Here is a 125,949-nt window from a genome sequence, read left to right as displayed (position 1 = left end):
AATAGTATTGGTGATTTTTCATAGCATTTTGAGGGTTTATAAGATGAAGTAATGAAATGCAGCTTTTGTTGTGGAGCAAGAACAAAATATTGTACTCTGCATACATTTATATTTCTTGATTGAAGATAACAAAGTCAGATCAACATTCAACTACTCTCCTTTTACATTGTCAGAAATTTATGTCTGACTTTAAGAGAGAATGCCTGGACTCTTACAGATCTGATCCCATACAGGAAACATAAAAGTTGCAAGAGGAATCAAATGATTGCTTGACAAGGCAGTCAGGTCACAAAACAAAAATGCAACAGGAGAACTTTGCCTTTAACAGCACTCCCAGATCAGTCAGGCTGCAATCACACTTAGCATCAGAAGAAAAGTGCGCTGATGACAACATTATGCTCAGGGCAAACTTATTTAACCTACTTATACAAGTCTGTATTTGACTCTCTGTTCTAGCAGACAGCACATTAATCATGTGTATCTGACACCATTCATGAAGATTCTCAGTTGACATCTATTACCAGTGCATTACATTTACTTTATGGCTTACTACAACTTGGAAAGGAGCAAACTGCCTTTGCTGATGTTATACAGCTATTTCTGCAGTTTTACTTTTGGATTGACCCCAAAACTTTCAGAGCAGTGAATCCCAAAACACTTACAAACAAGTACTAGCTCATCTAGGAACTACTGAAAAATGTTATTCAAATAAAAGCACACAAAGCTCAGCTAGTGTTTGTCAGTCTATCAAAATCAAACCAAAAAGAACTCTATAAAGAATGACATAACATTAACAGTAGTTTCAATATTAAACATCACAGCAACATCTGGTTTTGTTACAACTTTTTTTTCTAATACAAGAAAAGGCAAGCTCACTGTACCATACCTGCAAAGCCTGTTTTCTCTCCCCATCTAAATCCAGCAGAAGGTGATTGGGGTTTTTGGACTGTGTCAAAGAGGTGAGCAGAGAGGAAGTGAAAACAGCCACAGCCTCATTCACCGACCTCACTATGGGAATGGACAAGAGACACTTCTTAAACAAGGTGATTCCCTCACAAAATCTGGCATCTCATAGCTAACCTGCAGGCAGCCAAGTTAAACACCTGCATGCCAAACCAAAGCAGCTGTCTGTCCATCTCTGCCAGCCCACCTGCTCAGGATACCTCCTACCAGTGGGCTATCTTTCAGCAAGTACCCAGTCCAAACACAAGGTGTTTTCCTTCCTTTACTCTTCCTCAGGACCTTAATTTTCCTCAGGACCTTAATTTTCAAAGCATCCATTGATTAACCACAGTAATACAACTACCTTTATTATCACTCGTAGCTGAACATCACCTCCATTTCAGTCGATGACTGTGGAGATATAAGTAACAAACACACTAAATAAGTTACTATTAAATTGCTGTTGCCTTCACTACTCATAGACACATAAATGTTACTCAAGCTTTTCACAAAGGAATTAAATATTAAGGATAACATTATGTTTTGACACAGTTAATTTATCAAATTATTCAAGGGATTCTATAAGGGAAAAATTTATTTTGGTTGTCCAGCATTTAAAAATAAGTTAGCTACTATGGAGCGTACACAAATTTAGCACACAGACACAGAGTGGATAGACAAAAGGGACTGTATAGGTGTTGGACTCAGGAAGGAAAAAATATTTAAGTTGCCTTTCTTTTCATTTTTGGCAGCTCCACAGTTACACACACAGCTGTTATTAACAGTATCAGAGTCCAAATTTGTATCAAGGGAAGAAATGCCACCTCCCTTCTCAGCACAGAGGTTACCAAATCCATCCTCACAGAATGAAGTTTTCACAGCTATTAATAAGATATACATAGGTTTGCTGTTTACAGGTGTAATGGGAGCCACAGAAAACCCTCATCAAAGTCCCACAAAACCAAACTTTGAGAGCAGTCTCTGCTATCAGGCCTGAACATGTTACCCCATTTGTTCTAAACAACAGGATTTATTCTTCCCTTCCTTGCCTATAGACCCACTTTCTCCTTAGTTTCCAGGTTAGTTGCTCCATCTGTTTCAGAAAGCATTTTGAAATCTGACAGGATGAAGGGTGTCACTTAGACTACTTATAATAATTTTAACCTCTTTTATCTCTCATCCTGCTCATTCCTGCATTAGTATATTGAAGGAGGAGGACATGCTAAGTTTGTACAAAATTGTGCTGTGTCTGAAGAGGAATGACTGTGCATTCACCTTTGAAAAATTCCCAACAGCTTTGTTCTCTATTTGCTGGGTGCTGGGAACTTCTCTACACAGTGAACTCTTGGTTCACTCTTTGTTCACATAGACTATCTGTCTATTTTCAAACTGGTAAAGCTTAACTGGTGCTACACAGGATGTGCCTGATCAGGGAGGCTAATACAAACCAGCAGGACACTTACAGCACTGTGTTCATTCCCTTTATATGATGTCACCCTACTGTTGTCTGGGGAGGGGGGGAGGGGAATGGATTGATGGCTTACTTTTCTAAAATTTATAGGTAAGTTACATAAACTAATTGAAAATTCTTAATTTCATTATATTTTCCAGTGCAAAATATATAAAAAGATGTAATGTAGAACACCATCACTCCTTTCCTAGCTTGGAATTGCTTGCTGTAAGGTTTGTGGGTATCCATAAACTGCAATTTAAAAATGGAAGTTTACTTTAAATAAGGTGATGTCAAAAGATTTTGGAAGTGAATCATGATGCTACATAATTCTACAGTACCTTTGTAATTATGCAGATATCGTTTGGTTTCACTGTAAGCTCTGTTTGTGCTATCTGTGAGATAGTTTCTCTTTGTATGGGATAGTCTGAAATAATAAGCATATTAGGAGGAATTTACTAGGGTTAACTATTTTACTGATATGGATTCACATGTCTGTAAGCTTTACTGATTCATTTTCTTCAAAAAATGATGGGCTGTAGCAAAGAAATATTCACATTTTTTTGAAGGAAGAATTTACGCAGTGTTTTGAAGTTTTCTATGTATTATTTCATCATTACATTCTAGGAGAGAATGGGATTCATGTCCCATGGATGTGCACCATCTTTCAGAAATATTAGGAGAAATACTATCTTTCCAGAGAAATGGGAGGAGAAAGAATTACCTTGGCATGCCTTTACCAGTCCCAGTGTTCCTGGTGCTGTAGGGTCTTTGACTCTCTCATCCCTAAAACTAAACCTAACACACACCACTGGGCCTAACAACTGCCACAAACACTACCCTAAACACTGCCCTAACCAGACCCCTGAACACCATACTAAACACTACTCCTACCAATTAACATAACCACAACCCTGGCCACTACCATGAGCACTGCTGTAAACAATCCCCTAACCCTGACCCAATACCATTGGTGGTCCAGATGAGAAAGATATAGGACCAGCAATGTTGGGACCCTGCAAGGATCATTTTGACATGCCTTTTTCAGCCACAATGTTCCTGGACTGGTAGGATAATTGATTCTCTAAACCCAAAACTTAAGTCTAATCCTCAATGTAAACTTAGCCCTACCCCAAACTCAAACCAAATGCCATAGCCGGTTCAGATTAGAAAGACGTAGGAGCAGCAATGTTGATGCCCTACTGGGATCAAATTGGCATTCCTTTTTCAGCCCTAGTGTTCCTGTTCCTGTTTGACTCTCTAGAGCCTAACATTAATCCTAAGCCTAACCCTAAGGCTAACTCAAACCCCAGCCATTAGAACCGCTAGCATATCTTGTCTTGATAGAATCACTCATGGCAAAGTGAGCAATGATCCTCCAGGTCAGGCTTAGCAGAAAACTATAAATAGGACATTGTGGGACTAAGGTTGTTACCCCCAGGGATGTGTTTGGTGGTGGGTTTATTTGGCTGTTTGTTAGGGGAAGGGGAATCATCTACATCTTAGGCCCTGGATTGATGAAAACTGGTACCTTGCTCTGGGATAGCTGCAGTGTCTTCCTCTGGCTCTTCCTCTCTCCAAGAATGCCCTACTAAAAAGTGTCACCTTAGGTCCTGGAAGAGATAAAGTTTCATGGCTGCTTACAACCAACCCTGCTCATAAAAACACAGCATAAATTTCATGTTCAGGCTGGTTCTAAATGCTGATGGTTTGGCAGCTGCACAACACATCAATGTGGAAGGGCATCAGCCATTCCAATGTGAGCTGTGCCTCAAGTACCAAAATGTAGAATGAATTTTACATTCCTTTATGGCTATCCAACCATGGATATACAATCCTTTGTTTTCTTCCTTTTATGTTTGTTGTTTTTTTTAATTAAAATACTTAGGGTTTAAAGCACATTAATATATTTTATAGGAAGTTATTTTGTTAGTGATACAGAACTGCATTGCTTGCTTAACTATGGACTGATCCCATTGAACTTGAGCTGGCAGAACTCCTAACAGTAAGGTGCTTCTGGGAAGTTCTGTTGTCTTCAACTACATCCAAAGCAGAGGTAAAAAAACCAAATTATTTTCAATTTGGAGTCAAAAGCAAAATTATGCTCTTGAATTCACATCGATTATCAAAAATGTGGGATGGAAAATGGTTCAGAGTAGGAGGCTACATCTCAAGTTCCATTCTATTTTTAAGTAGTATTTGCCTTATTTGCTACTGTCAGAATGGCAAGAACTCAAACAGAGTATTTACATCAAGGTCACAGTTCACCCCTCTAACTACTGATTTGTGTGAGGGAATGCAAAGAATTTAATACAAGCTGCAAATTGTTCCATTTCCTTTAATTATTTTCCCTGTGTCAGATACAGTTCTTTGGTGGGTGTTTGTTTTTGCAACCATAGTGATGAGATATATTTGCTGGCTGCAGTCAAAATAATTTCAAACATTTATCTACTGGCAGCATTTTTTATTCTGAAAATCCAGACATTTGCCTGCTTTACACCCAAAGGGTAGGAATTTGGAGGCTATACTCCCAAAATAACTCTTACATTATTTTTCAAAATCAGAGCAAGAGTTTTGAGGTTTTTTCAGATATTCCCACAAAAAAATCATGGCCACTGCTCACACCAACACAGAGCTGCATCCATTAAAATTTTTCTTACTCCTTTCTTGAGAAAAAAATCCAGATGATCTCATTTAAATCATAAATATTCTTCAGAGTAACTTCCCTTATAACATGTGCGCAATAAATCACTTTTCCCACAGTGCTGCTCTGCTACTACTCCTCTCGGTGGGAAAAATCTCACAGTATAGGATTTGACAAACTGCTGACAAAACCAGCTTCATTTTAGAGCCATAGAGGAATCAAACGCTCACCAGGAGATCGTAGTTAACAGGCAGAAGTGTATTTAAAAGCATGTGTGTACATGCATATAAATACACATTGGCTAGTTGACTTCACTGACCTTGATGCAAGCAATGATTTTGACAGATCCATACTGGTGACAGATCTGAAGAACAGGGTTTAACCCCCTGTGATTAGTTTGGAGGCTCCTATTACAATTTTTGCTGGAGTAATGAGTGCTAGCAGGATAGTGACCTTTTCAGCTGCTGAAGTCAAAATCCATAAAGGACTGTGAATTGGAGCCTTCAGCAACTGCTGCTTACAGGACAGTAAAAACTGAATTTTATGGCTTGTTCTGCTACCCCAGACTGGGCGTCTCAGGGCAAGAACACTGCCCAGCTGCCACCCCTCCCACTGGCCTGACAGCATCTAGGAGAACAAGCAGAGAGCTGGAGGCAGGAATCTCTTTAGTTATGCCAGCATGAATTGGCAGAGTTTGGGATTCCAAGCACGTAGTCGCATGAGCAGGCCTTATTCTCAGAGCTGGAATAGCCCCATTGATTCAGTGTATCCAAAGCAATTGGATTATGAAACAAAAGTAAATTCTGTCTTGTTTTCACACCACTTCCTCTTTGCATGCGCTGCTTTCAATCCTATTTTCAAAAAGAGATCTTGGCTGCAATATAACTATGCTTAGAGTGTAACCAGCAAGTTAATAGTGCTGAGAAGCTGTGGGCTGTGGAGAGCTGAATATGCTGGTAGGAAAGGAAGGAGATACTTAATTTGGGAAAACATCAGTGGTTAATACTGTTTCAAGTAATTCTGGGCAAGTACCCATCTATTTTAACTCAATAATTGTCACAGAGCAGTGGTTGTTTTGCCAACACTTTCCAGGAGGTGCTCTAAGACATTATTGGAAGTAGCACATAACTAAAGATTCAATTTTTTTGTCAAATTACTAAATGACATTGATTGTTGAAAGGTAACTAAGGCATAATCTTGCCTGCATAACCTGGAATTAGCAGAATACTCCTTGTGTCTGGCACACAGTTTGAATCCAAACCAAGGGCAGAGATGATTTCAGGTCTCCTGACTGCTGGCTTTCCAACATATTCACTTTCCGTCATGAAGAATGCGCTGTCACAGTGACTCTAAAGAAGTCTTTGTGCACAACTGAGTGTAACAATACAGCATTGTGGGAGTCATTTGTTTCCTTTTCATTAATGAAGATGTATAAGACATGAAGTACTGGTCACTGGCTTTTCATAATTTCTGTTAGAGGTGGCATCTTCTGTTCCCAATTTAAGCAGGAGTTGAGATGACAGAGCAGTTGATGTCCTCTAAGATGGGTGTTGTTAGAGAGCATTACTGTTTAAAAATAGTTTCTAAACAAAATGTTGTAGGAGGATAAAAGTTCAGTTGAAGTTGGGCAGTGGCCAGCCTGGGTTTCATGGAGTAATTGCTAATTGTGTAAGCTCTGCCCAATGCTCTGTTTACCAAGGATGTTTTGCCCATTTTAGCAGAGGTGGGGCTCATTTCCTTAACAGACACAGAACAGAGCTGCAGTCTGCTCTGTATCCTGCTTGACAGAGCATGCTCAGATCCTTAGGCATTCATAAAATGTAAAAGTAACTTCTCCCTCTCCCTACTAGTGAGCTCACATAAAAGGATCAGGATGTCCCTCACATTCAATATTTTCCTCTTCCTACTTGTATATTTCAGAAACATTCGTGGACAAGTTCAAATCAGTGCTTGGCCCAGTTAATCCTTGCTGTTAGACTTGGTTTAAATGCAGCATTCCTAGTATTCCATTTTGGTCATTAGGGCATGACAGCAATATAAGAAACTGCATGTACAGTCCCTGCCTTGAGTTTGTTCAGTAACTCCTCACAATCACCAGCAGTACAGCAACACATATGTTTGCTGACATGAGCAAACCTCAGTCCTGACTGCAGTCAGAGGAAAGCTATAATTTATTTAGTACCAAAACCTGCTGTGGGTAACAAGCTCAACAGTGGATATCAGTGCATTCATATAAGTGATTTACCTCAAATAACAGCCATTAGCTGCAAAATCACAGAGTATACAAGCATCAGTTTTTTGTTAATGAGCTCTTGTCTCCTTCATTATAAAATTAACCCAAGCATGAATCAAATAAAAAAGTTTTTTAAATAACCTAAATCTTAAAGCATGTGATATCTGATTGAAGGAACAGTTTTGGAATGCTCAGAATTCTCTGCCAAGCATTCTGAAACTACAGCCACAACATTTCTGTAAATCAATGACAGGTCAGAGGATTACAATTATAATTTACTATGATTATTCCTCTCATGCCACATTACACTGCAATGTGTATTGAAAGTATCCACTTGTACTTTCTTATCTCGTGAACACCACATTCTTAGAAATTTTTCAGATGTTGTGAGGTATTTACATAGTCCCATGCTAAATCAGACACACTTGAATAAGTATCCAGAGCCTGTTACGTGGAACTGGGTAGGCAGTGGATGGCCCACATGGAGCTGCATAGCTGCAGTACACGTAATGGTGCTGGAGTTAATTATGTCTGCAACAGCAGTCTTAACTCTGGATTCCTCAGCCTCAGTTCCTCAGCCAAGTTACACCTAGAACATGGAAAACCTTCTATGCTTCTGTTTGTTTAACAGCAGTATGATCCACATACCTCACCCTTACAAACAAGGAGAAAAGAGTTGGGTGCGTGAGTCTTTCACTTTTAACAATGACACGGCGCTGGAGAAAGCAACAGATACCAAATAAAGCAATTCCTCGCACCCTGTCCCAAATCTGAGTCATAGCCCTTGGGACCTGAGGACCTCTGAATAGTATTTCCTTTGCCTGTTGTCTTTAGCTTATTAGCACACCCATCTGACTGAAGGAGACTGCTACTGATTGTGTACCACCTCCAACAGTAAGTCAGGGTGGGTCCTGGGGGAAGGATGTTTGAAGTGCTTTGGAACAGAAACCTTGCAGCCAAAACTTGAAGGAATATTGTTCCCCAGGGTTTAAGCTCACTGAACTGCATGTCAGTGCTTGAGAATGCAGTGTACCTGCTGAACAGAGAGGACATCCAATTGGGCAAAACTTGTAGAAAATCAGAAAAAAAGATCCTACCCTCCAGGGAAACTTGCATTCTCTGAATTGATGTTCACAGTCTTCAGTATAGCCCTGGCAAGTTCTATTTACAAAAGGCAACATGGTTTGTGTTTCAGCCAAGATCACTGCACATACTGATATTACACTTTTGTTTCCTTTCTTTTCTGTTCCTGCGTGTTACAGCCTCACAATTCCCTACAGCAGGGCTTGGCTGCCATACTTTGCAAGATTTCACAGACAGTGAAAACTACATATTTATTATAAAATACTCCAGTGCTTCTAGTTCATGTTGGAATTATCAAGACTACTCAGATCCACAGGAGGCTTCTGTGCTACTGCCCAAAAACATCTGACTTACTGCAAATGCACTCTGTATCTGTTCTGAAAATGAAACATGGACATATCTGGAATCTCCAAACTGCACAGCATCTCTGACTAAGCTACTGAACATCCATAAATCCTGGACAAATGTAGAATGATTCCAATTCCTCCAGGAAAGAAATTTCCAGATGGAAAAAGAAGACATGCACAAGGAAATCAGACAAATCAGACCTAATTCAGAGATGCCTTTGCTTTCCCTTTTCAAGAAGGATGTGTGCACACAGTCTCCTGTTTTTCTATTCCAGTCTTCTGATCCTTCAGTGTAGAAGTCAGTGTTTCAAAGATATGATGTGACACACAAAAATGCCATTTAGTTCAAGAAAAGTCCTTACCTAATTAACTCGGCATGTATTTAAAAAGAATGTTTACTATAAATAGGGCAAACAAGAAGCACACATACCAACAGAAACATCTCTCCATGCTCTTCCACTACCTACTGCTTTGCCTTTAACAATGAAGTATTTTCCAGTTACCTAAATAAATGCTTCTACTTACCTCCTCAGATAAATCAGGGCTGTATTTCATGGTTTTCACAAGAACCTGAGAAAAACAAAAATAAAAGAGGGTAAGATTCTGTTTCCATTCTCTTTTATGTCATTCCTCTCTTTATTATGGTCTCACCCTTGCTACTTGCCCAAAGCATGACACCAATCACCTATTTTGTGAATCAATTCGGTTTATTAACTTAAGAAAATCCTGCCCTTTTCCTGCAGGATGAACAGGTTAAAGTGAACTCTCTCAATGGCTAGGTAACGCACAGAAAGTGCTGGGTGTGTTGGCTAGGAGCAAAGAAACAAGATTACCCTTTCAGCAGTGCTAAACTACTAGATCAGCTCACTTTGCCTCGTGAAACCAAAGGCCGAGAGGTGGAGGTTTACCTCAACACCTGGAGCCACACAGATAATCCACTTTACCCAGTGTCTTTGTTGGGCAAAGAACGTGCTCAGCCAACAGGATCGTGCTGCTCTCTGGACCAGGGAACTGATCAGCAACCCAGAGCTCCCCGTTTGCCACTGAAGGAGGAGAACTCCTTCTTCATAGCATCTCTTGTCCAGAGCTCCAGACATGGCTGCATATACATCACAAATGTCCCTGGGGACTGCTCCTTTGGTAGATACATAAAGGGGAAGGAGAAAGAGAGAAGGAACTGAATGAGAAACCAAGTGCATTTACTATTCTCTGCTTGCTTTCTCTTTTATTCACACGCTTTCCCAGAGCAGAGGTTAATTCCTTTTGCATGCTAACAAAAATTGATTTAATTGTTTGAGTGTTTTGGGTTTTTTTTAACATGAAGTCACATATGCTGAGGTAAATCCTTTCAGATGTCAGAATCTCAACTATTTTAGTTAAATGGAAAGGAAAATTGTCTCCTAAAACTTTGTTGAAATTAAAATATATGGAAATAGAAGATTATCTTTCAGCAGAATTTAGGGGGGAAATTTGCTTTTAGCCATAGGCATGTAATATATTGGTACAAAGTAAGATCTAGTCTATTAAGAAATGTTGGAGCAAGTTTTAGTACCTCTAATGTCACTTTAGAAGTATCCCAGTATAAACTTGTGGTTCGTGCAGAATAACATCAGTTACAGACTAGTATAAATTGCTGACTGCCTTATTTCTAAAGCTTATAATTTCTAAAATTATGTTCCATAATTAAACCAAACAATTCTATAATATAAGAGCATTAGTTTAATGAAAACCAGTTATGTATCAGTCTTCAACTTAATTTGCCCTTCACAGACTCCAGAAATAAAGGGATTAACTATTGCAAATCCTCATGGTACTTTACATTTAATCACAAGCAGTTTATGATAATTTATTCCACATGTCTGATGCAACTGAAAAAAATTTGCAACTAAAGTTTGATGATGCCTCCAGAAAGTGAGCTGTCATTCTGTTCTACTATTAGCAGCAGCCTGCACCAGTGCAACATGGAGCACTCCCTCCATACCCCCAGTGCTGTCAACCATCATTTTATGCATGCACAAAACCAGATAGTGTCTGACAGTGCTTGAACTGAGGAACATCTGCCACATGAGCACTGAAAGACTATCAAGACCTGAAAAAGAAACTTTACTGATTCTTCAGTCCAATGGTAGAAGTGTCAGAATCAATTTGCTGCTTTTTTTCATAATTGAAGTAAAGCTTCAAAGTGAGAAAATACTTTTAACTATGACATATGTTTTCCTGTTTTGATATTGCACATAGTGCAATTATATTGCATCCCCATAGTGATGGTTTGTTTTTCCATTTAATTTAAATCTCCTAGATTCTTGAAAATAGTCACTTTCTTCTTATACCAGGATGCTGCAAGAGAGGAGCTGCTTTCTAGGGTCCTGTCACTGGTGACTGGCCAAAGTACCCCTTGGATGGCAACCAGGGGCTCACAGCTCCTGCTGAATTTCAGGGCAGTGAGATCCTCTGGACTCACTAGTTAGCTCTATCCTGACTCTAGATGAGGCCAGGGCACCTGGCTCTCCCTCAATTCACAGTTCAGAATTAACCAGGAAACCTACTATTGGCACACACAACTTCTAATTTGGGAAAAGAAAATACTGTCTGGCAAGCTTGCAAGGCTGCTGACCCTGGGCTGCTGGAACAAGGCAAATCATCCTGCTTTGTGCTGCATCCTGAGCTAATCAGTCCTTCCTTGGCTTGCACAAATCCTTTGGAACTGGTCTGTGTGAAGAGGAATCTGTATAAAAGATCCACCACTTCTATTACCATTTTATATCCAGGTTTAGGTGTATAATTTTGGCATTTGATGTGATTTTTTTCTGAACTTTTAAACTCCCATGTGAAAGCGAGGCAGTGTTTTTCTGGACCTTTAGGGTTTGTTAGGCAAACCAGCACTCCCCAGGAAATAGTGGCATGAAAATGCCTGTCTAGAAACTGCCTCCATGGCCTTCAGCTCTTATTTGTAGGAGAAAAATACTGTAAAATGAGTATTCAGACTCCAGAGAGAGACCCAGTTGGCATTTAGATTTAGATATTAATTCAGTTGACATATTAATGACTATTTTTCATTGGCCATCAAGGCTGGTTCTCCCTGGACCCCCCCTTTCCCCTCCTCCTTCATTCCCCCCCCCGCAAAACATTTGTTCTCTATCTTCCTAACCATAGCTCTTCCCTAAAGGCTGTAAACCTAATTATGAGAGGACTAAAGAAATTGATTAATTTCCCAGTAGCACCATGTCTTTAGTTACCATGTGTATGTCATTAAGCAATTCTTTGCTTTCTTAGCTTGCTGTTTTTTTAAAGCCACTTTCTGGCCTGCAGAGACCAGCAGGGCCAAGCAACAATAGCTATCTTGGCACAAAAAGTACCACTGACCTTGAAGTTCAGATTATTAATTCACTTGAAGCACTTGTTGGAAAGCATTATTTCTTCATATTATATAACATCTTGCTATATGAGGTGGTAGGATCCAAGCTAGAAAAATTCATAGAAATCCTTCATTATTAATTGTCTCCAATCATTAATAAGTAAATCACTTTCTTGAAACTAATTTAGAAGCACAAAGCAAGTTTAAAAGGCTAGAAGTGCTTTTGCCAAAGCACTTTGGGTAACAAAGCATCAATTTTGAAAAATTTAAACATCCAGTTCATTTTCTTTTTATAAATATGGCAAGCAGAAAATGAGGGAATTAAGATTTAACAGTCAGAATTTTGCTTAGGACACATTACACACCCAGAAGATTTGGAAATAAGATTTGAAAGAATCATTAATTTTCATTAGAAGTAAGAAAGAATAATATCTGGTTGGTGTGGCATCTCTGTGGATGGAATCTCATGATTCATTTGGCTTTGAAAATGAGAAGCATTGTTACACATGTGATTGGGAATGTTACAGTTTAACAGGTCTGAATGCAGTGCATAGATATAGAAGCTTCTGTGCCCCCTGCAATCAGATTAAATAGAATTTTATTTAAGTTTTAAAAATAAAATCCCTGCTATTTTTGTCACCAGGGAAAGTTCTCAGACATGTAAATCACTAAAACTGCCCCACATGTTTCAGCAGAATTCATGCCATGTTTACAATCAAATATAAAACAAGGAAATCCTTCCCAGATACAAAGGCTCTTACTGCCTATTGTTTTCCCCAGATTTAAGCCCTGCTTCCTGTTGTATACTAGAGCTTTTAATGTTAATCCACTACTGACGTGTCAGTTTTTATGGGCACTTTCAAGAGTTCAAATGGTAGCATGTTTATCATTTTAGCAATTCTTTGCTCTCAAGCGGCTCCTGTCTTCTCTGAAATCCAAAATACCAAACAGAAATTACATGAGCAAACTCACAATTTTGTCATATGAATGATGATCTTTGAACACATTTCAGGAAAAAGTGTGTTCTATTCTAAACAGTATTAAAAATAGCTTCTGTGCAGACATTGATTTCTGCCCAGTGGTGTTTGTTCTGTGCAAATGAATCACCTTTACAGCATAAAATGTGAAGGAAAATGATGAGTGGGGAATGAGTGATGTGTATGGGAATCTCAAGGATGACACAGTTCCATTGTGTCTTTGCAGTGTAAATCTTTCCAGCTGTAAGGTTACAAAACAGTTCAGTTCAGGGTTTTAGGCAGGTTTGGTATGTCCTTCTCTGGCTGGGACAGAAAATCTATGGCTGGGTGAGGATTCAGGAATCTTTCTACTGGAGATTTTCTGCTAAAGAATAAATCCAGTTTGCAAAAACAAAAGTAGCTGTTTATTTTCTACTAGAAAATACTAAAACACAGGTTTGGAGTAATTCTCAGAATAAAAGATAAAAATAGATTTGAATAATTGTCAGTTTGTCAACATATGTTAGGTCTGCATTAGTAATTTGGGCACAACAGGAATGTATCAGTACATCACAACAATTTATTTTCAGGCCTTTACACTTACAAAATGTACTTTTCTAGGGTTTCTCTTCAGACTAGATTTAGTCCTGCCCCCAGATTAAATGTCTCTCACATGCACAGTTTTACATCAGCAAAAGATCAGCCACTGGTACAGACTTCAGTAATACTGAAGACAGAGGTATAGCTAGTACAAATTAACCACTGTTCTCAGTAAGAAACGAGTCTAATTGGGGTGAAATGGTATTTTATTCACTAAGAAAACAGGCATGCATCTTAAATTCCTTTCAGACTAAGGCACGATGACACATTTGGCATTAATTAGATTGTGGTGCCATAACAGCTATTTGCAGGACTGACTGCCACTGAAATACATTTTCCTGTTCCTACCTGCAGCAAATTTCTAGAAATAATCAGTGTAACAAGCAGAACAAATCAATTTCCAAGGGTCAGAGTACTTTGGAATATCTAGCACTAAAAAGAAAAAAACACCGAGGCACTATTTGCTCTTGACCACATTGAGAAAAATCATTCTGTCTCACTGCCCCCTCTTCCTTCCTGAAGTTCCAGCCTTGTTCTCCATTGTGTCCACAAGGTTGCTGGAATTATCATTTGCTTTGCCTGACACTTATCATGTTTCATTCCCTCCCTGAATCTCATTCACAGGTTTCAACTCCCCCCTCCAAACCTCCTGTCTTTATCCTTCATGTCTACACAACATCGCCTCCAGTGCCTGCTCTGACTCTGGATCCTTGTGCTGGCCAGACAGAGGAGGTAAAAACTTCACCTCAGTACTTTTAAAAAAAATATATACAAACACATTATTCAGGATACTACTGTGGCAAAACCTGAGGATTAGGGAAACACAGAAATACATGAGAATAACTTGCTGCTGAAAAAAATGGTAAGGCCACCAAAGGATTCCATCTGCTACCAGCAAGCTGTTTCTAGTGACAAGCATAGAAACACTACAGATAAGAGTCTGGACAAGAACTACCATAAGGATGTTTGTAATTTCAGTGCTTTGAATTGCCTTTTTTTCCTTTTTGTACTAATGTCTGGCCATAAACATAAAAGCAATCTTACTCCAGTTAAGCAGAAAATATCTGGACAGCTCTGGATATCACCTATCCATACTGCACTAAAATGCTTATCTTAAATCATTCACTGATTATGAATTCTACACAAAGAAAAACGCCCTTATTTTTTTTTTTTTTCTCAGAAGTTCATTTTTCTTTCCAAGCCTGCAATAATACTAGTACGGAAAATGGTAACACAGAAGTAAATTTATTATACCTGGCAAAAAAAATATGAAAATTTTACTGGCTTGTCTCCACAATCATTGTAATAATTGCCAACAAATATTAGTGAAGTGAATTTTTTCAAATGTCTCCCAGGGCTATTACATGCTATCTAGAATACCCATCACTCTGCTTTTGTCTAAGATATGAGGAACTCTGAAGGTCTAAGAGCTGACATTATTATGTACAGATGACAATCCAGAATTGGACCTCTATGCTGCCCAACCTCATTTTGAAAACATGAAAATCACAGAATCATAGAATGGTGTGGGTTGGAAGGGGACCCTAAAAGGCTTCTCTTTTCCAGGATGAACAATCCCAATTCTCTCAGCCTATCCTCATGGGACAGGTCTCTTAGCTTTCATCTTCTCCTGGTTGAAAGCTACGAGAACACTTATTGGAGTTTGGTAGAGATGCATTCTGGATCACAGAAATAACTATAAGGATGATATTTTCTAATTTCAGTTCTTTGAGGTAAGCACAGCTATGCACTATAAGCAGATTATGGTTGCATTTATCTGCCACTACAGTGAGAAGGATATCATAGTCAAATATCTCCTTTAGTACCTCCTGTAAAAAAATCTAGTTCAATTTTTGTTACATTTGATAACCTTTGCTAGGATTAGCAGTTCATCAGCTGGACACAGGCTAACAAAGGAATAAATTAAATGAGTTCATGCCAGGATATGTGAAACAATGAGAACAGTGAACCTTAGCAGAACATTAAGCATACTAAATTGGCATGCAAATATAAACCTCTTACAGGAGCAGCAGAAGTTATTAAAGCAGCAAAGCTGTCCTCCATCTTTCCAAATTTAACTAGGATCGTGCAGGATTCATAACAGCACAAAAGATGCCATACAATAAAAATTATGAAGCACCAGATATTGCCAGGCTTCCAGCATATTTTCCTGCTGTAGGAAACAGTATCATCCCTCATGAAGCTCAATACTTTGATCAGCTTAGGCTATGAATTTGCAATAGCAGGTCTATTTCTAACATTTTGTAGGACTTGGTTTGACATTTCAGAGAGAGAAGAATCAGCCATTCTCAGTTGCAACCATTTCTTCTGTCAGATACATGCTTATTCAGTTTGTTTGCTTTCTCCTAGTTTTTTTTTTTATCCCTTGGCAAGACTTCACACACATTTCTGAGGAGGAAAAACAGATTTAAAATCATTATAGTAAATCAATGCAAGACTGTATAATAGGAAGACTTTTACTGAAAGTGGGAAAGCATATAATATTGTTATGAATAAAACTAGCCAAACTTCACATAACCATGCCATGTACCTGCAACTTGGGAAAGGCCACATCTAATTTTCACAAATCATTGCTGCTTTTAGTGTCTTTCATACTCCATAATATGGAAGATGCAAACAACAGAAGATGCTTACTACAGAAATAGCATTATAAAAGCACCCCCAAATAAGATACAGTGATAAAAAATAGATAAGATAGGATTTTCAATGTAACTTTCAGAACAGATCAAGGTGCTGCCCTTCAATTATATTGCGGTGTACGTTTTACTCAGGATTTAATAAATAAACAAACACAAGAGAAGAAAAGAGACAGGTGACTACAAAAAATAATGGATAAATTAACACACAATATCTATGATACTCAGAAAGTACCTACAAGAATTCATATCAGCAAAAATACCTATAACAGTAGAGTCTCATCAGAAGTGCCTATGAATTCCCAAAGGACCAAGCAGCCCTGACAGATTCTACGAACTAGAGGATCAGGAAAAGAAAACCCCAAAATGAATGAAGAAAACAACTTGAGAGGTAGCAAAAGTAAACAGAATTTGAGAGGTGCAGGACCATGAAGGATAAGAGAGCAGGAAAAGGAAAAAAATTATGTTGATTTTAAAGCTTCCTTTAGAAGGCAGCTGTCTACAGCTTCCTCACAAGGGGCAAAGGAGGGGCTGGCACTGTTCTCTCCTCTCTGGTGACAGTGACAGAACCTGAGGGAACAGTGTGAGGCTGAGTCGGGGGAGGCTCATGTTGAATATAAGGGCAAAGGTGGTTGGGCAGTCCACCAGAGCTTGTCTGGACACTGGAACAGCCTACCCAGGAACTGGTCACAGCACCAAGCCTGACATAGCTCAAGAAGCACTTGGAAAATACCCTTGGGAACATGGTGTGATGTTTTGGAGTGTAGAGCCAGGAAATGAAGTCAATGATCCCAGTGGAACTCTTCCAACCCAGGATATTCTGATTTTATGATTCCTTCTCTGCCATGATGTCACCATTGTATTCCATATCAACCAGAACTTGATGGTCAGCTTTGACTCTTTCTTCATGCTCCAGGTCTGAAAGAATCAGAATGCCACTTATTCCTCCAAGAGGCAAACTTTTCTCTCTCCTTACAGCTACTGTTCAGGTCTAGCTGGTTGCCCAAGGTTAACTCACCTTTCTCCTTTCTGAATTTATTCCCTGTTTTCCTAAGTCATATGTGGCCTAAATTTCCACATGAAACTTCTCTGCTAACGTAACCAGTTTCCTGATGTTTCTTCTTTTACATTTTCACTAATATTTTGACATAAAATCCTGCATTGTTGCACTAATTACACATTTGTACTCTTAAGCCTTGGAACTTGAGTCCCTGCATGACGATCTCCATTCAGATTTTTTTTATCTCAAAGTTGACTCTACTGAATCATTTTCATACTCTGTTACATCATGGGAAATCAAGCAAGTCTTCTGAAAGACACCATTGCTGCTTTAAGTTTTGCCAAAGACTGCTGCCAGGATCAACAGAGATTAAAAAGTTCTTTGTGGATTTAGTGATTGCTCTCCACAGAGAACTCTATCACCACATGAATTTTTTAAGAGAGAGAACAGTTTTTGATGCCAAAATACTACACAAAATTGAGATATAAATGCAAATACATTTCCTCTTTGATAATCACCTTATGCAAATACCAGTCCACTTACATGAGTGGTGTACCCTGCAACAAGTAGAAAATCTATCAGCTTTTCTCTCATTGAATATAGCTCATTAAATTTTTATATCACTAGAATTTTCTTTCATTTCTTGTTTGCCGCTTAAGATTACTCAAATTATTCAGAAGATTACTCAAAAGGCTACTACTGCTTAAGATTGCTCAAATGTTGTATTTGGGTTTTCTCTTTCCATGTGAAAGCTCTAGTTAAAAAGCTAAGTAACCTTAAAATTTATTTGATATTCCTTGCTCCTCAGTAACTCCTATCAAGATGATAGAGAGTATCATAAACTTTTTAGGGAGAAAGATATGAACAAATCATATGGGTTATGATGACTCTATGCATTATTTTGTGTGTTTGCTTCCTCCCTCCAAGATGGATTGTCAGATGTTTAAATAATATCAATGCTCATGGCCTGGTGATCTTCATAACTAGTTCTGATATATTATTGAAAATACTTTCTGCTGCCAGAAGGAGGGAGAATGGAAAGCTGCTCTTGGATTAGCTCAATGAACATAAAGAACACATTTTAAACACAATTTATTCTGGACTTTATCCAAGAGTTCCCTATACCTATGAGAAGCCAGTGCAATTCTGAGCTGCCTCCAGGATCTCCCCTGACTAAGAGGCGAGCACAGACCCCCCTGTGCTCTGTGTGATCAGAGGCCCCAGGGGAGCAGCACATAAATACTGTTCCCGCACACAGACCAGATACTCTGCCTCCTTTGTAAATAGCTCAGCCCTTGATTTTACATTAATCCATTTTACTTGTTTGTTTTTATGAGGCTTCAGTTAAAACTCAGTTTAAAAATGGCCTATTCTGTATCATTCCAGTCCACTGAAAAGTACATATAGGATGACTCTTTCTAATAATTAAAAATTATTTCAGCAAGAAAGTTATTTCTCTGCAGAACAGGTGTTCATGGGATGAATGGTCTAAATTTTCCAGTTTGGACTAGCAGATAAACTTTGTATATTACTGTACATTGCAATGACCACTTTAGTAATTTTCTTCTTTATTCCATTATTTGTGCTCCATCCATTTGTTGCATCCTCAGCATTACATTGGAACACAGTTTCTCTCCCACAGCTCAAATAAAAGCCACCAACTAAGCAGTGCTAATTTACAAGCCCATTGTTACACAGAAATGGCAAAATGTTCTGAGTCTCAAATTAGAACAGTTGCCAGGGTGTTCAGACATATAAAATATTTTCTGTAGGCCGTGATGTCTGACATAAATACACTGCCAGAGTAGGGTCAGCCAATTCAAAACCATAAATAGCAGAATGGTGGCAGAAAATGCTAAAAACAATTACAATACACATGTTCTTTCCCCCTTAGGACAAAAGAGTCTCATCACGTTCCTTTTTGCTCTGCCAGAAATATTTAACTGATTCATGTTTTGTGGTATAAATACATAAATCAGTTTCTCTTCCTGTTTCTAGACAGTTCATTTTATGTAACACAGATTCATGGGAACCAAAGTATTCTGATCTTTATAATTTCCTTATTTCTAAACCTTAACTACCACAAATAAGCTTCTAATGGGGGCCAGTGGGATACAGTTTCTAGCAAACAAATTTAAGAAAGGTTTGAAGAGAGAGTGACCCATATCTCCAGTGTTATTTGTGTACATCATTACTTTGCTTCAGGACTGGAGCATATGTTTGCACCATGGAAAATGAAGGGAACAGACTGGTGTCTTCTTTAACACTATCCTCAAGGGAAGTAAAATCCAAAAGGAGGAAAGTGACATCACTTGTGTGAAATGACATCACAGGGCAATGATTGATCCAATAGGCAATTCACAATAAAGGAGAGGAATCAGGCTGCAGGCAAGGCTAAAAAGGGAAGCGAAGACAACCCTGAGCACTATCTATAGATAGCCCTAAAGTGGGAACAAACAGAATGGTCTGGTCACAAGAGGTCACGCAGAAATGTTGTCTTCCAGTTTCAGGAGCAGCATGTTCACATTGGCAGGACTTTATGCCTGAACAGCTCACACAGTCAAAGTCAGCTTAAGTCATGGAGATTAGGGCTATTTTTTTTTCTCTATAGATAACCATGCTATTGCTTTTTACATACAAAAATTGCTAACAAAAAGCAAATTTCAAAATCTCAAGCATGAGCACTCATGGAAACTAAAGTTTAAACAGATCAGTGACCACAAGAGACAGTGACCTGGTTTCCACCCATTATAAATAGGACCATGCCTCAGTCACAGTGATTTTGTGTCAGTGCCTGCTCTGATGACAGAACCCTGCTGTTCAGCACATGCAATGCACTCCCCACCTTGGAAGTGGATGAACATCACAAGTCTCTTCAAGTAGGTCCCAAACAAGCAGTTCTTAAAGAAAGTCAGCTGAGACTTTTCCTTAGCCAGCGATATAGACAATCTCATTGTTCTGGTCAGACACCTTGGAGAAATACTCCACAGCTTGGAAAATAAGAATTTTTAAATTGCCTAAGGGTAGACATACATAATGCACATTCCCGTGAAGAGATAAATGTAAGAAGCAAATGGAGCTTTGTTAATGGTGTTTCTGTTCACACTAAACTATTTATTGCTGATGTAAGTATTTTAGCTGATTCAGAGTTAATGCAGATCTCTGAAAAATACAGTATTTTTTCTTGGAGACATACTTTAAAATTTCTATATTCTTTTCATAAATTACTGCTTCTGGAATGACAATATTTTTCTGAGATACAGAACTCCAGTGGTTTTTCAAGTCCACATGCTGAACAGAATTCAGCCAGGCAGAGGAGAAAATCTTCAAATCTGGCACTGTCAGTCATGATGGAACATCTCAATTTGAAGAAAAAATATTCATTATACAATTTCTCTAAAGGAAATGCCCTGTACAAGTCTAAATTAGAAACCAGTAGAAAACACCATGGAGATGTGGATAACTCAATCCAAATAAACTGGCAAGTATTTAGTGGTCTTAGAGACATTGCAAATTATTCCCTTCCCCTTCTCTCTTTTTCCAGCAGAATCTTTTTGTTAGAAAACACCAAATGAACAATAATATCCATTTTGGATGTCTTTAACCAGATTCCATGTAAGGTAAATTTCCACTCATGTACCTCTATTAGCAAATTTACTGCCAATATGGCACACAAGAATCCTGCTCCTTTTCCTTGTAAAAGGTAGACTGAAAGGTCAGTTTAATGAATTGCTACATTTCAGAAAATAATGTACCATGAACAGGTTTACTGCTTCCCAGCAAAAATCATTACAAGAAAACTCCACACTAAATTCACAGCCAAAATGGGAGGCATCACCACAAGTGGCAAAACAACAATCCTTAAATCATATCACATGAACTACTTAATTCCTTTTGTTCTGTGAAGAGAGGAGTGTTTGGGGCACAGGCTAGAATAAGAAACTGTCATTATATTATTAACAAGGAGATTAATCACTTTAATAGTCAGAGACCTAATAACAGTACAGAAAACTAATTCATAGCATGTGTCAGAATAGTGCTAGTGTAAAATAATAGCATGAAAGGAGACAAATTGTCCCAGAGAACAATTTGCTCTTGTGCAGTATTATTTAGTCTGTGTTCTTAATCAAATTTGGCATACTCACAGTTTTCAAAAGGAAAAAGAAAACAAGAAAAAACCCATAGACACACTCCCAAGGCAGAAAAGGCAGGTATTAAAATCATTCTCATCCCACATGTGTGCGATTTGATGACTTATTTTTTATATTTTTTGCTCTGCCACTTTCTCTAAGTAAGATCACATTCATATTTCATGGACTTAATGTATGTTCACAGCCATTCAGACCTTGTCATTTAGCCAGACTGGACTACACATGATAATTTGTAGTACTGATATATACTAATGCATTTATAATTTCAAGTATTTAAAATATGTTCTAGCTCACACATTTCTGACAAGCTTAAGGGAATCAAAAGTCTAACCAGCCCAGCCTTAAATTAAAGGCTTAGACAGCTCTATGTGCTATTTGGGGTCTTCTCAACCATCTAGTTATCTTTCATTACAAAAAAACAAAAACAAAAAAAAAAAAAAAAAAAAAAAGAGAAGATAAAAAGAGTAAAAGATCTGCAACTCCAGACAGTGGAACAGTCTCTGAAAGTAGCTGGCTAAAATTTTACTTTACAATGACTTAAAAAAAAAAAACAAACACAAAAACCCCTGCAATATTGTTGTATTCAGTAAATCACATGGACTTTTAATTCTGATCAATTTGTATTCTGGCATAACTTGACACACAAAACTTAGATCAATTGTTCACAAGCACAGCTTTTCTTCACACCATTTAATAAAGCAAACAACGGTTAGGAGTAAACACAGATTTTATCTGCACATAAGGAAACTGAGCTGAACTCCTGTAACCTCTCCTGCAGGGAAGATGTTCAATTTTCAAACATCTTTAGAGGCAGCTCTTTTTGTTTGTTTACAGGAAATACTACGTAATCAGAAATTAAACCCTTCAGGTAACAAGGATTCTCAGCATAATCCTACTAAGAGATGCTTGGAGATATTCCTGTACACAGTTACATTTTAGTACAAATACTTCTCTCTGCATCAGGACGTGTTAAGTAAATAAGTACTGACAGTGCATAAGGCTACAAAACTTTGGAAGCTTGCTGTGAATTCCTTATATTAGCTACATGCTACAACAAGACAGTGCACCTACTCTTAATGTCACGGGAAACTATAATAGATGATTTTATAACAATAATATATTACTGAATATTGATTTAAGTGGTTTAGTTCTGAAACAAGAAAAAGGTGTTTGGCTTTTAACATTCAGCTAAGATGAACAAAATTTCTTTAATTACACACTTTCAGCATTGCTGACAACAGAGCTATGTGTAGGGAAGTGTCACTTACCTAACTGAACACTGAGTGGTGCTATTTGAACAAAAATGGATAGCATTTGGTCTTTTGAAGTTTCAGATGAGCTAAATAACTTTTTGAGTAATAAATTTTGGCTTAAAAAGCAAACAGAAAACAGCCAAGTTTCACGTGAATTACTGTCAAAACTGCCTGATGATAACATGTAGCCCAGCTGTCCACGCAGAAAAACATTTTCTTTTAGTCTTTGTAAGTTGTCCAGCATTGAAACCTTAGGATAGCAAGCTTGCAAGAATACCGTGACAGTCGTAAAGGGATTAAATGTGTTGTGCAAGGATCTACACCTCCTCTGAAGATCATTGGCTTAGCCTATCTGGAAAATAAACACACAGCATAGTCACTTAGCTTAACTTGCCGTGTAGATTTCAAACCAAGATACTAAGAAAGCAAAACATTTACAATCAAAACATTCACCTGATACGTTCACTCCCTCAAACATTAGGAAGTTTGTCACAGTGAGGGGGGTAAAACACCGGCACAGGTTGCTCAGAGAGGTTGTGGCTGCCCCAATCCCAGAGAGGCTCAAGGTCAGCTTGGGGCAACCTGGTCTGGTGAAGGTGTCCCTGTCCACAGCCGGGTGAAATGTAAATTTTAAGGAATTTAGAGATTTTAGAGGAGCTAAGATTTTAGTTAGAGATAAGCCTTACTAGAGTTAATTCAAATAAATGAGTAGGCCTTGATGAACTTAAGAATTAGTAGTTAACTAATAATTGATTGCTTGTCAGCACAATGTTTAGTTAGCTGGGTTTATAATGAAGAATATAGAAACTGACAAATAGCTTTTAGGAGCATAATACAATTGTAGGCCTCCTCTGTTCTGAAACCAATTGAAGACAAGGAATGGGAGTTCTACCAAGAGTTCATTTGTCATGTTTGCATTGAAAAGGTAGAAAAGTCAGAACGAGGAAGACTTCATTTACTTCCTCATTTTGGGACCCCTCCCCATGAAAGGGACACCAACCCATTTCAAGGAACAAACTATGCATGCTTAATAGCTTTTGGAGCGATTAGCATACGAAGCAGGTAATGGGATGTACCAAAATTATAAATATGTATTTTTATTTTGGGTATTCAATACTTGTATGGATAAAAGGGCTCTGTAATCACCTGGAAGGCGCAGTGTGTATTTGGGAGCTATCCCTCCCGCTGCCCGGCATTGAATAAACATTCACTTTCTAACTTTAAACTGTTAGAGCTTTTGTCCATCACAGTTGTAAACCCCGGGGGGATTTACAAGATGCGTGCACTCGGGGACAGGGTTTCGGGAGGAGCTGGCAGTGCTGGGTTTACAGCAGGACGGGATCACCCACACGCCGCTTTGCCCGCTCCCACTCCACGACCCCTGCGCCCCTCACGGCCCCGCTCCGCCCTCAGCGCCGCTCCGGCCCCGCCCCGCCTGCCGCGGGCTGGCCAATCGCGGCCCTGCCCTCCCCGGGCTGGCCAATCGCGGCCCTGCCCTCCCCGGGCTGGCCAATCGCCGCCCCGCCCTCCCCGAGCTGGCCAATCGCGGCGCGGCGCGGTCGCCACGGCGACGCGGGACGCGGCCCGGGCCGCTATGGCCTCCTACCGCCTCGGGGTCCGCATCGGGAACTGGCTGGAGGACGAGTACGCGCAGCAGGTACCGGGCACCGCCGGCCCCGGGCACCGCCGGCCCCGGGCACCCTCGGCCCCGGGCACCCCCGGCCCCGGGCACCGCCACCCGGGCACCGCCACCCGGCACCGCCGGTCCCGGGCACCGCCGTCCCCGGGCACCGCCGTCCCCGGGCACCACCACCCGGGCACCGCCGGTCCCGGGCACCGCCACCCGGGCACCCCCGGCCCCGGGCACCGCCGGTCCCGGGCATCGCCGCCTTCCCCGCTGAGGGCTTCCCCCCCCGGCTCTCCAAATCCACTTTAAACGCGAGGCTGTGGGTGCTGGATAACATATCTGCTCCTGGATAACATATCTGCCCCTCTCTCCTTTGCCAACAGGACCTCCTGAGGGATTTTATCCGTAAGAGAGAGAAAGGACAGCTTTTAATACAGAGATTAGCCAGACTTCAAGAGAATATTTTCAAGAAGGTACTTTTTAAAGAGGGTTGTGTTCTCCTCCCCCTGACCCCCACAGAGTGGCATAACTCCTATTATTGTTCTGCATGCACTAAGAATGATAGGGAGTTTATATACTAAAATACTTGTGATGCAAGGTTCAGATAATTCTGTAAAGTACTATGTAAATTCTAATTTAGGTAGAGCTGTCAGTATCTTCTGATGGATTTGTTCACTTTGGAGACACCGTGCTGCTTATGAACCCAGACAGCAAATCCTCGGATTTGGGAGGGACCTCGGAGGAGAGGGACCCCGAATTGTGTGGTGATGTGACTCTGGCTGTCGACATGGAAGAAGTGTCCCTGTACTCAGATGAGCCCCTGCAGATCTCACGTGGACTTAGTGCAGTCAAGAGGGTGGACCCCATAGGTCGAAATGCTTTCTGTATTGTAAGGTCTGCTACTTTATTCTGAGTTGTTTTCAATTATTATTTTAGCTTTCGGTATCTTGTTTTGAGAAATATGCAATGAAATTTGCTAATATACAAAGGAATAGAAGTAAAATTAGTTTATTTAAGAAAGAGTCCTCAGTCATGTATTAAACTTGATTCTATGCTGCATATTACTCTGATTAATACCAAGGACCTCTATATCAGCTTAGGTGTGAAGACAGAATCAAGTTGACTGTATCATTTGGTAAATTCTGCAGCTGTTTTCATTCCAGTTGCAGACAAAGCATGTCCAAATATCACTAGTATTAATATTCACTCTCCTGCAAACAGAAATATATGTCATAGCTATTGCTTTCTATGAAGTGGACATGGTTCTGTTCTAAAAAACCCAGCATATTCTTGCTTTCAAATATATATTTAATTGCTGCTGTTGGAGAAGAAACAGAACAGGGTCCTGCTCTATAGTCAAAGGCTCTGCCTTAGGTTAAGATATTTTACTTATTTTAAAAGGCTAACAATACAAAATTTTGTCACAAAGCAACATCTAACTGTAGATGAAAACAGACAAAAAACCTAAACAACAGTAAAAGTGATGATTTGAATGTACCTTTTTTCCTTTTTACAAATTTAACAGTGTTGATGGAAGTGCAGTGGGTGAACCACTTAGATACGGGCAAAACTTTCTTCTGGGGACAAAAGGAGGGGTTTCTGACAAACTGGTAAGGCAACAAAGTTGCAAATGGCAATGTGCATCGAATCCCTCTCTTAGGTGTGCAACATCTTAGTTTTACAGAACAAGCTCAGAATTGTGCATAGACCAAGATTAAGTAATACCTAATTAGAAAGTTTATGCTACTTACCTGAGGTCAGATATGCAGACCAAGGGGGCTGTTAGCCAGAATGACTGAAAAAGAAAATCTAAAAAAGGAAAGACAAAGAAATCACAATTAGATTGTGAATAATGAGAGAATTCTTCAAAGAGATTTTAGGGTTTTTTCACTTTGAACAGCTCACTTAGGTATTGGACTTAATGATCCTCGTGAGTCCCTTCCAACTCAGAATATTCTGTGAAACTCCAGAATGAGAAGATTTCCTTTCTTACAAAGATAATCCATAGTAGGAACATGAAGTCATGCACTATTCTATCATTCTGAGGAAGCAGATTTCTATTAAATGGTAGCATTTTTTTCCTCTGCAAAATAAAAGCAAAAAACGCATTACATGAGTATGTATGCACTCAAAATAAATCATCACAACTTTGAGAAAGTTTTCCTTCTCAACAATCACTTTGGTGAGAAAAAAATATTTTGAATGTAAATTCAATTTTAAATTAGTATTCACAAATTTGTATACAGAATAACTACTTAATGAGTTTATCAACAGAATAGAATCTTTTCTATGGGTTTTGCCTGCATAGTTTTAGCTGGGAAGACTGATCTGTCAGGAGCCAGGAGAAAAGTTCTTTTGTTCAAAAATATGTTTCAAAATTATATATCTTGTTTCTTTGACATTAATACTGTCCTTAATACATATTTTTATTTACAGTTTTATCTGGCAAGTGACCACAAAACATTTAGAGATTTTGCTAAAAAATCTCGCCTTCAGAAAGTATTTTTGACAGCTGAGCTTTCCTATTTGACTTTCTGGCAAGCAAAGTCCTTGGATCCACAACTGCGTCTTGAACATGAAGGATTTCCAGTTCCTGTAAGAAACTAAAACTGTAGGAAATGTTATGAAAATTTAATTGAAACAGGTGGACTACTGAGAAAAAAATGTTATGTCGATTTTATTCACCTATATGCCAGTTCTGACCTCTTCTTTTAGGAAGGGGGAGAGGGAAGGAACAATCTCTTTAATTAGGAATCTGCTTATAAAAATGTTTGTTTCTACTGTTCATTTTGAGGTTGACTTATTCAGTTTTTCTCATCAGAAATTTTCAAAGGTTGACATTATAATGTTGTGAGGGTGCATTACTTTCAGGCCTTTTGAGACAGTAAATTCCATTTCCAATATTTGGAGATGTGATTAAATAAGAGGTCCTGTACATTAAATGTCTAATAAAATTCTCAAGGCATCTGAATAAGTGGATGATTTTCCAAATATTTTCAACCTTTTGTAAATACAGTATTTTCCTGTACCAGATAACTGCTAGGCTTCCTGAAGTGCTGGTGTATGACAGAGTAGCACAAATACAATCGTTCCTTCACGGCCTTGAACTAAGACTCATTTACATTAATAAGCTCACTAATAAACACAGTCAAAATTAACTAATTGTTAAAGACAGTCTTTTTTCACAGTATAGGTTTAGAAATGTTTGTCAAGTGTCTTCCCTTACTCTTTTTTTTTTTTAGACAGCAACTAAAATCATTATTACTCACTGCTACACCAACCGCAACTTAGCTGTTCCAAGGACCTTCTGTGTGTGGTAAGAGTAACTTACAACTGGCAGGGGTGTGTGCGGGATGGGCCAAAGCAAGAGTTACTCTGAGGAGCAAGAAAAGTGCTTTAGGAATGCTCTGAGGAAATGGAAAATAATGTAAAATGCCATTCTCCTTTCCCTTATTTTACTTCTTGGTTGCAACATGGAGAATATGAACAATCCTGCTGCTGTGTTGCTGGAGACAGTTGGATCAGTCTTAGTTTGGATTTTTTTTTCATTTTTAATTATCATATCATGCTTTTAGTGTTCTCTGGTTTCTTGGTGCTTCTCCCTTTGAATATCTTGAGCAATGTCAGTTGTATGGGTTACTTTTGAAGGAAAAAAAATATGTACTAAGAAGTGTAAATAAAACTACAGTGCATAAAACTCTAGATGCTTATGTCCATCTGAATCAATGCCTTAACAAATTGAAGTTAATCTCTCAATTCAGTTAATATGGATGCATTGAATTAATTTTGATTAGACACTGCTAAGGAATACACCAATGTTTCCCATTAACTTCTTAGCAAGACCGGACTGAGGATTTGTGTAAAGTTTTCGAGGATGAAAGGTCTGAAAGTTTGAGGCTGACTAGGTTATTAAGTAGCCAGAATCCTCCTCAGTCTGAGAGAAGTGGGAATGAGGGCCTAATCAGTTTTAAAATTTGAGTTGGTGTATTAGGGCCTTATTCTGTTGGGGCTCCTTTTAGCTCTGAGGCTAGAAAGGTGGCATTTATTTTGGATTTCACATTCCTAAATTATTCACAGGAAACAAAGCAGGTTATTGTGTTTCTTGTAAGGGTCTGGTATTTGAAAGTGCATGGTGATATTTCTGAGTATACCAAAAGAAAAATGAGAAAATCTTGAACAATTCACAAGTAATGAAGATTTGCTGAATTTGTATATATGAAAATTCTCCCTGACTATCCCATCTCTTTTGACTTTGTAGGTCTCATTTTGGAAGAGAATTTGAAGTCATTTGTCACAATTACCTGGACTCCCGCAAAGTTGAAGAAGATAAGAATTACTGGGAGATAATTACAGGAAATCCTGGTCCTGAAGATGGTACAATGCTTGAGAGACCCAAAGCTCTCCCAGAAGGGTATGAGAATAAATTAGTTTCATGAAAAGACAGAGGATATAAAAGCCCAAGACCACAGCCAGGAGAGGTTGACAAGACTGATTATTTTTTCTTTCTGTTTATATTTCAGTTTTAGAGATGTTTATTTTAAAAATGGAAATTAAAGTCTGCTGCCATTAGTAATATTGCATGGGTTATAATGGGCAAAAAACTCTGAAAATTTGATGAACAACACATCAAAAATTGTAAATCAGGAAAGGCTCTTTTTTCCATTTTCACATTCACTGATGACAGAAGTTTTCAGAACCCAGGAAACCTAATAGATTCTCATTAAACTACTGGCTCTCAGAGTATATTTAACCAATTTTTCCAAAGCCAAACCAGCGTCACAATTTTTAAAAGATTGAGTGGACAGTTTCCAAAACACTGAGAACCAAACACATGCAAAGTTATCATGGGATGCTTTGACATTTAAAGTTCATCTGAAAGAAAGTTGGTTGTTGAGCTTGTTCCACACTCCGTCTAGCACAACGTTGCTAATTATTAAATCACAAGTGTGACTTTTTTATCTTGAGATTATCTTCTAATTCATGGATATAAATTGAGTTTTTTATGTTTTTCCATGTATTCTAAACACTTTAATATCAAGTAATCAAGAAATTGAGCACAGTGATAGAGACTAGAGACTTACAACAGCCTTTTCCATGCATCACCATTTCCGTTTACCTCTCACCCACAGCATTTTTCAATCCATAGTAATTTCTAACAAGTTTGAGAGTAAGGTAAAATTGTCAAAGAAAATTGGGCGCCCACAAGTTTGATGAAAATAAATGCCAAAGCAGAAAACAAATATGATATGCTGTAAGTTTATCCAGCAAGAAAAAAAACTGTATTCTATATTCCTACCTAATTAGACAAGAGTATCCACATGAAAAAAAAAAGGCCTTTGAGGGTAGAAATTTCAGCAGAAACTCACATTTTCTTAAAAACAAAATCAACCAAATATAAAATGCAAATACCTGGAAAACAGATGTCATTACTGCATAGATTTACCTGTTTTTATATAGAGGCAGAAAAAGCATCACAGAGAACCTTCTACTGTATGGCATTCCATTATACCTATTTAGTTAAATATATATTTATTTCCTCTCCTACTGTACCACAAGAGCAGTCTCTTTCTGCACAAAGTGACAACCTAAGTAAAATACTACACCAATCTCCATTCATAAAAGATTCCAAAGATCTTCAGTGATTATAAAGGTCAGTTAAAACTTTCTAAGTTTTCCAAAACAAACCCACTAAACTTCCACAAAAGAAGGGATTGGTCCAAACATATTTTTAAGATCTGTTCCCAAATAATCTGCTTGAAGCCCACAGGCAAGACTTACAGAGCTTTACCTTTACTCAATATAAATTAAGTCAGTAGCCTGCAGCCTCAGCTAACTGGCATTTGCCATAGAGGATCTCAGAGCAGCAGGCAGATCATGCTGCTGTGACATGCAGGTTTGCTTTGAGGGACTGTACTGCAGAGGGCAGCTTTACAATCACACTCCTCATGTACAAACCTTTACATTATAGATGTGCTGTCATAGAGGAAATTATCTTCAGGAACTTCTTTCACTTTTTCCTTTCATTTTCTATGTAAGCATAACTACGATGATGTGTGATGTTTTTCTGGAGGGTCTGTTAATAGTCCAACATTCAGAGGTAAAAATTTGCACATTTTCATAATGGATTGAAATAAGTCTGCTTATATTTTTCAGATGTTAAAGTTTAGTATATAAAGTTTTGTAGATATTTAAGTTTAGTAAGATTTAAACTGCATTAATGCACTGCAGTGTTTCTATTTTGGCCATTGTGGACTTTTACTGCTATTAGATGCAGCTAGTTCAACTCTAAGTCTCTTAACCATGGGTCAAATGTGGGAAACAAGAAGAAGTCTTAAACCAAAACCATTTCTGAAATGAAGCTTCGTGTGAACTCATGCAAGAATGAGGACTGTGTGGGCAGGGTGCCTGGGCTGGCTGATGTTTTGGGTAGAAGTGTTTGTGTGTGCGAGTGGAAGGAAAGCAATGCACCCTGTACAAAAACAAGTTTTGCAAAGACTTAGAGGAAAAAACAAAGAGATAAACAGAAACAGAAATGAGTAAAAAAAACTGGTATTGTTGGAATTTGGTGGTGATTAATTTGGTGTGTTTTGATCATTTTGTTCTCATTGGAAAGGATTTCTTGAGCTGAAAATAAACAAGATTGAATCAATATTCCTGATTCCATTAGCAGTGTTAAACACACAGATTTTTGACTAGTTCTTATATAATATAATAAATATTCATAATTCATATAATTCACGATAACAAATATAGATACTTACCTGTTTCCCAAGTGTTTTAGTAATCTGTTTTTTTGCACTTCTTAATACTTCCCACTCGATGGCAGCACATGTTTCTAAACAGCACAATCTGAGCTGTTTAAAGCCAAATGAGTCCCTGAAACAATGCCGCAGATGGAAAAGAGTTAAAACAGACTTGAATTTGAAGCTCGGATATGTCATTAATGTTATATCATGTTTTTGGAAAATAAAGTTAAGCACAAAGGTAGACAGAGCGACGCAGGACATTGTGTATTGCATACAATCAATTCTTTATGTTAATTAGAACATTAAGTCATTTGTAACCAAAGCATAATTAGAGGAACTTAGGAGCTTTCTCTTTCATTTTTCTTTGTAAAGACATGAAACTTGATGTGTGACAAGCAAGGGGTACTGTTATTGCTTTTACCAATTTACAGGAATTAAAATTATTTCCATTTTCACAACAGATTGACATTATTCTGATTTGAATCTGTAGGTATTAAACTAGGAAAAAATCTGGCTGTTTAGAGTGCACTGTAGCATTTGTAATTTATCCATTTACACACTGATAAACACGGGATTTAGTATAAAGAATTATGGAATTGAATATTAATGGAGAATATGAACAATCCTGCTACTGCCAGTTTGAGTCACAATATTTCTGGTGGATAAAGCAATGGAGGCCTGAACCACACCCCAGACTGATCATTGTGTTGCTTTTTCATGTCCTAATACCACATATCATAAATATGGGCAGTGATGTTTCCCTCCTTTGCAATGCACTTTGCTTTTTGTAGGTGTATGGCTCAGTCATGTATTTAAAAAGCTTTCAATGCTTCTTCCCAATTCAACCCAATATGGATAGCTCCACAAAGTACATTGTGGGAAGATAAACTAACTTTGCCTCCATTTCAGACAGCTCAAAAGCTGTTAGCATGAAGCTGATCCTGAGCTATTAGTCCTTGCTGAGGGCCAGGGTGCATTAGTCCAAATTTAGTGCTGTGTTAAAATCGCTTTTCACAGGCCTGAGGCACAGAGAGTGCTCATATCTGCACGTTTTGCTGTGCAGTTGTGTGTTAGCAGCACAGGATTGAAGTAGAGAACTCAGAGTCAGCAAAGAAAAGCTGACTGGTTAACTCACACTTAACACTGGAAAATGAAAATCCAGTTTAAATATGCCTTTTCACTTCCCTCTCATGCATTCTTCCCCAGCTCATATTTCACATCACATCACTTCTCTGCCATGTTGTCTAGCCCAAATGCTGATTTACTGTGGTTATAAAGTGCTCTTCTAGCACTCAGCACAACTTCTTGGCCTCACACCTGATCACATCAGTATCTTCTGAGCTGTTTTTCAGTTCAGTGATTGTCATGAAGTATTGTTTTAGCTCAGACAGCTGATAGAGGAGGGAGCCATATGCAGGTTTAGTAAGTGAATATAACATCTGAGGGGAAAAAAAAGGCACAGAGAACATTACAATAAAATTCTACACATCAGTGGAAGAAAATATCCAAGTACTGGAAAATTTGGTGGAGTTGGCAGGTAAGAGGGTGATTTTGATAACATCTGTGCCCACTCTCCCTAAATTAATATTGCATGTCTGTTGTAATTTGAGTGGGGTGGGTGTGAAATGATCTTTTAAAAGCATAGCTGTTGTTGTAGAAACACTTAAGACTTCAATGTATGAAAATTAAACTAAGGAGGCCACAAAATAAAAAAAAAATACAGATGTGATACGCAAAATACATTAAATATAGGTAGAAATTATAAAATCTGTGACAGTTTGTCAGCTACACTTCTAACTATATCCTGTTTTAGGCTTTGTCCCAGGTCTTGTACCCACTCTCTGCCTGGCTGCCTTGTTTCCTTGCCCGTACAGCACAGAGGGCCAAGCCTTGCTCTGTCAGCTCTCCCTTCATGCTGGTTTCACTTTGCCCTGGAAGCTGTAAAAGAGAATCTAATCCTCAACACTTGATTCTCCTGGCAAAGAGGAGCAGTGGGAAAATCTGTCACCTTGCTGGATGTGTGCTGTGTCAGCAGGGATATGAGCAGCCATAATGATATAAACTGCAGGATTTGCATGATAAATTAACATTACTGACAAGAAGAGGGATAACTTGGCATAAAGACACAGGGACACCCTTCCACTTTGGGGTTTTGGGGGATTTTTTTGGTCAAGACTGTTTGCAGAGGGTATGTAAGGAAACAATTGAAACTTTTCTTCCCTTTTTTTTTCCACTGCTGGGCTTGTACAAGGCAACATTCACTCAACAGAAGAAAATTGTCAGTATGGTGATATAAAGTATTGCTACAACTGAGGCACTTTCTCTTGAGAAGTTTCTATATTTTCTGGCAAGGAGGACTCAAAGTACAGCAGAATAGGCACAAACATTTAAAAATGCCTGCTGACATTAATACCCACATTCAGTGATGAAATTAATTCATACGCATGAATCTCTGCTTTAAGTTTATACAAGAAGCTCAGAGAGCTAATTTCCCAACATCTGTTAAATGCTGCTTCATACAATATGTCAAAACAAAACTAAACAGACCATCCAGTTAGAGGCCAGCTAGAATATATGTTTCTATAATGCTGGTCTTGTTTTAATTATAGCCTCCTTGGGGCAGGGACCATATCTTCATCTTCATAATTTCTTTCTAAATACAAAGAATTTGTATTTGTATTTTACAGCAGAGAAGCTCAGCAAGTAATAGCATAAAGCTGTTATTAAAAGCGTTTTTAGGATGGCAAGAAAGTGAAGTAAACCTGGTGCAAATAACCAGAGATATGGGCATATGAAATCTGCACATAAAGTAGTGCCAAGTAGCAAACTCTTAGTGTGGGGTATGAAGATTCAGCTGCCCAAGTATTTTTGATGTTAGTAGGAGTTGCTAGAACATCCCACAAACCACAGTGCTGTCCATGTGGGTCTGACAAACCCACAGAGGTGAATAAAAATTATCCATGGTAGTATTTATTTCTATGCATATATTTAGTTTTTTAATTATATGGCATACAAGGTAAAAATACCGAACCAGCTCTTAGCACAAGTTCCATTCGCACAAGAGACACTAGTCCTGAGAAACTGAAGAGCTGTTTCTTCAGTTTGTTCATGTTAAAATTGTCAGAAATTATCTCACACATACCCTTGGAGATCTTAGTCAATAAGATAATTTTCAAAAATCGTGTTTAGATGTTCCTGAAAACATTACTGGTACCATTTATAAAGATATTAAATTCCTAAGCAAAATGAAAGCAAAGACTAGTGAATAAGCAGAGCACTGAACTGAAGTTTGAACTACCTCTCCTTTATATTCAAATATCTTATAACTCCAAAAATGCTAATAACTGTGGATAATTGTTTTAGGGTCTCTAAAATATCAAACACAAAGGTTTGTGAAATCCACATCAGACAGATTTCTATCCTTCCTCCCTGGTTTCCTACTGCTTCTCTTGCTTGGACTTTCTGCCTCTTCCATATCCTGAAGAAACAACTGAGCCGTTGTTTGGGGTAAAGTTTAAGGTTCATCAGCTTTTCCGGTCTTTTTGCTGACAATTTTGGCAGCATCAGTTTAGCCAGAACACCCAAGATGTATTATAGTCTCAGAAATAACCAGTGAATGTGAATGTGCCATGAAAATAAACACACAGAGAGAAGTATAAATGAATTGCTGCTATATACACATACACACTCTGGGAACTTTTATGCTAACAGGGAAATCACATCCAGTTCAGCATAGGCAGAAGAAAAACTTTCCTCATATAAGAGAATTTACTGGTTTCTTTTGAAACTACCTAAAGTAATTCTTTCAGTGTAATCTATAGTGGTCAGGGACATATTCAGGTCTGATTATGAATGGCTCCATGGCACCACGTGGTGATCCAGAATAACACTCTAGCTATTGTTTCACCATGCACCCTTTTTTCTTTTCTATCTTCATTCCCTTTTCTGCTTTCTGCACATCCTCAAATCCAGCTGACCTTGGGTTCTACTCACAGTCTTACAGAGAAACTAAAAATTTGCCTAAAGATGGCCCAGCATATTGAGCTGTGCTCTTTGTTCATCCCAAGCCAGTCAGGGTGATAATTCTCTCCAGAGCATATTGGGCAGAGGACCTAGATCACTTTGTGGTCAATAATTCATAATTTAAACAAAAGCAACTTTTAACCTTGTTGTCATAATTTCTATGATAAGCTGTGCTTTGTGAATGTGCTGCCAAAATGACAGTTGAAATTGACTTTTACAACTTTCTTATTGAAACACCAGCTTTGGATCAAATCAGGAATTCTGCCAGAAGTCACCATATTGTAAGAAATATTTATGACCAATAAAACATTTTTAGTTCTTGAATCAAACGAACTTATATTAATAATTTAATCAGGCTGCTGTGGTATTAGTTGAATGCATTTTGGGAGTCCCAAGGCATAGTTGAAACCGTCAGCATTCAAGCTCTTGGGCAGAATGGGCAGCTTGAAAGCAACTGAAGAATGCCTCCTGCTTTGTTGCTTTGGAAAGGGAAGTCAATCAGGATAGAAGGGAAGGGCTGAGTATGAAACTGCAAATCTTGGAGTCTGAATGCAGTTAGCTCTGGCCTGGCAAGCCCTTGAAGAGAGCAGTCAGCCATGGTAATCACCTAAACACCCACTCACAGCTGCATGGCATTACAAATTCATGTTTATCCCTGCTGTGAAGTAGAATGTCTAATAGATAATAATTACAAATATGGGGGCTGGGCTCATTTCTTACATAGATGGTAAATTGCTGTAGCTCAGGTAAGGAGTAGTTAACTTTTTCTTCAGTTTTTATGGCAACACTGGAACTCAGTGATCATGGTAGAGGTTAAAAAAACAGAGGCCAGCCAAGCCAAAAACTCCCTCGGCTTGAGCTTTGTATCTCCAGTCATTGTTTCAAGGGAAGACAAACCTCTTTCCATTTCCCTGTCTATCACAGGAAATGGTGCTCTGCATTTCCTCATGTGTGTATCATGTGCCCTCATTTCATTTACTGTATCTGTGCTCCACTACCCCTACTGGGCATAATTATTTCATAAAGGTAGTAACAAGTAGATTGTGGATGTTTATTAGGTGCTAGTAAGAAAAATAAAGAAATTTTGCAAAGAATTTTTTTTCATTGTTCTTAATTATGTTGGCATTCCAGAGTTTTCCATAAAATATGTCTGCATATACTTGCTCTCAAATGGAACCAAATTCCACAGGTTGAATTAATCAAATTAATTTTTTTGATTGATTTATCAATTTATCCAGACACAAGTTCCCTGGATCATGTATTTTTTCTCCACATTTGTTTTTCAGGAACAAATTACAATTTGTTTAAAAGGAATGCATGTAGCTATCTTAATAATTACATGACTCCTGTATGGCATCACATGCATGACTTTTGATACAACACAGCTTATTGTTCTCATTGCTTGTTGAAAATTTTGGTGCTTTCAGAAGTACTTGAAATTCAAAATTTTTATCTGCCCCTTGCTAATTAATATCTAACCATATATCAACTGATTGTGCTGTGTTGGGTGGTTATGGAATTTTATCTGTAAGTGCTAACTGATTTTAAACAGTGCCACACTTTGGGACTACTGAATGGTTTCTTCTGAACACTGGGCTTTATACAGAATTCAGAAACACCAACACAAATTCCTGCTTCCTATGAAATTAGCTTAACAAGGATTTGGGGAGTAACCATCTGCACTCCACGGTTGATGTGTGTGACCTTTTCATCCAAGCAATTATTTCTGAGAACAGAATGTTCATTCATCACAGAAAGAATTGAGGCAAAGTCAATTTATACCACACATTTGCCCTGTGACATGACACAACCATTTGCTGTTTGGTTTTAGGAGTTAAGCACTACATATAATCCAAAATGTAGTGAAGGTTTTTTGGTCAGGCCATATAATCTGTAATAATCTTATGTTTTTTGCAATAATATCAGGTTATTGCTATAACAAAATATGTCAGAATTGGTATAAATGTCCAATAAAAATTTTTCAAATATATTTGAAGGTATTATACTAAAGAGCACTTTTTATCATGGCAGGGCAGGTCAGCAATTTTTGCAAATGAGCAGTGTAATTTAGTGGGAACAATCCTCCTGTGTAACTGTCATGAAGAGGGTATTCATCACCTGGAATTCTATGTGTTTCAACATAACAGCATGTTTGGTAGGTTTCCTGAGGGTGGGACAATGAAGTTGAATGTGAAATGATAAGAAATAAAGGAGTTCTTAAAGAGTTCAGAAACCATCCATTAAACCAAATTTACAGAGAAAGAGAAAGAAAAAAGAAAGAAATCAAACTAAAGCTCTTCAAAATAGATTTAAATTTGCAGAACTAGCTCTCCCTGTGGAGAATCCAATATGATATTAATCTTCTACAGGTGAACCTAGGTTATTTTCCCCACAGAAATAAAAAAAAGATCATTACAATTTAGTAGACAAATATAGCCACAAAAAAACAGTCTACAAACTTTTGTGTTCATATGTTTTTCCGTTGTCCATTGAAGCTAAAAAGTTTACTTGAAAGAGCATTTTAGAGATCAAAGAGGATTCATCTTTGCCACAGTTAAAAAGAGTTTGTCTCATACAGTTCCTGTTACTGCAAGAAATATCCTAGTATGATAAAGCCACTGGTTATGGAAGAAAAGTGTATTTGGTTTAAGTCTCACATTTCATTAAGCTACGTAACATTTGTATGTTGAGTACAATCAGGACAACACATAGTAAGTTACAATTAATAACTTCACTTAGGTAAAGAAAACAAACCATTAGTGAGGTGAATTAATTTCACCTGATCTTGCCAATTGCTGTACTGCATTCTTCCAGTTATTAATGCAAAATATGAATGACTGATCAGGCTTTTGAAAAAAGAGCTAAACAGAAATGTAGCTCCCAAAATTGATTAGGAGGGTATTAAATGTTGATGTGAGATCAGCCACTTTACCAAAAACAGTATATCACTGCTGTGATAAATTGCATAGAGGAGAATAAACATTCCAGGAAGTTCTAATTACCTTAATGATGAACTTTTATGTAACCATATTTGTGATTCAAATGCATCTGCCTTCGTGTTCCAGTGCTCTGAATTCTGCCTCGTGCTGGTATGTGCACAGATTGCAAAGACATCCCATTGCAACAATCTGCTGGAAGAAAATAAAACAAATTCTTTGGTCTCTTACTGCAAAACACAGTCCTCAGACTTCTTGTAATGGTTTTCTGAACTCTTCCCACCTTGTTACCATCTGTGCTAAAATGAGTGGATGCCAGAATTGGACATGGAGTGCTCATTTAATGCTTTATTCAGTAGTAAGGATCCTGCTCTTCCTTGATGCTTTTTGGCACATGCATCCATTTTCAAGGCTGCATCCAAGACCTCAGTGAGGGTGGGTGGCCTGAGGGTAGCTGGAGAAAAGAGTTATATCCTCAAACCCCACTCCAGTTCCCATTTCTCTTTGCTTGAGCAGTCTGAGAGCAGAACAAGCTGTTCCACTGCGGCCAAGGAGGAAGGGAGGGGAAGATGGAGAAGTGACATTTGGGGCACAGAAGAGCAGGCTTGAGCTCAGTAGTTAGACTAAGAGCACCTGGGAGCTGCTTTTCTGAATCCAGCTGTGAGAGGATTATTCAAACTGAAAGAGACTCTTCTTGCAAAATGAGATTTTGATTTCCTCTGTCCTACCATTCTGCTCTTCTAGGTAAACTCTAGCTTTGACTTTAGCTGCTCGGGCTGTACTTGTCCCTATAGAGTTTTAACAGCCAATTGTGATTAATTAATTTCTTAAATTCTTTTAAAAAGACATTAGAATAATGGATAAAGGTATAATTTTAGGGGTATAACCTAGGTGCTTATTTTAAATGTCATAAAATATCTGAGGGTAAAGAACAGCAGAGGACTAAGAAATATATTATGACTTAGAAAGTTGTGAAGAATAAATAAAAAAATAACCAGTGAATGTGACTGGTTATTTTGAGTTGAAAAGCATATTAACGAGTAGAGATCCTAAGACCTACACCAAAAATGGGGTTAATTTAATCTATTTGCTAGTCATCTGGAAAGGAAGCATACAGTAGCAGAGACAGCATAATTGGGAATTATGTGATCATTTAAAAAAGCCATAACTTAAAAAAAGTGCCAAGAGCAAACAAAACAAAAGCCTAAAAGAAGGGACCAAAAAAGATGGTAGCTTAAATTCAGTGTAGGCAAGCATGAGGTAATGTGTACTAAAAAGAACAACTTGAACTACTCATATACACTTGATGTTTTGCAAAATCACTCAAGAAAAAGATCTAGGCGTTACTGCAGACAGCTTAATGGAAACTTCTACTCAGGGCACTGTAGTGGTCAAAAAAAGCAAACAAAATGTCAAGCTATATTAAAGATGGACTGAAGACTACTGGAAAGAACAACAATATACATCAAATACATCAACAAAGTGTTCTTCATTTTAAGATTAGGTTATTTTGCTTTCATTATATGAAAAGAAATAGGAATCACCTAGAAAAAGAAATTAAATGAGATTTAAAGACATTAATAAAGTACAAAGTGAAAGATATTCAAAAGGTATCACAATAATGACGCCCTTCAAATCAAGGGGTTTTTTCCTAAACAACTTCTCAATTTCTCAGTCCTTGAGTTTGCAAGAAATGTTAGCAGGAGCATATCTGTTCCTGCGTCATATGTACTGAGAGAAGTAACATAAAGATTGTGGATGAGCTTCTTTTGAGCAGGAGGCCTGAATGTGATTTCCGTGCTGCTCTAGAGAGAAAGGGTCAGCTCCTCACAGAACCCCCCTGCTCTGCTAAGCCCAGTCTGAGAGCCCAATCCAGGGCTGGGTCTTACCCAGCTTAGGCTCAGCTGATGCCTACACCCAGCACCTTGTGTTCAATTTTTACCCACTCGCTCAAATCCAGCCTAGCATCCAAACCTGAATTCTTTCCTCCTTTAATCCCTTCCTCCCCCTCAGGCCCTGCTCTTACATCCCCAAATCACCCTCTGCTGGTTCCACAGTCTCACCCCACGTACCCCCTGCTCCCCTGCTGGATTTCTAGCCACTTTCCCCTCCTGCAGGCACATTCCCAGCTTGGTTCCCCCAGTGTGTGCTGTCAGGATTGTCAGCACTGTCAGAGCCCCAGCAATTCCCTCTCCTGCAGTGCCCGCAGGAACTTCCCAGGCTCTGCAGAGCCCCGGCAGAAGCCCGTGGTGCTGTCAATGTTATCAGTTACCATCCACAGCCAACATGAAATACTACCATCACAGGTTAATTCACAGCACATGAACACCCCCTTCCACCCCCACACACACCACCCACCTTGGGGCTTTATCATGCTTCAGTGCATAAATTGCTTAGATATTAATTAAGGCAGATTTCCCTCCTAATTACGTGACATGCCAAGTTGAAAGCTGGCCTGTGGATTAAGGACAGTTATATACACCAACCTCTGTGGTTCTTAGGGTAGAGTGCCTGCTATAAATAGATGTTAGAACTGTAAATTTAACATTGTTTAGTCTGAGGATAAGTGAGGAAAATGGGAAATTCATTTGCTCAGTAGTAGCAGGGTGTGGAGTGTTGTTTTCTGCAGAGGATTATTTTTATTTTTATTACTAAACTCTTGAGAGCCTAGAGATGTCACAAGGTCCTTTTGCTGTTCTGGGCTGTGAAACCAGGAGAGGAAAATATGAACTTACACAGTTTTATATAACTTACAAATGTGTTTAGCATTTTCTCTGACAGTGAAGGCAGTCAGAAATTTTAACTGTTTCCTTTGTGAACTTTATTTTGTTTGTCTGGAAGTTTGATCTGTTTCAGAGCAGGGGCAGGACATTTTCTACATAAGCAAAATAATGTCTAATTACAATAAAAAGGGGAGGAAGAAAGAAAAACTGAAGGTATACTGAGAAATGGCACTATTACCTCTCTAACAGGAAGCATATGGAATAGTAGCATGCACGTAGATCTGAGAGCCAGGAATAAATCAGTCTAGACATGTTGATTCCAGCTGTGGTCCTGAAACCAGCTGTTAGGGCTAGAACCTGATTAATTCTAGTGTCCATCTGGAGAGGATGATGAATGAAGGCAGAGTAGCTGTCCCATCAGAGCTGTTGGGAGAGCAGGGGTTACCCACTGTAATCCCTTCTGTCTGACAGTAGCTGGATCCACAGGCAGTATCAGAAATCAGGGTGGTGCATCCTATGGAAGAGTGCCTTATCACATAGCCCCATTCCCTGCATTATAGAAAAAGCAGCAGAGGAAATGTCTTCATTTAATCCTATTTTCCACTTCTTAGTATGGTCTTCATTTATTGTTCTGCTTGTGCTTTCCCCGGTGTGGTTATAATTAATGTGGTTAACTAATATTTAAAGGCACCCAGAAGATGGAGGACCTATGTATTATCTATTTAGGGTAATTACCTCACTAAAGGACCTAAATAAATATTGATACAATTCCAGAGAGCAAGGCACTCACTACCCTCACAAAAATACCTCCTCTCTCAGTCCTGCCTCCACTCAAAATGACTCCATCTCAACTGATCTCATGAATAAGTAACATTTGCACCTCCTTTACTATTATCTTATTTTCTCACAGCAAAAGGATTCTAGTTTGTCTGTTTGCTGTAGCCTAAATTCTACCATCCTCAGACAAAACTCTTCCCTCCACTACACAGACTTTATTCACCAAAGAAAAAACCTCCCAAAGCCCTTACAGACCTTATGAAAGACGTTTTCACTCACTTGGGTTAAATGAGCACTGTGTGTTTTCTTTCTTCCTTATTTTTTTTTTCCTGGGGGTGGTGTAAAAAGTAATAAATGAATCATTTCAACTTTGGGCAAGAAGTTTAGGTGTTGTATTTGTACCATGCAACTACATAAACACAGAAGGAGCCAGTTAACCAATGAATTGCAGGAATGAGAAGCAGTGAGATGATCTAAAACGTTTTAACACATTTTCCATATACTAGCGCTCGGATTAGTTGTGTTTTGCTTTCTTACAACAGACACAAGTCAGTAAAAGTCCAAAAGGAAAGTCTGAGGTTTTATATTTCTGTTTGTGGTACAGGAAAAGGGTTACGATCTCAGTGGTTGATTCAGTGAAATAACATCTCTTTTATACACATCTGCCTAGCAAGTAGGGCGGTAGTTGGAAATACCCAATCTAAAGCATTAAAGATTTGCTGGCAAATAGCAAGGCATTTTCTGCAGAGGAAAAGTTGTTATATTGAGTAGTCACTTTGAATGCTTAGGAGTTACAGTCAAATATCCAAACACTGTGGAGTTACACTGCATTTATTATTTTCTCAAGTATTTAACACACTGGGAATGGACTGTGCTGCGTATTTCATATCCAAGAAGGCATGATAATAGCAGATTTAAATAAGAAGATACTTGGCAATGTCAATGGTAAGTGCTATTTTTATAGCAAATTGTTTAGACATCATGTAGTCAGCTCTTTTTACATGCCAGTATGTATTATTTTCAACTGCTTTAATTTCAGAATTTGAAAGAGAAGAATAAGCAGATAAGAGGTATGTCACAAATTACATTTTTGTCTGTCTATTCACTGTTATCACTTCTTTGTTTTTAATATGTCTGAGAAATTTGAAGCAAATTATTATTGTTCAATGATCAGCAATATGAATTGAACAAAGATTCTCTTCTTGGAATACCTTAATTTAGGACACTTCTGATTTGCTGTAAAATATTTCTCCTCTTTCTCTTGATGTATGTAAAAGCCTGCAGAGACCAGAGACCTTTGTGAGTTCACAGTTTTGAAGGCCCCTGTGTATACCTGTAATATTATAGGAGGTAGAGACAAAAGAAACTAAATCGTATCAAGATCAAATTATTCATTACTCAGAAACATCTTTAAAACTACAAAATATTTCATTGGCAATTAAATTTCATAAATAAGATTAATTAATTTCAAAACCAGATGGAAAGGAGAGGATATGGGGTTTTAATTATTTTTTTTTAGATTCTGCTAAGTGCATTTTTTCACAGAATTTTATCCAACCTTTCTACTCATTTCCACTGTGCTGTGTAACTGAAGGCTATATTCTTTGAATATTTTCTTTTTCTTTACAGAAAAAATACAGAAAATATATTCCTCCATGAGAACTAGATAGGGCCAGGACCAATACTCTAAAAATAAATTTTCAAACAATTTTAAAATTAAACATTAATATGATTGTCTATTACAGTTTCAGAACTTAGACATTCAAATGCAGTATTTACTCAAATCTCTGTATGAACTAGCCTATACAGGAAATCAGTAAATTGCTCCTGAGTCTGAGTCTCAAAGGGGATACGTATTTGTTTAGTCATGTATTATAAATAACATCTGTAGACTTGAAACCTTGCCAGCATTATTAATGCCGTGTTCACTTAATAGAACCCGTTATTTTGTGCCTCATTAGTGACTGCTTCAAGCAGTGGGAGCCCACAGCAAGAGCTCAGGTGGGTGCAGCACAGGGCATTGGTGCTGTGCTGTCCCTGCAGCCTGGCTGCTGGAGCTGGGGAGATTTGGGCAGATGGGGGGATGTGCCCAGATTTGGGCACTCAGCTGCTGGCCAGCAGAGCCCTGGGACACTGCAGGGGCTTTGAGGCAGCCCCTGCTGCTCCTCTGCAGGGGGATTGCTCCAGGGTGGAGGTGGGGACAAATCCCTGCCCTCTTCCCCCGCTGTAGCAGCCTGGGAACAGATGACATAAAGCTGTGGGGCTGTCAGATTGCCTCGATTTGTGCTGAAGGACTGACCTGACAGGTGGGGCCTCTGCTGCTTTCACAGCTCCTTGCTCTTAGAGGGCACCAGGGCTGTGATCTGCTGCTTTATTTGCCTCCTGCTGTTATATTTCTGCTCTCTGTACTACAGCGGGGCACATACTGCACCCTGTGAGATGGTTTGTATGACTTACCATAAGGATAAGCCTTGCATGCAATAGATTCTGCTTAATAGGAGATGGGTTGCAAGGATATCATTACTTGACAGCAGCAAATTCTTGTTGTTTTTAAGAGTAGCTGTGAATTATTTTGTCCATTGTCCCATTACAAAAACAAACAAACAACAAGCATTTAATTATCTTTCAGTACTTTTCATCAGAGAAATTCTCACCCCACATGCCCAGGAAAAAAAGGTGACCACAAGGCCATAAAGCTCTTCCTTTGGATTCAGAAGTGAGGAAAGCAAGCCTTGGATCAAGCTAGCAGGTCACCATCAGAGCTAGAAGATCTCCAGACTCAGTTAGACTGTTCAGTCAAAAATGAGCTGGGGCAGATTTTTACTGCTTTATAGTGCATTAGATGTGTCTGGTAAGATTCAGTTATGGGTAGCTTACTTCTTTGCCCAAGATTAATGCTGAGCCTAAACTGATATTGTCAAAATCTTAGCATTTTTCAGATACCAATTTTATTTGTTCCGGGTCCTTTCCTTATGACAGAAATAAGAGAAAAGTTCCTCAGTTTATGCAACCCCAAAGATCTGGGTATTTTTGAGTGTTTATTTGAGTCCAGTCTTCAAAGATTCAACATTTATAATTACTTTAAAAGGTGTTGAAATAAAAAAGAAAGAACAGAGAAAGAAAATCTTGGGTAATATTTGTGGTCATATTTTTGTCTTGGAACATGATTTTGGACAATTACTTGGGAGCTAAATCCCAGAAGGGGCTGCTTCTTTTGGGAAATCCAACTAAGACAAAGAATATAGCATCAGTTCTTATGGAAATTAGTATTAGGTATTCTCTGGATCAAAACTGAGCATACAGAAGAGAAGGACACTGGAAAATGTGAGTTTCCTGAGCCCATCTCTGCTGCAGGGTCGGGGTCATTCAGTGGCCAGGTGCACCAAGCCTGCTCTAGGAGGTGGCACTGTGCTGAGCTCAGCACGCTGTTCCACACCAGCTCTCTGAGTGTCTGCAGCCTTTCCAGAGTCAGTTCACAAGCCAGCCCCGGGTCCAGAGGCAGAACATCTGTCCCATAACCCAGTTTATTGCTGCTCTTCCACGACACCTCTCACTCCATGGTCCTCCTACTGATGGTAATAAAAAAATTCTAGGGAAGTGATCATAAGTATTTACTGTGCCATAACAGCAGTAGTCAAGCTCTTTTGGACCAACACAGAATGAAGGCAAATGAGGACACAGTGATGTTTAAAAGAAATGGTAACTAAGCAGCATAACAATCTAAGTTATAGCAAGTTTTCAAGACTGGTGTAATAATGTCTTTACATTCAGATTTGGTACTTATTTTAAAAGATAAGCTTTAGCTGGAGTAGGAATTATTTTCATCAGTACAATAATTACAGGTTAACATTTTCTCTTCAACAGTTTAATCATACTAGTTAATTAGAACAACAATTTATGGGCTTGAGAACTGATTCTGTAGAAAAATCAAAGCCCAGTATCAGGAATCCTCAGCTGAGATCTCTCAGCCACTAGCTCTAAACTGCTTAACATTAGATAAGCTCTGCTCTGGAGGTGTAGGCTGATTTCAAAATGTGAAAGAAAAGTAATATCCACAGATACTCTATCCTAGACTGGCTGGGATGCTGCAGCTGACCCCAGCACCATTTATCACACCTACGACCAAGGTATCATCAGATCTCATGAAGCACCAGAATCATTATGTTTTGTGTCTTACCAGGGACCTATTTATGTGACAGATTATACTGTTTCCCCGATGGGAAACCTGTTAAATAAACTGATTTTTCCTGTAATGCTGGTGAGTGACATATGTGATGTGCACTTCAACTAAAGTCAGTGTTAAAAGCTACAGAATTGCCAGAAAACAAGAGAGCTGCCATTGGAATTTTATACTGTTATCTTCAACACCACAAACAAAACCTGTCTGCTCAGCTTCATTCTGATTGTCGTAGCCTTAGAGATAAGGTACAGCAGCAGAAATGTGAAGGGTCCTCAAGACTTTTCTAATGCAGACTTAAGAAGCAGCCCATGTTAAGTAGCTTTGCCTCTGCCAAGCTGCAGGGATGACAAATACTCAGAAATAGCTACTGCTTAAACCTTGTGCTTAAAATGACAACTCTACAAATGTGGTAAAGTCATTTTATTCAGACACTAATATCCACGAGAAGAGGTTGTGTAATTCACTACCAATCACTGACAAAGATAACTGAAAAAAAGCAAAGAAACAAACAAAGCCCAAACCAAACCCTAACAACGACCCAAAACACCCTGCAATACCTTCTCCCTCTCAAAAAGCCCTCACAAACAACCCAAGCCAACCCACCAGCCCAGCTACCCATGCAAGTTACCTGTGAAATGCTAAGGGATGACACAACTCTGGTGAGCCTGAGGCCAGGCTGCTGGGGCAAGTGGTGCCTGGACCAGAGTGTGAAATACAGAGCAAATTCTGCCTCTGGTTCTCAGGTGGACTAAGTATATTCACCTTTTCAGTACTTCCATTCATTCACATCTGGCTGTTCAAGGAATAAAGAAGGCAGCTGCAACAAATATGACAAAATCCAATATGGATTCACAGTAACAGGTTAAAGAAAAGGGCAGGTCTAAAGACACCTTTTAACTGAATTCATGAAAAATACAGAGAAAATTTTCATATCATTTTTGTAGGTAGAGTCAATTCAGTTTTCTTCTGCTGTTTATGTTTCTTTCCTTATAAATCATAGTTTGGCTATTGATAATTCTCCTTTCATTCAGCCTAAAGGGCCCTTATGTCTCCCTACAGTTTAGGGGAACTATAAATTAAAGGCAATACTAAGTCAGATGAAAAAGGAGCATTATGTGGAAAGAAGGTAAAGTTATAACTTTTTAAAATATTTGTTTAAACTTGAATGACACCATACAGGAGAGCTCACATAATGCTCTTACTGCTCTGGTGCTGCATTAAGTTATAAACTGGTCAATGGTTAAAAAAAAAAAAAGGGATGGACCTTTCTTTCACTACCAGATATTTAGCAACTTCATAGCTGACATAAATATTTAGTGTTTCTCAAAGCCCAGCATAATGTCACATATAGCCTATACACACACTATAAAAATATTAAAATAAAAATACAGCACACAACACTTAGCTGAAAGGGTACCATTCTTGCCTCGTGCACCCCTCCATGGCTATAGCAAACAAACTTTACACTCAGTGCTGTACTTTTTCAATCACACACTCTTAACACAATCACTTATGTAAATCATATGGACTGCTTTGTAAACAAAGCATTGTATGCATAAAGTAACATATCCTTCATGAAGTCCAAGGATATGTTCTCAAAAGGAGGTAAAGATACTTTTTATGGGTGTACACTTAGAATTAGACTCTCTTACATGGAACTATATAAGCAGTATTTTACTGCTCATCTCTAGGGCACTGCAGCAAGAGAGGTTAGTAATCACAGAGTGGGAGTGCAAGTCATGAAACACAAATGTTTCTGGCAAGGCAAGGTCTAGGAACTTTTATTAATTCACAGGAAAGCAATTCACTCGAAAATAGTTTAGGAGGTTGCAGAGCTGGATACCATCATAAAATAGCCAGGTAATAAAGTTCACAAAAGGAAGTGATTTTTTCAAAAAGGATCTGAAGCAAAAGGAGGAATTCCAAACATATGAAAGCAGTGTGAAGCTGAAAGGAGGGGCAGAAGACAAAAAGATAAAAGTATGCAGAAGATAGAGGATGACATCAGTACAGAGATCAATGAGAAAAGTATTCCACAGAGATGTGAAGATCAGAATATTTTTCCTAGCAGAAGAACTGAACAAATCTTAGAGGCAACAAATTTCAAATAATTACAAGGAAGTACATTTATATGTAACACATGAAACTAATTGCCTGTGCATACTCTTGAAATCAAAAGCTTAATGGGAGCCAGAAATGGATAAATTACAGTTCTATTACACAGGATTAATTTCATGTGTAGAAGGTAAAAAATATCTTTGTGTTTCCTGGCATGAGTTAGGTACTAAGTAATGAAAGGAATTAAAAAGAGATTTACCTAATTTAACACTATGCAATACTTATCCAAGATGAGGCAGCTGTAACTTCTGCTAAAACAAGACATATCATATCATCATATCGTATCGTATCGTATCGTATAGTATCATATCGTATCGTATATATCATATCATATCATATCAATCATATCATATCATATCATATCATGATATGTCCAAGCATTTCATATACAAAATCTCATCGCGCCAGTCTACTCTACCAAGGTACTCAGAAACTCTTCCTGAAAGCAAACTCTATCTTGATTTTTTTTTAAGTTAATCCCTTTAAAACAATTGCTGTCAGTTATTGCTGGAGAAGGCTACTGGATTAGCTGGGTTGATATGGTGACTCAGCATGCCATGTAGCTGTGTTTTCATGGATGGAAGGGCAGTGTGAAAGTCATGAAACCCAAGACAGAGATGACTAATCCAGCCTGCCTTAGCAGCAATGAAGGCATGGATTGTCCTGTGCAGCATAACTGTAGTCTGGAACATGGCAAATGTGAAAATTGTGGCTGTGTTTAAGGCAAAAGTAAATTATCAGTTTGTTGAACAATGTAAGGATGGGATAAAAACTTGAACACTCTAAACTATTGGCTTTCTTTCATATTAACACAAACAGTATTTGAGGTTGGGTGGAGATCAGGACTGAGGCTGTTCCATCGTTACTTAGTCTGCTTTGCCCAGTACTAATGTCCTGTTTAAATTTATACATTCCTTTTTGGAAAAGGTTGTCACCAGTAGCAACAGGCAAAATATTTAGTACTGAATAGTCTTCATATTTGTCCTCTAGAATCCAAACCTGTGCATGTGGAAAATAATTGGGAGAAAAGAAGGCTCAGCTCCTGTATCTGCTATAGTTCCAGACACATCTTGATTTTAGTCATGCAAAAGAGAAGAATTGCCATAACTATTAAGTGCAGTGGCTCTTCTCTTTGCTTTACCCACTGCCAATAGATACTAACTCCAGATATCAGAAGAGTTACTCCATTTTATGGTAACTATCCCATGGCTGGACTGTCACTCTATCTGTAAACTGCATTGTTTGACTTTGATTCTAGAGCAGGAGTTGCTGCCCTTTCTACAAGCTATTCCCTTTATCTACAGAAATACATTTTCATCAATTCACCTCCTGAGGTGAAATCTCTGTCTGACTGAAATCAAAGACAAAACATCTAACTTCAAAGTGCTCATGATTTCTGCTCCCTTCTTGTTCCGCACATGCATTATGCCTTAAATTTTAATTATTTCTTTTTATTTGTTTGAACTCTTTATTTTACCACATTATTTTCCTGTCCCTCACATGAGAAGGAAATAAAGAAGCCACACTGATTTGCCTTATATTTCCTATTATCTCATAAACTTTTTTCATTATAGGTTCTTTCTGCATAGGAGAGTTCACATAATTTCAATCTTTGAATACAAATTTTCAGCCTCTGATCAGTGTTCATTTCTCTTTTCCTGCTACAATACCTTTGAGCTAAGTAATGAGGATTGACCACTGTATCCAATATCAAAGCATACCATTAATGCAAGGGGCAGGCACAGTAGAGGTACTCCTTCTCCTTTTCTTCATGGCTTCTAAAAAACTGCTTTTCTGTTCACCACTGGGCACTGAACAACTTCTGTACAGAGAAGATGGAAAAAACTGCAAAAGGTTAGAGTAAAGCTACATGAAAAAACAGCCCCTCCTTGTGATATTTATGTTTCTGCTGCTGGCCCTGGCAGAAGTCCAGACTTGGAATGAACAAAACTCCCAGTGGCTTAGGGACTACATTATTCAGCCCATAGTCAGGAAATGCAAAAGCATGTGACAATGGGAAGAAATAAAGCAAGCTTTCCAATGCTTTTGAGCTTCCAGCTCAATCAGCTTGGATCAGAACTCAGGGACTGTTGAGATTTTTGTGTGAATGAGTTCTCTATTGCTAAACAAAAACATGTGTGTGTTGTAGTGAAAGACAGTAAAGTGGTAAACAGTCTGTGGCTTTGCTTCCTTGTTGATATTTCTTTTTTACAGTACTAGCACTACATATAAAACCCCATTTTATGTACAAGGCCACTGTACTTTCTCTTCAAATACAGTGACAAACTCTTTGCCAAAATTCAAAGTCAGCTCCCTATTTCTCCTCCTTTCCAGGAAAGCTACTTCATAATTGTTGATCACTACTCAGTGCCAAGACTTGGTTCTTCTGAAAGAGTTGGGTAATGCTCCATGTCATTTATTAACCACTGAGTCAGGTAAAACCTCTGTCCTTTAGAGAAGATTTCATCTGGGGAACGAATATCCCAATAACAGATGTTGGGAAAATAATGTCAAATTCTCTCAATAAACTCTGTTTAAAATACAGAATGCCCACAATTGTATTATCATGGACAACATTTTCCAAGCTCTTGGAAACACTGTACAGAGCAGAGATTTCATCTTTCCTTTTTCTCCCAGTATGGAATCATTCTCATTGGACAGATGTTTGTCTTTACAGTCCATGTTTTACCTAGAAGCAATAGGATCACTAAACATGAGCCCCTATCTGTGCAATATTTTAAACCATTTCTATAATTCCTCTCCCTCCTTTACAAGGTTAGCGACAGAGCGATAAAACCAGAACCTTCAAGACAGAACACTGAGGGCAGCAGGTGTGTAAGCACTGTCATATTGACCATTTCCATGACCAGAGAGGAAAATTATTACATTTTCCTTAAAAGCATGAGATTAATAGTTTGCGAGAACACTCTGAAGAGGCCTGACTATTTCAATAAACTAACATTAACTCTTCCAGATACAATGTTTTCTTTTAGGGATTTTTTTTTTTAATTAAAAAACACCCTATGAATCTTATCACATAATTTCATTGAGAGCAAGCAGGTTTCTGCAGCAATTTTGTTACCTGTCTGTCTGAGCACAACTGAGGATCAACAGGTGGGGACTGACATGATCTGTGTGATAAGCAATAGTTTTCTGAGTCCTTGATCTGGTTGGATCACAAAGTTGCAGTCTAGCCCATAGTGGGGAAAGTAAGAACTGGTAAGTTAAGGAGATTGTGCTCGTGGTGAACAATACAGGGGTCTGGCATTCAAAAGTGACACCTCTTATGTTTTGCTCCTGGAACAGAATTTGTCCATGAAACTCTTACTAGCTTAATGTTTTTTTTAATGTTAAAATATCAGCTGAAAAATACAAGCATATTTGCCATCTCAGCCTCCAACAGAAAACCTTCACTGGATTAGCACAGACTCTGCTGTTGCCCCAGCTCCCCTCAGGTGGCTTTAACATGCCTGAACCCCATCAAACCTCAGACCAGAGAGTGATGGGTGAAAACAAATGACACAAACTCCTTAAATGGTTCTGCCATGTCCAGGTAGCTGGGAGCCTGCTGGAAACAGCTTCCCCAATACTACATCCCAATGCTTTTGTTTATCTAGCCCTGCTGACATTTTCTTCAATTAGGAAACAATAGCTCCGTTCCAATGTACTGAGCACAATTACTGAAACTGAGTCACGTGGCACCAGGAGAGTGTGTTTTCAATTATTCACTCTGTCTTTTTTTGCCAGGCCTATGAAGAGGAACAGCCTTCTGCAGGAGTCAGGTTTGTCTGCCTCGCTGCTGTAAGTTCTTCCTTTTAAATTTTTATTTTACCATTAGGGTTTTTAATTATCATTTTTTAATTCTGCTCTCTGAGAGTTTCTTCCTCTTTATTAGAAAACTTCCAAATCTTTAGCTCTACCTACTGTGGGGAAACCCTAGTCAGTGCTAATAGTACTGCGCAGCAATGAATCTGAGTAAGAATACAAGATCTAGATTAAATTAGGATGCAAGATCTAGATTAAAAGAGGATGCTGCTAGCACTTGGTAATGTAAAACTCATCTTGTTCTTGCTAGTAAAGTCCTGTATTTCCTGCTGTCTGGTTAACAGCAGAGCATTCACATTCAATCTGGGAGCTACACCAAATTATTTGTATCTTGTAAATGCTTGGTTTAATATCCAACCAAAAATTTGAACCAAATGCCTACAGCTCAGATCATGTATTTTGTTTGCAGAAGACAGTCTGAGTTTGAACTTTTAAGATTTAAGGCTGGAAAAATAAAGCTTGGGGGAAAAAAAAAAGAAACATAGAAGGAACATTTGGTTTGCATTACAAACCACAGACAGCTTCCATCAGGCAAGCTGGAGGTATCAGAATGGCAAAAGAAAATGACAAGCAGTGAGTGCACTGTAGAAAAAGACGAATGGTTTAGAGAATTGACTTTGAAGTAATTGTCCATGCCATCAATATCTCAAATTAAATTTGGTGGAAGATGGCAATGAATCATAAAGCTTCTCTGGTACTTGTGATATTGTATGCTGTGTAAAATAACAGTTCTGGATATTTTTATTGGAAAATTTATAAACTACATTTTTGATACCTCCTATATTTCTGTCACTTATGCAACCCTGAATCAGCAGCTCTGGAAAGAATGTTGCCTTAGTTAGGACTTGTGATCTAACACGTATAGCAAGAGCAAGTATTTAACTGGAAGTGTTCAAGTCCAGTGGGTTTATTTTCACGTCAGCCCTTGTCTCACTGTGGGATTGGGTAAGTCATTCAGGGTTAAACTTGCTCTTTGAGTGGATGGAGCTCTCATGGGGATGGGGGAGGAGGAAACAGCTGATGGAGCAGGGCAGAGAGTTCTCTCTGCATAAGATAAAATTTCTCAGGAGCATTACAGGGGGATGGGAAAGCAGGATGCACTTAGACCCGTGTTTCCTTCACTGTTTCAACAGGTGCTTCCATCATCCCTGCATCCCAGATGTTTAGCAGAGCCAGAGAGGCACCTCTTGGACATTTAGTACTGATGGCAGTTCTCCCTTAAGCCCACTAGCTTCAGGCAGAGCAAAAAAGGACTTCATTCTAGCATGCCAGTCGCCAGAGAGCTGCATTCTGACCATTAAGCTATCAAGTCCTCTGCTTATCCAAATGCTTAATAGCTCTTTTAAAATAATTCCTCTTTGAGAAAAGTAAGAGTGTGTTTAATTTTTGCACAGAATTGAAATACTTGAATGCAAAGTCTTCTTTCTTTTAATTTCCCCACATGGGCAGTATTATTTAGGTCTGAATGTGCAGCTTGGGTACATCTGTGATGTTGTTGCCAGTGTCTAATAGCAATTGCCAGTATCACAGAAGGGGCACCGATCCCTACACCGGATTTTCAAGTGATGCACATTCCACTCACCTCCAGCTCTGTTGCTTCCTACCCAGGTGCTGAGAGTAGAGACTTGCAGAAATTCCCTTTATCCCAGACATTCTTTCCTTTTCAACTCCACATTCTGGTCTAATGGGCCAGATAGCATTTTTACATTTAGTCATACAAGGAAACACAACATCATAGACGTTAACAAGATTAATTTCCTAATACAGTGGAGATGGGATTTCTGAGTTCAAATATTTAGTTCATGTATATGATGGTAGACTAAGGCTTTAGACTTACCATAACACTAAAAAGTGCATTTTTGATAAGTCACAAACAAGATCTCCAAACCTTACATTCGTGTGCTCTGTGTCACAGGAAGAGAGTGTGGCTGTGCTGCTGGGCAGTTCTCAATCACACCAAACTTCTCATTCATAAGAGCGGCTACTCTGAAAATAAGAAAAAAAGTAGAATGTTCTGTGAATTGAAGGGGATGGGGAATATGCAAGTCCAGTTTGACCCTGCAAGCTTCCCTCATGCCAGTGCCAGGGAGGCTGGGAGACCAATGACTTCCATTCCCCTGTTCCAATCCAGCGGGGTCAGACTCCCACTGGAGCAGAGAGGATCCCCACGACACACAGAAAGCACACCAGCTTTGGGGAACTTGACATATCCTGGCTAGTTTCAAACTTCCACCTGAAATAGTGTCTTGCTTGGAAATCCCTGGAGTTCCAATAATCAGGACATGAGTTTTTGAAGCGTTAGGGATTTTGTTTTGGAAAAAGAGACATAAGGGAGTAGAGCAATAATAGGAGTGATGTGATAGAAAATAAGTAATGATGGAAAGATGTAAAAGCATTACCTATCAAAAACACCAGAAAAGACTGCACAAATAAACATCCTTCTCCCTGGGACATCTCTTCTGCACCTGAAAATTGTTTTAATTTTAGAAATTCAAGCAAATTCAGATTCATGCTGAACTGTGGATTACTCCAGCAGTGTCATAGTTCCTTTAAGCAGGTGTTCAGTGTCATAGAGTTTATCATCTGCTTTTTTTTTTCCTGTTTAATTAAATAAGAAAAAAATACCAAGAAAAACAATCCTGCAGCTTTATTACAATGTTGACTTGTATTTATTATCCAAATCTGGTTTGGTCTGAATTTGGAGGCCTGTGTTTCTTGTTGTGGCTGTAAGGAGCCTTATAAAATCTGCCTTCTTTATTTCTGATTTACCAGCAGAACTTCAGCTACAAAGTGCATACATATCTACCTAATTCTGCACAGAAACAGGGAAAAAAACACCAAACCAAACACAACACTCCAGTTTAGAACACGATGGACAAATTTTTCTCTCAATAGGATACCTCAAAAGTGCTTTTTAAATTACATTGATTTTCAGGTTTTTTGTGTAACACCTATGGCATCTTTGATTTATGCAAATACATATGTTTCAATTGCTATTTTCTCTTGAATGACAACAGTAGTATCAGTTAGGTTCTGTGAGGAGAAAAGTTTGTGTAGTAAACATGAGAATAAAACTTAGGTGAGAGAGTCAAAGTAATTAATTTAGACATCCTCTTATTGGATTTTCAGTGTTGACACATACCTACCAAAGCATTTCTAGAAAGCATTTTCTTGAGCTTTAACCCCTTTGTTATCTTAATTACATTACTCATTTTACAAAAGATCATTATACATTCCTCTTAATTACATTACTCATTTTACAAAAGCTCCAAATTTTTGCTGTATTTTGATTGCATATATTTTTTTCAATTTATCTTAATTTTATATGTTGAATCATGAGATGAAACAAACCATCTCTGTAATAGGACACTTTTTGATTGATGTACTAGAGCTGTATTCCTTTATAGAATTCAATTCCTAATCAGATATTCACATCTTAAGTGCTTCACTGGATCTCTCTGTTACTCTTAAATGCACAGTCTTAAGTGAGCTCTGGTTTGCAAAAGTGGAAGTTTTATGGCAGCCTTACATCCCTTACTCTCTCAAGGCTAAGATTGACTTTTGCTAAACCACTTACAACTCAGATGTGCCAGGCAGAGAATCTAGAGTTGACAATTTGATTAATCTTCTTTGAATTACAGTGGTTTCATGAATCAAACTTCAGAATGAGCTTCTTCTTTCCAAATAATATTAGGAGGATAGAGTAATGCTTTTAAAGTATCTTCCTTTTCAATTTGGGAATTCAACATGCAAATTCAGCAGATGCCCAAAGCAAGCAGACAATGGCAGCATCACAAACATTTATTAAAAGCACTCCACTCTGCTTGGGTAACATGGTAAGAGAATGAAAAGGTGAAGGAGGATCTAGGAGAGCTCTGCACAGAAGCAGAATTAGCAAGTCATGAGATATCACGTGGCTGTTCTCAGACTGAAAGGCTCTGTTGATTCGATTTATTCATTAGGGCTTTCCATGAGCGTAGGTTAATAAGTGGGAGAAAGTGGGGTATGTTACAACTTACTTTTGTATTTCCTTTCCTGGAGGATATTTAGCACCACAGAAGCAGAGAAAATTATTGAAAGTATCATGCCACATAAATGGGAGAATGATAGGAAAAAGAGCAGCAGCTCTCTGAAGATGGATCAGAAGAACAATGCTGGGAACAGGAAGTCCAGAAAATTTCGCTCCATTTCAAGATCACTTATACTCTGCAATGCCAAAACCAGTGACGATGGGTCAAGTCCTGACGAGAAATGTCCTGATCCCTTTGAGATCTCTACCAACTGGGGTCAAGAGGATTTTGACTGCTGTCCCAGAACACAGCTGCCATGCACATCAGAGGCAGAGAACAGCCCACCTGATCCTCCACGTGTGGTCACCAGCATTCTCCAGTCCAAAGCTGCAGCAAGTGAGAACCGCAACAACACGAGAAGAAAGTTCCTCACCAAGGTAGGCAACTCGTGCTGTGTATTGTAATGTTTCCCACTGCAGTAGCTCCTAAATGGATTAATTAATATTTCTCAGGAACTTAGGGGTCTACTTGGCTTTTTCAGAGCCTATGAACCTGCAGTGTTCCTGCTCTGCATAAAAGGCAGGAAAATATACTAGCTCCCCTGCTGTGCTGTTGCACTCTGCTGATGTACAATCTGCTGAAATTAGTGCCTCTAGGCCACTGTCAGTGCTCAGACAAGTACAGCTGGCGTGTTCTATCTGCAAGAAACTCTTCAGCTCAAAATATAAACCTGTCATTGTAGCAAAGGGCTCTTCTAATGTGATACCATGATATCTCACAAGCCATGCAAGCATGATTTATATTAATACTGTGTCAGACACAGGAGATTAAGTAGGCAGATGCTCTTTCCCTCTGATTCAGGAAGAAAGTAGTGATGACCCTAAAACCACCAGAGATGTCACATTTCCTAGACATGTGAAAAGTCTAAGAGCCTCATATTTCAGTGTTATTCTTTAATCAGCTATGTGAACTCTAACAAGCTGAACAATTTTCTGTCAGAGCAATATATTTTAGATGGCTTTAGAAAGTTCTTTCAGCAGGATAGCCTAATTTTTCCACTTTCTGTTCCATCAGTTGCTGTGATGTGTAAAAGGGACCTCACTGCAAGTGGGGCACCTGAGGCATCCTGGCACCTCCTTTATTACATGCCTTTTATCTGTGCAGATACATGCTTATGTGAAAGAACTGATTTTTTTCACCAGAATAGTTGTTCTTGTATATTCTGTTTTATTTCATATAAAATAAAATATATATTGTCTAAAATTAGACATCTATGTCTAAATACACAGTGGCACAAGTGCTACTGAAAATCAGAATCTCCCCTTACCCTTAATAATGACCACAGCTTGCCCAGCATTACAAAGACTGCAGCAGGATGGAGGCAAGGTGTTTCCACCCTTGGCAAAGTCCCAGCAGGAAGACAAAACCAAATAACTTACTATTGCATTCTGACAGAAAACAAGACCCAAGTCCCAAAACTTACTCAGTCTCCTGCAAAACCATGCCAACTCCTTCTTTGTGGAAGCAGTCCTTATGCACCCTGCTGATGTCTGTATGAGTGAAGGAGCTGGCCTCTGTGCACTTTCAGAAGCTGAAGCCCTCAGGTGTGTGCCAGCTGCCACAGTTTATTTCCTTGCACATCTCCTAAGTCTGCAGGGCTCCAAATACTGCTGTGATCCATAGCCGCATGCAACTCCTCAGTATCTTATCTCAGACTGGAAGTTTAGATAGTTTGCTCTAATAGCTGGCAAGCAGATAAAACAGGGACCTGGGGACCAGAGTTAAGTCCTACAATGCCTTTGCACACATAAAATAGAACTGCTAAGGATATAAATCCACTCTTAAGCTGAAGCATCAGTGTTGCTGAAGAACATGTGTCAGATGCTGACATAAATTAGTCATCAGCTCCATCCCTCACAGCAGCATTTGGGTCACTTAGTGCTGCTGTACACTATGAGTACCATTAAATTCCCACTCCAGAGTTCTTGTAGCAATCTAAACCTCTTCAAATGCTACTTGCTAATCTTCCATACCTTTCAGAGTCATGGATCAATGAGTGATTCTGAAGTCTTATCTTGGCTTGCTAAGTAGGATGAACATTGGTAACAGCCACCCCAACCCTGTCCTGTGCTGCTGCTGCTGAGGCTTTCTCCCTGGAGTATGAAAGAAGTGATCTCTACCTTCCATATGGCACAAGCCTGTCAAAACAATCTTCCTGTACCACAGGTCTTACAAAGCTTAAGCCTTCTCTCTTTAAGAAGTCAAACAGGCATTTTTTCATGTCCCAGTGTAATTCTCTCTCCATCTAAATGTGACACTTCAGAAATTCATGATGTGTGACTCAGAGCTGAAGAATCCTTGTCTTTGTTCAAGAAAATTGATTCCATTCTTTCCTGGTGTTCTTGAGGATATTCCATTATTCTTCTGCTTTCCAGCACCTCCAGCCCTAAGCGTGACTCTGAAGGTGTTAATAACTCCCACAGAACTGAACAACTTAATATTGCTGTCACAAGGAAGGAGAGAAGAATGCTTAAAAGTGCTGCATGATTTAATGTTCCCTGTGCATGTATTCTCCAGAGTAAAGGGGAACTTGTAACATCAGTACTCAAAATGCAAATTCCTTTTTTTCTGTTGCAAACCTTAAGTGCTTCTCTGAGCCATACTCTGCTGACTGCATGGGATCCACCATAAGCAATAAATGAGTAGCAAATCAGTGTTGCAGGACTACATAACAGAGGTTTTTTTTCCCTTCTCTAAAATTCCATCAGCAATGAGAGCAGATGAACAGTCTTTTAATTCATTTGGCTTCTCTGACCAACTATTCACTTATACTGACTATTCCTTGCTGTTTCTAGAGGCCCAGGGTTACCCTGGCATCATTTGTTCAGACACTTCCTGAGATGAGGTGTGCTTGTTGTGGTATGATGGACTGCCAGCTGGTCTATGTATAAACAAACAGATCTCCTTTACAGTTTGCTTCTCACAAAATAAGTAATTTTCACTTGGCTTGAAAGAAAGACACCAAAGAAATGGTAAACAGTATCTGATACCCTGAGCATGGACACAGCAAACACTGTGGAAGATGTCTTTGCCTGCTCAGACTGAAATCACTCCAAATGTTGGAGAACTGGGCGGGAATAGATTATATCAACTCCTTCAGAGAGTAGCAGGCTCTGCTGAGTGTGAGAGCTGCTGCAAGAAGCACTTCTACTGCTCCAAGAAGCATTCCATTACATCTTCCCAACACTCCCAAAACCCTGGGAAGCAATGAGAACTACCAGTGGGGCTGGCAGCAGGGTTGAAATAGCATCTAGAATAAAACAGAATAAAAAGGGATTGAATTCTGATGAAATAAATATAGGAACTAAGCTGACCAGACTACTTGGCTCTACTTGGTTCTAGAAACTTCTGCACCCTTTCTTCCTTTGGTCCCTGACCCTCTGCTTGAAGGAGGGAAAAGGCAAAAGGTATTTTTTCTCCTATGGTCATCAGCAGAATAGAATTTTATTAACTTGCCTTGATGCAAACACCAGTTAGCTGGTCCTTTGGTACCAGGACAAGTGCTATGGCAACAGACTGTAATGTCTCAAACACAAGCCCATGGGCAGGATGGAAAACTAAAGCCAAGAGAAGAGACTGCATTTATTTAGATATTTATGTGTTCTCCTCAGTTTTCACACTTCTCTCTTTCTGTCTGCCCAGCCTTCTTTCTTTTGCTGCACATCACCCTGGTCATCACTCAGAGCAAGCTGGGAGAGGAGCTGTTCCATTAGCATGGCCTGCAAAATGCAGGCCAGCAAAGGCTCCCAGGAAAACTCACAGAGGGCAGATGATGGGGGGAAAGGTCCTTCTCTAACATCTGATGTGCTGAATTGTCAGTCTAGGGCAAAGCTTGGTCTCGTGCCCTGCTCCTTGCATCATCCTGGCTTTCCAGCTTCTGCCATTTTACTGGTTTCAAAGGGAATATGCTGCTGGGAAAATGAATTACATCTACTATAAATATTTTTAAAAGACCAAGGCATTGGGCTAGCGTATGTCAAAGCCAGTGAAGTGAGTTTATGCCAGAGAGACTCTGGCCCTTTCTGTTAGAACTGATGAAGAAAAAAATTGCTCCTTGAAGAAAATTCCCAAAGACCATATTCTCTCAGAAATCCCAGCCATTTCACAGTCATTAGGGTGTTGGAGACCAGAAAAACTAAGTATTTTAATACATTATTGTACTGCTGTTAGATATATTTTTCCTTTTATTTTTTTCCTTTTTTTAAAAACCAGCAGTCAATTAGCTCATTGTCATGCACTTGGTTAACTGAGTCCAAGACCTTACTTGAACTAGCCTTGTATAACATTTCAAGTCAGACAATCTAACTACTGTGTCTTACTTTAAGAGTGCACAAAGTTTTTCAGTTTTCTACAGATGCCATGGTTACCCTTATTTCTAAACAACATCTGGAATTAGATGTTTTGAGATGGGATTCTGAGTTAGAAATGTCTAATGAAGGCATGAAGGAAAAAGGAATCTTTTAAATGGCAGATAAAAAACATCCTCAGAAGCTTTGCATTTTGGATGACAAAAAATGGGAACAGGAAGAGAGAGTTGGCCTGGATGTACAAATTACTTTTCCAGAACAAAACAAAAGAAAAGTTAATCTATTCTCACCTGTGGAAAATTCAAGAAGGCTCTTAAACTCCTTTAATTTTTATCTTTCAGCCAAGCAGACTCAGTTTAAATACAAATTTTGCTTTGAGTGGAACTTGCAATGCAGATAAAAGTTTCCTCAGAGTCCTGAAGTTCTGGAAGACAAAGCAGAGAGTTTATTCATTGGCAGAAAATATATGTTTAAATATATCTTCTAATCATGAAGAGACAAGGCTGGCCCAGGATCCACCTGCCCCACCTCAAACCTGACAACAGCTTTTAGCAAATTTTCAGTACTCACTGTATTCAGATTTACAAATCATCTTTTAAAACAAACAGAACACTTTAAAAAAGAAAAATATGTAAAAATAAATACTATCTTTACTCTTGGAACCATCAGCAGTATTTCTATGCATAAAATAATCAGAGACAGGAAAAAAATATTAAATAAGTAAATCCAAAGCCAATTGACTATAGGCACAAGAATTGGTCAAATATTTATTTTTCTGAAAAACAGCTTTTATTAATTTTCTGTCATGTTGCAATAACTTGGACATGAATATAATGATCTATATCCAGGACCCAAAAAATACAAATGTTAACAACATACAGATATTTGCCACATGTCCATAGACCAATAAAAACTTATTTTTTTTAAGTAATTCACCTAAATGAATTGCAGCAATGATTGAGACACAGAGCGAATTTGAAATGTAGCCCAAATGGGTAATATGACTGCAAATCTAAACAAAAATTGTTCCCAGGACTTTTCTGCTGTGTACAAGGGATTTAACCTCTACATTCTTAGTGACTAAGTGCATGCAACTTACTGTTCCTGGAAAAATCGTCATATCAGTTTTGATTTGGTGATGTTTCATATGGATGTTCCACTACAACCCAGAATTTCCAGCCTGGCACATGTCCAATTGTACAAAACACAATCTCTTCCCCAAAAGACTTACATGGTGCTGCAATGAAAAACCTCAGCACCAAACCCACTGCTCTCTGTGATGTCCTGTGAAGCTGGGCAGAGACACAACACTTTTGGACAATTAACTAGGAGGATGTTTATAAACTTGATGAGCACAGTAGCCATATACTGTGAACAAGCTATAGCTCTCAGCTTTTAACAGAGGTGAGTTGGGGACAGTCTGAAAAGGCCTATGAAAATGAACAAGAAAATGAAGTGTGGAGAACAGTTGTGCAAAACTGTGTATCTGACAGGTGTCTGTGAGAAGATATGTTTATCTTTCAAGGGAACATTTCACAAGAGTAAGGACTCCTAAGAAGATAAGCTGGCAAGTCCAAACTTGAATTCTGACTACAGGAAACAGAAAATTACTTTCTTAAACACTGAGTTTTAAATACCATTATTCTTTCACAACAGCCCCAGTCCACAAGCAGCTGAGATCTCATAAATAGTCAAATGGCAGAATAATTTCCTACCTTTAATGTCTATCTTACATTTTTCATGTTTTACAACAAACATACCACATTACTGAAAACCCTGTTTCAATGGCTGCTCCATCTATGCAGAATCTGGCCTGTAATGTCATAATCATTCTTGAAATAAAGGACAGTGCAAACAAAGAGAAAAGGGAACTCACATTTTTTGCTACTCAAGATTTCAAATTTTAAGGCATCTGAATGTTAACTTTTATTTTATTACTGTGCCGAAGACATCAAAGAACTGCCATAAGATTAAAAAAAAAAGAGAACATTATGTAATCCAGATTTCAAGTAAGTATTTCCCAAGATATTTATCTTGGGTGAAAAGTAAATAAAAAGCTCCAAAACTAATATTAGAGTTCAAGCCAACTGGTTTAAGATAGAATTCTGTCCATGCTTATATCCTTACCAACATATTACTCACTAGAAGAATTCTTCATGAACAAAAAAGGCTTCGTAAAATTCAGACACTCCTCATCCAAGGCAGACAATCTGGAATGCAAGCAAACCCACAGAGTTAACGAGTCAGTCAATACAAGTATAGCTCTTATCCATTACCTACTGAATTCAGCCTGCAGTGAGCCCAGGGCCCCAAGTTAAATATTTCATTAATTCACAGCCTTAGATTTACTCTGGCAGGTTTCAGAAAGAGAGCCAGGCTTCGGCAGTCAGCCTGAAAGATAATGACCTTTATTGACATTGCTGTAAATTTGCATTTTGTGTTTGCTGTCAGTCAGGAATGATGCAATACCTATTAATTTTTGGTGAAGAACAATGGTTCTCATCCTCAGGGTTGTATGAACTCTGCCTAGAGTGGAAATGAAGCCCTGCTGATGGTGAAAGTGGCTACACACCTTTCCTTGTGCTCTCAGAAGTCTACAGATTACTGGAAATAGTTGATGCCACTTTGACCAGGGGCCCTGGGAGCAACACAGACAGCTGACCACTGTTATGTTTTGTGGCCTGTCCTAACATATGAAATTTGCCTCCCCTTCAGAAATCTATACCTCAGTCATACAAATCTCTTGGGAACAAGCCTGGATCCAGGATACACTGAGAGCCCTCTTCACTTTGTGGAGTATGGAGAGGCTGGCGAGGGCAGAGGAGGTGGGTTCAGTTGGGAGCAGAATAAGTGAGAAATGAATTATTATCTTGAATCAGGAGAAATACTAAGCAAATGGAAAAGAAATTGTGTGCTAACTTTCCAGCTTTCCTCATCTATTTAAAATTTCTAGGTGTTCACATTCGTGCCACAGGAGTGTATTTCCCAGTCAAATGTGTTGTGCTTCATGTGCTTAGTTGCTCCATTCTTTGCTTTCCATATATGTCTCAAAGCACTACTTCTCCTTCTGAATGGTCCTGTGTTAATGATTCATATCTGCATTAAAGATATACTTACAATTAGTCCTCCAGATGCAATGCAGACTGCAGCAACTTCAACCAGTCTGGAATGGACAAAGAATTTTCCACTGCTGCAGACCTCTCTGGTCCATTGCTCCCACTTAACAAGTCAGCAGCAGGGGTGGAGCTTCTAGTGTTTTGTATACCCTTATTTTATTTATTTTCCATTCAGACATCTTGTGGTTTCCAGAGCATTTAATTTTCTGGCATGTGTTTATTTTCCTCCCTATCTTTTCTTACAATAGGCAAAGTTAGTATAGATTAGCATAGGCAAAGTTTACCCAGTTACTATGAAATGTCTGTTTTCTGTTCTCTTCCCCTCATGCAAAGGGACACTATATTTTAATTCTTCCCCCTTTAGCCAGAAGGCACTGAAGTCCTAAGGAAAAACTTCTGTAAAGCACTGACTCTATAATACCATTGCTTTTTCTCAAACAGACAGTGTTAAAGGCTCCTGTTCTCCTGGGAGGCAACCTGATTCTAAGCCTCTCTTTAAAAGGCTCAGAATAAGTGTAAGTGACTTTTAACAGCTTTAGTACATTTTTGTTCATGCAACCTTTCATCTTCTGGATCAGGACAGCTGCATCTGCAGGCTGTGTTCAACACCAGGGAACAGCAGCTCAGGAATCAAACTCTCCAGGAGCCCGAGATGTGCATCTTTCTGGAAAGGGTTAACAGGCAGCCACGTGCCTGCTGAAGGCCCAGCAAACAGGTACAGTACATGTGGAGGTAGCAAGTTATTACAGAGACATTTGTTTGCACAACCAGCTTTTTGTGACAAGCTATGACTGAAAGCTCAGCTCCAGTTAAAAGAAGGGATGTCTGGGAATCAATCCTTACATTGCTTCCAGTTGGAGACACAGGTCAAGATTGTAGAAAAATAAAGCTGTGGCCACTCAGGGATCTGCGCTGCTCAATTACACCAAGAAATAAAACCTGGAAGAATGAGTGTACATAACATCAGGTTTTCAGATCGTGATGCCTTGTTAAAGGGCAGTGTAGGGTGGCATCAGTCCCACAAGCCACTGGAAAGCAATGTGAGCCAAGGTTCCTGACAGGAAGGAAATGTAGTCTTTGATCAACTTTTGAGTGCAAGATGGTGAGAAGGGAGGAATATCATGCCTGAATGCCAGCTGTGTGATCACCAGGACTAAGCAGAAGAGAGCAGCAATGGAGAAAAATCCTAGCAGGGGATGGGGTGTATCACACATCCAGGCACTCCAGGGCAGCCCTGGTCAAGGCAAAGGGAGAACTGCAGCTGACTCCTCAGATAGATACAGGTAGCCCATGGAACAGGGACATTATTCTGTGTGAAATAATATACAAATGTTTCTTTTGTTTCTTTAAGGGATGGCTGCCTGAGCCCAAGGGATGAACTGTTAACATTAAATGTACAATCACTGAAAGACCTGTCCAGAAAGGAGGCTGAGTCTCTCATTCCCCCAACGTCACAGCTGGTGAACATGATGATGGCTCACAAAGTAAGCATGAGAAACTGTGGGGTGATTGGACATTTACTTTAGAGAGGAGGGGAATTTGTTCATCAGACATTTGAAGATGGTTTTGCCTTTTGTGATAAAACCCAAAATCTCTTGTGGTCAGACTCTGGTGACTTTCAGCACAGCTTTTTCCCAGATAAACAGAGGCTGTGGGGAGGCCAGGTCTCTGGGAAACTCTAGAAAGGGCTGTTCAAACCCTTCTTTTAGAAACACACAGCTTGCCAATGTTAATTTTCCATTTAGAAGTTGAAGAAAGGTAGAAATGGATTTAAGGGAAGATCCATGAATCCCAGAAAAGCCAGGGAGCCGCCCCTGTAACAAAGTAGTTCTGTGAATTTAGGATCTGTAGTTAATAACAAAGACTTTTCAAGCTAGCTAGCTTGGCAAGAGAAACACTGCAAAATCATTTTCAAAATTCACCTTTAAGAATCTTCTCTGTATTTCTTATTCTGAAGAGCTCCCTAAGGGAATGGGATTGGAAAGCCCTAGTAGGATTTTGCTACTTGGCAATACCCCCACCTGCTGTCCAAAAGGAAAATTAGCACTCCATAGGTCTTGTATCTCCAAACAGAACTCCTGAAATCAGGATTCTGAAACAAAGTCTTTGTCCTGGTTGGCTCCACTTAGATTAGGACATACATGTCGTGCTCCCTGTCTCAGCTCCTGCAGAATAATACTGAGCAAAAATTTGGCATTTTGTTTTATTTATATCACTTTCCATATGGTGTCTGTATTTTGTAATGTTCTCCCTTTAACCGGGATTCCCTCAGGATCAAAGTAATTGCCTCACAGAAAGAGGATCAGAATCAGGACTTGCAGGAACCACCCAGAAATTATTCCTAACATCAACTGTTATTGAGATGTGATCATATACTTATTTTCCAACAGTTCTAAATACCTGCATTTAAAAAGCTGAATGTTTAATCTACAAGTTTTTAAATGCTAGAATTAGGGACCATATTTTCAAAAGCAACAGGAGATTCCAACTGGAAGGTGCCAATTTTTTTGAAAACTCTTAAACTTAGTCCTCGGAGGTTTTTAAATGTTCAGATTGTATTTGGACTAAAAGACATCCATCCCTCTGAATCAGAAGTTAGACACCTATCCACCATTGCATATATGGAATTAAGAATTTTCCTCTTAACTTAACCCCTCCCTAAGGTGCTTGAGTACTTGAAAAGTATGAGCTACCTCCAGAAATTAAATAAGCATGGCTATATCTACCCATCCAACAATCTGTCTGGCCCAGCTGGAGGTATCCAATTAATTTTCTGTTCATTTTGTCTAAGAACCTGAAACTATTTCTATCTTATTACCTTATTATAATCATTTTTATAGCAAACTTTTGAGCTTCATTCCCCTTTATCTTCCTATTTATTTTAAATAGTGAATTTTGCTCCATGTTTTTTTTTTTTTTATTATTCATGCTGAAATCTGTGCAAACCAAAATAGAAGAAATTTACTTTTTAAGAATAGACCATTTTGGAAATTTCTTGCATAGCCATGGATTTAGTTTGTTGGGTTTTTGTTTTAGGAAACACCAACACGTAAGGAACGGCCTTTGGAAATACAGAATGGTTTTCTGCACGGTAAGGCTGCATGTCAGCAGACTCGCAGTAACTCCACCAGTAAGTTGCAGAGCAACAATCTGTTCTCTTGTAATACTCAGGGAGCGCAGATCACAGGCCCCCATTGTGTGCTGGTACTATGGCGCTAAAAGAAATGTTGAATGTTGTCCAAATTTATTCTGGGATCCTTAGCTAAGAATTGCTGATGCATAAAATCATCAGCTGCTGTGCTCACAACATCCTGCATCCCAGTTTGGGTTTGGGGCCTTTTTAATGGCGTACTCTAAATAGGCCAACAATTTTTTGGTAGGGAATGCATGCTTTTTACTATATTCAACATTAATTGCTGTTGCCTAAGTGACAGCTGAAGACATCAATCCCTTCAGGAAGAATTGTATGAAGGGAAAGCCTTTCTGGGTAGCATTTGCCTGGAACACGGTGTGAGTAGTGCGGTAGTGCACTAATGCCTCTCTGCGCTCCTGCAGGTGCGCGCCCGCCCTGGGCCGGCGCTGCGGAGGGCCCGGCACCCCTCAGGGACCGCCAGCCCCTCACCCTCCTGGCCAGCCGAAAATCGCTGTCACAGCAGCTGGACTGCCCTGCAGGGAGAGCCCCGGTGAGTGAGAAATTCAGATGTCCCCAACAGGGCTCTCTGCAAGCCCTCAGATGTCCCCAGCAGGGCTCTCTGCAGCCGCTGTCCTGCCCGATCCCCTCTGCCCAGCCGGGGTGATGGTCACTCTGATGGTCACTCTGCCTCCTCTGCTTTCTGCCCCCGCATCTCCTCTATGAGGGGTGGGAGAGCAACAAAGGCCCTGCCAGCAAACCTCCATGTCTCCAGGTTCTCCCCCCCAGTGCCCAGCAGGTCCCATGGTGTGGCTAAATTCCCAAGGGGGGTTTACACCATCCCGCTCTGAGCCCCGATGCCACCAGTCCCCCCAGGCACTGCGCTGGCCCAGCCATGGCCACAGCGGGTACGGACTCACCACGGTCCCTGCTGAAGGAGGCAGAGTTAAACAGGCTGTTAAAGGGGGCTGGAGACTGGCTCCTCTGCTCTCCAGACGGATGCTAAGTGACCATCAGAGGCTGGAGAGGGTTGGGGTGTTTATGGCTAAAGGTCCCCAGGCTCGGACCTGGAGGAGGAGATGGAGGCAAAGCTCCTCACACTCAGCTCCCACCTCCCTCCCTGCTGCTCCCTGCCTTCTCCTGGCCCATCACCCACCCTGAGGGACCCAAGGCTTGTTCCTGTTATAAGGAGGCTGCAAACCAGAGCACGAAACCCAACCAAAACACACCTGAGTGTACAAACAAGTCCTCAAGGATTCATGGGTTTCCTTCCCCTCAAAGCTCCTGCATGGCACGTGCTGCCCACTTCAAGAGGTTCTTTGGCAGCATCCTGGTTTTGGGTATTGCTACCCACCACAAAAAGAAATAAAACCACACCTTCTCACACAGAAGCAAAAGAAATCTGAAAATTTCCCCTTTTCAGACTCAGAAGACCCAGAATAAACAATCACCCTGATCTGACAAAGAAATACGTTTTGGAGAGTGTGTTTTTGGTGTTGCATGCCTGTTCACCTCTTAATCCTGTTTCCAATCCCATGTTGAACAGATAATCTGGTTTTCATGTCAAAATTGAGACTCTTGCATATGCAGAAGCCAAAATTTTGGCTGATCTTCCACTCTTCAATGCCTGCTAGTTTCACTTCGCTGCATAAAAAAAAAAACAAACAAACAAAAAAAAAAAAAAAATAGAGTTGAACTCTCTCAGATGTGTAATGAGTTCAATTAACTCTGACCCTGGTGAACTTCATGCATAGTTAGCTTTGGGTAATGACTTCTGTCAGTGCTTAAATTATCCTGTAATACCCATATCCATCTTGAAATAGGAGGTTTTCATTAAAAATTTCACTAAATACTTGATTAAAAGCTCATTAAAATAGGACAAATCTCAGAGGCTGAAATTAGGAAGTCCAGCACAAATTCATATTTTGGGGAAAATGCTTTAAAAAGGTTTGGTATGTCCCAAGATAAAGTTTTTAGTCACAAGATGAAGGAAAGATTTTGCCTGTCTTGATTCTAGTTCTGCTCTTGAAGGCAAAAATGATAATACTTGTTTATGTCCCCTAATGACCACAAATGGAGTTTTGGCATGGGGACTCAAGCCAGAGCACAAATTTATCTTTCTACACCATGCACCACTTCAAGGACCAACATCCTAATTTTTCTCCAGTTTAGTCCCTTGCAGAACAAATTCATTGAGCAGCAATTTGCTGAATAACAAATGGCTTATGAAAATTACAAAGATTTTTTTTAAAAAGAATGTTTAGTACCATCAGTTATAAGGCAGAAATTTCAAATGAAGAAGTTGCTGCAATGTATGTTCAAGAATTTCTGCTTATGCATAAAAAAAATTGTGGGTTTTGTTGGTTCTTTTATTATTCACAGGCAATTTCGAGGCCATCTAGATCCCTAAGTACAGCACAACTAGTGCACACATCCTGTGGCTCACAGGCTTCAGTAATTTCAAACATTGTATTGATGAAAGGACAAGGGAAGGTAAGACTGGCTCTGTTGATTTACCATGAGTTTTACTTCATCTCGCAAATGTGATATGCAAAGTGCAGAGAAGTGACTGCAAGTTACTACTTTTAGGCTGCCAATTCATATCCAATAAAAATTTTTGAAAATAATTTAGACACCTTTCCATGTGCACATAATAGTGAATTAATTGATGGGAACAAACAAAAAGCAAAACATGAGAGGATTCTGCTGAAATTCCCATTTACTGTTACTACAGGAATGTGATTAACTATTTTTTCATGTTTTATACTACTCCACTGATAATACTGCCCATGTAGGTAATGCAGAAGAAACTGCAAATGAACTATTATGAGAACTGAACATGGGTTCTCACACACTTTTTCTTCTATAAATTAGGGTTTGGGCTTCAGTATCGTTGGTGGTAAAGACAGCATTTATGGACCAATAGGCATCTATGTCAAAACCATCTTTCCTGGTGGAGCTGCTGCTGCTGATGGAAGGCTACAAGAAGGTGGAAAATACCTCTTCTCTCCCTTTTCCCACTTCCCAAAAAATGACACTGAAAGACAGATTGAGGCTGAAACGAGCCAAAAGTGACTTCTACATCTGCATCCATTTTTGCATTTGCAAGAATCCTTTGGAGTGCATGTAATCATGTAATCATGTATCACGTAATTTATTGCAGAATACAGTAATAGTAATAAAATTCTTTCTCTTGCAAAACAGGTGATGAAATCCTGGAACTGAATGGAGAATCCATGCATGGATTAACACATTATGATGCTTTACAGAAATTTAAGGTTATGTACCCTCCTTCCAGATCAACCTCTGGTTTTAGACATAATGTGTATGTGAGCTCAACCCATTCACTCCCTGTCTGTTCTTTCCAGCAGGCTAAAAAGGGTCTTCTGACACTTACAGTCAGGACAAGCTTCAGCACACCTCATTTTGCTTCCAGCTGTCAGTCACCCCTCTTGTGTCAGTCACTGAGCTCCAGTACATGCATAACCAAGGAAAACAGCTCGTTCAGTTCAGAAAATGCAGCATTCTCCTTAAATCCTACAAAGCCCAATGACAGGGTCATAATGGAAGTTACCCTACACAAAGGTGAGTGCTGACATTAACTGAGCACTGCTAACAAAGCACTGACTGACAAACCACTGTTCATTTGCTCTCTGTCTTTCCTCACTAACCTGATTCTTTTCCTGAACTAAGTTTTTCTAATACACTAAATTAAATCGGGGTGCCTGTCAGTGCTAACAAGTGTCTGTCAACTGCAGGGTTTTGAACACCATCTGTCCTCAAGAGCCAATCATTGAGGGTTTTTTGCTCTCAAGCTTTAGAGTCACAGTCATATCCTTCATGTGAAACTGTAAAGCTCTTGTCAACAAATGCCTCTTATTAAACAGACTGTGCAACTCTTACCCATAATTATGCAAACAGTTAATTTCACTCTTGAAAAGGCTTAAAACTAAATAAATTAAGTATCTATATCTTCCTCTAATTCTTTCACCTCATCTCCAACTGTCATCATCTTCTATTTATAAACAACCATTGGCACAATGAAATAAACTTTTAAATATGGGCACATCAGAGCATCAAGCAAAGCCTCTATGAGGTACCAGTGACTTATCAAATACACAGGATGGCATCTGACATCAGTGTCTGTCCAGAGCAAAGATGAGAAACTCACAGAGTCCTATATAACATATAACACAGCTGTATTGTATAAAACAGAAGGAGGACTGAAATTATATAGCTAACAGTAGCCAAATATCCTTAATTTTAGCTTGTTTGGCCTCTTAATTTTAGCTCTTTAATTTTTTTTTTCTATTCTGTCTCCTTGTAAAGTAATTTGAATTCTTCTGTAATGACAGATATTTTGCAAAATTAACCTGCATTCCATTGTATCTGTGACTTTAATCATAAGGGGGGAAAAGCCCCCATAACAATAAAAAAATTGAAAGGTTTAGAAAAATGCAGTGGAAACAGCAATAAATACTGAATGTGCAACATTTATTAATACAAGACTTTGGTTCTAGTTTGTGCAGAAAAAAATAATTAGATTTGATTAATTTTTTTAAAATGCTCTTCAATAGCTTGCTTTGACTGTTTCTTATGGGTTTTTTTTAATTATTATTGCTTCTTTCAGAGCCAGGTGTTGGCCTTGGAATTGGGTTATGTAGCATCCCTTACTTCCAGTGTATTTCAGGGATCTTTATTCACACCCTCTCACCAGGCTCAGTGGCACATATGGATGGGAGACTCAGGTAGGATGAGAAAGGCTGGCTGTCTTATGCCACAAGTTTCTCATTGATCTGTTTTATGGGTTTATTTTTGACCTATTTGGACAGGAAGAAATACTGATTCCTGGGAATTTGGGGTTTATAGCACATGTGCTATTCTCAGGGTTGGAGCATATGTCTTCAGGATATGTGGGATTTCCAGAAATACAGCAACCCACTGAAATCTCTGCCTCTTGCCCAAGCTAGGTTAACTTTGAAGGTCTTAGACAAACTTGTAGCATTGCTACTGGAGGAGATCTCCAAATGAGAAAGTATTTAGAAAACCCTAAACATATGACATAATGTGGCTTGTTTGAGCACTAGGTTTTTTCTGATACAAGCTCCTTAAATTCTATTACTTCTTGCCCAATAGAAAAACAGATTTGCTGAAATGAGCTTTAGTGAGAGTGTAGAAATTCACTTTCAAAGGTTTTTGACCAGCTAGTAATGTTGAGCGTATTGAGACCTGAACAGAACACAGGAGTTTCAGTGAAGTCTTTTTGATTTAAGTTTAGGTGTTCTGTAGTCCTCCTTTCTAATGCTTTAGCTGAAAGAACTATAGTCTTAAATTATTTGAATATTTGAATGATACAAATCAATGCCTTCAGTCAGGCTCTTAATGTGTGTGAGAACTAGAGCAGAGCAAGGCATTCTCAGTTTCCATGTGAGCCAAATCTGGATTTCATCTAGAAAAATCCAGTTTAGCAGATTTTGATAGTTTGTCATTGGAATTTTTTTAATGAGTTATTCATATATGTAGCAGAAACATAACACCTTTTCTGAACTTAAATAGCCTTAACATAATATAAAGACATGAAAAGTGAAGTGTTAACTGGAAAGGAAGGAAGGAAGGTGTAGGTGGAAGCAGCAGTTGAGCTGCAGACAGCAGAAAGAGCAAGTGTGCACAGCTGAACATGCAGAAAGCTGAGATTGCATGCAACATTGCAGATCAAAACCGCTTGACATCCAACTCATTCCCATTCTATTTTCTGTAGCAGGACAGAGAGACAGATTTAATCTGTAAGAAATTAGAGGTTGGCCATAGGAATTTGCTTTTTGCATGTTTTCACATGGGGGACACAAGGTCAGGAGAAAATCTCTTGTTTACATAATCTCTCTTTTTTTCCTAAATATCTCTCTAGGTGTGGAGATGAAATTCTTGAAATTAACGAAACTTCAGTACAAAATACAACCCTTAATGAAGTTTATGCTGTGCTGAGCCATTGTGATCCTGGTGCAGTACAAATCATTGTTAGCAGACACCCTGAACCACAGGTAGCACAGTCTGTATTCTTTCTGAATTTCAATATAGCACGTATTGAGAACTAAGAGGGAGCAAGTGCTGATCTAATACAGGTGGAAAAATGTTGACTACAAAGATGCTTATCTCTTTGTGATCTTCACTGCACACAAAAGAAATGCTGAGATGAGATGTGCACTGTCTTAAGTAGAATCATTTAAGATTTGAAGATCACTGGTGATAGTCTTACATGAGGTTCTATGCCATGAATAAGGAAACAACAGAAATAACATTTAAGGAATAATCCAAAACACAGGTCTTATGTAAGAAAGAATTGACAATAATAAGTAAATAATTTGAAAGAGGGAACATACTTCCCCAAAAAGAATTAAATATTTATACCCTTCTCTTTCAGTAATTAAAACTGAGGTCTTGCCCTGCCAATATTTATAATTAAATTAGTATTGAAGTAAAATCTCTTATTCTTACAAGGTTTTTCAACAAAATGCTTCATAACACCAAATACTGTATAAATTATTATTAAGTTTAAAGGGTTACATAAAGCATGCTGTATTGAGTTACCTTATACTGACAAATCCAGGACTCCATTTCTAGTGCTGCAAAAGAATGTTTGTCTTTGAAAGGTCCCATTTTACCTAAACAGCCACCAAAAAGAGCACATCCATAGATTATACTTCATATATACTGGGATATATACAAATATATATATTTGGCATGATATTTCCTAGGTGTCTGAGCAACAGCTAAAAGAAGCTGTTGCACAAGCTGTGGAAGGCAACAGATTTGGAAAGGAGAGACACCAGTGGAGTACTGAAGGTAAGGGAATAAATGCATTCACTGAGACATGGTAATTTTAACTTGAAAGATGTTGAGGATGAGTACATGCTGTATTAGAATCCTCTGGGTAACAGTCAAGTTACCCAGAGCAGAAAGAAAGAAAGAGGAGGAAACCTCACAGGAGAGCCCTCCTAACATGTCTCCAGTGATATTACCAGGGTAATGAGAAAAGAGCAAGTCTGTCTGATTATGAACAAATTTTTTTTTTGCAAACTTCCTCTCACAGTTGCTCATCCTCTCCAATTCACAAGCTCTGCTTAGAGCTTTTCAAACCACTGTCTGTAGGTGACAGGACTATGACAACAAGGAACTATGAAGGTCATGTCCTAGGGGTAAACCTTGTTAATTCCTTATTTTTGTGAGGAAATGGCCAGAGCTATTTGCCCAGCTCAGGTATGACATCCTCTCCTAGTAATGATACTCCTTTGAGTGTCTTCTAAAGAACCAATAGGTAACAGTCATCAGTAAAATTATAGTGCTGACATATATAAGGAAAATGTTATTTGGTTGCTCAGGAACTTGGCTGTTGACTCTTGACCCTACAAGCCTTCAATCCATAAATGACACCTTTGCATCCACCTAGGATGATATTTAGCCAAAGCCAGGTACCTCACTAGACAGGAAAGCTGGACTGGACAAATATAGGTCAGGCCAATATGGTCAATCAAACGTTCTCTGTTTATTAGTGAGAAGATGGCAGTTTATATGCACTTCAGTGTAGTTTACAGTTTACAAAGGCACTCTCATTTGCAAACTAACATTGTCTTTGTCTTACAGTGGACTAAACTTCACACTATAAACCTATAATACTTCGCACCCAGAAAGCCCAGTGCTTCACATCACACCTTAACATAATTTCTAACTGCGCCACAAGCTCTTAATTTCTAACTGCATCACGGGATTGAAGGCCTCACAAGGCCCATATCTGAGGCCTAGGCTGGAGTAGCTCAAATCTCATTCCAGACATAAATCATGCCCTCTCTCTCTCAGAAATGCTGCAACATTTAGCTGCATATTTCATCAGCTGATTCTCACAAGCGGGCACTTTGCACGTACTAACAGACACTTTGCCCACGTTCCTGGCACAGGTGTTCGGAGGCTGGAAACGAGCTGGCACGGGAGGCAGCCCGGTGAGAAGCACACGGACAGGAGCGCGGGCTGCTGCAGCCGCCGCGCACAGCGGCTCATGACCCGCTCCAGCAGCGACAGCAGCTGCAACCCCCGGGGCTCCTGTGCCACCGCTGCTGTGCACCAGCTCACGGACCTGAAAGCAAGAGTGCACAGTGTAGATGTACCAATCACCCAGCAGCCTGGGCTGCTCTACTCTTTCTCTGCCAGTAATTCAGGGAGAAATTCCCCTCCCACCTGTAGTGAAGGTGGTCGAGTCTTGCAAAACACTAAGAAGTCATCAGAGATCCTTGTTAGAAAACCTAAATCATCAAAGCCCAAACCTCCACCAAGGAAATACTTCAAGCAGGACTGCATGTGTGATGACCAGAGTAATGCAGACAGAAAAGAAAAGCTTGTATCAGAAGTGGCTGCCTCATCTTCTGCAAGTGTTCAGGTAAAGTAAAATTTACAACATTTTTCTTGTGTCTGCATATTTGTGAGGCAGGGGAAGGAGGAAGGCGAAGTGGCTTTGCATGGCAGCAGGAAAGAAAGAGAAAATGTATATACAATAAGAAATGGAGGAAGAAGATGAGGCTCTTTTGTTTTGAAAATAAGGTGTGTATCTTAGTGAAGCCAGTTTAGCACAAAATGTTATGTTCAAAGTAAGATCAGAAGGCAGAGAATTGTCTGAAGAAAATCTTCCATACTGAGGTATCTGAGTTAAAATCCCAGTGAGAGCAGCTGCAAGAACAAATCTGAGTCCCTACCTCTCCTCACAAGCATGTGCCATCGAGCATGCTCTGGTTCCAGGGTTATGCCCTAGGCTGGGACTGGAGGAGTTTACACAGCTTCTGATGCCAGCTTAGTGTGGCTCACCCCAGCTACCTGTGTCACAGAGTCATATCATTTATGAAGTAGTCATGAAACAATGATTTCTTTGTTTCTGTAGTGGATATTTATTTCAAGAAAGCACTAACATTGTGTACAGCAGGGAATCTTGGGCTCAGATACATTTCTTGAAACCAGGAGGTATTAAATAAAACCATTTAAATTGTGGTGCACTTACATCTTTGTTGATGAGCTACAGTATTTGAAAACAGTGTACATTTGTACATTACTGAATTTCAGTTCCCTTTCTTATATAGAGCAACAGAGAGTGTTTCACTTTTGCATGAGCGTAAAGGGACTGTGAGATCTGCATGTTGAAGCAAGATTGTGGTTTGAAACTTCTTTTCCTCAGGTTTAGTAATATGGCATTAGAAATGAGCTGTTCTCAATGCAATGCAAAGGAAAAAGGAAAAAAAAAACACAGAAAGAACTAAAACAAAACAACAAATAATCAAATCAAACACAAAAACCCACAACCCCTCCCCTCCAACCAGTTCCCAAGCTGCAAAGATCAATACAAAATTATATAGAGAAAACTGAAGTCCACATATAATCTTAATATCCAAAAAAAATCCAGTAAAGCATATGAGGTAAGGTAATTTTTAACATCCCCTAAGTAGAAACCACCGCTAAAAAATCAACTTTCAGAAGTAAAATTAAGGGCAATAAGTATTTGTTGAACTTACCTCACCCTGCAACTTCTTATTCTTTGTACTTAGTCATTCTAAATGATAGTGAGAAAAACCTAAATCTTAAGATCAATAAAATCCATGAAAAATCAAGGTCTGTTCAGGAAGACAACTTCCTCTATTAAGACAGTCTGTATATCTGTATATACCCAGGAGACAAAGTTTCTTGTCAAAATGTATTTCAGATCATTAAGAGATGTATTAGTGCTTTTAAATTTTTTTAACCTTTACTCCTCACAAATTTTGTATTAGTCAGTCTGAGGCCTGCATACCACAATTTTACATGAGGTTTCTGTGTTTTTCGAGATTCATATATTGTTTCAGATTCATATATAGTGTGGTTTGCATAATTGCATTCTGACACACTTCTCTTTCCTGTTTGTTCAGCAGGAAGTTGGAGAAGCAATGCTAGAGGGACATCAAACCGATGTAACCCACAGTGTCTTCACCACTTCTGCTACTGCATATGGTAAGGAACACACAGCTGCTGCTCCAGCGGGCAGAGATCAAGAAAGAAAAGAAAAATTAGGTATGTTCATTTCCATAAACTTTTTCCCCCCCCAGCTAAATATATAGTATTTAGTTTGGATTCCAAAAGAGGTATTGAGCTGACTTCACTTTTCTCTTTAAATGTGGTCTTCAGACCATATCTCTAAATTTTGGGATGAACAGATGAAATTTCAAATGTTTGATTAATCTGTAAAGAAAGGGAAAGTAGATCAAAATAAATATAAGAGATGATTTATTGTAATTTTAAAAAATTATTGATTAATCTGTAAAAAAGAGAAACTAGATCAAAAGCAGCATAGGAGATTAGTTATTGTAAAACTTATTGTTAATGGTCAGGTACAGTGTTTCTGTACTGCTTCAGATGAAACTGTTTAGTTATACTGAATATCTCATATTAAAGCTTAGTTTTAGGATTTCTAAAGGATATTTTTATGCACAATTTTAAGACCCTAGTGTCGCAATGGTACAAACCACTGATAAGTTATTTTTCTGCTGTGCTAGTTAGAATTAAGGAAACTTAGTGTTAAGGGAACAAGACAATCTTGAGAGGTCGCTTACAACATACAAGATTATGTAGTTCTGTAAGTTATGGCTCAGATCATTAAAAAAAGTTAAAATGTTGCCTTAAAAATTTCATGCTGAAGAAGAAAACAGTACCTGTGCAGCTGCACAAACAAAAGTTTGCTCCACCATTCAGCTCCACCATGTCTAACATTAAAATGCTTAATTGCTCTCTGAAGTAAAAAATATTCCCATACTAGAATCAAGTTTTTACTTATCAGAAAAATCATCTGGAAATGCCTGAGGAAATTTGAGGAAGCATTAATATAGAAGATCTTCCTATGATAGTCTTTTTAGAGTAGGATATACTTATAAATGTAGAAAATAAAAGTTTTTTAAAAGAATTTACTGTAACACCAGCTTTTTCTCTGGGCTAGAAACAACATTACAATTTTAACTTTCTATTTTAGCTGTTACATCCTGTATCAAGATTTCAGCACCCCATAATTATTTGTAAACCCTCTAAAAAAGCAATCTCATATTTAAGTGTGCAAGAGCCTTATTTTACAGTTAATTTCAGTGTCTGGATTCAGAACTTATGGATCAAGAATAATGAATTTTTAAAAGTTTAAACTTTTTAGAAACTTCAAGAAAATTTATCAGAGACTTGAATGAAATTCAAGATTATTGAATTAATGATGCAGCAAGAAGGCATGAAGAAATAGATGGATGTTTGTTTATAATCTATGTCTCTCTATTACAGGGACTCCACTTTCATCAATACAAAGGCCTGTACTTAAAAGACAAGCACGTGTAGATTATAGTCTTGATACAACAGAAGACCCCTGGGTTAAAATTTCTGACTGCATAAAAAGCTTATTTAACCCTACCATGAGTGAAAACAACGTCCACTTAGATTTGCAACCTGGCATAGACAAAAAAAAAGAGAATCAAAATCGAAGCAGCTCAGAGACGGTTCTGAAGAAATCAGAATCAGAATTAGTTGGTTCCAAAGTGCAAAAATCAGATGAAAATGACAGTGTGAAAAAGGGTCCTCCTGTTGCACCAAAGCCCACCTGGTTCCGCCAAAGTCTGAAAGGATTGAGGAAAGCAAATTCAGATCTAAAACCACAGGCAGATCAAAGTCCTCCCAACCATGATAGCATTTCCAGCAAAAAACTGCAATCCAGTTTATCACGCATGTCTCCTGGAGGATCATCAATAAAGCAAAGAATAAGCTCATTTGAATCCTTGAGCGCTCCACAGTCACCTGAAAAAACCCCCCGAAGGCTGAGCCTAAAACCATCGGTGCAGAAAGAACCTCCTCGCCCTGCAGCAGGGGCAGAGGCAGCTCCAGCTTGTTCAAACCAACACTTCCTCCCACATCATGAAAACAGCCACCAACAGCCACCTGTGGCTATGGCTACAAAGAGCCTGGATAGATCTTCCTCTCGCAGGGAGAGTACTGCCAGACCAGAGAAAACCAGCTCAGAGAAAAGCAGCAATGCCAGCACTGAACATCCATCAAGTCTCTTGGCTCCAGGAGCCGTTAACTCCCATCTTGTGTCCGTAGCGAAAGCGCACAGCCTAAGGTCACGAAGCTTCCCTCTCACTGCTGCCCAAGCTTGTGAGATAATGAAGCCCTATGATGAGAAGTGTAGCAAAATCTATTCCATCAGCAGCCAGGTGTCATCTGCTTTAATGAAATCATTGCTTTGCCTTCCTCAGTCCCCAGCCTCTTCTGGAAACAGTGCATGGGAAGCTCTGGACACAGTGTCTCAGTCCTCCATGGAGGAGGATGGGGCTTCCACCTCACCTGCAAGTGAGAACCATCACCTGGACACTGGGTTTTCACTAAAGTAAGATACCATATTTAAAGCTCAGATGTATACATCAGCATTGGTGAGCAGATGCACTGATTCACTGACAGATTAAAGTTCTAAGGTAGCAGCACACGGAAGTAAAGCACAGACAAAGTTAAGAACATTTTAGAGCACAAAGGTTAAATGACTCATGACTGTTAATTTTGGTTTTACTGTATATTATATCCGTACATGCACATTTCAAACATTCTCCTATTTAAGGAGCATTATTTCTAGTAACTCCATGATAAAGCAGACTTAAGTGCCTTTGCCTGAGGCCATGAAATTATTCTTATCCTTTTATGCAATGGATTCTACTTCCTTTAAGTGAACATGATTAATTTCCATTTGCCTGTATTTATAATTGTTGTAGGACTTACCACCTGAATTACATGCTAGTAAGATGAAAAGATGACTGCTCCAAAACTGTCTTTTAATGGGTATGTTCTCTCATAGCTCAGTGTTTCTTTTTTGTTCTTGTCACAATGGGACAGCCTCTCAGAGCTGAGAGAATACACTGTGAGCCTGGCAGACAAAGGGAAGGAGGAAGACAAACAGGAACAGGGCTCACCTCAAGCATCTGGTGTGTTGGGGCAGTCAGTCATCTCTCTGCTTTCCCCTGAGGAGCTGTTAAAACTTATAGAGGAAGTCAAAGCTCTAGATGAAGAAACCTTAAAGGTAAACCTGCTTTTTTTTCCTTTTTTTGTGCATGATTTTCAGAAAGCTGTAGAATGAATGTGTCTGGTAATTTTTGCAACTTAATATTATGCTTGTGCTACTAAGTCTCATTAAAAAATGTACAACAGACTTTCCAATCATTGTGACTTATCTTCTGGGAAGTTCTTGACTTTATTCCTTTCCCTGCCTAGGAACTTGATGATATTCATGTTACAGTTTTGCATAAAGAAGAAGACACTGGACTTGGATTCAGCGTGGCAGGGGGAATTGATCTAGAAAACAAAGTGGTAACAGTAAGTAGCATCTTAAAAAATACTCTCAAATCAATGCTCTAGCTAAAAATATATACCTTACTGGTTTTCTACTATAGTTTTTGGCTTTTAGATAATCATAACAAGCAGCTGTATTGATAGGGTTGGAAGGACCATAGTGGGTGAAAAGAGGTTCCTTCTGCACAGAGCTGCCTCTCCTGGTGTCTGGTTGCAGTGTTCTGCTTGCTTGGGCACCTCCTCCCCAGCAGCTGTGAAACCTGAGGTAGAACACACAGCTCTCAGCAGGAAATAACCAACACCTTACTCACGTGCTTATAGAAGACCATGCAGGTCTGGAGGAATGGGATGGGTGAAAACATGTCAGGGGTCTGGAGGTTAGAGATAAGTGTAACACCTCCTTCCTCTCATGAGCAGCATGAGGGTCAGGAAGTAGAATATGCAAGGTACATAGCACAGGTAGCACGGCTTTAGCCATCTGGTACCAGGGCCAAACTCCTCCCCTGGTTGCTTGAGGAGGGATGTGCACAGGAAAACTCTGTGCAACCTCCGTCCTGAAACGTGATAGAAGCAACTTATTCCTGGCAAAGAATAAAAAATGCACATGGTGTAAGGTGTTAAGGGATTTAGTGATGTCCTTTTTTCTTCTTGTGTGTGTGTGGTGGCTGGGCTATTCAACAGGTTCATAAAGTATTTCCCAATGGACTGGCCTGTCAGGAAGGAACTATTCAGAAAGGAGATGAAGTACTCTCCATTAATGGGAAGTCTCTGAAAGGTGCAACTCACAGTGATGCCTCAGCAATCATGCGACAGGCCCGGCAAGCCAGACAAGCTGTTGTTGTCATCAGAAAATCCAAAGATGGAGCAAAAAATCTCAATGTTTCAATCAGCTCTAGCACATCATCAGTAGCAAGTGATGCCTCACAAGAGTCTGGTAAGTTTAGTGGCATTATCTTGCAGCCCCCACTTGCTAAGTGTTTACTCATCACCTGAAATCCAGGTGTTGATAAAACCAGCAGTAGCTACATAAATCTGTGAACCCTGATTAAAGACAGCACCGTTAATAAAACATTCCTGAAATAGACATTGAAATATTTGAAATAACTTTACTGAAAAGGGAAAGAATTAATGGATTTCTAAAATAAAAGAATGCCTTAAAAAACCCAAGGATGATTCTCTATGTGGATTTCTGTAGATGTACAAAGATGGCTATTGTAACACACCATCTAATTGAAGGTATAATGACAACTCAGTGAACAGTGATTCTTTATTCTAGTATTATTACAAGACTTGTTCTCAATGAAAGAGAATTTCAGTTTGAACAAATATGCTATTGTTTGATATAGCAGGTGGCTACATCTAAAACACAGCAAGGTCAGAGTTTTGCAGAATATTTCACTTTCAGAATAGTTTTGTGTTTTGATTTGGTTTTGGTTTTCTTTAAAGCATGATCTGAAGATCTGTAGCTTTATTTCCATACTGCAAATTAGCAGCCTTGTAGTCAATAACAACTTCATAACTAATATGAAGTCAAATATATCCCTTAGATTTTGTTCATTTAACAGATTTTTATAATTCCAGTGAAAGTCTTACATTTCCATTCTCCCATTAATTCAAACGTAACTTTCTTTCCTGAGCTTCCCAGAGGGCCTTAAAATGACAAAATGAGAAATTAAAAGCTTTCATTTTCTTTTTCATATGGCAGTTTATAGGACCCTTGCAAACAATCCAAAAGTTATTTTTTTGTAACAGATGTTGAGCTTTTTAGACTGTGTGCTATCCATGTGGTAACTTTGCATTTGTTTCCAGCCACCGGAGATAAAATCTGCACTGTAACTCTAGAAAAAACATCTGCTGGTTTAGGATTCAGTCTGGAAGGAGGGAAAGGCTCTATTCAGGGAGATAAACCCATCATTATCAACAGGATATTTAAAGGTAAACACACTTAACACGTTCCCAACTCAGGCTGACCTGTGGTGTTCATAACTGACTGCTGATTTATAACTATGGAAATGTTATTGTTGCAAATGCAGCATTATATTGTTCAGTGCTGGTAATTTGTTGCCTTCTGGGACCAGGTGGTCTATAGCAAACATACTGCTGATCCATTCAGTGGTAAGTGAAAGATCCATTAAGGTTTCCTCTACATAAAGAATTAAAGGAAATTCATTTTCTGTCCCCAGGGACTGCACTGGAACAGAGCAGCCCAGTTCAGCCTGGTGATGAGCTCCTACAAGTGCACACAACTGCCATGCAAGGACTCACTCGTTTTGAGGCATGGAATGTAATCAAAGCATTACCTGATGGGCCCATCACAGCCATCATCAAGAGGAAGAATGGCAGCTCTGTTTCCAGCAAGTCATCCAAAACTTTGTAAGAGAAGGGATTAGACTACTGCCAATATTCAAACAAAGGATTTTATTACTTGCAGGCACTTGGCTGGCACAGCAAGATACTCAGAAAGCACCCACAAGGACTACACCGGATCTTACTGCCAGTTACAGAAAAAGCTGTCTGGGATTAACTAAAACGTGCAGGAAATGGGCATGAGTCTTATTTCAACCTTCAGAAACAGATGTTAAAAAGTGTATAATTATAAAATAATGGCTTTGTTAATAATATAGTGGTTGTAATAAAATACATGACAGCTATAGTACTCTCCTATTTTAAGCTATTAACAAGTACCACAAACAGATCCTGTGCTAAATTTTCAGTGCTACTCTCCAAGTCCTGCTCCCTACCTTACCTTCCCAGCAACAAGAAATATGTCTATGAGCATACAACTAAACACTGCCTTAGAGAATGGGTATGGCAGAGAAAGGGTTTGCTGTTTTGTGTGTCAAAACATTCCCTAGAAAATTCCAGTTTCCTATTAAAAACACAGAACATTCAAGACAGTCAAAACCTGTAAAAGTGACTTTCTACTAGCAGCTGACAGAGCCATCTCAACTGCACCAGGCAAACACAGGGTGGAAAGGAGTTCTCATGGCATTTCAAGGGCCAGGAAGGAAGCTGAGGGTAATGTGGTGCATGTTTCCCTAGCCTTCCTCTGGCCAGAGGTCTCAAGAGGACTACAGCAGGAGAATAAGAAGGCCATTCAGAACAAAACCTTACCTTCTAACACTTTTTTCTTTTAATGTCTGTGTTAATTTTACAAGGGTAAGTACCAGCAGGAGTAGTTGTGAATCCAAGTACTTCTGAACTGAAATGTTTATTCTGCAAAGGCTAATAACTTGGAGACAAATCTACGCTTCAAACATTGCTTCCTATATGCACTGTATGGAATTCTACCAGCAGCACAGGTACCTACAGCAAGATGGTGTCTTATGCACCCACTTGGTCTTCTCTGACCTGCTTCATTAAAGGGAGAGATGCAAGGGCAGGATGGAAGTAGTGACTCCCTGAGAGCCAGATGGCTGATCTGGTTATTAACCCTGGCTGCTCACCTTCCTGGAGATGGAAATTTTCTTTACCCTTCTTCAGTTACCTGATTTCAACAGGAAGAAGTTAAGAAGCTCAGGACTGTTTTCCATACACTTAACACAATGTCTCAAAAACAGCCTCAAAATGCCTCAAAAACATTAAGAGAAAGGGAAGGAAGATAGGCAGAAGAAGTTATTAATTAAATCCAGGCATTAAACTTGCTGTGACCTTTTCTCACAAGGCAAGTGTAAATTAATCCTTGAAAGAACATTCTTGACAAGCCATCTGTCCCCCACACTTCCAAACACTTACTCAGCTGGGCTCTCTTTCCCAAAAAATAACCACTATCTCACACCAAAAAATGTTATTATTTGGGTAGCAACCAAAATAAGAGAAAAATGTGAGAGCAAATCTTTTTATACTTTTTTGAACTGGTACCTACACAAAAGTCTTTGCCCAAAACATTTCCAACTCCAATTTGGCAGGGCAGAAGTCTCAATATGAAGGGCTCCTAATTTCTGGATAGAAGGTGATGGGCACTTAGAAAAGGGGTTCTTAAGTTATTCCATGAAGTGTCTCACCACCTTTATTGCTCAAAGCAATAAAAAATTATAAATAGCTAATAAGAAACCACATTATCTGCAAAAATAATTTGCATTACTTGCAGAAATAGAGTGGCGACCTCAGCTGCACTTCTTGAACTTTCTGCTAATTATACTCATGATAATCCTGGCAAGACTTGCCAAGATAATTCATGCCGAAAAACTTCAGTACACTTAAAAAAATATGTATGAGCCTCTGTAGTATCAAGTCCCACATCATTTCTCAGTGAACTTGTTATTCCTCCTAAGTATAGAAAGAAGCAATTGGAAAGAAAGACCAACTAAGGACAGAGAACCTTGAGAGTAAGTGTTCTCACCAAAACACCTCTTCCCTAGGTAGTGGACATCATCAGGGATGCCCCCTTTTTCCCTCTCTTTGCCTTGAATTCAGAGAGATGTTGGAGGTCTAAGCAGCTGTTTGGCCTCCCTGATGGCAGAACAGGTATATGAGGAACCATTTCAAAGGATGATTCAGGAAAACCAGTAAGATGTAGCACAAAAAAATATTTATTTCACCACACAGGTTTTTACATCTTTGTATACAAAGGAGATGGGACTAAAAATGCTTTCCTTGAAAAACTAGTTGATAGGGTGAGGTTTACAGTGGGAAACTTATTGTGCAAGTCCATGCCCTATACCAAATATAAACAAATACAGGGGCAGAAAGCAGAGCATATTAACCTTGTTAAATAATTGAATCACCACAGTAAAATCACAACCTGCATTTAACTTCCTCACTCACCAATTAGTTTTAGTTTTGTAATTATAAGTAATCCATAGTAATGTCTGACGTTCCTGCAGCAACCAGCACCACAGAAATCTCTTAAAATGGGCACACCTTGGCACACAATCAGGTGCTGATTTCCCAATGTAATGCTGGAAGGCAAACCAGTCTTAGAAAAAAGCATTGTCCTTATCCCTGTCAAGGCAAAACTAATGAAAAGATTATTTACCCGTCAAAACCTCTCCCCACAGGAAACCAAAAACCATTCATATACAGTTCAAAATGGTCATTTCATATGCCTTTTTTAAAATGGCAAGTAAAGTGCTTAATCCTCTTATTTTATTGCCTCTATTTTGGTTCAGTTTGTGTCATGACACTGTGAAACCACTGGTTTTGGTATCAGAGAGGAAAAGGGTAAGTGTCTGCCAGCCCACACACCTGTGTATTGATTAGCTCTGCTGGACCTTGACTTTAAAAAAAGCACTTACGGCATATTTACCATCAATATTGATGTCTGCTGGAACAAACAAGTGAAATCTTCTGCATAATCCCATTTGTTCTGGTTTTCACAATGTGCTGGCTGGACCCACTGAGGCATCTTAGCATCTCTAGGAGTGCAGTCAGCAGGAGGGATATAACTTCTTTTGGGGGAGAAACACTTTTCCACAGGAATCTACAGGGAGATTCAGAGACCAAACAGAACTGACCTGCACCTGGCTGTGGTGCTAAGTGGATTTTAGCAATGCTTCACCTCACAGACATTGACAGAGTGGGCAAGAACAGATATGTCTTCTCCCTGTAGTCACCACTGCTGCCTCCAGGATTCTTCCAGCCTTGGGTGTGGTATTTTTCTAATCATTAAAGTGAAGATTCTCATATTACATAAGAATGCATTGCTCTGCATGGAGTCACACAGAAATTGCTGTTTTAAAAATGTATTGTACTCAGTTCATTGTTTCATGTCATCTTGTTTTCTATCTTAGCAGATAGAAAAGCCCTGAGACCAACTTTGTATTTTGTTGAGCTGACAAGTTGTTTCCTACCCTCAGCTGGTGATGTTAGCAGCTCATCTTGTCATGCTTTTAATGCCTTAACAGCTTTGGTCAGGTTGCTGTAAAATCCAGATATGCTAGATGGAAAAAAGGAATCCACCACTGTCTGGGGAAGATAGCCACCAAGATCCGTCTGAAAGAAAGTGAGGAGCTCAGTCCTGTCTGGCTCCCTGCAAAGACAATGAAAGTGATTTTACAGACAGTGGTTTAAGAGCATGAAGAACTTTTCAGGACTCTTACTTGTATTAGGATACTTCCAAAAGCTTTTCTTTTTTAAGCAAAACAGACAAATTTCAGTGAATGTAGCTACAAAATTTATCTAGGCCCTAATAACCTACATGACTATCTATAAATTATGGCAATTATCAACCAGATAATCATTTACCCAAAAATTAAGACCATACTTGTATGTTTTGCTGAATTTCTGAATTTCAAGAGGTCAGGGAGAATTCCACCATAACACTTTCTGTAACACTGAAGACATCCCTTTAAGTATTGAAGACAAACTAATTTGTTGCACAAAAATGAGAACAAGAAGGGCACTCAGTCATAATGATTACTGGGAAGGCAGAAACATACCATTACCAAGAGGCTGCAGGTCACATATGGCCATATACACATAAATACACCACACAATGGATAACGAGGGCTTTAGAATTTATAACATTCAAGAAGATTGTTTCTTACCCTGGAATAGGTATGCAGAAGCAGCCACAAGGATAATTAAAACCTCTCACAAAATTTGGTTGAGGAGGACACAGTGGGTGTTCCACATTGGTGGCTGAAAGAAAAAGCATTGAAGGAAAGTGTCATTCTTCCAGAACACAGGAAAGAGTCCTTGGTAGGCAGAGCTCCAGATGGGAAACAAAAAATGCAGTACAACCTCTTCAGTGTGGGGCTGACAAGTGCTCAAAAAAAGACCATTAGAAGGAACCACTCTGGCCTTAGAATGGGGAAATTAAAGAAGTGCTAAACTTAGAAGCAGTTGTTACTGAGCTCTACAAGAAGAAGCACTGACATTTGACACAGTTTCATCAAGCCCATGTTGTGTGAGGGTGTGGTGGTTTTCTTGAGAGGTCATTTGGGCTGCTTCCAAGAAATCCACATCACACAGACACATCACTTGGCTGCTGAAAAGCTGCACTCTGGCAAGTATACAAATTCCTGAGAAAATGTTAAAACAGGATTTAGCTTAAATGAGACTCCTTTTTGAAAGTTCTGTAAACTCTTAAAACAACAAAAAAAACCCCACACTCAAAATAACCAGAATTTAACAGTACATTAAATACTTATTCAATCTCAAAAGCATAGCAAGGGAACAAAGCATAGGCCAGTCTTACCATTATCTGAGCATTAAGATGATTTATATATTCTAGGAACAACAAGGTAGAGAGATTACTATTTTCTCTTCTGATCAAGATCAGGTCAACAACTACTGAACGGCTTGTTACATAATTTTAATTTTATGTTTATTTCTGGTAGCTTTATTTTATAGTTGTTGCCAGTAGCTGTTGGTTATCTCCAAATGTAACATGAACCTGTTCAGAACACAACTGCCTCACCAGCCGACAGCATCGTCCCATCTTCGTATTGCTTCATCATTACTACATCCACAAATTCCCTCGGTGAAATAATCCTCATGCAAGCTGAAGGGGTCGTGGTTCTGCATATAGAGACAGTCTGCAAATCACAGAACAGAGTTATGGCAGAGTTGATGTTTACAAAAGTACAGCAGAAAAATCCCTGTACTTTGTGGCACTCTTTTAGTTGTACTTTCTAAACTCCATCAAGGTGTTTTACATCCTTTGTTGAACAAAATGTCAATCAGCACAGTCAAAAGGCACTACCATGATCAATCAGGGACAGGAAAAAGCCAAGAGTGACAAGGCCTTGCTTCCATGTTCAGAGGGAACAGATACCACAAGGGATGCTGAAATGCAAATCTGGCACATCTGTGCTCCTAGGCCAATTAAAACCCTTGTCCTTCCCTGGACACTAGCAAAGGTAACTTTTTTGTTTAGTATACACAGGATGCAACTTGATAACCCAGTTTGTTACACTGCACAAACATTAATGGTACCATCTGTTTCCCTGATTGGCTCCCGAACAAAAGTTTCTACCACACTGGTAGGTGCTGGCAAGTCTGAATTTCAAGTGGCAGGCTGCAGCATTCCTGAAATTGTCTATAGTGAATACTAAATGACTACAGGATTCCCCCAAGAAAAATAAACTTCCTGGAACTTCCACAAACATTTCTGGGTCTGGTTGTGTTTGCACCTGGTTGCCTCCAACCACTTCAGATTGGGGATCCAATGCCCTTTTCATTTTCCCACACGCTTTAAAAAAAAAGGAATTAGACTGTCCACGTGTGGCAGCAGAAACTGATGCTCCTACACAGCCCTGCTCATCTGTCTGCTCAGAGTGCAGCATCTCCATTTTAATGACAGATACAAAGCACTGGCTGGTGAGGCCAGCTAAAGGCAGGGTGTGATGTGCAGGGCACAGCGTCACTGCTGCCATGGTGAAAGATGGGGCCGGAATTGATGGTTGATGACGTGAATGCTTCACTGCTTAGCTAAGTCTGTGTACTCTCTAAACCTCCTCTTCCCTCACACTGAGCTTGCTAGAAACAATCATGCTTAGCTTGATTTGCAGCATTAACAACAACGTAATGCAGGGATCTTTAATATTATATATTTAACGTTATACATATATATATATATATATATATTTCATCCATTTGCATATTTTAAGTATACAGTATTTAGCCAAGAATTATTTTCCTTTCCTTTCAGAATGATAAGCTATACACCTACATATATTAAAAACATGTATGGAAAAGGATAAAGAAAAAAAATCCAAAACCTAAGAAAAAATGTTTCTTAACCGAGCATCGTTCAGCTGATGCAGCCAGAAACACAGTACAACTTCAGACTTGCTACCTCCCTGCACGTAACATCGGCTGTCTCATAAGGCCCAACGCTGCAAAATGTCGCCAGAACAGTTTTTAAGGAACTTACATCACTGATGGCTTCGATGACCTCGAAGTCCTTCACGTTCTGGTCCCACTTGGTCCTGAGCCCGCCGGCCACCGGCTTTATGCACTCCCAGACCTTCTGCGGGCTGGCGGGCAGGACGCCCTCTCCCTTGTACCTGCGGGGGACGGAACGAAACCGAACGGCGCTGCTCTACCCTGCGGGCCCCGACAGCACCGCGGGCAGGGCCCCGGGCCCCGGCAACGAGCCGTACTCACAGATTGCCAGCGAACTCCGCCGAGGGTCGCCAGGACACCGCGACCTCACCCTGCGGGACGGGAAGCGTTCAGTCCCCGGGCCGGGCGGGGCCGGCTCCCGCCGCTCCTCGCCGCAGCCCCCGACCCCCCGTGCCGCGGCAGCCCCCGACCCCCCGTGCCGCGGCAGCCCCCGACCCACCGTGCTGCGGCAGCCCCCGACCCCCCGTGCCGCGGCAGCCCCCGACCCCCCGTGCCGCGGCAGCCCCCGACCCAGCGTGCCGCGGCAGCCCCCGACCCCCCGTGCCGCGGCAGCCCCCGACCCAGCGTGCCGCGGCAGCCGCCGACCCACCGTGCCGCGGCAGCCCCCGACCCACCGTGCTGCGGCAGCCCCGCCAGCCGTCGGGGTCCCGGCGGTAGAGCTGCAGCTGCTCGGCCGCCGCCTCAGCGCGCCCCGCGCAGTCCATGGCGGGCGGGCGGGGCCGCAGCGGCGCCGCTTTGAGCGCCCGCGCCGCGCCGCCCCTGGGCCGATGGCGGCACCGCCCCTCACCTGAGGGTGGCGCCGGCCCGGCCCGGCTGCGCCCCGCGAGCAGCGAGCGCGGGGCTCAGCGGCAGGGCCCGGGCTGCGGAGGCACGGCCGGGATGTGGGAACGGGTGTGGGACCGCAGGCGGAGCTGGGCTTCCTCAGAGACGGGCCCGCCCCGCGCTCGGCGCTGGTGTAATCCCAGCGACGCGGAAACGAGCGAAAAACCAACCGAGCGATCTTCAGCACCTAAAGGAAGCGCGGAATCGCAGTGCTGTGTGAAAGACGAGATAGAATTTGGAAACTACGCGTAATGAAGTGAGTCTTCTAAAGGCAGCGGATCGAAAGTTTACCACCGTGAAGCTTACCAGGCTGTTCTGAGGTTCGCCAGAATATTAATAAAAGGGTCTGGGGTTTAATCTACAAGTGTGACTCACGCTGTCAAATAACTCCCCTGCCAATGTGATACACTCTAAAGAAATTCACTATTCTCTCTAGTTTATATTTTTCCTGATTTGTTTGGGCCACACCATATTCAAACAAGCCACATCAAGATCTACTCTAAGTAGCAGCTCAGTTTGCAGGAAGCTGATTGCTTGCTGAATTTATTCAGGAAGCATCTTCAGCTCTGGCTGCATCAGATAAAAAGAGCCTCATCTGATGTATTTCTGTACTGTTTTAATTAAAGTGCCCCAAGTACATGGCTTTTGATTTTCCAGTAGGCAGAGATTTTGGGTTTTGACAGCATAACAGTATGGAGTAAATTGGAATAACCTTCTTTTCTAAAATTCACAACATATCAGTTGTGATATTAAAGCAAGGTACAATAAAGAGTAAAACAAGATTTTTCCCACCTCAAGTGGCTACATACACCATTCTTACAAAAACTACATCTTAGTTATTCTGAGAGACCTCCAACAGCAAGTAAATTACAACTGCACCTACACAAGCTCAAAACACAATGAGGCTGGGGCACTTTCTCAGACATTTGAGCACACCAGTTCACTAGGCTCAGACATATTTAGATCTACACTGTTTTTAGATTTCTTTTTGGTGACTTTTGCCCCAGTTTTTGGGTACTTGTCCTTGGTATGAATGACCTGGATGTACTGGTCATTGCTGCTGTTCTGCGGATCACTGCTGGATTCAATGGAAATGGAATCAGACTCTGTTAGAGATTGCTCCAGCTTTTGCTTTGATTTTGGTTTCACACGTGGCTCAGGATAGTTCAGGTGTACTTTCTTGTATGCATATGGGGGCCTGTCCAGGTCCAGCTCAAAACCATCATCCCAGGATTTGTAATGCACTCTGCCTAGATCTTTGCTCATTAGAATGTGGCCATCAGCACGATCCCCAATGTAAAACCGTGATGCCGGGCGAAGGTCAGACAGTGAGCGAGGGCGATGGGATCTGTTCATGAATTCTTTCTCAAGTTCTTCTTCGTCCTCCTCGTCTTCACTGGGATGAGGGGAATACATCTGGTGTGGTGTTCGGACCACGTATCTTCTGATGTGGCGTGGATACAACTCAATAATGTCTCCTGATTCCTCCTTTCTGAAATGCCTTTGGAGTCGGGAGGTAGAACGGAGCGATTTTTTGCGGGTCTCGTTTTCATTAACCAGAAAATACCTGGTGGCATATGGTCTGCATCCCAAAAATACAGGAGCCCCTGCCCCAAGGGCATCGGAATTTACCTGCCGAATGGCTTTTCTGAAGAGAGGGTCAGAATGAACATCCTCAGTGTGCTTTTTGAAAGTCACTGGTGTGTAGGGCTTTGTTTTGCACAGCTCACTTGCACTCCTATGAACAACACTTGGGTATCTTTAGGAAGGAAGAAAGAGAGAGGAAATATTGATATACACACTTACCAATTAATGGAATTGAAACATATAAAAGAGTTCACTGCTCTGGAAGTCAAAGACTAGGTTGAAAAAGTGTAGATTATCATATCTCCATTGCACCAAACTTTTAGAATTATTTTGAGAAACATATCCTAGAAATTAGGAGATATATTTGTTCTTCTCTAGGAAAAGGTAACACAATTGTCCTCTCAAGTTATATTCCCTTTCTGTTTTCTTATTGTTCTGAGAATTGTTCTTTATCCACTTGATAAAAAACCCAACCCAGTTTAAAGCAGCAATCTACTGATATGCCAGACTGGTTGTTTTGCAACTAAAGCTGCACAGACATTCTGCTGAGAGTTCCTTCACTCTGTATTTATTTTGTTCATGGAGATGGTATCCTGCACAAAGTATTTTAGTTATGTGCTTGAGGGCAAGTCTAGTATTTACCTTTGCTTGAGCTGTGTGTAAACTCCGTCAGCTACATAATTTCAAAAGGTTTATAATCCAATCTCTGTTAAGGGAAAATTAAGGATGTGGTGTCACCAGCGATATCAATAGTACCGGTGAATGAATCTGCTTTTAAAAAATTCCTCTGCTGTCTTATAGCTCCAGACAATCTCAATGCACAGCTGTTTTGTAAATAAACAGGTATGGCATGGAGCTGCTGGAATAAATACCATTTCAAAACCGAAGCAGTCTTACCTGTTTGTGATATGATCATTTCTTGGTTTCTGTACACTTGACACAGAGGGAGCTGGTGTTAAAGAGGTCGAAGCTGTGGGAGTTGTGTTGGCAGGTCTCACAACATCACTTGTTGGCACAGCTTGGGGCACAGACTGGGAAATGGTTTGTATTCTGGTGCCTTTGCTCACAGGAGATTCAAAGTTCAAGACACTGCCATTCTTTCGGGGTGTTGAGGACCGAACAGAAGACTCCTGGCTGATAATATCAGTTTCTTGCTCTGGTCTTTTGTCATTAGCATCCAGATTTTGGATTCTGGCTAGAAAAAAAAAAAATATTATAGGAACTTTCCAGGTCTCTAAATTTAGAAACTGCTGTGCAAATTCAGTGGCTCAAATTCCCCTTTCAATCAGGGATCCAAGGCCAACAGAATCCCCTATGTTTCAAAACGAGAAACTGGTGTCACACTGGGAGACGTGGTGATAAAAGGGTAGATCTTCATACTACAGTACATAGCAGATGGAGTATTGGGGACACAGAAAAAAGACTGGATGTTCCAATGTAGGATTCCAAAAGGGGCAACAAGCCAATTTTTCTTCTGCCTACCAGCCTCTGAATTGCATGCAAAGTCTGAGATGATTTGAATTATCAAAGATGCATCTCATGTTCTTCCCTGTTGGTGATAAAAGCAGGAAAATACCCAGTCCAAAGATTCTGAGTGAATTCAGTTTTAAACTACACACAATATCTTTCAGTGTTGCCAAGGTTAAGTCAAACTGAGCTCAGAAACCATCTAAAAGGAGGATTCTACAGGATATACAGTTTTTAAAATGTAATTGTACTTCCCTTTATGTATGAGAAATCAAAATGGCTTTAGGTGCAAATGCTTTATTAATAGTGGCATTTCTAAGGGTCGCCAACTTACCTACTGCCATCTGAACCACCTTTTTCTTATCTTCAGTTCTTTCCTAAAATACATTCAGAAGAATGAGAATTTGTAAATTATTATGGATTAGAGAATAAATCCCCTGCTCTGCAAGGATGAAAAATACAATACATGTTTTATGTTGTGAAACACTAGAAGTGACTTTAGAGATTTAATTAGGCTCATGCTTTACTGAAGACCCCTGAAATTACTTGTAAAAGTGCTTTTCAGCATACTTACCGTTTGTATCTTCATTCTCAGTTGATTGTTGGTGAATTTTAATGATCTTGCAATACTTTGTAGGTAGTAGATTAGCATGCTAGAAGTGAAAGGGGTGATATGAGTCTCTTCAGATATTCTTGACAGTTTCCTTTTGAGGGTTTGTGGGTCAAAATGAGGTACAAGTTCAGCTACTGCTTTGTAGCATTTCCTTATATTGTAATAATGGATTACAGCCTTCTTCTAAGCAAACATAGATGAAAGAAATGAAACTGAAAACAGATTTAACAGCAGTTCTAATTTCACCTGTGTTTTTTGCAGGTATTTTCATTGTGTGTGTAACCTGGGATGTATTTCCAATTGGTTTTATTTGTTGTGGGTTTTTAATTCTAGACAAATAATTTTGACAGGTACTGTTTTGTCTTTTTTTCCCAGTCCAAGGTTACAGAACAGAGACACCATAGTTACAGCTGAGTTTGCACAGCCATACCAATGCAATTTTGTTGGCTGGCTGAAATAACACCTTGTTTACCCTGCCACAGATGAGATTGGATTCTGGCAGATTATGGCCTGACATAATGGATTGCACTGGCTTTCAGACAAAGTCTTATAGCTAGATTTCATACCACAAACAATTACATATGTGCTTAGCTGTCAGTTTGAAGCAGTCAAGAGGAATACTTAAATTTGTAAATATTACATGGCTGGGACCTTAGAGGAAAAAGTTACAAATAAGAAGTGTTGCTTTGGTCTTTCTGATTTGAAAAGCCAGTGGTGGGACGAACTCTGCCTTTGTCTGCAGTTTACACAGGAAGAAAATGGTACATATACAAGAAAAACAAAATAGAACTTTTCAGAGAAGCAAAGTGAATTTTAAACAGCTCAAAATCAATATTATTTCCCAACTGTGAACAATTATTTATAACCCAAATAAGAAAAGACTTCCACTGCAGCAAATTATATTGCATTAACACTTAAGAGCAGACCTTCATAATTGATTTATCTTGTTGTAAATCAGGATGACTGAGTAGCTTCTTTAAAGGACAAACTGAGCCCTGTTCACTGTCAGAAACTGAACTAATGACCATGAAGAAATGGAAAATTTCTTTCTGAGGAGCTCTTAAGAGGGAAAAGGTTCCTAAACTTCCTGGAAGCATCAGCACTGCAAGCCTTGACACAATGCAGTGAACATGCTCTAACAAAGAATCCCAGAAGAAATAATTCCTTTTGACAGTCTTTTTAACATACTTTCATTCCTGTCTGGTCCCTATACTACACGTTCAGTGAGGTGTTGGAATTGTGTTTTCAATTGTGCTTGAAGAAACTACAACAGTGCAATGTTTGTTTCTTAGTATCTACATTTGACTCTCCAGAGATAAGGCCACTATTAATACAATCAATTCAACCTGCCTACAAAAACCAAAGTACTTACAATAACAGTAGTAGTGCAGGGAGGACAACCACAGGACTGCTGATGTAAGTGATCACTGTGTTGAACCATGTGGGAAAATCATTTTGAATCGTTTCAGAAACAATATCATATATTTTTTCCTGACCACTATAGGAGGTGTGGGAGGAAAAAAAAGTAAAATTAAGTTGTAAGGAATCCCGAGTATATTTGTTAAGCAATGTTGCACTGAATAATAAAAAAGCTTGGAGGGTGCTTGAATGAAGACACAAGACAGTGATGTTTGGGAGATTTCTCAGTGGCATATTACGTTATGTAAATATAAACTAATTAAATTATGTATTTAAAGCAAATCAACTCAGAATTTTGGCCTATTCACCTTATTAAACCATAAACAATACAATATTGGTAGCAGAAAAACTTTGTCCTCTCAACTTGTTTTGAATTTACATCTAATTTGTAAATTCAAAAAATCCAAAATTTGTAATTTGTGTATTAAGAAACATGATAAGTTTATTATAGAGGGGGAAGTAAAATCTGTGTGATTTTCATTGGTCCATTATACCTTACCTGAAGGGGCCACAGCTTAAGGATGGTTTATATCTGGCAATAGCAAAAATCGTTGGTAACATGCACAAGAACAGCATAAACAGCAACATGGCCAAGTAGAAATTATTGGATCTGCAAGAAGGTGTAACATGTTTCAGATTATACTTATCAGAGAGAAAACCAGTGGCAACATAAAAGGTGCAAATCTGAATTCTACCTATCCAGTTCAAGATTATGTCTGACAGATTAAAATCATTCTGCTATAATTAGAAGGTCTGAACAGAGATGGTTTAAACAGCCTCTTAATGATCAAAATTCTATTTGCAGTGCTTTCCAGATACCACTGTTGCAGTCAGAAAACTGGCTACTGCACCCTTTGACAAAAGCCACCCTTACTGCCCAGTTGTGTTGGGGAAGAAAAAGAACATCATCAGAAGTCAATTAATCTTAACAAAATGTTAGAAATGTCTGCTTATTAAGAATCAAAGATGCCCAGAATTATTTCCATTAAAAAAAAACAATTTAAATATTCATAATGATAAAAAAAGGAGGAAATGTGTTGTGCAATGCAATGGACAAAAGCAGATATTGCAAAGCTTTTAGAGAGAAACAGCAAGAAATAGGACTTGCACCAGTTAATACATATAGGTTATTGTGCTCTGTCAGATTTGTATGGAATTAAAGCATTTATGTTAGGCCATAATAGCTATCTAGGAACATTCCCTGACATATTTTTTAGTTCTGTCATATCATCAACTACCATCCTTCACAAATCCTCCAGTTTCTCAGTACCTATATCTTTTTCCTCAGACCTTTGCTATCAGTGTTAGTGTGAAATTTGATTGTCAACTTTTAAAGCTAAAATCTCCTGTAATTTTCTTCATATTTATGAAAGATATTTCCATTGCCTGCATTTGATTTTTTTCTTATCTTTCATTCTCATTTTGACTCACCGAGATGCTCTGAAAACCTGCTGGTGTGGTACATTGCACGTCAGCACAGCCCAGCTCCTCAGGTACATGAGTCCAATCAACTTGAGCACATTGAATGCTGGTAAGCAAGGTGAAAAGAAAGCTCCCATCCTGGAAACATCATATCATATCATATCATATCATATCATATCATATCATATCATATCATATCATAATCATATCATAATCATATCATGTCAGTGTTCAGTGTTGCCAGAAGCCATTTTGATAGCAATAATTGACTAAAAAAATCCCCAAACCTCATAGCAGGTAAACAGATTAATAGCTCACTAATAACAGATGATCTCTTAATATAAAAGACTACACTGTCAATATCCTAATTAAATAGGTTTCATTTAAATAGTCAGATTGACTTAGCAATCAGCCAACAAAGGACAAGAAGTAACACATAAAGGCTACATACCAGATCATTCCTTGGTTGTAGACCAAATGCAATACATTCTCTGCAATTTTGAATTCTCCATATTCTGGCTACAAGAGACAGAGTGTAAGAAGAATACCTTGGTCTTAATCTTGCTTTCAGGCCATTTATTAGGTGTATTTGACTGAATCATACAGTACATGGCCTGAAACATCCAGACCAAATACCAGCTGCTGGCAGGCAGTGGGAACACAGCAGAACCTACTCTGCAGGTAGGGATTAAACAAACCTTTTCCTCTTTAGTTTACATCTCATCTTTAAGGACAAACAGTCCACAGTATTTCAAGCCAACAGCCTCTTGCTAACCAAATATTACGCACTGTAATTTTCTTAGAGGGCTGTGTGCTGTTGGTTAGTGTTTCTTGGTATAGATGTTACAGCTGCAGAAAAGAGGATGTGGGGAACATCTATATGCCCTCTGTGTCACGTTAGACCGTGAGAACTGCTCTATGATATTATTTTGTGAAAACCAAAAATTTTTGCCGTGTGAGTAGGCTTGAGAAAAACATGAATCTCAACATTTATCCTGTACCCTCCAATTTAAACTCAGGCTGAGTTGTGCCTTTCTAGATATGTACTACCAAGAAATTATTCCTTTGCAGAAAGACTTTAAGGACATTTAGTACTGAGAGAAGGAGCCTACCCATCTTCAACACCTTAGCTTGATAAAATAAGGATTTTACTTACAAACTTGCTTTCTAGATCCCAGCACCAGCAATCACTCAAATATCGGACACACAGTCCACGGAAAAAATCAATTAGCAGGATGCTTGCAACTGTGAAAATCATGTCGATAATTGAGAGCTTGAGCATCTCCTGAAACACACATTGTTCACACACACTGAGTCATTCTGAAAGCAAACAGACTGCATATGGCTCTTTTGCATTTGTAATTGTATTTTTGGCTCAAGCTCAGTATTCTTATAAAATATGAATTTAATATATGAATAATTTCCCTTTAAAATTTTCCTGTTTGACTTTTCTTTGTTCTGTTAGAGAGAATAAATATAATCAAGCGTCCAGGGTGCCTTTTATTGCTTGCAGCAGTAAAATTCTGGTCATGATGGTATCAGAATTTCTTTTTAATGACTTTCTTTTTAATGCTCTAAAAATGTATCTAGCTAAACCGAAATGGGTTGTTTTTTCTATTGCACCCATTCCTTCATTAAGCTGACTCTTGTAATACGTATTTGCAAAGCATTTCTCAATGAGAAAATCTTATTATCCAGACAAACCCACAACCCAATGGCATAGAATCATTGAGCCATAAAAAATAGTTGTTTAGTGCCTACAAAAGAATGTGATTAGCCTATATTTAATTGAGCTTTAAAAATATACAATTAAAATAAGAAAAATTCAGTTCCCTACATCTCTAGGCCATTCTGGGGAAAAAAAGCAAACATTCAAACCCTCTATTTTTTATGAGATTGTGCAGAAGGGATATACAAGAATAGAAATCAGGCTAATAAACCTCAGAGTGGTCTTTTCCTCCTGATGTTCAAACAAGACCTTTGATATTCCTCATTCTGGAACAAGAAGCTCAGAAAATCAGAAGCACGCTAACATGGTCCTTACTGGTGGCCTAGACATGAATGTGACACTGTCAGAGACCACAATCTCAAATGGATGAGTGACATCTGCATTTTTGTGGTTAAAATTTCTCTCTGAATGTATTAGTGTCCCTGGAATTCACAAGCAATGTACCCTTCACATGTAGGGAAGCAAGAGGTGTCATATTAAATCTGCAGATTTTCTGCACCCCAAAGGTGGGAACATGGCACTGCTGTCCAGCTGTCCCCATTCCTACAAACTGATGGGATTTTGAAACCTTTTGTTACTGTTCTCCCTCCCTCTGAAAAAGTGAAGAGCACTTGATTGTCTAGAGATTTATTGAGGCAGAATGAATAGAGACTTCTGATACGGAACAAATGACCAAGAGCACAATCTTGTGCTTGTTTCAGGTCTGCATCTCCAGCTCTTGAGGCAGCAATCTGAATCTGCACACAGTGCATGTTGCTGCTACTATGTCTTTGTAGCCTTGTTTCTCTGTAGGGGTTAGAAGGATGTATCCTGTTAAAATAGGATCCATATCACAGATCCGTACAGATCTGCCTGTGCAGAGCTGAAGACAGAGACCAAACTCAGCAAAAGAACATTTGAACAGCACTAAACATACTGTAGCTACTGAACAAAACCCAAAGCTTGTATCTGTGGCCATAGCACTTTGCACAGTCTTTACTCTTCCTACGTCTTCCTTAGCTAAATTCTGAAATTTATACAAAGAAAAGTTCTAAAATTAAACGCATCACAACACAATTTTAATTTTTTGTCAAATGCGAATTAAGTAGAGTAAGTTGATGACAATAAAACAATTACGTACTTGACCAACATATGTCTCCCAGCACTGATCCTGTGGGTTCTGGGTGTTAAAGGAAATTGTTTGGTTAACCAGGGAGTCTGTCAGGCCTTGGGTGCGATGCTCTTCCAATGTGACAAAGCCATTTCTCTTAATTTGTACATTAGGAATGGTTAAATTGTCATCCTTAGAAAGAGTGTTGGTTGCTAAGGAGATGGTAGAATTACTTGCATTGTTGTTCACATCAGAGTCCTGAAATAATAAATGTCCCAAAAGCTACTTTTTAACTCTGAATAGGTGCAGGTGTCTGCACCTTCTACAGCATACACACACAGAGAGACATTTCTTCATATATTTCCAAGCAGCAGTTAGGCAACTGTTAAACAGCTGTCAATGGACAGGGTCAGATGGAACACCAAAGGGCAGGGCTTAAAGCTAATTTAGGTAGGTGGAAATATTTGACCTACAGTGATGAGGTGTTTTCTTTAAGAGTTCAGCAATGCATAGAAATCTATTTATCTCATTTCATCAGCAATCAAATGGATCCAGTTATCCTTAAAAATGAATTTAAAATGCTCTATAAGTAGTTGTAAATAAACATTACTATCTAAACTTAACTTTACAATCCTATCAACCCATAATATTTTAATTTCAAACAATTTTAATCTAACTTAATATACTTCACAATAAACAGAATTCTTCTATGAAGTCTACTAGCTTTACACATCAGAAAACATCAAGTTAAACTTACAGTGACACTCATACTGTCCACTTTATCCAGGAGGGCAATGATTAAACTGTAGAGGTTTCCTAGGTAGAGGACAAGAACCCTGAAAAGAGAATAAAATGTGGATTACCAGCACTGGTAACCATTGACTTCTCATACGTTCTCTGGTTTGGCTGTACTAAAACATGAACCAGATCACACTTCTCCTTTCCTCCTTTCCTCTCCACATATTTTTTACACTGAATAATGCCCATACCTGGCAAGCTGGAAGCGAAGAGTGGTCCTTGGATGATACATCTCCAGAGCTGCCACAAGTTCAAAAGCAGAGGGTGCAATCATTGTGATCAGTGACACAACTACGCTGACCTGTGGAACAGAAACATGCAGTGTTTGATGAAAGTCTTCTGTGGAATCTTGGGCTGATTGAAATACTGCTGAGGCACATGCTTTGGTGATTGCTTTTCTTGCAGGAGATGCTTTAAAAAGTTATTGTTAACATTAGTAATAACAGTAGTTATGATCAAAAATTATAGATTTGGAATACCACTTGGAAGTCCTTACTCCAGATATTGTAGCTTCAAAGTTCTACTTTATTAATTGAAATTAAAAATTATCATGTAGGAAATACGGTGCTAGCATCTTCCTCTGGAGTGGGTGAGTGGCTTCTTCATGACTATTCACTTTCTACTCTCGCTCATTCCTCTGAATGAAACAGTCACAGAATAAAATAGTCACAGAATTGTCACTGATAATGAAAATACTGAATCGGTCACTGTTATCAAAGCCAATTCCTTTCTAGTCCATCAGCCCAGTGTTTGCTCAGCTCAGGCCTGGACATAAAAGTAGATTTATAAGTGACAGGAGAGGTTAAGCTTTCTGCTCACAAAATAGGGACCTGCTAGAACTGCAGTGTCTGTGAAATGAGCACCTGCTCTGGCTGCAGAGCTGAGGGAGCAAGTGCACCCAGGCAGACCCAGGTCTGCCACTCGTTCCTCATTTCTCCTGGCTCATCTCTTGCTATTTACACCTCTGTGCACAATATTGCTACGGAAAGCACCCAGACAACAATCCTGCTCCTAACACAGAGGTGGCATAAAGACAGTACCTCATTTTTTTCCCAAAGAGTCAATTCCTTTTTGGTGCGCTCTAACCTTTGGGATCGATCCACGACAAAGTAGATGATGTAAATACTTCCCGCAAGGGACAGAAGCACGAGGATGTTTGCAATAATTCTTAAGCTTATGGTCACTGCCCTAGGAAAAAAAGGAAGATACAACCAATACAGCAGGTTGTTCTATGGCACCAGGGGTCATTTCTAACAGGGTTTGGAAGTATAAAACAAGCAGATTAGCACTGATATATGCATTGAAACAGTGCTTTGAAAAGTATCTCTTATCTCATATACATACAAGTTTTTGCTTTTCTTCTTTTCCTGTTCTTCCAATATAGCTTCCTTGAAAGAAACACAGCATTACCATTTTAATAATGTTCAGAAAAAATAATGCACATATCTTTCACAGAAATTAAAGTATACTAATAAAAAACCATCACATCCTGGAGGTGCAAGCAGATAAAGAGCACTGTCCTCATTGATTTGTAGCACTGATATGTGATATTAAAAAGTGATGGAGATTTCTGAGAAACAAATACACACTAATCAGATACTCAGCCACTTTCAGCTGTGCATGTTCAAGGAGATAGAAAATGAGGGTTACACTTCCAGATTTTTTGGCAGAATGTGCCTCTAAAATCTGTGAGTCACTAATACAATATAGTACTGTCAAAGGTTATCCTCAGTCATTGAAATAACTAAATAACATAGCTTATTAATTTGTCCATGGTAGAATTTGAAGTAATTTTTGTGTAATGATAATGAGACTACACCACATTTGGTTAATAAATTACTTTTGATAAAACCACATATGTTCTTAAATTCTAGATGCAAAACATCTATATTTTTAACAGTTTTCTAATATTGAGCGACCTGTAAAATGTCCCTCCATTTGTTATGGAGAGATGAAATAAACTATAGAATCATATAATATCTCAAGTTGGAGAGGATCCATAAAGACAATTGAGTCCAGCTTCCTGACACTTAGAGGAATACTTAAAACAACCATTTCACTAAAAGCATCATCCAGATGCTCCTTGGACTTCAACAGGCTTGATGCCATGGCCACTTCCCTGAGGACCCTGATTAATAGCTGATAAAATAAAGAAGAAAGAACAATAAATTGTGTTCAGAAATTTATAAACCAAAGAAAGAGATATAAAACTTATTATCATGTAAAAAAGCATCTTGTAAAATATGAGCTGTTGAACATGGATGCCCTGAGGCATAAAACTCTTCCTTTGCATAAAAACAATTATACATTCTGTAAATTTGTTTATTTTCCTGCCAAATCAATTGTTAACATGAATTTCATTCCAACACTCTATGAAATTTCATCACTAGCATATTTGTTTCTGGTTATCTAACTTCTACTCACACATACAGGCACATTAAATAAAACTCTCCCAAGGAAGGACACAATGGCCTTGCTGGGATGGCAGCAAATATGATGTGCCTGTAATACTACACAGATGTGATACTAGCTCTCCCCTAGGCAAATAAAGAGATATGTAAATAAATCAAAAAAATCCTATAGGAAGTGCAAGGGCATGAGAGGAAAAACTTACATGGCTTACAGTTTAACAAGTAAATCAACTTGAACTAATTCAAAGGTCACTTGCTCACCCTGATGCTGTTGACTATGGCAGCAGCTTTACTCTCTGCAGCCTCAGGGTTTCCTATCAAATAGTCCCAAGCACAGAACAGTCTCCAGCAGAAAGTGTAATTTTCATCAGAGGCGCTTGCTAAACTCATTCTTGAGTTCTTTGCCATTCTGTAAAAAAAATAACAGGTATTTAACGGCTTCTGGCATGTGAAGATGGTAACGAAGGAAGTCACTGGTTTGGTTCATGGTTTTCAGATATTTATACATTAGAGCTTACTTAGAACCAAAGGTTGCAAAAATTAGTATCACTGTTGGCAGCTTTCTGAAGAACATAAAACACAGTGAGGTGCAGCTCATGAACTTGACTTTACACCTAGAAAGAAATTACTCACTGTGGAAGGGCATTTCAATATTTACAGTCTTTACAACTGACAAATAAAGCAAATAAATTTTACTGTGGGCTTACACCTACTTCAGTTTTACAACCTCTAGGTAGGATCCAGCTGAAATATATAATCACTAAGATCACTGTTAAAGGAATTAAATCTAGTTTGGCATAACTAGTGATCGTGCACAAGGTCTGTTTTTTTGCTGTTTTAAACCTCAAAATATATATTACTGTCAAAGAGAAACCCAGGGCCTTTTTACAGACCTTGGGAAAAATAAAGAAAACCCCTCCTACTCATGCCAGGTGAGCAAGGTGGCAGAATATTGCAAAACATAGGAAATGAAATGAAGATTAATGACTTATGAAAGAAAGGCCATCTGAAAGGACAATGTTAAAGGGGAGCTTTACACAGCTAAGCAAAGGATCACTGAGCTAAGTCAGAAAAAAAGCTGATCATGTCTAGAAATTGCAGATGTGTAGATTGCTGTCAAATATAAAAGTGACCCTTGGCACAAACCAGCAGGTAGATTAAAAATAAATGAAAAGGGAAGGTTTGACCTCAAAACTGAGAGCTATTACAGACAGCACTGACAACATCCCTGGACTGCAGTGTGCCAGATGAATAGGTATCCAGAAGGGAAGAGAAAGCAAATCAGGAGAGGATAGAGTGGCCTTGCCCCTTCTCCAAGCATTGCACATCCCTGGATTTATGGTCAGTTCGGGCGGTCTTGCTCTCTCTGCTAACTAACTCCCACTCCTTCCCTTCCACAGCAAAGGAATTAAGCTTACATTCCAATGGGATGCCACGTACCCACTAAAGCAATGCAAATGGTATTGCACCTAGGACGGCACTTTTATATTTGTATTTCAAAAGAGGGGAATATTAATAATGCTGAAAGCATTACACTTCAAATATAAATTTCTGTCATAGCAATATTTATTACAGAAAAAGGCAAAGGACTTCCACAGATGTTGGGCCTTAAACTGCACCAATACAAAGCATTCAGATGATCTGTGCTGCCCTCCTTTTAAAGGCTGGGAAATGGAAAAGAGAGTGAGAATTACAGCAAGATGATAAAGGGCAATCTAGAGTTGAACTCAGTCTGCCTCCATGATACTAGCAGAGGTGAGCATGTTAATAGGACTGCACAGAATAAATACAGAGGAAGAGGAGTAAATACAATTGCTGATTGCCTGAACACACAAGTTTAGGAACAGCAGTAAATGAGTAGTCTTACTTTTTTAGAAGAATGATGAAGCTGTAAGCAAACACAGCCATTCCAACAAGGAAGTAGGCAAGAGGCAGCCGGTATCCAGCTTTCCCAATCTTCCTGTCCCGACCATAGTAGCCATAAAACAGAACAGAGTACTGGAGGTAGCCCTGCAAAGACCAGAGCAGTCAGTAAGAGCAGTAACCAACAATTACAACAGAACAGCAACAGCAAAATAACAAGGAATGGTTTGAGTCTTGCCCCTAGGGACCAGATGGTGTCCAGATCTTGAGCAGATGCAATGTTCTCCTTGGGAATGGTCTTGCTGACCGTGCTGCCAAACGGGGCCCCGGCCAGGAGCTGTGGGAGAGAGAGGAGGTCTCAGGAGATGGGAAAGAGAGAAGCTCTCAGGGGATGGGAAAGAGAGAAGCTCTCAGGAGCTGCACGAGCCCATCTGAGCCCGGGCTGCACAGTGGAGCCCATCCAGAGCTGCCCACATGTGTGGCACTCTCAGGGTAGCAAGTGCTGTCTCAGCTCTGTGCCAGCTTTAAAAGCCATGCTTTCAATGTGAGCATTTTTAAATGAAATGGGGCAGTGTTTGATCTCAAAATGATAGTTCAGGATTAAATTTATTTTTCTTTAAAAATTAAAAAGTGAATGTGAATACATTTTTTTTTCCTATTTGTTCTAGGGGTATTTACTTTTTTATTCTGTGCAGTGAGAATAAAATCAGGTATTCCCATGTTTTCTGATAACACTATAAAAGCACAGGGTAGGTGAGGCAAAATAATATGTGTGACTAATTTAACAAAGTTCACAAATTGCTTTACTCATATGCAAGAACTAAACAAAGTTGTGGCTGTTCAGAACTTGTAGGAAATTCTTTCTAATGGACAATAATCCAGAGTCTGGAGAGGGATGTTTTGTTTTCTTAGTGTCATTTATACTTCTCATTAGTGTAAATGACACTAATAGGACTTAAGTGTACTCAACACCCACTACATCTTTTAAGAATGGCTTTTTTATTTTAGTAATCAAATAAAAACATATTCTCTAAAAACATTAGTACCATGTTGACAAAATACTATCTTGAACACTAATAGAAAAAGTCTGTTATCCTTGGCAGAGAAAAACCTCTTAATAGGGGAATTTATTTTAAATAATTCATTTTACAGGGTACATTTCAAACGGATGCATGCTTAAAGTGTGGTGTTTATTCCATTGAGAAAGGCAAGTTCAACAGTAAGTGCTTTGCTGTAAATATTAACAGTGCGTTCTTACCTCTGGTAGGACTACAAATGCTCCTGTCATTATGGTAAGGACAATATTGATTCCAAACAGCCATCTCAGGAAGATGAAGTAAGAGGCAACTCCAGACCCAAAATGACCTTAAACCACAAAAAACCATTATGTGACCTGCACAGTCTATAAAAGATTGCATCATTTACCATGAAGTGTTTGAATAACAGGCCAAAAAGAAAAACCTCTCTTATGGAGGGCGTTTAGCAAACTAGAGAACTTTTTCATTTTCAGAATCCCAAAGGGACAAAATTGACTTTTTAAAAAGTTAGCCCCATCTAAGACTATCAATGAGAACTGAGGCACCGGGAAAAGATGAAAAAGCAAATTTTTAAATAAATAATTCACTGCTGAAAAATATGCATTTAACTCCTTCTCAAATATTATTTAATTCAGTACATTAAAAAATACACCATAAGACTCAGCATTTTAACAAGTGTTTTACTAATACCATTACATCTTTATACTTACTCTCTATTTTCTTTATCCTCATTTCCCAAGGAATAAAGATTACCACAAAATTGTATGCAAGTCGAATAAACTTCTTCCAAAGCTGAGAAAAAAGCAGAAAAATATGACACTTTTTTTGCATGAAAAAAATATTTTTAAAATGAAGTGCTGAGTATTTTGCTCATGTCTTATCTTTTATCACAAGAACTGTTATAAACATTGGTGACTAAGATCTTGTTAGGAGCGTAATACCTCAAAGAAAATTCTCTTAAGAGGAAAAATACACTTTTTTATTCAACAGCAGTAAATTTAACTGCTATATTGTCAGCTCTATGTATTGTAGCCAACACCTGCAGGAATCCTGTGGTTATATTTAGTAGAGACTTTATTCAACCTGTATTTTTTTTGCAAAGTCAGAGGATCAGAGGATCTTCCTGCACACACTGTACACATGTGGCAGAAAAAGTAAAATCCACCTGTGCAAAAGTGAGAGCAACTTTTGAGTTGTTGAGTTAGAACTATAACTTCACAGTATCAACAGGAAAAAAAAATTATATTCCAGGCATTAAAGTATTTTTACTACAGTTAGGTATTAAAATCCCTCCTATATTTTATTTAGGCATTTTTAATAGCAGTGTCAATATTCTATCACATAATTCAATCTCCTAATATTAAAGAGGAGTAAATAAAAATTTAATTACTGAAAATATAATCAGTCTCTCTGGCCAAAGTAAATTAATATTTATGATTATATGGACATTTCATAGTATGAATGGGAAGTATTTTAATTACAGAAATTTAGATGCTGGGAACTACATGGGAATTTCTGGGATTGCAACTTTCAGTACAGGGTACACAGGGCTGAAAAAGTACTCAAGCACCTTGTGCCAGCTGCACTACAAATTTATAAAGAATAACAAGGTGTCCACAGTGAAGCAAAATTTACTAAAATTATCATTTGATAGCTATCATCTCTTCTCCTCCCTACTATGTAGCTGAATGGGTAATTTACATTCTTAGAAGCCACGGTATGGGCATCTGGCTTTAACTGAGGTGAAAAAAACCCAAAGAGTAGCTACAAAGAAAGTGTAAAATAACTGAATTGAAAAAATAAAATTGCTTTCAGTGTCAAGATAGTAAAAATATATTTTAACTTCAGTTTTCATAAATAATACCATGAGCGGACTGTCCAATCATGAACACTATATATTTTGCAAGTTTGAAAAACTTATGTAAATACATATATACCTAGTGGCTGCATTTTGTTCTTAGCACATGTTCAGCCACTGAGTTCTTAATTTTGATGATATAGTGCTTGTTTTGTTGTGCTAAAATTTTTGTCTCCTTGGTCACCATGGTATTTTATAAGAAAATATGCGGGGAAAAAAATCTCTTCCAATTAAAAAAAGAAACAAACCAAACCAAAACAACAACAACAAAAAAAAAACCCACACTAAAAAAAGGCAGCTCATTCTGTTGCTGTCACTGAATTTAGCCCTAATGTAAAGCCTAAAGCTCCTAATTTGTGCAAGGATAAAAAAATACAGACCCCCTACACATAATGAGTGGTACTAGTTAACTGCTGAGTTACACTCCTGGGCTGAATGTCTTCAAGCAAATACAACAGTGGTAATTAGACACAAACTTTTATTCACTGTGAACTCTAAGATAAAAGCTTTTGGGTTTGTATAGGAAGAATTATATGAAGAAGCACTGAGCCCAATCTCTGATTTACTGACATTCTGATTTAGGACTTCTCTTTCTAGCTAAAGTCCTAGTTCCATTCATATCAAAGGCAAAAAATATGTTTATTTTAACAGCATTTTTACTTCCACTGCATTTGAAACACATGCAAAGGCAGAACAAGGCAAAATTACTCTTTCTACATTGGAAACTGCCAGCACCTCAGAGCACCAGATACATGTGCAGCTCTTCACTTGTTCTCATCAATAAAAAGCATGGTGTTCTATTGGCCTAACCCTGCCTTTTTGAATTAAGATAAATTAGTAATTAAAAGTCTACTTGTTATGACGACAAAAATATTCTTGATTGCTTAGATGACAAAAGAAGTCTTCTCTTGGTTGCTTATGAAATACAATGTCCTGCATATTATGAATTTCCAGAAACTCACACCAGTGTCTATTTTCAGTGGTGTAAATAAATTTGCTAAGATTTGATTCAAATTCTCTGAGTATAATGCAAGCAAACCCCCTTCTTTAATAATGTATTTAACGTAAGTTATTGTAGGATTGTCTTCCAAACTAAAAGCTAGACATATTTTTCATACTAATCTAATTGAACTGTGGCCCCAGTTTGTTGAAATAGCTCTTTAGAGGACATTGCATCATGTTTGTTGCTATCCCAGTCTCATCATCCCCTCTAACAGGCATCAACATTTGTAGGCTGTCTGAAAAGAAAGCTTATACTGCATTAACAGAAGGATATTTATCCCTCAGCACATGAAATTAGTCTGCAAAATTGTAATTACTAAAATTACAATGGAAAAAAAAAAAAAGGAGAAAAAAAATAAAGAAGCTTTTAACTGCTTTTTTCTCTCTCTGCAATCCCCAGCTGAAGTATTAGGAGTGCATAGCAAACACACACATTTTTCTGAATCAGAACTGCAAATGGCTATTGGTGGGAAGAAGACATGTCAGAGATTTGAGGGGAAGCAGCCATACCTCTGCCCCAGCAGCCTGGTAACCTCGGGTTCTCGTGAGCCTCCCTTCGTACTTCAGCACGATCTCCTTCGCCTGCCTGCGAACAGGGGAGCTTCAGTCTCCACAGACCCCATTGCTCACATCGCCCATTCTGCACGAGCAGCATCCACCAAACGGCTCAAATGCTCTGAAATACAGCCTTGGCTGCCCCACCATCAGCCCCAACCCAGGCAATGCGTTTTTTCTGACTATTGAGCCTTTTACAGATACTTCAAAACCACTCAGACTTTAGTCTGAGAGAACTTAGCATTCAAGAATTTGGCTGTAGGGAGAGTTTTCTGTTCCTCTAATTTATTTATCTGTCCTTTTGTTTCAAAGTCTTTTTTTTAAAATGGTAGAACCCAAATAGGTAAAACAGCAAGATGCCCTTTACAGTCTGGTAATTTTCTGTGGATACGGACATCTCTTCTGCAGGTATGGAGTAGCTATCTTGTGAGATGCAAAGAGGGGCATGTACTTCTGGTCATACACCTCAGCAGAAGGTGGATTGGGACCAAAATCTGATCAAAAGGAACTGGAAAGCAGGAAGTCACAGACTCTGCCTAAGAGAGAAAAACCTCTCTTTGCCAGATGACACAAGGGCTCTTGGTAGGGTAGGGATTCCTCGGGGCTACACTGCCATCTGAGCACCATACAGGGTTTTGAGAGAAAATGCCAGATGAAAAGGGCAAAAAACCCCCAAGCATCACACAGATCATGAGGTGAAAGACCTGACAGGGTTTTGAGAGGTGACCTGAAGAATTAGCCACATGCACTTTCATTGGAAATCTGGAATTATAATAATTGAAATCCTAGACCATGAAACACATTTTTACTACACTGACCATACTTTTTAAACACTTACAAGTGTCCAGTATTTACTGCATTTACTTTATGTTGCCTGAAGCTATGACCAGCTTCTGTCATCATACCATGCAATTACCTTAAAAAGGCAGGCTGGTTCTCCTTTTTGGGACACAGTGAAACAATTTAACTTAATAGCATACTATGGAGCATTACCAAAAGCCTTCCTTGAGACTAATGAATAGCTGACAGTCTCTTTTAGTAGTTAATAGCCAAAGCATGATTTCTTATTCTCTTGTGCTGTGACTTTCTAAAGGGAGCCACAGGCATGCACCAGAGACAACTTCACTTACAGACTGTCCACCCAGAGGCTGCTGCCTTCAGCCAGCCCTCAGATCTTCCCAGAGCATCCGCATGGAACACTTTCCTAGCAGCTCTAAATCATTCCCGTGCTCAAACCCTCCCATTTACACTGAAACACTCCCGAGGCTGGAAGCACTGTCACAGTCAGTGAGCCTGAAAACCTCTGTGCAGCACCTTTACCTGAGCGCCCTCAGCTTCTGCCTCATCGGCCACGGCCGGCAGCGGATGTTGGACATGATCTCCTTCTGGTACTGGATGTTCTGAAAGATCTGCTCTGGGTCATGGCTCTCAGCCTTCTCCTCACCAGCATCGTCATCTGAGTTGCTGGCAGCCCAGCACACACCCCACGAGAGCAAAAAGGAGACAAGTTATTCCTGTTGGATTCCCAGCAAAGCATTGATTTGCACAGGATCCAACTCTTGGAGCATTGTAAAAACAATGAACTCACAACACCTAATTGTTTTAAAGTTAAATAATAATTTGGATGGTTTCTCCACCTCCAGGACATATCTCTTTCCCTTCCCACCGCTTGCTGGTCAGTCATAAATTATCCCCATTCCTGACCATGAATCCCAGTTTTTCTTATCCAAGCATTTCCAGCCATTCTGCTTGTACATCACGCTAGCAAGACTGCCTGTATATTTTTCTGGAACAATATGCCGTCTAAACATTTTCAGAAAGGACAGATAGCATTCATTTTTTAATCATACCCATTATTTTTATTTCCATAATGATAAAATATTTTATTGTTAGAATGAGGGCAGCAGGTGATTCAGTCATGGTCAGTGTCTACCCTATTCTCTGCTGAGGAGCACAGGGGTGTGCGACTCCACATACCAAGAACTACTTGTCCCTGTGAAAAGATTCCTGTGCTTTGATGCAGATTTCTGTAGATGATTATTAAATCATCTTTTGTGATGCTGTCACCACATTTGCTAAGCTACAGCTCTTGCAATTCCCTGTTGGTCTATGAAACAGCAGCAATATTCATTCTTACGGAGGCTTAGGTCTAAAAAGCTGTGGTGACTGTTTCTCCCTGAATACATGAAGGGATCTGAAGTATTGCTGCAACCACCAGCCACGAAGTTTCCCAAATGTATTGCTATGTACTTACTGGGAAACTTCCCTGCAATTTTGCTGAAAAGGCAGCCTTTAAATTGCATAGAAATAAATCATAACCTAAACCATGCCATGGAAGAATATATGGAGGACATACTTCATCAGACCACTAATCTCTTGGTCTGCAGTCCTGTCCCTTCAGTCACAGGGGACATTCAAGGGAAATTTATAATTTCACAGGAGAAGAAAAAGAGACTTAGTACCATGCTATACCCTGAACTCTTTGGAGTTACTTTGCTTTATGTACAGTGTTTATGTTTCAGTATGAAATGCAACTTTGACAAGATTAAAAAAACACACACACAAAAATGTTTGAAATACATCTTAAAATACAGAGAAGGATTTTTCTCATGCTCATTTCCATGCTACCACACTGTTACTCAAACCAGACTACCTTCCCCAGTCTGACACACACACTGTCTGCATGAAAGTGAAAAGTCAAGATGCCACTGCCGTGCCAGGCGAAGCAGACTCGCCCCTGAGGAGAAGAGAGGCTGGCTCCCTTACCTGTGGGGAGGCTCCTGGTAGGTGTAGGTGCCAGTTTGCCGCTTCACCGTGCGCTGCTTCTTGCAGGACTTGGCAGCTCTGAGCGCAGGGGAGCCCTGTGCTGCTGCCATGGTGGCAGGTGGGACCCTGCAGGGCTGGGAGGCAGCCGGAGCTCGCTGCTCAGCAGCAGCCAAATGTTATTAAGCAGAGAGCAGCCAGTGCTGCGAGCCCTGAGCAGCACAGGATCAGTGCCTGCTGCTCCAGCCTGGAGGAACTGCTGCTGCCTGGCAGTGCCTTAAAGCCACAGCACACCGCAGCCCCACCACTGCCCCTCGAAGGCCAGGTCAAGGTGGGAAGCAGACTTCAAAGCTTCAACCCTTAATTCACAGCCTAATTTGCCTTGCTGTAGATGAGGGACATCCCTCTGAGTGCCACCCAGCACACTGCCTGGCCCGCTTTCAGTGGTGCTGCCAACAAACACTATAGGTGCTGTGGGTGTTTCTGCTGCCTGTGCTTGACACAAGCTTCTTGCTCAGGAAAAGCAAGGTGGTTTGTGCTTTGGACTTCAGCACTAGAGAAAAATGCAATGGCATTCTCCCACGGGCTTCCAGTTTTAGCGGTGGAGAGTCCCCTGACACCCTTTCTATGGTCAGCACCAACACAACCTCTCTGTCAGCATCTCTGTGGTGCTGGGCTTGGTTGCCAGGATAGAATAAACTGCTCCAGGCTCTTCTGGGGCCAGGGAAGTGAATTTTCAGGGCTTTTCTCCATCACAGAAGTTACAGATATTCTGGTGTCATTATCAAAATACAGCAAAAACACTAGATATTTATAGTTCTTGCAACCATAGTTTGATGCTCAAAAAGTGGGAGTGAAAGGAAGAGTTTGCAGAGTTTTTACTTGTTCCTAACTTGGTATTTTCTCTCCTTAATAGCTCTGCACACAGTGCAGCAACAATTTTGATTACATAAATCAATGGTCTGTTGTAGTTAACTTTTGTTTGCAGTGTCTCACAAAAGGAACATTTAGTTCTTGCTTCTAAATTTCCATAGAGAATAGCACGGGCTGCTTTTTCTCTCCACCCTGAATTAATCTGAAGTATTGCCACTTGGTGAGACTTTTCACTTTTTTACTCTCTATTGTCCTAGACTTATTTAGTTAACTAAAGGGCTAAGTGGTCACAAGCCTTATCTTGTATTGGAAGAGTAAATCCATTTGGTGTAATTCACTGAATTTCTGAGATGACAAGTAATGACCAGATAAATATGATTCTGCATTTCCAAAATGTATCTCACAATAAAGCCTAGAGTTTGCTACCTGGGTGAAGCTTCCCTAGAAATCTGCGAGTTGCATTAGCACAAATCAGAATGGTAAAGAAATGCCCCTATTCAGAGTTCAGCTGTATTCTGCACCACAGAATATGTCATGTGCATGACTATTAAAGCCTGCTAAGACCCACTTACTATGTGGGGCTTTTTCTGTGAACTGAACTCTCTATTCCTAACCTCACTCTGAGCATCTCTTGCACCCACCTCCTTTAGCCCCAGTAGAGACTAAAGCCTTTGGACTCCAGTTTTCAGCTTACCATGGATGGATCACAGAAAAAAATTACTTTTTTCTGTACTGTGTTTTATTTTTTCTTTCATTTGAAGTCTGTAAAACAAAGGCTGTTAAGATCTTTGACATCTCAGTCTTTGTGTACCGTTCCTAAATCCACAAACCTTTAAATGGCTTTCCTATTTGGCTGCCAGTTCACATGACAAAGAAAACATCCTACTCTCCTTTCCTCTCCCTGTCAGACCATTCATCGAGTGAAAGCAAATAGCCAAAAGGAATGGATATCAGCCCAGAAGTCTCCCCTAAAAGTCTTATCACTTTTTCCTAGCTGGAAAAACAAGGGAATTATTCTGGATGCCAGGAACACCCTTTAGAGCTTTGATGCTCAGAGAACTGCAAACATACCCACATCATCACTTTTTTTGACATGCCACAAGATATATTTTCAATTATATAATTTAAAAGTAGGAATATGTTAGTAGAAATGTCCTTCCTTGCCTGTAGTTATTTTCCTTTGCATTTCAGCCAGTGGCACAGCACTGGGGGCAGGTTCTGCTGCCTGTGCTCATGAGGATAAGTGTCCCTTTGCTCAGGCCACTCTACCACAGTCTATCCTTGATTATTCCAGCATGTGCATAAATGTTAATCTCATATTGTAGATAAGCACTCACCCAAATGCCCCAAAACGCAGGTTTTGACACAGTAACAGTCTGAATTCCCCAAAAGACATAAATTAGATCTCCAAAATCTGCAGGAGAGAAGCACAGATATGTCTCTATCTGTACTACCATTCCTCATAGCTTTCCTTGAGATTTTAGATCTCCTACATTTCAGCTGAAGGAACCACAGTGGAGAGATTAAAATCTAACATCATCTATAATTCCTAGAGATGACTCTATTTCACAAATAAAGCAGTATCCTTTAGTGTCATGGTGTTACAGCATTACCAAACCCATTAAAACACTAACATTACTGATTTACATGGATTTAATTGGCTAATGTATGTTAATGTGTCAATGAGGCAGACAAATTTTGTTCCTTTTTGTTAGAAGAAAGTTGAGGGTCTAAAAAAAACAAAGGGACAATTTAAGGCTGACATTTATATAGCTCTAATAGTGCCAGTGCTGGAGGCACATACATCATGTGAAGTTACTACCAAATACTAAAAGCACAATGAGCAGCAAGAGACATGAATTCCGAGCCCATTTGACAGAAGGATGCAGGGAAAATGGAAAGCAAGCTTCAAGGACTTAGCCCTGAAGCTGGCAATATCTTCTGTTGTCCATGATCCCTGCAGCAGCCTCTAAAGAATTCAAGTGTTAACTCAGATCACAAAGAGGGTTTTAGTTCTGCTTTTCAACTCAGCCAGCAGTCCAGCAACCAGAACACCCAGCTGCCCATTTCAATATGCTCTATTGAATCCAGAAACCTGCTTGGGTTTGTTTTAGTCTGAGTGAATACTACAGGGGTTATAGATTTGATTTCAATTGCTATTAACGGGATGGAAAACAGGACATTAGCCTTTTACTGCAAAACTTTCAGCTCTCTGTGTATAATAGGAAGACTCACATTTGATCCATAGGATCATTTTGCATGTTCAAACACTTACCCAGGAAAGAGCTGGGCTGGTGAACTCTGCTTACTGACAATTCAAGGAAACAGTAGGCTTTATTCTTTCCCATATCCTTTATTCCCATAGAGGTAGAGTTCAAATTTTACCCATCATTCCAGCGCTGCAGTTCAACTCAGGACTTCAAAATCTTCCTGCTTGGGAGATTCAGAACATCACTGATCTCAATTTCAAGGTAAAAAATTAAGACAGGGACAAGTTTTCCAGAAAAAGAGAATATTATCCCTCACATCCATAAGTACAGAAAACAAAGGTGGGGGGAAGCATTTGGAAACACTGACCAAGACAGCTTGTGTATTTTTAAGTGAAGTAATCATCAGTAGTGCTGAAAACATTCACAGACTCCAGTGATAGGTAGTGATGCTGTAGGGCATCCAGGTTTGTGTGAAAACACTGAAGCTCCTTATAGCTAGAGGACCTTTACTTGTAGAGCTGAAAGAACTAAGATGAAAAGACACATCAGTTAGACTTCAAAGACAGACAGTTAATTCTCAGATTGGAATCTCAGTTCACCTGTTTAGTCCCCAGAGGTAACACAGATATGCAGCTGGACATAAGAGCACTTATGGGATTTCCAGGTAACAGTGCCAAAGCCATTGTTTTCACTTACTGAGAATAAAATTGATCTACTGAGCTCTGGTAAATCATTCTCTCCTTCTAAGACTGTTTGGACAGTCTAATTTCATACAGTAGGTTCTGCTCTTCAATTTTAGCATGTTCATAACTCTTGCTGACATTTATCACACTTGGATCAAGGAGAATGCTCCCATTGTAGTTCAATTTTCTTTGTGAATTCACATCCCACTTAAAAAAGATTCCATTTGAAAAGCTCCTCCTGTGCAGTTAACTGATCTTACAGCATCATGAGATTACTATTTTTATTCTTGGATGAGTTTCATTACTATTAAAATATACAGTTCTGTAACAATACAACTCCAAAGAGAATATATTGAAATCAGAAATTTTTCAGGAGTGTTTTAAAGACCAATGCTAAGACAGAGGCTAAAGAAGAAAACCAAGGGAAGCAAAGGAGCTGAAGACAAACAGAATCAGCCACAAGCCAAGCCAAACACCCATGGAGGGGCAGAACAGTCATTAAAGCTTTTACAGCCAGTTCAGCTAATGCCTTGGCTTGCAGCCCTGCCCTTGCCTTCCTGGCTCACTGTCCCTGGGACTTGTGGCTCTCTGCTTTCATGTGGCAAAAAAGTAACTAGACACCATCAGAAAATTGATTTTTCAAGAATACATAAGCTGCTGGTTCTTCTGCTATGAGGAAATCAGTATTTTTTTGCCCAATGGTAAAATCAGTATTTTCTTTGCCAGCAGTCTGATGTGCATCCCACAGATGTGTGCATTTCACCAGAGACCTTTTTAAAAGCACTGTAACCAAATTATTTTCCAGACTTACGTGAGTCATTACAAGCCAGACCTAGGAGTCAGTGAAAATGAAGATAATTTTAGACTATTTAATAAATGAATTTAAAAAAAGAAATTTCTCATTTTAGATGAAGAAAGGAACTGAAAATGGCAGGAAGTAACAAACAGCCAGAACTTTCCAGAGTGATGATATTTGGGACAAACTTTCTAGTCAAAAGCCTGGAAGAGGTGGGATGTATCTGGAGCAGACATCCATAAAAATCTATTTCTAGTTTCCTTGGGTTTTGTAACATCCACTCAATTTCCCAGGCTAAAATCCCACCCTAATTTTAAAGGCTTTGGCACTGGAATAGTAAGATTAGTTCACCTACTTTTATTGACTAACATCTTCACAAAGGAGATGTTCGTTAAAAATGGGCAAGGAAATTCAGATGAGCTTAATTCACTGCATAAGGAATGTTAGTAATTCTATTACAACCTAGGAGGTTGTTTAGGTACACAATACTGAACTCATTAGCAAACAGTAATCATCATTTGTCCAAGGAAGAGCACAAATGCAGCTCCTCAAATTACTGTCTGCAAAGAGAAGAGCTTATTCCTCTCGATCTCCAGGATATTGCATCAACACTGTGCTTGGGAAAGCTGGGGGTGCCAGGCTGTGGTTATATCACCTGAATTCAGATCTGAAAAAGATCAAGAAACTATGAAGGAAAAACTCTGAAAGTGTAACAGAACAAAAAAGGAAGGCTTTGGAAACTTCAAAATATTACACCCTTGCAGAAAATGACTTTAAATATTCTTCACACAAAGACAGTGTGCTATAAATACTGCAATAACTCAGTGCAATAAAATTGGTCATTTCTTCTTACCCTACCCCAATGACACACCCTCTACAGCTAAAAATAATGATATTCAGACTGATGTCTGTTAGAAGTAGGGAACATGTTATTAATTTTATACATTCTGAGAAGCATTGTGCTGCATGAGCTTACTAAATATCAGATGACCTTGAAAGTGCCTGAGTCACGGGCAGTTCAAGCTGCAGCCTAAACAACCATCCTAAATCTTATACATCGTCACATACTCATTATCTGGACTTTGTACTTTCCTACCACTGAGGGATTTTCACATAAATTATACAGGAAATGAAGCAAAATGCAATTACATTCTCCAACAGCTCCAAGGCAGATAGATAGCAAAGGCATGCAGCACAGTTCAAGAGTCAGCTTTCAACAAATGTCACCTATTAGGAAGAATCTAAATGAAACATACATCACTAAGCCTCCCACTTCTAAATTATATCATTATCTCATCACTAGGACAAGCAGTTATAAGGTTACAGCGATTTCAAATAATCAGCTTTCAAACAGATTTCTCAAAGGGACTTTTCATCTTTGCTTTTACACATCACCATTTGGACTTTCACATATACCAGAAAATTCTATTGTACTATATTAAATTGAGTTATCCCAATGAAAACATCTCTAGTAAGGTTAACCCAGACACTTAATAATCCATTAGCACCCTCGGTTTTTCAGCATAACAAGTTTTCTCATACTAGCTTTTCAGTCTCAAAAGGAAAAGACACAGCTATGGAACATCTGAGTGTTCTGAATGGATGGGATTCAGCTGAACAGTGGGATTTTATTCATCACTGCAATGATGAATAAAATAATACTTTTTCCCCTGCTTTCAGTGGATGGTAAGTCAGCCCCACAGCCTTTGCATTAACTGCTCATAGCCCAGGTCCTAGGAGACCACATGGAACACTCACATCTTCAAGGGAGGATCCCTTCTTAACCCTTTTTTTAAAGTGAGGGTCTTGGACTTCTTTGTTGCTTGCATTTGGGGGGCTTTTATGGGTGCTACCCTCAGTGCAAAAGCAGTAAAAAATAATACAAAATGCAGTTTACAAACATTAGGTAAACACTAGCAAAATCTTGATGCATATATTTCAAGTAGTCCTTTCTTCCCAGGATCTCACCATGCAAACACCTTTTTCTGCTGCTAAATTAATTATCACTGAGGTTATGGACATCAAGTGTTTGAGGCCAAAAGTTACAAGAAAAGCCTCAAATCATAAAGCAGTGAAGAGACTTAGTTGCTGTGGTAATGATCTCCTCCCTGCCAGCACACATTAAACACATGCTGGTTTTTGTAAGTAAATCTATTGTGTTCACTGGTCTCATGGTACGTTTGATTTCCTCTGTAGGTGGAATGTTTTGAGAAAGCTCTTTAATAGCCAGCATGGGCTTTGCTAAATTAACCCATCTAAGATTTGAGATGTGCTATGAAGATGCACATGAGCAGCCTCTAAGGCTCAGCTCAAGCAAAACAGTTTAAATCTTAGTAAGAAAATTATGACTCACAACCTATCATTAATATTTAGCTTTTCATTATTATTACACAACAAACTAAGTCTGATTTTTTTTTTTTTTCCACTCCCCTTTTTTGTATTTCCTGCTTATGGTATAATCATTAAGTTCTCATTACAGTATTTAATTTTCACACTTTTAAACACCACCATATATTCTTCTCAAGGTTTTAAGATGTGCAGTTCTTAAATTTAATTCTTAATTTAAAAATATTTCTAAGGTGACACCTAAATGCAGAAAACATATCAAAATAATTAAATAATTTTTTTAGGTTTAATTAAATGAGTGCAGTCACTTCATTACTTGTAAATCATCTTAGTTGTAACCAATACTGATTTGTTTAATTGGGTAATAGGTTTATATGCTTAAATAGCTAAACTAAACCAACTCTAAGGTAGGAAGCGATTTAATTCAGCCTGTGCAGACCTTTAGATTTGTATTGTATTTCAAAGCACATAAAGGTGAACAAGAAAACAGAACTATTGAAAATATTGCTTTATGGTTTAATTAGTCCTTTCAGGATATATTCTTGTTTTTAAATAGATAGCATATCTATCAATAGATATACCTCCATGTGACAGGAGGAGATGAGTGAAGGATACGAGAAGCCAAGCTGGAATTGCTGCCCTGAATGAAACCCTGGTGATTAATTTCCCCATCAGATGCTGGGCGGGGGCAAAAGCCATTCCCACAGTTATTGCACGTATGAACTTAAATCACCATAAGGATCGGTGCTCCCAGGAGAACTTCGAGGACTTGCAACACCCCTCTCTGCTGGAGGATGCTGGCAGGCAGGCAGCTTTTGGATTTTCCCTGCAGAGATCCGAACGCTCCACCCTGTGGCCAAGCTGCTCCCTCGTCAACCGGTCCCTTTGGGAAAGGTGTTTTACCTTCAAGAAAATTTCGATTAACTCTCGAGAAAGTAGCAAAACATTGGAAAGAAGGTGTTTTCAGCTAAAAAAAAAAATAAATAAACACCTCAATAAATTCTCCAGATACTGTCACATGTATCTGGTTTAATTCAGAACATTGGATGGCCACAGATAAACCCGAGAGCACTAAAGACACAGGAAAATGATGTAAAAGTCCAGAAACAATTAAATCCCCACTCCAAGTCCATATCAGGGTTTAAAAATCAAAGATCATTATTTTCATTTGTTAATAAGGTGTGAGAAACTAATTGGGAAAAAACCCACCTATATATTATGCAAATGGCTTTTATTATCCTTCTTCCTCTCTGAGATATGTAAACTGCTCCACTTTTTCATTTAGGGTTGAGGGTTTTTTCTTACTTTTTAATACAAGAAGCATTAGGAATGGAATGTTTTTTACTTTAACCTTTTTGCTTAATTCTTCAGCGAAATTGTTAAGCACTACTTCTTCCATATAGCATAACTATTCAGTGTGACATTAAGTGCTTAATATCTGCAGGTGAATAGATAAACATATATTGTTATTAACATTTATCCACAAAAGAATCAAAAAGAAGGGGTATTTGGGCTCCCATTTAGAAAAATATCATCTGCTGAAAGGTGAAGTTCTTGTAAGTAATTAGGTGTTTTTGATACTAGAGGCAGGCATCTGATTCTAATGAGTGATGTTTCCCAGAAATGTGAGCCCATTGTCTAATTTTCATAAAACTAATTTCTTTCTTCTTGTAATGATGAATAATAAAATCAATATATTGGAAGTGTCAGGACATAAAACAAGCTTGGAATGCAGAACATGCAATTTGTCACATTCATAGTCATTTTTGAAGACAGTAAATGAAACAGTTGAAATAGCACTGATATTTCAGCTGCCAGAGCATACTTCTGAAAATTGCTTTCTCAGACGAATAGTATGATCCACTGTTTACTTATTGTGAAAAGTCTCCTTGAAATAAAATTGAGGGGTGGTGCATTCAATACTGAGTGCTCTGCTTCTCCTGCACACCCAAACCATACAATTTCTGAAGAAGATAAGTTTTTAAGTACCAAATCCAGACATTTAAGTGTTCTGTTTAAGAACAAGGAACGAATCTGATTTTCTTGTAACCTGATTTGAAATTTGTAACATAACCTATAATGAAGAAACCAAATCAATGAAATTAGGAACCTGTACTTCTTTAGGAGAAAAAAAAGCCAACAGCATAAATCCACAGACCTGCACAGAAACAAAACAACTGGAATCTGAGATGAATGTAGCTTAACAAGATTCTAGCATTTGAGATGACATACACTGATTATCTGGAGCATTTAACATCAATGTGATTACCTGTAGATCAACTAGAAACCAAGAATATCTGAAAGGGAAAGGTTCAATCATCTCAATGTTAGAAGGTAAAAATCCTCAAGCATGTATGAAATTCTCAAGCAGCTATTCCTGAAGGTCACATCCTGGCCAGTGCAGCACCTTACAGGAAATTCCAGAGTGGAAAGAAAAGTCAAGGCATGAAAGCAAAGCCTAAAACATTTGTCCCCTGATTAGGGGAAATATCTGCAAAGTACAACTTTATAGAAGTGGGAAAACAAGCAGACAGCAACAGGAAGGACTGAGGGGAGCAGGTTTCACCAGACCTAGGGCTGGAACCCAGGATGCTCTGAGTCACACCATGTCCAAACCAGCCTGAAAGGAGTTCTGAGATACTGCTGGGATGAACAGGTGTTGTCTAAATGTCCAGATCTCAGAATATATGAAAGATCATTTAGCAATGAATTTCACTGGTTGTTCATGGGCCATGTGTGTTTCAGCAAATAACATGAGTGACACATAAAGAGAAATTGTCAGGTTAGGAAAATTCTTGAGATTCCCAGGAACAGAAGTTATAGGGGAAACATTGAGATGTCTGAAGATCTTTTGGCAACAAACATATTTGAAAACCCGGGCAGCCACATCAATAATTACTATACCTCTGGAAATTACATTTCTATTTAGCTCTCATATCTCATCACATCTCAGTTGACAACTGCTTAATCAATTTATGATGCTTTTTTACACAAATGTAGGTGGTTTGGCTGTTTAATAATTTTTATGCATCTGTTGGGGATAATAGTCTCTGAGCATTTAAATGAGTGCTACAATAAACTGCAATTCCCTGATCAAACTGCAAGAAAAGTAGTTTTGTTTTTGGTTTTTTTTTAAATACTTTTCTGTGCTTCAACTGAAGCACAGTTGAAAGAAAAACTTCATTGGGGGACCAAAGGCAGAGAATTTAGAAGGCAACAAAGACTACAGCTTCTGCTCTTCACAAAGCCTTTTGCCATGACCTCCCATACATTTAGAACACAGGCATTTCCAAGAAATCATTTCCACTCTGCCCACCAGGCCAAGGAAACAAGATCATTAAGAACCAAACCTGAGTACTGGAATCTTCCCATTGTCAAATGGATGTTTAAACATGGTCAGCTCACCTGGAAATGGTGGTGGTGGGGCAGCCTGCTAGGGATCTGCAGGAACCTCCCCTAAGGATTCAAATAAATTGTACTCAGTGTGGTGAAATTATTTCTAGCTGGCTGGGTGAACAGCCTGTGATACCTTTGTGTCCCAAAAGTGCTTCTGGTGAATCACTGGAAGCAGAAAGGGAAGCTTCTCCTGGAATATTTAACAGCACCAGCTGGAGCAAAAGGCTGACTGCTAGTAGTGGGATAAGCACAGTCAAAAGGCATTAATAGTCCTTAGAGAAGAATCCATGAAGTGAATGGCCTGTTCCTCCATCACTTCATCCTGTCAGGACAAATCAGCTTGCTTGGTCTCTGCCTTTCTGTAAGCTGAAGAAACAAAACCCTCAGGAAAATGATTGCTATTTCCAGTGAAATGAGCAGCTTTTCTTTCATTGATTTGCAAAGCAAAAAACTGCCAAGAAGACACAGAGAGGAAGACAGGCAAACAGTTATGAAAAAGGAAATACCATCCCCAAGCTGAATTTGGCTGGTTGAGTTGGCAGGGTGGGATCAGAAAGGGTATAATCAGAGAGAGCAGAAAAACAGAATGCATCTGAGTCGATGGGAGGAGGAAACATAAATAGATTGTTCAGCCTTGCAGCCTACTGGTGCTGCTGTCAGACACAGCCAACACTCCAAGGCTCCTTTGGGAAGTCGTGTGCTCTGCCAGGACACGAGATGGAGCTTCAGCAGCAAAGGGACCTTTCCTGCTTTGCAGGCAATGCCCCAGGCTCTGCATGCTTACTCCTGTAGTAAGTCTATGATAATGAGAGAGGGGGAAATTTGAATGTAGGTGAGAAATCTGTGAGAAACTGTATGTGCAGTCACGACTCACTGGCTTGTGCTGTAGGACTCTGCCTACTGTGCCCCAGGAAAAATTCATTGTGACAAGGAAGCAAAGGCTAGGGATGAGTCTTTCCCAGGCAGGCTGTGCTGCTGCCAGCTCAGTGTCCCAGGCTGGCTGTCCCGGGTGACCAGGCACGGTGTCCCCACGAGATGGCTGCAGAGGCTGTGGCATCGCAGCGAGCACACAGAGCCCCCAGCTGCAGGGCTCAGAGCACCTCCATCCATGTGGCCACTGCAAGAAGCTCCTTCTTTCAAAAATGCAAATCCTTGTGACATTTTTCAGAGCATCATTTTTTTTTTTTTTTTAACAAAACAGAATTCAATAATTCTCCTATTTTTATGGTTTTGTTTTCCCCTCCCTGTTTGGCATTTTGTCCTGCTCATTTTTTGGTTATATACTCCACACAATTCAAATAATCAGCATCGGATTATTTTTTCTTTCTGCTTTTTTGAAATCAATCTTGTTTTGGGAAGTACCTTTGAAGCTTCTGCATCTCTGTTTTCAGCAATTAGGCTTTTTGTGTTAATTACACTGATTGTCAAACCTTCCATCTTTCCCATGCTTGGACGCCATTCACTGTGTCACGGTGCCTGTTCACTACACCACCCATTCCTTTCCATTTTGGATTTTTTGGTAACTGGCCATGCCATTTCCTAGCTTGACACCAGCTCTGGGTCTTACACTCCAACTCAGCCAAGGAACATATGCATAATTCTAAACACAAGCTTGAGCAGGAAAAGCTTGGCTGGTCACCTAGCCTTGACAAGGAAGATCAACAGCACCTAAAAAACAGCCTCAGGTAAGGACTCCCACTCCCTCTGGGTGTCAGCAGCTGAAATCCAAGTTCTGCCTCATGTGTCTGCAGCAGTTTTAGCATGGGTAACACAAACACTTTAGTTCAGGGACAGCTACATGCCTTTATGATAATTGTAATTTTCTGAGGACGGTGCTGATTTTAGCCTGGAAACCTCTTTTGTAATGGATAGTAAATGTCAAACAACCCAGAATCCCTTTTTTAGCCTATATCTAATAACAGCCTTAGTTTGGAAAGTCCCACGGAGAAAACCTACATATGATTTCTCCAAAATCCATCTCTATCCCACTCTTGGTTGAACCCTGGCTCTTTGTCATGTTTCTCTGCTGTTCAGAATTGATACACTTGTTCAAATCCATTAATTATGCCTATATTGGAGCAAACTTTGGCTAAACAGAAAACCAAAGCCTGCCCAGACCAGCTTTAGGCATGATTACTTACAGATTTACATCCCCATTTTTACCATGAACCCATTTTTCAGACTGATTCTTCTAAAGTTTAAACAATTGATGCCAGCCTCAGCCACAACCTCAGCATAGAAGCCAACAATCTATTTTATCCTTTAAATGTGCCCAACCATTAACCAATTAAAAAAAATAAAAAAAAAAAGAGAAAATCTACCATCACACATATATTTAGTACATTTGGGTTTTTTACATCCTTTTTTTTTCTGCCCCAAGAGGGAACAAAATTATTCAGTGTCAGACTTCCATGGACCTTGTTCATCAGGGAAAAAAAGCTCTGGTCTAAATTTTGACCATGAATAAACCTTCATGGCCCTATCTAAACCCAGTCCCTTAATTTTCATTATTACAGTGTATGCAGAGTATGTGAGTCACACAGATATCCCCTTTGGATAAGGGCACAAAGACTTTGTTCTAAGCCCTGAATGTGCACATTTAACCTTCTGAAATCAATTCACATGGCCATTACTAGCTGTTGTTTCATGCTTGTGGATTTGAGGTTTGGCTCTTATTGGAGAGTTGATTGATTAATTTCAACATTGCAAAAGCCTCATTTAGCCATGGGGACATTTCTGGAGTTCAATTTTCTAACTGAAAACCAACAATAAGAGTACATTAAAATTATCTCATTTTGAACCTCTGAATCTTTTCATAAGAACTTGCATATGGACATCTTTCACATTTCTTTTTTAAAAACACTTTCAGTCATTGTGTCATTGAAATTAGGTATGTATATGATTTTTCCCCCTATTTCTAATTATAGAATCTAAAAAGGATTCTCTTGTAGCTTGCTTGCAATTTACAACCTCTAAAAAGTGTGGCAATTAAGACAGAGTTAAGAGACCCTCAAAAAAGGTCCAGAACATGCCATGTATGTTGAGGTTCAAGAAACAGGCATAAATACAAGAGAAAAATGCTAAACCAGGCAAAACTGTTTATTTTAGAAAGATCTCATTACTGAAGCAGAAAGGACAGTTAATCACTTTGCTTCTGTTTCCCTGGGAAACTGTTCCATTAATGGCATTTCCCACCAAGAAAAGTTAGCAATTTATTAATATTTTATTTGAAATTAAATCAAATTATGATCATTTGAAGAAAGTAATATAATTGCAATTTAATCTCTTTTCCATTTTCCCTTCTAATTCAATTCACTGTGATAAAGAGTGTGAAAACCAGAGGGGGTGGATTTTTATATCTATACTTCTTAGTTGTGAGAAAAGAGTGGGTAGTTGTAAATATTTGTGGAAACTATAAATCTTAAAAAATTAACATGAAAACATGGAACACTTTCATGTGCAATTCAAAATCAGCCCTTGAGGTGAAACAAACTGTGCCGCAACATTCTAAAATTTTTAAAGGTAGTTAAATTTTTTTATCTAGGCTTGGGAACAAAGGAAGCTGGAAAATAATGATTTATCAATAAACAGACAGATACAAAGCTATTGTAACAGCAGATGATGGATAAGAAAAGAGTTACTTCCTCTGGTCAAAAAATTACTGTTTTCTCCCTTTCACTGAAATTCTGTTGTGCTTGACTGTAAAAAAAAAAAAAAGAAAAACCTGCTAAGAAACAATTTTATTATATATACATATATATAAAATACATAACAAGCATTTTCAAATCAGTGATGAACCCTAAAAGTTTTGGAATATTTTAGATTCTTAAGTAGGATTTGTTTCCCAAATAATGACATATGGATTTTAAATATTAGTAGCAAATAATTATTCAAATATATTATTAATATAAACATTACCTTTATATCCATTTGTTTTAACCCATTAACTATCCTGCACGTATTTCATTTTTCTAAGTGTGACATTAATATTAATATATCTGCATATTATTTAAAATTAGGGAAATAACTGGAATATTAAGATTACTATGAAATTGTTTGCATTCATACCACTTACATCTGCTGTGTGAAAGGGCTATATCAGATATTCTGAGCAGACTAATCAAGTGCTGTAGGCTTTTCTAGTTATCTCTTTTTCCAGATATTACTGTAGTCATTACAAGTGACACAACAAACTATGCACTGAACAAAAGACAACTCTTGGACTGAAAATAAATCTTGTCTAGTTGGGAAAAAAAATTATGCATTGAGAGCAATTCCTTCTCAGGACAGAAATGTAAACTGACTCCCAGAGAACAGCAGCCTCAGGAGTCCGAGTCCTGGGGAACCCTGGCAGGGCAGCAGGGCTATGGGTGGGGAGGATGGGATGTCCTCTACAGCATTTATCTCCTGTCAGTGCTGCCTAAGAGAGCCACATCTGTCTCCTCCTCTGGCAGGGACAGCAGGCTCCTAGAGGTGGTTACTCATAGGATCCCAAAAATATCTGTACATGAAAAGGAAATGTACTCCATCCCTTATTTGGCTAATTAAGGAGAAACCCAGTCTTAGCAGTTTTGAGAAAATCCAAGACAAATTTAAGCATCTGGTATTTTCCACTCATCTCTTCATTTGGGCTTTCTTGGCATGTGAGCTGGATTTTTGGCTGATTTCCACTACAAGCAGAGAAGAGAAGAAGTCAAGAAGTGTCCTCACTTTCCCACCATTCATCTTCACTCTTTTCCCAAAAAACAGTGATAAGGCCAGAGTAATCTCTATGGGCATCCCAGGCATAGTGGAACATC

General features: G+C 39.2%; 4 protein-coding genes across 4 annotated transcripts; 2 read left to right on the top strand and 2 right to left on the bottom strand.

The window, feature by feature from the left end:
• The first annotated feature begins 24,245 nt into the window (after positions 1 to 24,245).
• CFAP161 (cilia and flagella associated protein 161) lies at positions 24,246 to 31,504 on the top strand. Its single transcript, XM_021537383.3, has 7 exons — positions 24,246 to 24,328; positions 24,682 to 24,771; positions 24,939 to 25,192; positions 25,824 to 25,908; positions 26,735 to 26,893; positions 27,541 to 27,614; positions 28,557 to 31,504. The coding sequence occupies exons 1-7, from the start codon at positions 24,266 to 24,268 to the stop codon at positions 28,732 to 28,734; spliced, it is 903 nt and encodes a 300-aa protein (XP_021393058.3). The 5' UTR covers positions 24,246 to 24,265; the 3' UTR covers positions 28,735 to 31,504.
• Positions 31,505 to 51,553: 20,049 nt separating this feature from the next.
• Positions 51,554 to 82,281, top strand: IL16 (interleukin 16). The gene is made up of 21 exons (XM_031505804.2): positions 51,554 to 51,602; positions 55,677 to 56,073; positions 63,698 to 63,834; positions 64,471 to 64,603; positions 66,156 to 66,249; positions 66,675 to 66,802; positions 68,632 to 68,742; positions 69,124 to 69,238; positions 69,454 to 69,527; positions 69,621 to 69,834; positions 70,880 to 70,997; positions 72,155 to 72,287; positions 73,002 to 73,089; positions 74,199 to 74,674; positions 76,185 to 76,326; positions 77,572 to 78,667; positions 79,165 to 79,348; positions 79,540 to 79,641; positions 80,299 to 80,551; positions 81,427 to 81,552; positions 81,801 to 82,281. The coding sequence occupies exons 2-21, from the start codon at positions 55,711 to 55,713 to the stop codon at positions 81,992 to 81,994; spliced, it is 4,281 nt and encodes a 1,426-aa protein (XP_031361664.2). The 5' UTR covers positions 51,554 to 51,602; positions 55,677 to 55,710; the 3' UTR covers positions 81,995 to 82,281.
• A 1,852-nt stretch (positions 82,282 to 84,133) lies between these two features.
• On the bottom strand, positions 84,134 to 89,132 carry STARD5 (StAR related lipid transfer domain containing 5). Its single transcript, XM_021537382.3, has 6 exons — positions 89,025 to 89,132; positions 88,672 to 88,721; positions 88,439 to 88,571; positions 86,981 to 87,098; positions 86,106 to 86,199; positions 84,134 to 85,588 (listed from the first exon to the last, which is right to left on the bottom strand). Exons 1-6 carry the CDS (start codon positions 89,112 to 89,114, stop codon positions 85,441 to 85,443), a joined length of 633 nt encoding a protein of 210 aa, XP_021393057.1. The 5' UTR covers positions 89,115 to 89,132; the 3' UTR covers positions 84,134 to 85,440.
• A 696-nt stretch (positions 89,133 to 89,828) lies between these two features.
• On the bottom strand, positions 89,829 to 111,039 carry TMC3 (transmembrane channel like 3). The gene is made up of 22 exons (XM_021537381.3): positions 110,850 to 111,039; positions 109,404 to 109,547; positions 108,039 to 108,114; positions 105,379 to 105,460; positions 104,890 to 104,996; positions 103,870 to 103,968; positions 103,636 to 103,778; positions 102,030 to 102,177; positions 100,702 to 100,745; positions 100,398 to 100,545; positions 99,549 to 99,658; positions 99,317 to 99,395; positions 98,590 to 98,817; positions 96,897 to 97,025; positions 96,192 to 96,259; positions 95,750 to 95,878; positions 94,818 to 94,928; positions 94,272 to 94,397; positions 92,861 to 92,939; positions 92,621 to 92,663; positions 91,717 to 92,014; positions 89,829 to 90,991 (listed from the first exon to the last, which is right to left on the bottom strand). Exons 1-22 carry the CDS (start codon positions 110,957 to 110,959, stop codon positions 90,151 to 90,153), a joined length of 3,342 nt encoding a protein of 1,113 aa, XP_021393056.2. The 5' UTR covers positions 110,960 to 111,039; the 3' UTR covers positions 89,829 to 90,150.
• Between the last annotated feature and the right edge of the window lie 14,910 nt (positions 111,040 to 125,949).

Source organism: Lonchura striata, chromosome 11 (assembly GCF_046129695.1).
Source record: "Lonchura striata isolate bLonStr1 chromosome 11, bLonStr1.mat, whole genome shotgun sequence".
Taxonomy (NCBI): domain Eukaryota; kingdom Metazoa; phylum Chordata; class Aves; order Passeriformes; family Estrildidae; genus Lonchura; species Lonchura striata.
This window is presented reverse-complemented; position numbering and strand designations above follow the sequence as displayed.

Excerpts from the sequence above, each read along its gene's own strand:
- CFAP161 (XM_021537383.3), top strand. The coding sequence starts at position 24,266 with ATGGCCTCCTACCGCCTCGGGGTCCGCATCGGGAACTGGCTGGAGGAC. Across the intron at positions 26,894-27,540 it reads ATGAAGGATTTCCAGTTCCT|ACAGCAACTAAAATCATTAT; the intron begins GTAAGAAACTAA and ends TTTTTTTTTTAG. Across the intron at positions 27,615-28,556 it reads CCAAGGACCTTCTGTGTGTG|GTCTCATTTTGGAAGAGAAT; the intron begins GTAAGAGTAACT and ends TTGACTTTGTAG.
- IL16 (XM_031505804.2), top strand. The coding sequence starts at position 55,711 with ATGCCACATAAATGGGAGAATGATAGGAAAAAGAGCAGCAGCTCTCTG. Across the intron at positions 56,074-63,697 it reads GAAGAAAGTTCCTCACCAAG|GACAGCTGCATCTGCAGGCT; the intron begins GTAGGCAACTCG and ends CTTCTGGATCAG. Across the intron at positions 63,835-64,470 it reads GCTGAAGGCCCAGCAAACAG|GGATGGCTGCCTGAGCCCAA; the intron begins GTACAGTACATG and ends TGTTTCTTTAAG.
- STARD5 (XM_021537382.3), bottom strand. The coding sequence starts at position 89,114 with ATGGACTGCGCGGGGCGCGCTGAGGCGGCGGCCGAGCAGCTGCAGCTC. Across the intron at positions 87,099-88,438 it reads TCATCGAAGCCATCAGTGAT|ACTGTCTCTATATGCAGAAC; the intron begins GTAAGTTCCTTA and ends TGTGATTTGCAG. Across the intron at positions 86,200-86,980 it reads TGGGACGATGCTGTCGGCTG|CCACCAATGTGGAACACCCA; the intron begins GTGAGGCAGTTG and ends TTTTTCTTTCAG.
- TMC3 (XM_021537381.3), bottom strand. The coding sequence starts at position 110,959 with ATGGCAGCAGCACAGGGCTCCCCTGCGCTCAGAGCTGCCAAGTCCTGC. Across the intron at positions 104,997-105,378 it reads GAGGATAAAGAAAATAGAGA|GTCATTTTGGGTCTGGAGTT; the intron begins GTAAGTATAAAG and ends TTGTGGTTTAAG. Across the intron at positions 102,178-103,635 it reads TTCATCATTCTTCTAAAAAA|AATGGCAAAGAACTCAAGAA; the intron begins GTAAGACTACTC and ends TTTTTTTTACAG.